We start from the raw sequence: 144,179 nt of genomic DNA, 5'->3' as shown, positions 1-144,179 counted from the left end.
ATTTTGCAGATGGAGAACCTGAAGTTCTATCGGAAAGGTTCAATAACTTCTCAAGAGCCAAGATCTGACCCCATGTTGAGCCAACGCCAAAACCCTTACACACCCCTATCCCTTCATGGTCCTGTCTTCTCATGGAACCAATATTACTTTTTTTTTTTTTTAAATAAAGTTCACTCAAGTTGGGAAGTAGCATAGACATCCAGGCCTCAATATCTCCAGCAGCTACAGAACTATCATTTCACAGCACCATACGAAAATGGGTTAGCATAGAATGTTTCCCACACTTCAGGAGTAGAAATATATTTAGCATATTTCTTAAGTCTATTGTAGATGCCTCATTAAAAGTCATCTTTGAATCTCGTTATTCAGTTATCCAATGATTCAACTATAATACATTCAACAAACAGAGGAGGTTCAACGCACCCAGCTAAAGAGTGTGAAGAAACCCCAAAGAGTAAGGGAGTCTTGGCCCCTCCGTGGATCTTCCAATCAAGTGAGCAGACTACTCCCCATATTGTTTAATATATTACTAAAGCAAGAGAACAACAATTTCCTGGCAAGCTAATAAGACCTTAAAAGAAGGAAATAAGGATGCATTTGTCGTCCTGGGGGCGGGCTAAGGAAAGAAAGGTATGTGATAGGTACAGAATTCACAAGGAGACAGCGTCCACGCTGAGAAGCAACAGGCTCTGGCATGTGAGGGATGAGTGGACTAATGTGAAGGCGGGTGTGTGAACAAAGGCTCAGGCAGAAAGCACAAGGCCCTTGGCAGGACTATCCACAGCCACCCTCTGCCGGAAGTGCCTGGCCTGGAGGTGGCCAGGAGGCTGGGAACTGCACTGGGAAGGTCTCACATACCTGCTACATTCAGAGATGGCAATGGAGCTCAATGAAGGTTCTGGATTGGGCGTGATCCAATCGGCTCTATTTTCCATAAAAGACTGATCTGGCCCAAGTGTACAGAGTGAAAAGAGATTAGAAGCAGGGAGACCAACTACAGCTGTCTGGTGATGAGATGATGAGGCCTAAACTAGGATGTGGAAGAGAGGAAGCAAGGACTTAAGTGGCAGCTCTGCTGAAGGAATGCAAGGAAATGCCCCACCAGAGAAACAGTCTGAGATGGGGTGCTTAGAAAGGAAGTCTTGCCTGAGAAAGGAAGAATTTCTGGTTTTTAACAGCCTGATTCTGATTGTTTCAAGTATTTGCACTTTAGGATTAAGCATTTAGAATAATTTCAAAGTTTAATTTGTGCAGAGGCCTGAAAACAGGGTTATTCTTGGGTCACTTTCATGCTCTGAGGTTGCTGAGCTCTTTCATAGAGCTGTTTTCTGGCACCTTTGGGCTCAGATTCTCTAAACCAACAGTAGGAACAGAGGTGCTGCCTGGGAGTGTGTGTTTAAGCAAACGAATTTAAAGTCCAGTGGGAGGTGGCACATACGGCTGTGGTAGGCCGGATTTGGGATCTGTCATTTGAAAGGAGGCTTCAGGAGAGGAAGACGGAGAATTTTAGCAGCTCGTTAATCCTCCAGACGCACTGAAACTGGCATGCGAGGTTCACCAAACACCCTGCTCGCCTAAGGACGGTCTGGCCTGGGAGGAGCCTAGTGGCCTCTGCCCGGGTTCAGAGCAGCTGCTGATGATGGAAGGAGCCCTGTGCTGGGTCTTAAGGGAAGTCTCCAACTGGCTGGGCCCAGCTTGCCTCTGGGGGTCCTCTGGTCCTCTTCAGTCGCATGTGTGTGTGTGCTTGTAAGTCGCTCAGTTCTGTCCAGCTCTTTGTGACCCCATGGACTGTGGCCAAACAGACTCCTCCATCCATGGGATCCTCCAAGCAAGAATACTGGAATAGGTTGCCATTCCCTTCTTCAGAAGATCTTCCCAACGCAGGGATTGAACCCAGGTCTCCTACACTGCAAGCAGATTCTTTTCCACCTGAGCCATCAGGGAAGCTGACATATAATGGTGAATCACTAACTTTCCAAATCCCTATCTTTCTATCTTAAATAGCACTATATTCAATTTGTGTTAGGAGATGCATATATTTTTTGAATTCCCAAAACAAAACTCATTCTTCAATGGTTGCCAAGTACAGAAGGATAGAAACAAGGAGGGGGCGGCAGGGGAAACTCATTGAGAACTCTACTATGAGCCATCAGTCAACATTTTGATACATTACCTTCCAGTCTGTTCCACCTGCATTTTTAACACAGCAAAGAGATTTTCACCTTACAAAATGTGTTTCCCCTGCAGAGCATCATCTAAGAGCTGAGAAATAAACTGATTCACGGACTTGTGAAATTCACATCTGACCAGCGCCCAGTCCAGCACCTGACAGCAGGGCGGGGGTCAAGTGCTAAACCAACTTCAAAGTCTCTCCTAAGAACCTCTGGAAACAGATATGACGACATCGACGGACAACTGCTTTAACAGAAATGCTTCTCCCCCATGCTTCTAGGTTATTTCTTTGTGGCTGTAATAATTAAACAGCTTGCTAATGGAAGGAAGGGAGAGAGAGCGGACAAGACTGGCCCCGCTCACTCTCATTCTCAGTCATAAGATACCCCGTGGTGTTCTTGTAACGAAACTTGCACATCTATATTATTTGTTATTATGTCTACAAACATCATGGGAGGTGAGCAAGGCTGGTCCTCACCAGTTTCCAAAAGAGTCTGGAAATTGAGGCAAATGGAGGGCAAGTGGCTCACCAGAGGTCATACAGGTGGTTAAGGGCAAAGCCTGAGTAGAACTCAGGCAATGTGCCCCCTCCACCCTTTCCAGAGGGGCCCCTGGGCAGATCTTCTGGAGAAGGGAGCAGAGGGAAGCTCCTCATGCAGCCAGGAGCCTCCCTGAGCCAGTGTGTTACTAGTCACTGCAGTCAGCTCACTACTCCGGTGTGCAGAACCCAGTCACTCTCCCTTTCTTCACCACCACAGACTTCTCAAATGTACTGCAAGAGCAGATACTCACAATCAGGAGTAATAATCTGTGAGCTCCTGACAGGTATCACATTTCCTCTCACAAGAACCCACAAGGAGTCTGAGCCCTATTTTATAAGTATTCAAAACCCAACACGAGGGCAACTTATCCAAAGTCCTGGAGTAAGTTCCAGAAACAGGATTCTTAGTGCAGCTCTGCACAGCTCTGCATTTTGCCACACTCTGGAAGTTTTGAGGCATTCGGCTCCCAGAGGCTGGGTGAGCTGGACCAGGTCACCAGGGGAAGAGGAAAACCCCATCCCAACAGGGGTTCCCTGGTCCACAGGCCTCTCAGATCTCACTGGGGCCAGCCCCAGGACAGCCCCCTCTCAGGCATCACCCCATGTCCCCACTGTGGCCAGACAGGGCTTCCTTCTGAGGACTGAAGACCCTCATTCCCAAGGGAGGCCTGCCAGATGGAGACACAGAGCCCTTGCCACCTCACTCAGCCAAAACTGGCCACAGGCCATAATACTAAGATGCCCAAGCAGTGAAGATACAGCTCTCCCTGAATTTGGAGAAAAGCTAAGAAGTGCAGTGGGAGATGCCAAGAAAACATTTCACTGCAAAATGCAGCTTGATGAACTGAGATGTTAAGCATCACTCCAAGTCATCAGTGGGCATCAGAAGCATCACCACTGAGGTGGTGGTCACCCTGATCGAGCCTTCCTCCAGGTGACTTTCTAAACAACACAACACAGGAGAGAAAGCAACAAGCACAGAGGTAAAAAGGCAGTTTGGCTGATTCTTCACCAAGAGATCTGAACTTTGTTACCAAAGCCATTCCACTCTTGCTGGATTTAGAGATGTTTGCCTTTGAAAAGAAGACCACTGGAGACTGACCTTGGTAATCTTTCCTTCCTTCATTCACAGAGCTTCTATCTACCCAGCCTGTGACAGTTTAGGGAGATACTAATTAAAAGCTGTGATCCTCAACCTCAAGCAGCTCCAAGTCCAGTCAAGTCCAATAAGTATTTATGCTTTGAGGCAGCTGCTTTGATGGCTGTATTTACATAAAGCTCAAATGGAGACAGAATGCTGAGCACCTGAATCAGGAGAGGAAATCAGGGAGGGCTTCCAAAATGAAGTGGCATGGGGCTAAGGAGAGTCAGCCAGACCAACCGTTCACAGGGAGGACATCCAAGGAAGAAAGAGCAAAGGTATGAGGAGAGCGAGGGAGCAAGGTATATTTCCAGGGACTTCCCTGATGGTCCAGTGGTTAAGAATCCAGCTTCCAAAGCAGGAGAGGCGGGATTGATCCCTGGTCAGGGAACTAGGATCCCACTGATCCTGGTGGGCAATACTGCCTCGGAGCAACTTAGTCCACAGGCCACAACTAGATGAGAAGTCCACACACCACAACTAAGACCTGATGTAGCCAAAAATAAATACATACTTTTAAAAGGCATTTTCCATGGCAACCCACTCCAGCACTCTTGCCTGGGAATCCCATGGACAGAGGAGCCTGGTGGGCTACAGTCTATGGGGTCGCAAAAGAGCTGGTCACAACTTAGTGACTAAACAACATGTATACAGCACAGTAATTTTACTTCTGCTGATTCTGCTTTTGTTGTTTTGTCAGTTCAGAAATAGTTGCATAAAGTATCATTTATCCATAAGACAGATAATAATGCAACCATTAAAATGTTTACAATAGCAAATGCTTATTATAAACAAAAACAAAATATAAAAATATTTATATATAATCCAATTACACATGTAAGAAAGTGGAGAATAATAAAAGCCCAAGAAGAAAGCCACCAAATATTAATTTTTTTTTGGCATTGAAAAAGCAAAAAAGGTCTTTCCAAAATTAAAATCAGTCCTATATTCCTAGAGCAAAAAATGACAGGTGAGAAAGGTTGGGAGATCAGGCTGGACAAGGCAGCAGAGGCCACACCTTGAAGGGCCTTCAACAACAGGCAGAGGAGTTTTCATTACATGCTGGAGTGGGAGATTGGGAGAACATATTTGCAAATGGTGTGACCGATTAGGGATTAGTCTCCAAACTTTACAAACAGCTCATGACACTTAGCATCATCAAAACAAAGAACCCACTCAAAAAAAAACGGCAGAAGACCTAGACATTTCTCCAAAGAAGACACACAGATGGCACATGAAAAGATGTTCAACATCAGTAATTACTAGAGAAATACAAATCAAAACTATAACGAGATTATCACCTCCCACCAGTCAGGATGTCTACCATCAAAAAATCCATAAACAATAAATGCTGGAGAAGGAGTGTTGAGAAGGGAACCCTCCTACACTGTTGGTGGGAATGTAAATTGGTACAGCCGCTATGGAGAACAGTACAGAGGTTCCTTAAAAAACTAAAAACAGCGCTACCATATGACCCTGCATTCCCACTCTGAGGCATAAATCCAGAGAAAAACATGATCCAAAGGGCCACATGCACCCCAATGTTCATAGCAGCACTGTTTACAATAGCCAAGACATGGATGCAACCTAAATGTCCATCAACAGAGGAATGGATAAAGAAGATGTGGTACATATATACAATGGACTATTACTCAGCCATTAAAATGAATGAAATAATGCCATTTGCAAAAACATGGATGCACCTAGAGAGCGTCATACAGAGTGAAGTAAGTCAGACAGAGAAGGATAAACATCGTATGACATCCCTTATGTGTGCAGGCTCAGTCACTTCAGTCATGTCTGATTCTTTGCAACCCCATGGACTGTAGCCTGCCAGGCTCCTCTGTCCATGGGATTCTCCAGAAAAGAATGCTGGGTAGTCATTCCCTTTTCCAGGGGATCTTCCCAACCCACATGATCTTCCTGAACCATGTCTCCGGCATTGCAGGCAGATTCTTTACCACTGAGCCACTGGGGGGAAGCCACATCCCTTATATGTGGAATCTAAAAATAAATGAAACAAAGGAACTTACAAAACAGAAACAGACTCACAGACTTAGAAAAAGTGAAAGTCGCTCAGTCGTATCCGACTCTGTGTGACCGCAAGGACTGGAACCCACCAGGCTCCTCTGTCCATGGAATTCTCCAGGCAAGAATACTAGAGTGGGTTGTCATTCCCTTCTCTAGGGGATCTTCCTGACCCAGGAGTTAAACCTGGGTCTCCTACATAGCAGGCAGATTCTTTACCATCTCAGCTACCGAAGAACCCCACAGACTTAGAGAATGAGCTTAATGGTTGGGAAGCATGAGGGGAAGGGATTGTTAGGGAGTTTGGGATGGACATGTACCCAGTGTTATATTTAAAATGGATAACCAACAAGGACCTACTGTACAGCACATGGAACTCTGCTCAATGTTATGTGGCAGCCTGGATGGGAGGGGAGTTTGGGGAAGAATGGATACTTGTCTGTATATGGCTAGTCCCTTCATTTTTCACTTGAAACTATTGTTAATCAGCTCTACCCCCAATATAAAGTTAAAAGTTAAAAAAAATAAAATATGCTAAAAAAAAAAAAAGGTATATTTCCAAAATCATCATCAGTCCTACATTCCTGGAGCATAAAATGATAGGTGAGAAAGGTTGGGAGATCAAGCTGGACAAGGCGACAGAGGCCACGCCTCAAAGGGCCTTCAACAACATGGAGAGGAGTTATCATTATATGCTGGAGGTGACGGAGACCCCAAATGAGCCCTGAGCAGGGAAGAGAAGCTCACAGGTCTTTAAAAGATCTCTCCGGTTAGGGCACACTGGCAAGCCCAGGGAGGCCTACCCAGAGGGTCCTGCACAGGTTTCAAGCAGGATTCATGGGATGCTGAGGCAGGCAGGGATCTCGCCAGCACAGAACAGAAACGTTAGCAAGTAAAATTGTCAGGACTTGGAATGTGGGGACACTCTTCAGTGCTCCAGCTGTTAATGAACCCAGGCAGGCCTCGGCCTAGCGGTAGAAACCCCAATGCTGGATGTTTAATTACACAGTGTGACGACAGTAGCTGGATTGCAGAGAGGTGAGATTCATTTTGTTATTTGATTTGTCAGCAACACAGAGCAGGGCTCCCTGACCACACCTTCTGGCACAGCTGCCCAGGGAAGAGCCGGGCTCCTGCAGCTCAGAATGGAGCCTTGAGGTCTCCTGCCAGGAGCGCTGAGAGTATCCGTGGCCACCACTCCCTCTCTGCCTCCCCTGCCCCTTCTGTTCCGGCAGCTGCCTTCCAAAGACTAATGAGAACAAGCTGCAGCTCGGTTTAACAGCTCTGATACATTCCTTAGCAAAACCTAATTTCTTTCAAAACATATCGACTGCCTTACAGTGACTCCATCAGGCAAGACACATGTCAGGGGGAAAAGCAAGAGAAAATTTGGCAGGTACGTGTAATGTGTCAATAAATTAAGCGAAGTTTATTTTCACAAAACCAAATGGTCAGACTTGCTCGTGGTTTCCTACCGAGCTCTAAAAATTACTCTCTAGAGAGAGTAATCAAAGCACAATTAGACCAGTCCTGGAATTTTTTTTAAACATACCATCCTTTCTTCACACATGGTTGCTCCTGCATTTGTAGCAAGGGTACTTAACTCAGAGAAATGGGCTTTTCTAGGTTTGGGTCCTTCTGTGATAATATGCAGTCATAAAACTAGTTTTCTGTTGTTATTTTTTACAAAAGCAATTGGTTTACAGTTAAGACTAAATGTCCTCCACAATGTATCCATTTATTTGTTCATTTAACAAATAATAGCATTGCCTGTTGGGTTGGTCTATTTCAAATCCTGGAAAACAGAAAATATATTTTCCGAATAATGGCTATAATTTTTAGCCCCTGGGCAGGAATTTTATCACTCTGAGGATATTTCATTAAAGTCCTAAATTATTTGAATAAAAGAGACTATTGTACCAGAGTGACTCCGTATTTTCAAAATGCGGCAAGTGGTCAAAGAACAAAGAAACCATCAATGGAAGAAAGGAAATATAGTTTTTAAACAAATCAGACTAAAAACAGTTGATATATGTCTCAGAAAATGGCACAGAGACTTGGCCTCACGAATAGAAGTGACACTTTTAGACTCATAGACTTAGGAAACGAAATTATGGTTGCCAGGAGAGAAGGGATAGTTAGGGAGTTTGGGATGAACATGTACACACTGCTATATTTAAAATGAATAACCAACGGGGACCTCCTGTGTAGCACATGGAACTCCGCTCAATGCTATGTGGCAGCCTGGATGCGGGAGGGGGCTTAAGACATGTGTATGTATGACTGCATCCCTTCGCTGTTCGCCTGAAACTAGCACAAATATTGCTCACTGGCTATACCCCCATACAAAAGTAAAAGTTCAAAAGAATATTTTAAAAAAGAACCTTAAGCAAAACAAAGAAGTGACAGTTTTGTTTTTTTTTTTTTCCTGTGGCCTAACAGAACTGACATCGTCTTCTTCCAAAAAAGAATATCCTACCAGGTTTACAAAGATTTTAAAGCTTCTTACCTAGAAATATCTGTGGGATTTCAATAAGAGTCATTAGTAAGAGGCAAGGGGAACAAAGACAGCTATACACAGTTACACAGTTTGTGTACCGCACAAGGGGGACATCTAAGGGCACTGTCACTTCGGAGACACTGTCCAAAGTTTTTCAGGAGATAGTAATGGATGGTATTGCTCTGAAACCAGCATGACAATATTCTGACAAGTGCAAGTAAAACACACTGAGGAAGCCATGCCTGTTTGTAATTTGCACAAAGGCTTCATATGGATAACAGTGGCTCTGGTGGTGAAGTTATGATTTGTAGATGACACAATTCAAGCGATTCTTTGGAATGAACCGCTGCTTTGAGTCAACTTTCCAACCCAGTGCCTTGCACACAGCACTCCATAAATGTTTACTAAATAAGCCATCAGCATGATTGGCAGGTATGCTCAGCTCGGGTGATTGACCAGGATGTTGACACAAAGACAGTGTCATGATTCAGCTGCTGTAGAAGCTGTCATCTCAGCACAGAGAACTGCTCTTCCTGTGGTGAGCTTGAGACTGCTCTCCACACCTTTTTTTTTTCCCCCCTCCACATCTTAACCCAGGAGCAGCCACGTTTCCTCCTCCTCTTCCTCAAACCTGGAAACGAGGAACTCCAAGATGGCAGAGCTACAGCATGGCAGCAGTCCTGAACCTCTAAGTCACTACACAAAAAAGAGCCTCCGACTTTGATAAACTCTTGTCATAACTAATGAGATCGCAGAGTTTGTTTCTGCAGCACTGGCTGTATTACTTGACTAATACACTAAGGGAAAGACATGGGACCCTGCTTCCCATTTCCATGTGCTTCCCTCAGGCGGTCCCCCTGCCCAGCCTGCTGTGAACACCTGTGTTCAGCAACGCTATGGGAGATGGGGAGGGAGCAAGGAGGGCAAAGACTGAAGAGTCTCTTCCCCTCCGAACCCTCACAGCTGAAATCTCCTCTGAAGCCTCCATGCTTTCAGACACTAACAGTTCCCTTTGAGAGTGAACCCAAATTCAAACATTGCTCTGGGATCCCTGAAATAATCTTGATACCATCTGCTTATCCCAAGGAAAAGTGTCAGGGCCTCGTGATGTATTTGAAAGAGTGCAGAAGGAGGAATTCGAAAGAACGGATGTTAGTGTAGGTTTTACAATTTCCTAGCAACACTGACTCTAAAAGTACCACTGATCCCTGATCATCACTTCTTCAAAATGGAGCTAATGGAATCCTCTCTTAAAAGGTGAAAATGAGGACACCAAACTCATGTAAAAAGAACACTTGAAACAAGCATACAAGCACAAGAAATATTAACAAAAGAGGGAAAAAGCATGCATTCAAACTTCCCTATAACCTAGCTCAAGAGTCACTTAAACCCCCAAATGTCCTTCCAAATTCTAAGGAGAACAAAAATATTCCTAACTAGACACTTAGGAATGTCTTATTGCACATGTATGATGTTAGGCTATATGCACAAGGCTAATAAAATTTCAGCTTACATCTGTATAGCACTCTATAGTTTATTAAGTTCTTTCATATACATGAAATCATGGCAGAGCTGTGCATTTTATATGCTGAATGCATGTTTTATAAAGCACTTGGGCCTTTGGATAATCAGTGTATATACTATACGCATGCCTGTTGTATGTAACTAGGAGTATAATATTATTTAAACTATTACACAATGTATATTGTTGTATCTTAACTTTTACAACATATTAGTGGTGATATGTATGATTTATACCATGCTGAGCACTTTGTGAGGAATAAAACCCCTAATTAAAACTAGACTCCTGTGGGAAAACATGAATTGCTTTATGATGATTCATTTCACATTGATTTCCAGATCATATAACTACTCAAACCAAGGTCCTACCTGAACATAGTTTGTGAAAATAATTAGCAAAAGAGGGTATTAAAACCTCTGGAAATTTCCTCCGTGTTTTGTATTTTCCCCTGTGGAATTTGTTAGTATTTTTATTTTTAAAAGGAGGTAAGATCATGTGATTTCAAATGTACAAAAAGTAGTTACAGAATGAAGTTATATTGATTATAGTAGAACATAAATAATCTCTCTCCCATCATCTATCATTACTTCGCTGGAAAATGGCAAAGAACCCACATCTTTATAATGAAATCATCTGCGAATGGCCTTGAGACTAGAAAATTAATAAAACAAATAAAGCAATTCCAAAACCTAACCTCTATGCCTCTCTCTTTCCCTACCCCATTGCTTTTTAAGTGAAACTAGAGAGGAGACTCTTCATCTGATACCAGAGGACTAATTCAATTAAGCTTAAACTGAAGTTCTGTTTTATATGGATATTAATACAGTCTGCATTGATGTTTATAAAAAGCTTTTTAGGTTATTGATGTTATCTGAACCCTAAGTGCTCAAATAGCCATAGTTAATAATGCAGATTTATCTTAGAGGACTTCAAAAATAAACATTTAATTTCTAGAGACAACCAATTCATAATTAAAGAATATTGGCTACAGGAAAATGTACTTTTTTAGCCATCATGCACACACACACACACCCCTGTCTCATGATACCTCATTCCTCAAATGTTTAGTACTTTCTGACTTTTTTAAAATATAAGCAACTCAAAAGTTATGTCACCAAAAGAACCATAAGAAGAATATCAAATTCACTTTGTACCATGCTGAAATAAAGTTTTATATCTGAAATATGTCACTCCAAGTTTCTCAGCATGCAGGTGGTAGGTAGCTTTCTGCACAATATAACTGAAGAAACACAATGAGTTCTATCCCAAAGCAACCTCCACATCATGCCTGGAGCCACCAACAGGTGAGCCATTGACAGTTGAGGAATGCTTAGGCAAAGAAAGGAACTTTGGGAGTAGTATGTACCACATAGAAGAGGCGTTTCTTTACCTACATTATCTTCCTTAAACCTTAAAACAGCCACCTGACAGGTAGCATCAGCGGATGCCCAGAAAGATTAACTGGCCCAAGGTCACAACACAGGTACAAGCATCAGACTGAAGCCCACATCTGATTTCAGATGCCAGCCAACCACACACTGAGGATTTTAATTCACAGATTTTAATGTTTTTCTTCTAAATATCACCACATAATCCAGGCCTTACTTCCTAGGACCTACAATGTTGTTTTGTGGCTAAGCCGTGCCTGACTCTTTTGTGACCCCATGGACAGTAGCCCGCCAGTCTTCTCTGTCCATGGGATTCCCAGGCAAGAATACTGGAGTAGGTTACCATTTCCTTCTCCAGGGGATCTTTCTGACCCAGGGATTGAACCTGCATCTCCTGCATTTTCTGTATTGGTAGGTGGATTCTCTACCTCTGTGCCACCAGGGAAGCCCTATAAAGACCAGGATTCAAAAGTAAGACAATCAATAGGTACGTAAAGGTTATAGGTTCTAAAGGAAATCATTCCTGAATATTCACTGGAAAGACTGATGCTGAAGCTCCAATACTTTGGCCACCTGATGTGAAGAACTGACTCATTGGAAAAGACCCTGATGCTGGGAAAGACTGAAGGCAGGAGGAGAAGGGGACGACAGAGGATGAGATGGTTGGATGGCATCACCGGCTCAATGGACATGAGTTTGAGCAAGTTCCAGGAGATGATGGACAAGGAAGCCTGGTGTGCTGCAGTCCACAGGCTCACAAAGAGTTGGACATGACTGAAGAGACTAAAAGGTTATCATATAATATAACAAAGACTCTCAGATAAAATGGTTACCGGGGAAGGGCCGCAGCCTGCTAACACATACTAACCTATTAGGATGGGATAGTTTTGCAGATTATGTTTGTAGCTGAGCATACTATCAGGAAATAAAACCCCTAATTAAACTAGATTCCCACAGGGAAAAAAAATGATTTGCTTAACATTAAGGTTTCTAGATATTCTGTCCACAAAAACTAGAACCCAGCTCAACAGTTTGTGAAAAAATGCAAATTTAAAAGTGGCCCAAGGCTGAGGAAGTCTGGAAATCGATGAAAAACAGCAAAGGGATACTGTCAATAAAGATCTTTTCAGAATGCCAGGGGCTCAGGAAGATCACCTGAAGGAGGGTATGGCAGCCCATGCCAGTATTCGTACCTGGAGAATCCCATGGACAGAGAAGACTGGTGGGCTGCAGTGCACGGAGAAGCAGAGAGACAGACACGACTGAAGCAACTTAGCTTGCAGCACGCACACAGACGCTATTTAACCCTCAGAAGAATCCTATAAGGTAGGTATGACTTGCCACAGCATCCTGTTCTACAGATAAGGAAGTAAGGCTGAAAAGTTTAGCAAACTTGACTGCTTCACATAATATATTTGTTTTCTTCACAACAAAGTACCACACACTGGGTAGCTTAAGCAACAGAAACTGTCTCACAGTTCAGAGGTCCAACATCAAGGTGGTGGCAGGGTAGGTTCCTTCTTACGGCTGTGAGACAGAGCCTCTTTGCTGCAGGCCCCTCTCCTGGTTGCGGGCAGCCTCAAGCATTCCTTGGCTCTAGATGTTCTCTCTCTGCCGTCACACCATCTTCCCTCTGCATGTTCCTGCCTCTCTCCACATCTCCCCTTTTAATAAAGACACCAGTCGTGCTGGATTAGGGCCCACCCTAATGACTTCATGTGACCTTGATTTCCTCCTTAAAGACCCTATTTCAAATAAGGGCACATTCTGAGTACCACAGGGGTTAGGACTCTGACATCTTTGGGGCGGGGGGACACAATCCCACTCATAACACACAGCTATTAGGCAGTGAGGCTGGCTCCCTTTAACCACTCATCTAGAACTCCTCCTTGAGGAGCCAAGTCTGCTCAGGTGACAGAGCAGAGCCTTCCAAGTAAGAGGGTTGCAGAGAGAGATGGGCGGCAGGAAGCAGCAAGGATGAGGAAGACAGGGACCACTCTGGAACTCCCTACACATCCATTAAAAGCTTATCCAAGATCCCACCTGCTGTGTGTGCAGTGTGCGGTAATGTCCTATAGGAAATGCAGGGCTCGGTGAGGTCTCAGCCTCTGTCCTCAGACAGTCTTCATCCAGTGACTCAGCTGGAGCAGTGGAAGTGGGGACATACACAGGCGGCTCCCCTGTAATCACCGCACTGAGACATCACGCCCAAGACCACATGGGAGGGGCAGAAGGTACAGTGCATTATGGAAACAGAGCAGTGAGACTTCATTCCAACTGGGGATGGCTCCATGAGAAGACAGGCTTTGCTATGGGCCAGTTTCAACGAGAAGATAAGAAGACATGTAGAAAGCAAACAGAGCCAACACCTGCTGAGAGTTTAGATGGAAGGCCTATGCTGGGGCTGGCACCCTCAATCTTTACAATAGCCTAGGCAACAGGTATTCTCCCCAGTTTACAGGTGAAGAAGCGGAAGCCTGCAGATTTCAGAGAGGGGAATAAGACCAGGATCCTAACCTCCAACGTATCTGGAAACCCAAAGATCTTAGCACAGGACTCAGCTGGCTCTTAAGAGCTATAAAACTAAAGAATGAGTAAAGCGAGGCTTCCCTGGCGGCTCAGTGGTCAACCAGGAAGGAGACATGGGTTCATTCTCTGGTCCAGGAAGATCCCACATGCTTCGGAGCAACAAAGCCCATGCACCACAACTGCTGAGCCTACATGCTACAACTGCATGCCCTAGAGCCCGTGCTCCACAGCAAACAGCAGTCACTGCAATTATAAGCCCACTCACCACAACTAGAGTAACCCCCACTTAGCCACAGCTGGAGAAAGCCCTGGGCAGCAACAAAGACCCAGCACAGCCAAAATAAATTATTTTTTAAAATGAGTAAAGCCAATTCATCATCTTCTTCCTGATACCAAAACAAAAGCAAACGTACGGTCCAGCATGCAAAAATCAGAAGGATTCTATTTCAAGAACACCAAGTCTGCTCAAATTCACTACAGTATAAAATAAGATTATTTCCTGTAGCAAAGGTAGAAAAAAAATTCAGAAAGTTATAAAACTGGTGATTTCTAATAACAGAAGTGATCATATAGCCAGCTAGGGCCGCTACATGCTTATGTGGGTGTGTTTGTGTATGTGTGTTTTTAAGTGTACATTTTTTTTCCTTTAAGCCATTAGAACTTTGGAAAATTTTATGACAACAATGTGCCGTGTACGTGAAAGATGGATGGGTTAAAGTTACTGTTTTCTTAGGATCTGTCTGGAGTTTGACAGCCATGCACTGGTGCACTATCTGGAAAGATTTAGGACCTCTGCTGTAAAATTATTTATTAGTTGTTATTTATACTACGTGCTCACTAGCAGACCACCCAGTGCTGTAACAACAAAGGCAGTCACGCTGTGTCTCTCCAAAACAAGCAAGAGACCACAGGGGCCACCTCTGGGTGTCACCGCTGAAAGATGTGGCTTCCGGCAGGGAAGTAGGTTCTATGTTTTGAAGGTGCTGCCATGCTAAGAGACTGAGTCAATGGAGAACGCCGGGCTCAGCATGAAAGGGCTCGGGCTATGCCAGCCCTTCAGAGGCCTCAGTTCTGTCATCTGTAAAACGAAGGGCTGCTTCACTGTTTGCCTGAAACTACCACAACATTGTTAATCCCAATACAAAGTTAAAAGCTTAAAGTTTGGGGGGAAAAATGTTTTTAAATAAAATGAAGAACAACACGTAAAAATAAATAAAAAAGAAACAAAAGGAAGGGCTGCACCAGAAGTCTCTCGGTTCACTTCCCCTCTGAACCCTGGATTTTAAGAAGATGAACCTGTGAGCAGTTGCTTGCTAACCCTGGGGTGTGATCTGGGGCTAATCTCAGTGCCTGGGCCTCAGGATCCAACAGGCTTCCCCCTCCATCCTTCTGACCTCCCACTTTGGCTTGAGTAAGCTAACAAGGCATATCTGAACATTCTTCAAGGTCTCAAAAGAAAAGCTCTTTGTTTAATGCTTAATTGGGACATATTAAATATGTCAAGATGTGGTTCCACTAGACCAAGAAGAGATCGAGTTTTTCTTTCTAATATAGGAAGTAACTGTTTCTCCCACTTATAGTGAATTAGTAAATAGAAAAATAAATGAATAAAGCAAGCATCTCTCCCCAAACCCCCACCCCACCCAAAAAAACAATCCTTTGGTAACTTGTAGTTTTTCTTTTGAGCTATTTGTCTAAAATTTAATCAACCAAATACACAAATATCTTCTTCAGTACAAGGAATTAATCCCCTCACTTTAAGTGGTCACTCTCTCTCTCTCAGGCTGAAGCTCACATCAGCCAAAGTTTCATCATGGAATAACGCATTCTGGGAGCTCATCACTGGTATAGTTCAGTCTTCCTATTTTTTTCCAAGAGTGAAGTTCAACCAAAGTCATCTACAGCTAAGAACTGAACTGGAACTTCTAATTCTAAGCCCTGTTCTCTTCCTATTAAAGCAAAATATCCTCTAGGCTGGAGGGCTCTCATGCCTGTTCTGAAGTCTTGCTCACATTTAATGATTCCCAAACCTGGCTCCACAGAAATCATTTCTGGGGACTAAGTCCCAAGAGTTCACAAGAATCATGGAATATTACTCAGCTATTAAAAAGAATGCATTTGAATCAGTTCTAATGAGGTGGATGAAACTGGAGCCTATTATACAGAGAGAAGGAAGTCAGAAAGAAAAACACCAATACAGTATATTAATGCATATATATGGAATTTTGAAAAATGGTAATGATGATACTATATGCGAGACAGCAAAAGAGACACATGTAAAGAACAGACTTTTGGACTCTGTGGAAGAAGGCGAGACGGGGATGATTTGAAAGAACAGCACTGAAACATGTATATTATCATATGTGAACTAGATCGCCAGTCCAGGTTTGATGCATGAGACAGAGTGCTCAGGGCTGGTGTATGGGGATGACCCTAAGATGGGATGGGGAAGGAGGTGGGAGGGAAGTTCAGGATGGGGAACACATGTACACCCATGGCTGATTCACGTGAATGTATGGCAAAAACCACCACAATATTGTAAAATAATAAGCCTCCAATTAAAATAAATTAAAAAAAAAAAGAATCACCTTTACTGACTTCTAGAGGAAAGAAGAGCACTTTAGGCAAGAGTGAGATTCTTACAAACAGAAAAAATGTTAACAGATTCTTCTTCTATCTTGGGAAAAGGCAAAAGCATAATATAGCTAGATGTTGCAAAAACACAGAGTATACCCTAAAAACAAGGGGAAATATCATATATGAAACAAGTCGCCAGTCCAGGTTCGATGCACGATACTGGATGCTTGGGGCTGGTGCACTGGGACGACGCAGAGGGATGGTATGGGGAGGGAGGAGGGAGGAGGGTTCAGGATGGGGAACACACGTATGCCTGTGGCAGATTCATTTCGATATATGGCAGAACCAATACAATATTGTAAAGTTTAAAAATAAAATTAAATTAAAAAAAAATTTTTAAAGGGGAACATGAAAGTTCAAAACAATAATGACTTTAAGTAGAAATTTTAGTAAATGAGGTCATTAAATACTTTAAAATTAAGTAATTTAAAACAGTCCTTTAAGATTTACTAGTTTGATCTCCTTGCTGTCAAAGGGACTCAAGAGTCTTCTCCAGAACCACAGTCCAAAAGCATCAATTCTTCAGCGCTCAGCTTTCTTCATGGTCCAACTCTCAGATCCATACATGACTACTGGAAAAACCATAGCACTGACTAGACGGACCTTTGTCAATAAAGTAACGTCTCTGCTTTTTAATATGCTGTCTAGGTTGGTCATAGCTTTTCTTCCAAGGAGCAAGTGTCTACTCAAAAGTAGAAATAATCGTTTAATAAATTCGCAAAGCATCATCCATTCTCCACAACTATCCAGATTTTGCCACACTTCAAATCTTGTTTCTTTGCTTAAATATTTTAAAGTAAATGTCAGACATTACTCTTGTATACTTCAATATGCATGCCTCCAGAAAAGGTTTTTCATAAAATTCAACATCCCTTCTTGATTTAAAAAAAAAACTAAAGACAGAAGGAAACTTCTACAACATGATAAAGGCCATATATGAAAAACTCATAGCTAACATGATACTCAGCAATGAAAGACTAAAGGCTTTTGCCCTAAGATTAGGGAAAAGACAAAGATGTCTACTTCCACTACTTTTATTCAATATAGTATTAGAAATCCTAGCCAGAGAATTAGTCAAGAAAAAGAAATGTACCCAAATCTAAAAGAAGTAAAATTACTTCTGTTCACAGGTGATATCTCATATGTGTACCACTAAAAAACAATTGTGTTCTCTGTTAGATCTAATAAACTCAGCAAAATTGCAGGGTAAAAAGATAAAAACAAAAATCAATTGAATTTCTGTACACTAACTATAAACAATCCAAAAAAGGAAATGCAAATTGGTAAAGAATCCGCCTGCAGTGCAGGAGACCCTGGTTTGATTTCTGGATTGGGAAGATCCCCTGTAGAAGGGAAAGGCTACCCACTCCAGTATTCTGGCCTAGAGAATTCCATGGACTGTATATCCACGGGGTCACAAAGAGTCAGACACGACTGAGTGACTCTCACTTTCACTTTTCATCTTAAATGGGAAAATGATCCCATTTAGAATATCATCAAAATGAGAAAAATATTTAGGAATTAACAAAGGTGGCAAAAGACTTGTACACTAAAAACTAAACTGCCTGGAAAGAAATTAAAGACAACACAAATAAATAGAAAGATACTTCCATTTCTACATTCATTAATTGAAAGATGCTAATACTACTAAGATTTAAATAGCATACAAAGCCATCCACAAATTCAAGGCAATCCCTATCAAAATTACCGGCATTTTTTACAGAAATAGAAAAACTCCTCCTGAAATTAATATGTAATCTCAAGGGACTCTAAACAGCCAAAATAATCTCAATAAACAAGAATAAAATTGAAATATTCACATTTCCTGATTTTTAAACTTTATACAACAGTAATCAAAAGAGTGTGGTACCTGCAACAAGAACACACATATAAACCAGTGGAACAGAATAGAGCACTCAGAAATAGACCATCATATACACAACCAAATTATTTTCAAAGGGTATCAGGGCTATTGATAGTCTTCAAAAAAAATGTCATTAGGCAAACTGGACATCCATATGCAAAAGAAATAAATTAGACAATTACATCATATATAAAACTTAGTTCAGTTCAGTCACTCAGTCATGTCCAACTCTTTGCAACCCCATGGACAGCAGCATGCCAGGCCTCCCTGTCCATCACCAACTCCCAGAGTTTACCCAAACTCATGTCCACTGAGTCAGTGATGCCATCAAACCACCTCATCCTCTGTTGTCCGCTTCTTCTCCTGCCTTCAATCTTTCCCAGCATCAGGGTCTTTGCAAATGAGTCAGCTCTTCACATCAGATGGCCAAAGTATTGGAGTTTCAGCTTCAGCATCAGTACTTCCAATGAATACTCAAGACTGATTTCATTTAGTATGGACTGGTTGGACCTTCTTGCAGTCCAAGGAACTCTCAAGAGTCTTCTCCAACACCACAGTTCAAAAGCATCAATTATTCGGTGCTCACATGACTACTGGGAAAACCATAGCCTTGACTAGATGTACCTTTGTGGACAAAGTAATGTCTCTGCTTTTGAATATGCTGTCTAGGTTGGTCATAACGTTCCTTCCAAGGAGTAAGCGTCTTTAATTTCATTGCTGCAATCACCATCTGCAGTGATTTTGGATCCCAAAAAAATAAAGTCAGCCACTGTTTCCACTGTTTCCCATCTATTTGCCATGAAGTAATGGGACCGGATGCCATGATCTTAGTTTTCTGGATGTTGAGCTTTAAGCCAACTTTTTTACTCTCCTCTTTCACTTTCATCAAGAGGTTCTTTAGTTCTTCTTCACTTTCTACCATAGGGTGGTATCATCTGCATATCTGAGGTTATTGATATTTCTCCTGGCAATCTTGATTCCAGCTTGTGCTTCATCCAGTCCAATATTTCTCATGATGTACTCTGCATATAAGTTAAATAAGCAGGGTGACAATATACAGCCTTGACGTACTCCATTTCCTATTTGGAACCAGTCTGTTGTTCCACGTCCAGTTCTAACTGTTGCTTCCTGACCTGCATACAGATTTCTCAAGAGGCAGGTCAGGTGGTCTGGTATTCCCATCTCTTTCAGAATTTTCCACAGTTTATTGTGATCCACACAGTCAAAGGCTTTGGCATAGTCAATAAAGCAGAAATAGATGTTTTTCTGGAACTCTCTTGCTTTTTCCATGATCCAGTAGATGTCAGCAATTTGATTTCTGGTTCCTCTGCCTTTTCTAAAACCAGCTTGAACATCTGGAAGTTTACGGTTCATGTATTGCTGAAGCCTGGCTTGCAGAATTTTGAGCATTACTTTACTAGCATGTGAGATGACTGCAATTGTGCGGTAGTTTGAGCATTCTTTGGCATTGCCTTTCTTTGGGATTGGAATGAAAACTGACCTTTTCCAGTCCTGTGGCCATTGCTGAGTTTTCCAAATTTGCTGACATACTGAGTGCAGCACTTTCACAGCAGCATCTTTTAAGATTTGAAATAGCTCAACTGGAATTCCATCACCTCCACTAGCTTTGTTCGTAGTAATGCTTCCTAAGGCCCACTTGACTTCACATTCCAGGATGTCTGGCTCTAGGTGAGTGTGAGTGATCACACCATCATGATTATCTGGGTCATGAAGATCTTTTTTGTACAGTTCTTCCGTGTATTCTTGCCACCTCTTCTTAATATCTTCTGCTTCTGTTAGGTCCATACAATTTGTGTCCTTTATTGAGCCCATCTTTGCATGAAATGTTCCCTTGGTGTCTCTAATTTTCTTGAAGAGATCTCTAGTCTTTCCCATTCTATTGTTTTCCTCTATTTCTTTGCACTGACCACTGAGGAAGGCTTTTTTATCTCTCCTTGCTATTCTTTGGAACTCTGCATTGAAATGGGTATATCTTTCCTTTTCTCCTTTGCTTTTTGTTTCTCTTCTTTTCACAGCTATTTGTAAGTCCTCCTCAGACAGCCATTTTGCTTTTTTGCATTTCTTTTTCTTGGGGATGGTCTTATTCCTGTCTCCTGTACAATGTCATGAACCTCTGTCCATAGTTTATCAGGCAGTCTCTAAGATCTAGTCCCTTAAATCTATTTCTCACTTCCACTGTATAGTCATAAGGGATTTTATTTAGGTCATACCTGAATGGTCTAGTGGTTTTCCCCACTTTCTTCAATTTAAGTCTCAATTTGGCAATAAAGAGTTCATAATCTGAGCCACAGTCCCTCCTGGGGTCTTGTTTTTGCTACTGTATAGAGCTTCTCCATCTTTGGCTGCAAAGAATATAATCAATCTGATTTTGGTGTTGACCATCTGGTGACGTCCGTGTTTAGAGCCTTCTCTTGTGTTGTTGGAAGAGGGTGTTTGCTATTACCAGTGCGTTCTCTTGGCAGAACTCTGTTATTCTTTGCCCTGTTTCATTCTGTACTCCAAGGCCAAATTTGCCTGTTACTCCAAGTGTTTCTTGACTTCCTACTTTTGCATTCCAGTCCCCTATAATGAAAAGGACATCTTTTGGGGGTGACAGTTCTAGAAGGTCTTGCAGGTCTTCATAGAACTGTTCAACTTCAGCTTCCTCAGTGTTACTGGTTGGGGCATAGACTTGGATCACTGTGATACTGAATGGTTTGCTTTGGAAATGAACAGAGATCATTCTGTCATCTTTGAGATTGCATCAAGTACTGCATTTTGGACTCTTTTTGTTGACTATGATGGCTACTCCATTTCTTCTAAGGGATTCCTGCTCACAGTAGTAGATATAATGGTCATCTGAGTTAAATTAGACTTTATCAAAATTAGAAACTTTTGTCATCAAAATACACTGTCAAGAAGGTGAAGAGAGAGCTCACAAGATGAGGCAAAACATTTGAAAATCAAAAATCTGATAAGGAATTAAAATCCAAAATATATAAAAGAACTTCTACAACTCAACTACAACAACAAAGAAAAACACAATTATAAAATTGGCATAGGACTTGAGTAGGTATCTTGCAAAGGATTTATATAAAATGATCAATAAGCAAATGAAAAGATGCTCAATATCATTAGTCATTAGAAAATGCAAATTTAAACCACAATAAGATACTACTTCATGCCCAATAAGATGGTTATTATATAAAAAAACATTTTAATGACAAATATTGGTGAAGATGTGGACAAATTGGAACCTTTGTGTATCATCAATGGGAATCACTGCAGATGGTGACAGCAGCCATGAAATCAAAAGACACTTGCTCCTTGGAAGAAAAGCTATGAAAAACCTAGGTAGCATATTTAAAAAGCAGAGACATTACTTTGTCAACTAAGGTCCATCTAGACAAAGCTATGGTTTTCCCAGTAGTCAGGTATGGATGTAAAAGTTGGACTATCAAGAAACCTGAGCACTGAAGAATTGATGCTTTTGAACTATGGTGTTGGAGGAGTCTCTTGGACAGCAAGGAGATACAACCAGTCAATCCTAAAGGAAATCAGTCCTGAATAGTCATTGGAAGGACTGATGCTGAAGCTGAGACTCCAATACTTTGGCCACCTGACGTGAAGAACTGACTCATTTGGAAAAGATCCTGATGCTGGGAAAGATTGAAGACGGGAGGAAAAGGGGACAACAGAGGATAAGATGGTTGGATGGCATGACCAACTCAATGAACATGAGTTTGAGCGAGCTCTGGGAGCTGGTGATGGACAGGGAAAGCTGGAGTACTCCAGTCCATGGGGTTTGCAAAGAGTCAGACATGATTGAGAGACTGAACTGAACTGAACTGAATGGGATTATAAAAAGAACTACAGCCTCTGTGGAAAATAGTATGGAGGTTCCTTAAAAAGCTAAACATAGAATTATCATTCAATCTAGCAATTGTACTTTCAGGCATGTGCACTAAAGAACTGAAGCAGGAAATCAAATAATACTTGCACACCCATGTTCAAAGCAGCATTATTCACAATAGCCAAAAAGTGGAAACAACCCAATATTCATCAACAGATGGACAACAGAGAACCTTAAAAAGGAATGAAATTCTGAGGCATGCTACAACATAGATAAATCCTGAGGATATTACGCTAACTGAAATAAGCCAGATGTAAAAGGACAAATATTGTATGATTCCACTTATGTGAGACCGAAAATAGGCAAATTCTCAGAGACAGAAAATAGAAGTTATGAGGCACTAAGGAATTGGGATAGTGGGGAGTTATAATTTAACAGGTTCAGAGTTTCTGTTTGGGATGATGAAAATTTTATAGACATGGACAGTGATAATGTTTGAATGCGCTTTATGTCACTGAAGCATTAAAAATTGGCTAAAATGATAAACTTTCTGTTATATTTTATCATACTAAAAAACAATGCATGTCTTTAAAATATGGTTATTTTCCTAATCTAGCAATCTATTTTTAAGCATTTTAAAATATATGGCCTCAAAACTTTGTCAATTTTTCTAAGTATTTTTATATTCCCCATCCCCCTACCCCATTCTTAAATCTCACCATAGTTGACCAACTTCTATCTCAAACAGCAAAATATTGCTTTCTTTTCTTAGAGCTTATTTATAACAATCATCATCTAAGTTAGGAATCAGCACACTATAGCCTTGAAGTCAAATTGGGCTCACCACCTGTTTCTGTACAGCATGTGAGCTAAAAATGATTTTTACATTTTAAAATAGTTGAGAAAATTAAGACAAATATTTCACAACACATGAAAAATATATTATTTAAATTTCAGTGTGATGATAAAGTTTCGATGGAATACAGCCAAGCTCATTCTTCTGTGTACTGTCCACAGCTGCTTTCATACTACAAAGGCAGAGTTGAATAGTTACAACACAGAAGATATGTTCGGCGAAGCCCCAAATATTTACCATCTGGTCCTTTACAGGAAAACCTTGCCAATACCTGATCTAAATGATCAATTCAAAAAAGGCCAAATGGCTACATCTAACCACACTGAATTTTCCACTGAGGTAATACAGAACTTGGTCATTTTTTTTAATAGATCTGACATGGCTGAACTGATCTTTACTTTCACAAATCGAAGATTTCTGAAAGAAGCACAGAAGTTATTTTGAAAACTATGGTGAAGAAGATACTGGTGCGGGGAGAGGGTCACTATATTTCAAGAGTTGAACGTGGCAGAAAATGCTAGCTACCTACCTTGTTACCTATATTTCCCTTCTTCTGTGGTAACAGAACCCCCATTTTTAGCCACACCACTCTTGAGTGACACTTCTGTGAGGTGTACATGATTTGGGGGTTAGGAGAGACTACTCTTTATTGCTTCCTAGAATATGGATGCAATGGCTGGAGGTTAAGCAGCCATACTGGATTATCAGGCAAAGCACGAAAGGGTTAGTCATCAAGCCAGAAAGTACCTGGGTCCCTGACATTGTGAGCTGCCCTATCAGCTCTGGACTTCTCTTAGGAGAAACACATTTTCTAACACATGTAGTCAAACTTTATCCTAAATACCACAGTGGTATAAAAGAAATAATGGTAAAGTTAACCCTAGAGCACAATTCTGAATGAGATAAATTTTAAGGACACATATATTAGGGGATGGCTAAGAGGGAGTAGTCAGGTGGCCCATGGGCTTCCCTGGTGGTTCAGATGATAAAGAATCTGCCTGCAATGCAGGAGACCTGGGTTTCATCCCTGGTCAGGAAGATCCCCTGGAGAAGGAAAGAGTGACCCAGCTCCTTTGTGGCTCAGCTGGTAAAGAATCTGCCTACAATGTGGGAGACATGGGTTCAATCCCTGGGCTGGGAAGATCCCCTGGAGAAGGAGAAGGCTACACACTCCAGTATTCTGGCCTGGAGAATTCCATGGACTGTATAGTCCATGGGGTCGCAGAGTTGGACACAACTGAGCAACTTCCATTTCACTTCACTTCACTTCAGTATTCTTGCCTGGAAAATTCCATGGACAGAGCCTAGCGGGCTACAGTCCATGGGATCACAAGAATCAGACATGACTGAGTGACTAACTCTTTCACTTTACATTAACAGAGGGTAAAAAAATAGCCACATTATCTGTCATAGCATTTTAAAAAGTAGGCTGCACAAAAGAGATACAAATGTAAAGAGCAGACTTTTGGACTCTGGGAGAAGGCAAGGGTGGGATGATTTGAGAGAATACCCTTGAAACATGTATATTACCATATGTGAAATGGATGACCAATGCAAGTTTGATGCATGAATCAGGGCACTCAAAGCCAGTGCTCTGGGACAACCCAGAGGGATGGGGTGGGGAGGGAGGTGGGAGGAGGTTCAGGATGCAGGGACACATGTGCATACACAGCTGATTCATATCGATGTATGGTTTGCCACCACAACATTGTAAAGTAATTATCCTCCAATTAAAATAATTTATTTTAAAGTAGGCTTCAAAAGACTGTTCTATACATCAGTGTCTCTTTTGCTGTCTCGTATATAGGGTTATTGTTACCATCTTTCTAAATTCCATATTTATACTGTATTGGTGTTTCTCTTTCTGGCTTACTTCACTCTGTATAATAGGTTCCAGTTTCATCCACCTCATTAGAACTGATTCAAATGTGTTCTTTTTAATGGCTGAGTAATACTCCATTGTGTATATGTACCACTGCTTTCTTAACCATTCATCTGCTGATGGACATCTAGGTTGCTTCCATGTCCTGGCTATTATAAACAGTGCTGCGATGAACATTGGGGTACACATGTCTCTTTCAATTCTGGTTTCCTCAGTGTGTATGCCCAGCACTGGGATTGCTGGACCATAAGGCAGTTCTATTTCCAGTTTTTTAAGGAATCTCCACACTGTTCTCCATAGTGGCTGTACTAGTTTGCATTCCCACCAACAGTGTAAGAGGGTTCCCTTTTCTCTACACCCTCTCCAGAATTTATTGCTTGTAGACTTTTGGATCGCAGCCATTCTGACTGGCGTGAAATGGTACCTCACAGTGGTTTTGATTTGCATTTCTCTGATAATGAGTGATGTTGAGCATCTTTTCATGTGTTTGTTAGCCGTCTGTATGACTTCTTTGGAGAAATGTCTATTTAGTTCTTTGGCCCATTTTTTGATTGGGTCGTTTATTTTTCTGGAATTGAGCTGCAGGAGTTGCTTGTATATTTTTGAGATTAGTTGTTTGTCAGTAGCTTCATTTGCTATTATTTCTCCCATTCTGCAGGCTGTCTTTTCACCTTGCTTATAGTTTCCTTTGTTGTGCAGAAGGTTTTAAGTTTAATTAGGTCCCATTTGTTTATTTTTGCTTTTATTTCCAATATTCTGGGAGGTGGGTCATAGAGGATCCTGCTGTGATGTATGTCGGAGAGTGTTTTGCCTATGTTCTCCTCTAGGAGTTTTATAGTTTCTGGTCTTACGTTGAGATCTTTAATCCATTTTGAGTTTATTTTTGTGTATGTTGTTAGAAAGTGTTCTAGTTTCATTCTTTTACAAGTGGTTGACCAGTTTTCCCAGCACCACTTGTTAAAGAGATTGTCTTTAATCCATTGTATATTCTTTCCTCCTTTGTCAAAGATAAGGTGTCCATAGGTGCATGGATTTATCTCTGGGCTTTCTATTTTGTTCCATTGATCTATATTTCTGTCTTTGTGCCAGTACCATACTGTCTTGATGACTGTGGCTTTGTAATAGAGCCTGAAGTCAAAAGAGACACTGATGTATAGAACAGTCTTTTGGACTCTGTGGGAGAGGGAGAGGGTGGGATGATTTGGGAGAATGGCATTGAAATATGTATAATATCATATATGAAATGAGTGGCCAGTCCAGGTTCGATGCACGATACTGGATGCTTGGGGCTGGTGCACTGGGACGACCCAGAGGGATGGTACAGGGAGGGAGGAGGGTTCAGGATGGGGAACACATGTATACTTGTGGCAGATTCATGTGGATATATGGCAAAACCAATACAATATTGTAAAGTTAAAAAATAAAATTAAATAAAAAAATAAAGTAGGCTTCAATCTATACATAACCTTGTATATTTATAGAAACTCTCAGAAAAGATATATAAGAAACCAAAAACAGTGGGGCCTTAAATAAAGGGAACTGGGGGGACTATTTAAAGTTTTTAACCATGAACTTGTATTTCCTTTAAATTTTTTTTCTTAAATCTTAAATTTTTGAAAAATAAAACATTAATAGCACAAATGCTGCAAACTCAAGCCTCAGTTCCCTAAAATGGTTGAAATGATAATGACAAAAGATTTGGGGCAGTCATTTAGTTTAGTCAGATTAGTTTAGTCAGATTGCTTTCCATCAACAGACTAAAATAATTATTCATTTATTCATGCAAATACTTATTAAAAGGCTATTATGTGCCACTGTCCTAGGATATATAACAATAAATCAATCATCAAACAATTAAAATACAAGTTGCAAATAAGAGAAGGAAGTTTCGAAGTCAGGAAAGAAAGGAGACGTAATGGCAGCACCAAGAACAGAGGGGAAGGCAGGCTGGGTCTCAGGCGGGCCTCCGCGCAGCCACAGCACACTGAACCTCAACTCCTGAGGGGGAGGGAAGCAGACAGTTAGGAGGCAGAAGTGATGGAAGGACCTCAGGGGCTTCAAGAAGTGTTCTCAGGTCTCATGTCCAACCTCTCACCTCCTGTCAATCTGTCAATCCAGTGACAGTCAGCCCATCTGTGGTGTCACGGGGTGAAGAATGGGACAAATGCGGCGTGAGAGGGGGATTTAAATGGAATCCTGCATGGAGGTTCCTCAAAAAGGTAAAAAAGACCTACCATATGAGCCAGCGATTTCACTACATCCGAAGAAAATGAAAACAGGATATCGAAGATATCCACACAGCAAGATTCACTACAGCATTATTCACAATATCCAAGGCATCGAAACAACCTGTGTCCATCAGAAAATAAGTGGACAAAGAAAATGTAGTACCAACACACAGTAGACTATTGCGCAGCCATGAGAAAAAGGGAAACCCTGCCATTCAAGACAATGCGGATGGACCCTGGTGTTATGTTCAGGGAAGGAAGCCAGGTAGAGAATAAGAAATAACACTGATAACACGTGGAACAACAAAGTCAAACGTCAAACTCATAGAAACAGAATAAAGAAGTGGTTGCCAGGGATGGGAGGTGGGAAAAATAGGGAAAGGTTAAAAAAAAAAAAAAAGGTCCAAACCTCCAGCTATGGGACGAATAAGGTCTGAGGAGCTCAAGTATAACATTATGACTATAGTTGATAACACTGCATTGTAAAATTGAAATTTGCTAAAAGCGGAATGCAATCTTTTACCAAAAAAAATAAATATGTGAGATGATGGCTACATTAATTAATTAGATGGGAGGAATCCTTTTACAATGTGTTATCAAACCATCATGATGTATATATACTTCAAATATCTCAGTTTTGTCAATTATACTTCAATAAAGTTGGGGGGAAAAAACTATAAAAAGAAAAACATCTTTCCAATAAGGTTAGAAAAAGATGGGGGAGTGTTGGGGACAGGACATGGCACCCCAGCCACTGCAGAGACTTTTTCAAGAACAGACCAGCTCTCTGGAAGAACTTTTGAGCACATGTGCAACTTAGCCCCTCAGCCAGATGAACACTGATGGCAAGACCAAAAATTCATTAATCCCAAAATCAAAAGCAATTCATCAACCAGCTGATTGATAGATCAGTGTAGTCAAAATGGCCAAATTTCATACATGCAAACTTAGCTTCACACAAAAATCCATATTTTACCTTCAGATAAACAAAAATGCTTCATTTTCATCAGTACCACACAGCTCTGGCATAGGGAACTGAATCTACTTTCTCTGCCTGTCCTTTTCCTGTCTTTAGAGAATAAAAGACTGAAGCTGACACGGCTACACTAAGGCTGTTTTCTGTATCTTCAGAGGAAAAAATAATCTTTATATTTTTAACATCTTCCAAATTTACTAAAAAGGAAAAAAAAAAAAAAAAAACAGCAGAGATCAGAAAGGTCAAAAGGCATAAGTCACCCCAAACCAGTCACAGTTGAAAACTTTCCAAGATGTTGGTTTTTAAGCATGGGGAGACCCACCACTTCTGAGATTCCAGCTTCAGTTGAAACTAAAAACTCAATGATGACATAAACAGCTCACAAAGAAGTCCCCAGTTCTAAGATGTGGCAGAAGAGGGGAAACGGCAGATGCTATTTTGGCTCTGTGCAAACTCCTGAGACCCCAGGTGGAAACTGTGAAGTCAGAGAAGCAGTTTGGTATTTAAATCGGTGAGGAGAGGAGTACACAGAATAAAATGGAACAAATATCAGGGAAAAATCAAGATTTCTTGCAGTGTTATTCCCCAAATGCAAGCACTCTGCCTACTAAAACAGCTGTGAGAAACCCGGACTTTCTTACACTCTTTCATTACCAAAGCGGGTCAGATTTTCCTTTACTCGTGCAATTTCTGTCACCTTCAAAAGAGAAAATTCACTCTTTCAAGAAGCAAAGTCCATTAAAGCTTGTTGGGGTTGAGGCTGGGGGGTTGGAGGGGCAGTGTTTCCTTATAAATAAACATTATTAACCTAAACAAAAAAATCTTATATGAGGTTGAGACCTGGTAAGTTGCTTTTCACTCACTCTGCACCTTACTCTTCGCAGCAGGGTCTGGAGTGCTTTGGTAGTTCTAAGACCACCTTGGGCAGCAGAAACTGAATTCCTGCAAAGGTGCCCCCGACAGCATGAGGCCTGGAACCCCTATACTCCCTGATATGAATCAGGTTTTCCTTCACACTCATGTCACATGGAAAATAAGGATGATCCAGGAGCAACTCACTGTTTCTTTGCATTCCTGGTCCTACTAAACAAACACTCCACGCGGCCAGATTCCACACTTCTGGAAACCCTAAAGAGCATGGCCAAGAAGGTGGAGACAAAGGGAGTACCCCCAATCCTGGAGAAGCCCCAGAGTTGGCTTATGAGGCCCCCTGCAGGCCCTCTCCTTGACTCCTTTGTATACATCGTTTGCTTAGCTCATTCTTCAGAATACAAGCAGTTTATTAAAAAAAAAAAAAAAAAAATTTTTTTTTTTAAAGGGACTTTACCTGGTGGTCCAGTGGTTAAGATTCTGCCTTCCAATGCAGGGGACTCGGGTTCAATCCCTGGTCTAGGAAGATCCAACATGCCACAGGACATCTAAGTGGGTGTGCCACGACTAAGACCCAATGCAGCCAAATAAATAATTTTTAAAAAAAGCCATTATAGGCAGGCACACTGACTGCAAGCAACAAACTTTTTAAGAAAAGACCAATGGATTCATATTTCTACCAGAAAAAAGTTTTTATTAAAGAAACAGTATATAATAGTATTTTAAGGAATTTTCTGAGTAATTTACCTGAGCAGTAATATGGAAATATGGAAAACCCTTCTTTTATCAATAAAACTGTATAAAAGAACATTTTACTAGACCCAATTACTATGATTATCTACCAAATACTGAACCTTTAACCATATGCAGGCTCTAGGCTAAATACGCTACATAATCTCATATAATCTTTTTTTCCATATAATCTTTACCATATCAAGGAACTAAGGCTTAGAAAGGATAAAAATAAATGCAGGTGTGTCTACCCCAATCGTCCTGCATTGCTGTCTCATTGTTTTATGTACATGCCCAATTGCATCCATTTTAAACTCTGTCAAAACAGGAATTAGGTCTTCCACTTATCTACACAGTACCATGAAACTCAAGCAAAGGTCAGAGCATTAAAAAGCATTTAAATACATGCTGACTGAACTTCAGTACCAAATAATTCATTGTTTAACAGCCCTATCTCATCAAATTCTATAGAACTTCTTAAGGAGGCATTTGAGCCCATCAGATCAGATCAGATCAGTCACTCAGTCGTGTCCAACTCTTTGTGACCCCATGAATCGCAGCACGCCAGGCCTCCCTGTCCATCACCAACTCCCGGAGTTCACTCAGACTCACATCCATCGAGTCAGCGATGCCATCCAGCCATCTCATCCTCTGTCGTCCCCTTCTCCTCCTGCCCCCAATCCCTCCCAGCATCAGAGTCTTTTCCAATGAGTCAACTCTTCGCATGAGGTGGCCAAAGTACTGGAGTTTCAGCTTTAGCATCATTCCTTCCAAAGAAATCCCAGGGTTGATCTCCTTCAGAATGGACTGGTTGGATCTCCTTGCAGTCCAAGGGACTCTCAAGAGTCTTCTCCAACACCACAGTTCAAAACCATCAATTCTTTGGTGCTCAGCCTTCTTCACAGTCCAACTCTCACATCCATCCATGACCACAGGAAAAACCAGAGCCTTGACTAGACGAACCTTTGTTGGCAAAGTAATGTCTCTGCTTTTGAATATGCTATCTAGGTTGGTCATAACTTTCCTTCCAAGGAGTAAGCATCTTTTACTTTCATGGCTGCAGTCACCATCTGTAGTGATTTTGGAGCCCAGAAAAATAAAGTCTGACACTGTTTCCACTGATTCCCCATCTATTTCCCATGAAGTGATGGAACCGGATGCCATGATCTTCGTTTTCTGAATGTTGAGCTTTAAGCCAACTTTTTCACTCTCCACTTTCACTTTCATCAAGAGGCTTTTGAGTTCCTCTTCACTTTCTGCCATAAGGGTGGTGTCATCTGCATATCTGAGGTTATTGATATTTCTCCTGGCAATCTTGATTCCAGCTTGTGTTTCTTCCTGTCCAGCGTTTCTCATGATGTACTCTGCATATAAGTTAAATAAGCAGGGTGACAATATACAGCCTTGACGTACTCCTTTTCCTATTTGGAACCAGTCTGTTGTTCCATGTCCAGTTCTAACTGTTGCTTCCTGACCTGCATACAAATTTCTCAAGAGGCAGATCAGGTGGTCTGGTATTCCCATCTCTTTCAGAATTTTCCACAGTTTATTATGATCCACACAGTCAAAGGCTTTGGCATAGTAAATAAAGCAGAAATAGATGTTTTTCTGGAACTCTTGCTTTTTCTATGATCCAGCGGATGTTGGCAATTTGAGCCCATGGCCACTGTTTTCTGAAGAGGGAGGTAGGGATGGGTACGACCACACATGTGTCTCTTCCTCCCTTTGCACCAGAACCCAAGGACCATGAAAAATTCTAACAACAAATGAACTGAAGAAGACAAACCCTGGAGCCTGTGGAGATGCCCCCTCAACTGAACACAGGAATGAAAACAAAAATGTTTCCGGGAAAGCATTCGCATCTGTCATGTGTACAGAATTAAGTCTTAGATTGTAAGACCTGAGGCTTGGTCAACATCCTTTCTGACTGAAGACAAAGTAGTGGAAACTAAAGTCAAAAACAGGATTCATAGGCTAGTGTGTATGTATCTTTAATTCAGTATTAACTTTATCTAATGTCATGTGACTATTTATTCAACCCAAACTGACACAGAAAAAAAATTTACAAATTTAACAACCAATCCAAGTGAAGTGAAGTCGCTCAGTCGTGTCCAACTCTTTGTGACCCCGTGGACTGTAGCCTACCAGGCTCCTCTGTCCATGGGATTTTCCAGGCAATAGTACTGGAGTGGATTGCCATTTCCTTTTCCAGGGGATCTTCCCAATCCAGGGATTGAACCCGGGTCTCCCGCATAAACCCAAGACCTAATTATTCCATGTATGCTCTCTTCCCCCAACTTTCCATAGTTTCACATTCTTATTAAACAATTTCAAATCTTACCAGTATTAAGGATGGATAAAAAAGAAATGAGAAGGGAAAATGAGGCAAAGACGAGCCACCTTGTTGTTCTAACCAAAGGCAAGCAAAGAGAAGAAAGCCAATAGAGAGAGAGAGATTCAGAACCTTTGTTTCCACTTATCTGTACTTAGTCACCATGTGCAGTTAAGAGCCAGCTTTATTTTCTTAAACCTTTTTGATGTCTTCAGGCACATTCAAAAGTGCTAAGGGGCCTCATCTCTAACATCCCCCCTACATACTTAGGCCTAAAGTTATTAAAATCATCTGTAATAGATAAAATGTAAACAGGACCTAAAGTGAAAAATGGAACATGTGAATGTAATCTAGTGATTTATGGCATTATCCGTTGACTTGTGAGTCTGGCATGGACAATAGGGAGCAGGGCACAGACCGAGTCAAAGGCAAGCCAGCAAGGCGCCCGCCACATTGCTCCCATTAGGAAGCTGGGCAGAGCTTCTCCACCCAGCCAGCCCCGCACTGCAGGCAGGGGCGTCTGAACATCACAACGGGATCTCCAAACCCGCGATTCATTGCACTCTCCTTGCTCAGAACTCATACAATCAACCTGGCAACTATATTTTGGCTCCTACTCTTAATTTTTCTATAAGGAAAGTACACTCTGGCCAGCAAAAGCGATTTTCTAGGCCTCCTCAGCAGATGTGTCTCATTCTAAACTGAGAAATAGGCATTTTGGTTAGCACACCAGTCTCCCTTGGCCTGGTTAGTGCTAAGGCACGCCCAGGGGTGACGGCTCTACTCTTGGGGTGCTGACAAGCAAGATCCTCTGCCAGCGAGAAGCACTGCCACAGAAAGCAATGCTGTCTCTACAAATCAGACATTTTCCCAGAAACAATCCTGTTCCATCAGCCCGCATCAGACTTCCAACGCCCTCCACCTAGACTGAAGGGTGGCTGCAGAAGCTAACTGTAGGTCCTGCTTGCACACAGTTTAGCTCAAACTGGCTTTCAGATGAGCTACGATCTGAAGACAACAGTGTTTGTGAAAGTGTGAGGTGCACACAGCCCATTCAGCATGCCAAATGCAGGTGGGCACCCAAATAACCGTACAACAGTAACGGCCAGGCTAGCAGATTTTGCAGCTTTAGTCCCTTTCACTTTTTGAGAGATTATATTGCCCTCTTGTGGGAAATGGGAAGGTAAAGTTTCACCAAGTTTCCTTTATCCAGGGATACCACGGAAAGAACAAGCCCCTGCTTGGGGCAAGAGCAGAAGGTCACCACTCCAATGTGGGCAACTAACTGTCACACCTTTTCATTTTTCTACAGAAACAAGGTGCAGACTTCTTAAAAATCAGGAAATATCACATGCTAGCAATCAATTCCTTTTTAGATTTCTTTTATAATGTGGATCATTTTTAAGTCTTTCTTGAATTTGCTACAATATTGCTCCTGATTTATGTTTTGGTTTTTTGGTCCCAAGGCACGTGAGATCTTAGCTCCCCAACCAGGGATCAAATCCGCAACCCCTGCATTGCGAGGCGAAGTCTTAACCACTGGGCTGCCAGCGAAGTCCCAACCAGTTCCTTTTTCGAGGGAAATATTTGGCAAGCTCCCCATTTGTGAACCAGGTATTGCACAGTTGTTTGTAGAATAGTCTGGTGAGCCTGGAATACAGGCTGGTAGAATCATTAGCACACCAAGGATAGTTAGTATACCGGTGTCAGCACAGCGTGGGGAGCTTGGAACTCAGGGTCCAAGTAGGGAACAGCTAGAAAGGCAGGTGGGCTCTTGAGTGATAGCTGTCCATCAGTAGAGGACAGACTATCAAAGTCTGAACGAAAGCCACGGCCTGATCCAAGTTTTAGAAAAACTGCTGTTGGAAATAGCACTGTGACTAGTCCTAGCTACAGCAGAAATAAAGACAGAACCAAGGAGCTCAAGTAAGCACCATCTCCCCACCTCCACCCCACACACAGCAGGATGCTGTATCCGTGGGTGGAATCGGCTTGCTCAGATTGAAGGGTTCCTGAGAGAAGAGCACAGAGTATCAGGACGGCCACAGCTCTGTCTCAGGTATTACCAGATGTCTCCTCTGCCCACAATCAGAATATGAGACCTCCCACCATGGAGGCTCCACAGGGGAAGTGAAGCCAGTGGTGCTGACTGTGCTCCTGTGGAGGTGAGGGCCTCCGTGAACAAGACCACGAGACAGGCCAGGGAGACCTGGAAAGCATTAAAACCTCCCTGCAAGATTTGACTCACACTTAAGGGGGGCCAGGAGGCAGGCAGGGAAGGGGGGCTGAAGTGAGAGGTCCTGTCCCAAGGGGGACTGAGAGGCAAGGCAGAGCTCCAAACAGAAGACACTTCTTGCTGATGGTGATGAAGGCTGATGAGTGCCGGCATCACGTGTCAAGGCTGGGTCCAAACAACCCTTGCCAAAAAACTCCTGGAAGAACAGACCACATCTTTACCTTGCTTCTTTTTAATCAATGACTGGAAAGATCTGAAAGGCTCAAAACCATGTTTCTTCTCCTTAAAGAAACACATGCCTTTTGTTTTTGAGATCAATTCTCCACGAAGGAGCTGTGTGTTACTTAACGTGTGCTCTGCAGCCCACCTGCATCAGAATCATGAGGGTTTAGTGTTAAAACTTGCAGATTCCTGGACCTCAAACTATATGGAGGCAGGGCCCAGGAATTCATGTCTTTCAAAGAGCCTTCCAGCAGATTCTTAAGCACACTTAAGCTGGAGAACACTGAAATTTCAAACCTTTGCATGCAGTGGGGAAAGCTGTGTATCTCTCCAAGGACAATAGTGTAAGATTCATTCCTGCAATGCAGCCATCACTGAAGACTATCAAATCGTAATCCGTGGTTTGAGAATGCCTCTAGCCAAGTGATTCTCAACCGGGGCGATTTTACCACTCACCCCGCCCAGGGAACATGTAGAAATATCTGGAAACAATTTTTACTGTCCCCAGTGGGTTGGTACCACTGGTATCTAGTGGTTAGAGGCCAGGATTCCAGCTAAACATCCAACCATGCACAGGACAGGTCTTCTCCACATCAAAAATGACAAAATGGGCCACAGCTGAGAAAAGGGAAAGTGTTAGTAGCTCGGTCATGTCCGACTGTTTGCAATCCCACAGACTGTAGCCCGCCAGGCTCCTCTGTCCATGGGATTCTTCAGGCAAGAATACTGGAGTGGGTAGTCATTCCCTTCTCCAGGGGATTTTCCCAATTCAGGGATCGAACCCACGTCTCGTGCATTGCAGGCAAATTCTTAACTGTCTGAGCCACCAGGGAATCCCTGCTCTAATTTTATTTTCCTATGTTGGTACAGAAATGTAAACAAACTAATTTGCAGCAATTTCTTTTTTTCTTTTTAACTGCCTAACATCTGACACCCTTCCTTTGAGGGATTCCCAATGATGTTTACCTCATGAGAGGTGTTTCCCACCTCCAGAAACCAAAGAGTAAAACATCCTTCCCAGCCCCCAACTCCACAGAGAGGCCCGAGCACGTGACCACAGCACAGCACATCAGAAACTCCCGTCTGGGGACTTGCCGGGGGTCCAGTAGTTGAGAATCCACCTTACAAGGCAGGGGATGCAGGTTCAGTCCCTGGTCAGGGAACTAAGATCCCACGTGACACGAGGCAACGGTGCTGCAGCTGCTGAGCCCACTGGCTCCAGAGCCCACGCGCCACAACCAGGGAGTCTGCGCCTGACCACGAAAGATCCCACGACTAAGGCCAGACACAGCAAAACGAATAAATAGATGTTTTTAAAAGGAAAGAAACTTCAATCTGGAAATGTTAATGTAGAACAAGTGATGCAAAAATAAATACAAAGCGGGGTTAGAGTGCAGAACCTGTCGCCAAGGAGGGGCGGTGGCAGGACAGGACTGTGTCCGGGGCAGCAGCTGCACCAGCAGCGTCCTCACCGGGTGGCTGCTGGAGAGCGACTTGGGCTGTGGCTCTGACCCTCTGGCCTCTTTCCCTACCCTCCCGTCTGCCATCCGAGGCTCTTCACTCTTCCCAGTTATTCCATTTCACTGCACTACAGCTTTTCATTTGTTTAAACCTGCTTAAACCAGCCAATGCCCATTTCCATTGCTTCAGCCAGGAATTCTGTATACTAAAACCATTCTAAAAGCTCTTGTTGGTACCAGCAGCATCATTAAATGAGGATGGAACCACACCAAGTTCCTACACCTCAGGCAGGGACTAGAAGCTTCAGAAGCAAAGGGCAGCAGAACAGAAAGCCTCAATCCACACACGGTGATGACTCCGAGCGGACACCCAACTGCACCACAAGGATGGAAGACCTGGACCTAGTCACTGAGGCTTGCTTTATGGTACTGTATTATGTGAGCTTATTTAAGATTCCTCACGTTCCTTTTGGAGAAGAAAGCACCTTAATAAAATCTATTTCTAGACTGAGCAGTGGAAGCGAAACAGGAAGGCTTGAGTCATGCAAGTGTCAGAATTTCAGGAACTGCCATCATTGGCAGCAAAGAGCAAGGAGAGCTTCCAAGCCCACAGCCCGGCTTAGAAAAGGCTTCGAGGTGGTGTGCAGTGGCACGTCACAAGGCAAGAGACGCATGGATCACCCTAGCGCAAGAACGAAACACATCTCAAAAGTCCATCTGCTGGGACTTCCCTGGTGGTCCAGCGGTGAAGAATCCACTTGCCAATGCAGGGGACTCAGGTTCGATCCCTGGCTCAGGAAGATATGCCATGGGGCAACTAAGCACCTGGGCCACAACTACTGAGCCTGTGCTCTTCAACAAGGGGAGCCACTGTAACGAAAAGACCTCGCACCATAGAGCAGCCCCACCCGCTGCGACCAGAGAAAGCCTGCACACAGCAACAAAGACCCAGCCAGTCCAAAATATTTTTTTTTAATTCCATATACTGGCTGTTAGACTTGAATACATTTTCCACAGAAATATTGCTTCACATGGTGGCTAGAGTCCCAGACTAGCCCACATAAGCCTCCTATACATGAACTCCTATATGTGGACATAACCAGGGAAAGTTATGGAAGTGAAGACAAAGCTTCTTTATAAATTACCTGAAGGTTATCAGAGGGCTCTCAGAAAACCAGGGGTACCAAGCACAGAGGCAGGTTCAGCAGGAGCAGTGGATGAGGCCACGAGGCGCAAGCATGCTGCACCGATGCTTTAAGCGTTAAATAGAAACGCCTTAACTGTCTTAACTTCCTTGGTTTGCCAGGCACATACGGATCTCAGCTTATTCTTCATATCGCACGCACCCATTGTTCTTTCCTCCGCAGTAGTCTTTCAAGTTTAATCATCATATTAGAATAAATGCTATTCTCCCCTTCCAGAAATCTGGGTTTTCCGTGCTGAAGGGGACCCTATAGATCCTTTCGTCAAAGCTCCTGAACCCTTTCCACAGGACCCCAACGGGTACACACCCAGCTCAGAGGCCAAAGACTGGCCCCTTCCAGTCCCTATAGTTCTCACTGCTGCAAAATTCTTCTTTCTTTGTATTGGCCCCAGTTCAGCTTTCCTGGAGTGACCACTCAGTGATCTTAGGTCTGCCCTCCTAACAACCCAGAACAAACCTAAATGACTATCTATCCATCCACTGATCTTGTCAAGTTCAAGTTCTCTCACTTCCAGAATACACTCCCCATAACCTGACCTTCATGATTACTTATTGGTATTATTTAAAAAATACAGTGCCCAAATGGACAAGCAGCCTTCCGCTGAGATCTGATCAAGCCCAAGTCCAAGGACATAATTATATCTGCTGACCTGCACACCCTACTGCCATTTGATTTGAAACAAAATTAATGTTTCTTATCAGTCACATCACACCATTAAGATCATACTAAATGTGGAACTTCCCTGGTGGTCCAGTGGCTAAGACTCTGTGCTCCCAGTGCAGGGGGCCCTGGTTTCATCCCTCGTCAGGGAACTAGATCCCCCATGTCACAACTAAGAGTCCCCCGTGCCACAACTAGAGATCCCCAATGCCGCAATGAAGATCGAAGATCTCACGTGCTGTGATTAAGACCCAGCATAGCCAAACAAATAAATATTTTTTAAAGGATCATATTAAATTGTGGTTAAGCAAAACCCCCAAGACCTTTTCACAGACTATGGCCAAGATAAATGTCTCCCATGATGAATACTTAGAACTGATTTTTCATCCCAACTGTAGACCTTCATGTTTACTCTTGTTAAGTCTCAGCTTGGTTTTGGGCCCTGCATTCCAGCCTGTCAAGATAAGTTTGAATCTCGATTCTGTCGTCTATCACTTGCTCTCTTCTTCTCATTTTGTGTTTTCAGTACATGTGATAAGGATGACTTCTATGTCTTCATCCAAGTTTTGATAAAAATGTTGGACAGAGCTGATGACAGAGTCCTGTGGCATGGTGCTAGTGATACTGTTCCAAGCAGGCAAAAAGCCATCAGTCAACACTCTAATGGGCCTGCTTGTTCAGTGAGCTAGGAATCCACCTCATTATACTATCATCTAATCCATCTTTCACCAACTTCACCTACAAGGATAATTTGACAAGAGGCCAATCCTTTCTCTAATCATTTTTTTCCTTCCCCTCCCCTCTTACACAAAATAGCCCCTTCCTCTAACTGCTCAGTTTAGATCATGTAACTCCCACAACTCAACTGATTGGACCAAGGACCAAACTCAACTGACCCTGGATGCCAGAGGAACCCGGTCATAGGCTGATCCAACCAGGCCCTCTTCCCCTTGAAACGTGGAGACTGAACTCCACTGAACTCTTGGTAGCTTCTTTGGTTAACAAAAATGGTAAGCAATGCAAAGTTAGGGCTAGGCACCTACACACACATCAAACATACCACCAAGATCAAACATCATGAGGCCTGAGAAGGACACTCACTCATTCTAAGCAGCTCCTCAGGAAGTGCTGGCAAAGTCTAGAGGACAGCTGTCCACCCTCAGCTTTGTGACACATCTCCACTTTCCCCTCACTTCTCCAAGATCACCAACAGAGGCACCAGGAGACCTCTGCACACACCTTCAGAACCCCGAGACGTAAAGTCTCTGGGCCTAGGAAAAAAAGCTATTATGGACAATAGGGGCTACCTTCATTGTCTGATGATCGCTAACTTTTTTTATTTTAGTTTTATTGTGGTAAGAACACTTAACATGAGCACTATCCCTCTAATTTTCAGTGCACAATACAGTATTGGTGACTCCAGGTACCATGCTGTACAGCAAATCTCTCCACGTTCTTCATCTTACACAACTGAACTGTGTGTGCTGATAGTGAACTCCCCACCCCCCCTTCCCTCACCCCCTGGCAATCATCATTCTACCCTGATTCTATGAATTCAACTATTTTAGACAAAAGGATGAGTACAATCACATTTGTCTTTTATGACTACCTTATTTTACTTAGCATAACATCCTTGAAGTTCATCCGTGTTGTCACATATTACAGCATTTCCTCATTTTTTTAAACTAAATAATATTTTACTGTGTGTATATGCAACATATTCTTTATCCACTCATCCATCAGTGACATTTAGGTTGCTTCCACACCTTGGCTATTGTGAATAATGCTGCAACAAACAAGAGGGTGCTGAGAGCTCTTCGAGAGCCTGATATCTACTCTTTCGGATTAAAACCTAGAACTGGGATTGATGGATCATACAAGTAGCTCTACTTTTGCTTTTTTGGGAACCCACCATACTGTTTCCATGATGGCTGCACCATCTTGCATTCCCACCAACAAGATGAAGAGGCAGCCTACAGAATAGGATAACATATGTCCAATGTTAAATTCCAAAACATCTAAAGGAACTCATATAACTCAATAGCAAAAAGAAAAATTTGATTTTAAAATGGGCCTAGGACTTGAACTGACATAGGCTTATGGAAAAAATGTCCACTACAAAATCATCAGGGAAATGCTCAAAGCTACAACGAGATACCCCCTTCACACTGTTATCAACAAACAAAACTGATGATCACTGACTTGGAGAAGTCCAAAGATGTTAACGGACCTGAACGACTTCACAAACCTCATCATTAATCAAAACCAGGACCAGAATCCAAACATACTGACTCACTGTCTCTAATTCTTGCCCTGTCGCCATCCACTGCCCTCCCATTTGAAGCAGGATACAAAACAAACAAGGGATTTGATCAGTTCTCTGCTTTTCATCTTGAGTTCTTGTTCTCAGATATTATAGGCTTTATTTGGAAAACACAGTTAAAGTATACTTGAAGGAGAAAATGGACAATTGAAGCAGAAAAATTTTGGTTTTTTTAAAAATGATACTATTTTTTAAATTAACTGACCAGTACAAGCAGAAATTTAAGGTATCTTACAACTTAATTTGATTGAGCATGAGGGACTTGGAACTTTGCTGGTGATCCAGTGGTTGGGAATCCACCAATCCTAGGGACATGGGTTTGATCCCTGGTCTGGGAAGATCCCATGGGCCGTGGAGCAACTAAGCCTGTGTGCTGCAACTCCTGAGCCCAGGTGCCTAGGGCCCATGCTCTGCAATAAGAGAACCACTGCAACGGCTTCTGCCAGAGGCTGAAGTCCCTGCCTGTGCACCACGAGGAGGAGCGGCCCCCTCACTGCAACTGGAGAAAGCTGGCGCACGGCATCAGGCCCAGCACAGCCAGTAAATAAAGAAAAGAATGACGGACTTTTGGATACCTGGATGTCTAAACTACGTGGATAGATTTGGCTACGTGGTTAACTTGACAGCCATTTAGAAACACTGCCATTTCCTTTTAGAGACACAATTACAGATGCTTCAAAGTTATTCTGAACCAGCCCATAAAGAAAACTCCAGAATAGAATGGAAGAGAATGTTATATGATAAGGATGCCTTTAATGCCCTGGTCATTGAACTTAAGGCTTGGAAAGCCCTAAACCGACAGAAACTTAAAGTCTGTTACTGTCAGTCAGAACTTGAGAAATACAGTCATTGCTGGACTCAGTGTAGATAGACAGTCTTGCAAGGACTGAGAGCCTCCCAGCTGTGGTCAAGGGTAGTTTCGATCTTTGCAGACGATCCCTATCCTCCACATTTAATTGAGTTCCCCAAGCACTTTAGCACATCACTCTGCTTTCATTCTCTGCAGAGCATTTAACTACCTACCAGTTACTAAGGGCTTCCCAGGTGGCTCAGTGGTAAAGAACCTGCTTGCCAATGCAGGAGACATAGGTTCAATCCCCAGGTCGAGAAGATCCCCTGGAGAAGGAAATAGCAACCCGCTCCAGTATTCTTGCCTGACAAATCCCATGGACCCAGGAGCCTAGTGGGCTACAGTCCATGGAGTCGCAAAGAGTCAGACACGACTGAGCAACTTAACAACAACCAGTTAATAAACAAAATTAACTCTCTCTCCTAGAGTGCAAGCTCTCCATGAGAGAGGAGATCTTGTTCACACTTCTCAGAGCTTCACAACCTAGCACACAGACCTACATCTTCTTTATATTTATAGAATAACACTTATCTGCACTCTTTGCAATATATGCCAGGCCTTGTTTATTTGCTTAATAAAGGCACAATCCTCACAAAAACCCTCTGAGGTAGGCTCTGTTGTCATCTGCATTTTTTTTTTCTGGCCAAACCATGCAGCAACCCATGTCCCCTGCGTTGGGAGAGCAGAGTCTTACCCTATCGTCACCTGCATTTTACAGATGCGGACACTAGCACACAGGAGGAGACTATGCTGTCAGATGGTTCGACAAGACACCGCGGGTGAGCAGAAAGGCTCGGAATTGAACCCACGGGGTCTGGCTTCACAATCTCTGCCAAGTCCTGCACCCAGCTGGCTCTCATAGTAAATCATCAGTAAGTTATCTGTTGAATTTCAAAAAATGCCAAGAATGAAACGGAGACTATATACTTTAAAAATATATATTAAGAACTATAAATCCATTCAGATCTAACTGAATAACAGGTTTAAGTTAGGCCTGATTCAGATACTGGATATTTATTTTAACAGAAAAAAGAGGAAAATGCTGCTCCTTTAAGTACTTCTTTGGGGGAGAAGAGTGTTTTATCTGTTATTTGCCTGTTCCAATCCATCAACGGCTCTCTCTGCCCTGAGAGCTCCCGTTCTGAGGCCCTGACAGGCCCCTGAGCACTCCGTGTGGGTGTGATGTCTCCACATCTCTGTCTAGGCTCCTGGTGTGGACATGCCCCCACCACCATAACGTTTTCCTTCAGAGCTCGTCATACCACACCAGGCCTGTTAAGCACAGTTTTCACCCCCGTCTTCCACTTGCACAGGCTTCCCTGACAGCTCAGTGGTAAAGAATCTGCCTGCAACGCAGGAGACACAGGAGGCTCCGGTTTGATCTCGGGGTCAGGAAGATCCCCTGGAGGAGGAAATGGCAACCCACTCCAGTATTCTTGCCTGGAGAATCCCATGGACAGAGGAGCCTGGTGGGCTACAGTCCACGGGGTCGCCAAGAGTTGGACACAACGGAGCACATTCCACTTGCACAAGCTTCCACAGCCACAAAGCAGCCGAGTCAGGGTTCAAAACCAGGCGCTCTGACTCTGGCACTGCCTCTCCTGACCACCCCAGGAAAGCAATTCCCCTCCTAGAGCACGCCCTCCCAGTGGTCCGTGCCACCTCTGCAGTCCCGCGTCACTCATCTCATTCATCCTGTGCATTTGTAGCTTAGCTACTCCCACCCCCCCCCCCATGAGACACTTCATTTCCTCAAATGAACCTTCTCATGTAAAGGCCAGTCTGAGATACTTGTTATCGATGGAGGGAACAGTGTCTAAAACTATCCAGGGCAGGACGGAATTGGAGCACACTTTCTCTAAACTCATCCACTTAGAAACTCTAAGACTAAGTAGATCATTTTAACTACTGTAATTTGAATTACCACAAAGTTGTACTCTGCAATTTCCTAATATCTAAAATTTGACTAATAATACATATTGACTTATACTCTTTTTATAAGATTAAAGGTATTTACAAACAAACACTAATTCCGATATCACAAAAATACCATTATTTTTAAACAGGATATAACATTTGAGCGCGTAAGTTTACAACAAAAATAATTCAATGTTAAAGTGAAAGGTTCCCCGCCCCCCTACTTGGCTTCTCTATCTGGATTCTGTTAAAGATAAAAAGCCACCAGCAAGCATCTATTAAAAGCTGCTCTTTGTCTTTTTTTCTTAATAAGAATTTATGAAGTCAATTTTATTTAAATTAAAAACAAGAATTCTTCTTGAAACATGTAATATCAAACCAACTCCTCGATTTTTTTTTCCCCTTCCTCTTAATTTGTAACAGAGACTCTAAGAAAATAAAATCTAAGGTTAAGGAAATTTCCACCAATGTGAAGAAAATATTTTCCAAAATTAAAATAACAAGTTCCTCCCTGGTTAACATAACTGATTTAAGTTGCAGATACATGGCTGCCCCTGAGATCACCTTCCTCCCCAGCCCCGTGCAAGGGCCAAATCCACATCCTTTTCAGCAATTTGCAAGTCCTCTATGGGACTACCTTTTTTATGAAATGCTGCACATACTACCAATGCTACATAAATATTTCATGATACATTACCCAGGCCTGGAATTTCCTGCAAGATTGCATGAAGTCTTTAAAACAGTGTACTGCAAGTCATAAAATAATCAGATATAAAAGTAAGCTGGATCAATCCCTTGATTAACCACAATTTTTTTTAACAAGAATTTCAGAAAAAATAGTGTTACTACAACTTAATCTCAGGAGAGAGATTTGCTATTTATATTACTTTACTAAAAGGCTTTTAGAATTATACTTTATTTTTTAACATTAGGTAATATTTCTCAACTGGACAGGAGCCCTCCCATTATCATCTACAGTCAAAAATGACCCAGTATGACTTGAAGGCAGATGGCAGACTGAATTGTAACATCTAGCAGTCTGATACACAGTAAAAGATGAATAAAATTTAACTGTTGACCTAATTGTCCCTTAATCTTAATAAAATATGTTCTCGGATATTAAAATTAATGCTTCAAATTCCTTGTCTGTAAAATAAAAGCTGGGAACCATTAAGATCCCTTCTAGCTTTAAAAGGCTGATTAACAATTTATTTTATCCTCAGCCCTTCCCCCCCACCCCACCTGTCCCAGTTGCAAATTTAGTCATCTGGGATAAGAACAGCTCTGTAAACAGAAAACACCCCCAGGGAAAATGAAGGCTAAGATCAAGGAATCGAATTTCCAAACTAAGCAACGTTCCCCGTGTTGCAAGACAAAGGTAATAATATATGAGAAAATGGTTTTAAAATTTTTAAATTTTCAAAACACTAGAGAAATGGTGGTCTAATATTGAAGACTATGAAAGTCTGGCATTTTTTTCAGGATCAGGAAGGGCTGGGGACATTCAGACAATCTCAGTATGTACAAAAGCAGGGTCTCTACACTCGAACGCTCAGACACTTCAAAGAAGCTGTTGTGTCAAGAAAAGTGATGAGATGGTTAGAAACAATTTTTAAATGCTTACCTTGCTGTATTTCTACATCTCATGAATATGTTTGGTTATCTGGCATTGACTGTATTGAAAAAGAAATTATAACACTTTATGGTAATAAACCAATTGCCAGATTTTTGGTTGCCAGATTTTGGGGTACTGTTGTGGACAGAAAGCCTTGGGCTCAATTCAGGTAAATGCGTCTGGTTTTTTAAAACCAGCAAAGCTCTTTAAAAAGTTTCATGAGGGGTTGAAGTCTCCAGATTTAAATACCTGCAACACCTCCTGGATCATTGAAAAAGCATGAGAGTTCCAGAAAAACATCTACTTCTGCTTTATTGACTACGCCACAGCCTTTGACTGTGTGGATCACAACCAACTACAGAAAATTCTTCAAGAGATGAGAATACCAGACCATCTGACCTACCTCCTGAGAAATCTGTATGCAGGTCAAGGAGCAACAGTTAGAACTGGACATGGAACAACAGACTGGTTCCAAATCGGGAAAGGAATAAGACAAGGGTGTATATTGTCACCCTATTTAACTTATATGCAGAGTATATCATGAGAAATGCTGGACTGGATGAAGCACAAGCTGGAATCAAGATTGCCAGGAGAAATATCAATAATCTCAGATATGAAGACGACACCACCCTTATGGCAGAAAGAGAAGAAAACTAAAGGGCCTCTTGATGAAAGAGAAAGAAGCGAATAAAAAAGTTGGCTTAAAACTCAACATTCAGAAAACTAAGATCATGGCATCTGGTCCCATCACTTCATGGAAAATAGACGGGGAAACAATGGAAACACTGAGAGACTATTTTTATGGGCTCCAAAATCACTGCCGCTGGTGACTGAAACCATGAAATTAAAAGATGCTTGCTCCTTGGAAGGAAAGTTATGACTGGCCTAGGCAGCATATTAGAAAGCAGAGACATTACTTTGCCAACAAAGGTCCATTTAGTCAAAGCGATGGTTTTTTCAGTAGTCATGTAGGGATGTGAGAGTTGGACTATAAGAAAAGCTGAATGCCAAAGAACTGATGCTTTTGAACTGTGGTGTTGGAGAAGACTCTTGAGAGTCCCTTGGACTGCAAGGAGATCCAATCAGTCCATTCTAAAGGAAATCAGTCCTGAATATTCATTGGAAGGATTGATGCTGAAGCTGAAACTCCAATACTTTGGCCACCTGATGCGAAGGACTGACTCACTGGAAAAGATCCTGATGCTGGAAAAGATAGAACATGGGAGGAGAAGGGGATGACAGAGGATGAGATGGTTGGATGGCATCACTGACTCGATGGACATGAGTTTGAGCAGGCTCTGGGAGTTGGTGATGGACAGGAAAGCCTGGTGTGCTGCAGTCCATGGGGCCACAAAGAGTCAGACATGAATGAACAACTGAACTGAACACCTTCTCTTTGTCATCTGTGATCTACCCCTCAATGTATACCACTTCCTGAGCTCTGCTGGGTCCTAACTGTAACTGCTCATTTTAGAAAACTTAAGGTAAATCTATTTTTAAAAAAAGAAAAGAAAAACCCAGAACAAGGTATTGTTTTCCTTTTAGGCTGATCTGGCAGTGAGTTGGTCAGGAGAAGGCTGCCATCTTGTGGCCAAAAGGAAGAACTGTCTCCAAGAGTTCTATTCCTCTAGCCTGCGGCAGCGGCTCCCACAGAAGAAGCCTACCTATCCAGGGAGGAAGTCTACCCATTCAGGGCTTCATGTACATCCTGAGCCTCCCCAACAAGAACAACAAAGTGTTCAAAAATCAAAGTTGAAAGGACATTAAAGAACTATTTGCTCAAAGTCTTTGAAAGAAGAGGAAAGAAGAGATAGGGGCTTCCCTCCCTGGCTGGCAGGCCCACAGGCCTCCTAATTTTAAAAACATGGGGGAACTGAAGCCATAGGAGACCAGGTGGACTCACTCAGAATCAAGGCCCCCCTCTCCCACTGAAAGGTTGTCTCATCTGACCATAGGGTTCATCTTCACGCATGCTTTTCCGCTAGATTTCTCATCACTTTTTCCCATAACCTCAGGCTGGCAAAGTAAAAAATGTTTGACTTCCATAGCTAAGAGAACACCTATGAAATTCCTTGCATTCCTTCCCTACCCATTTCTGAACAGGCTTAATTGGAGGTGAGGAGAAAGACTTCCAAATAATAAGACTCTGGGTCAGTGATGCCCAATATAACCCTGCAATGCTGGAAATGTTCCCTGGTTGTACTGTGCAATAGAACTGCACACATGTAGCTACTGAGTATTTCGAATGACACTACACACACAACTGAGTACATGACTGAAGAACTGACACTTTCATTTAACTTTAAATACTTTAGATGAAGTTGCCACACGTGACTAGTAGCTAATCTAGGAGACAGCAGAGCTCGCCTCCCTAATCCATTCCAGCCTATCACCTTGACAAACAAAATCCATCTATTTATTCAAAAAGATACGTTTTGACTGCTCAACAGAGAATAGTGTGTTAATATTATACAGCACACACACAAATAGAAAACATGGGCTCTGCTTTCCAAGAATATACAAAGAGGGGAGAAAGCATGCAGGCAGGTAACGAGAACCATTAACATAAAATGGGGTCCCTCTCTGATGGGGAGCTACAGGGTTGGGTTAGCAAGACGTGCAACTGACACAGGGCCTTAAAAGGTCGTGGAGCAGAGAAGGGACTCAGATACTTACAAAGGAGGGCAGCAAAGGCAAGGGGACAGAGACAGGAAGCCACAGGGTCTGCTTAGGGGAGGACAGGAAGCCCAATCCAGTGTAAGGAGCGGTTTCATGGAAGGGGATCATAGACAGAACTGGAAAGGTACGTAAGGACCCATTTCCAAACTTAAACATTAGAGACCCAAGGGGAAAACAATGAGATTTAAAAGGAAGGGACCAATATAGCCTGTAAAGGAGGAAGGCTCAAAACTTTAAAGATGGTTAGATGCTGGGGACGGTGGAAGAGATGGGTCAAGTTTTTAAACCCGAGATAACAAGACAAGAATGTCCTCTCTTATCACTTTTATTCAACATAGTTTTGAAAATCCTAGTCATGGCAATCAGAGACAAACAAATAAAAATAAAAGGAATCCAAATTGGAGACGTAAAACTGTCACTATTTGCAGATGACATGACACTAGACATAGAAAATATTAAAGATGTTACCAGAAAATTGCTAGAGCTCATCAATGAATTTGGTAATGTTGCAGAATACAAAATTAATACACAGAAATCTCTTGCATCCCTATACACTGACAACGAAAGATCAGAAAGAGGAATTAAGGAAACAATCCCATTTACCATGACATCAGAAAGAATAAAATATCTAGGGATAAACCTACCTAAGGAGGCAAAAGACTTGTACTCAGAAAACTATAAAATGAAAGAAATCAAAGATGACACAAACAGGGATACCATGCTCTTCGACTAAAAGAATCAATATTGTCAAAATGACAATACCACCCAAAGTAATGCACAGATGCAATGCAATCCCTATCAAATTAACGATAGCATTTTCCACAGAATTAGAACAAAAATGTTTACAATATGTATGAAAATACAAAAGACCCCAAATAGCCAAAGCAAACTTAAGAAAAATGGAGCTGGAGGAATCAGGCTCCCTGACTTCAGACTATACTATAAAGGTGCCTCAAAACAGTATGGTACTGGCACAAAAAACAGAACTATAGATCAATGGAATCGGATAGAAAGTCCAGTGATAAACCCACGCACCTATGGTCCCCAATCTATGATGGAGGAGACAAGAACATACAATGGAGAAAAGAGAGTTTCTTCAATAAGTGATGCTAGGAAAACTGGACAGTTACATGTAGAAGAATGAAATCAGAACACTCTAACACTATACACACACACAACTCAAAATGGATTAAAGACCTAAATGCAAGAAACCATAAGATTCCTAGAAGAAAACATAGGCCGAACACTGACAAAAATCACAGCAAGATCTTTTTTGATCCACCTTTTAGAGTAATATGCTTGGGGCTGGTGCACTGGGACGGCCCAGAGGGATGGTATGGGGAGGGAGGAGGGAGGAGGGTTCGGGATGGGGAACACATGTATACCTGTGGTGGATTCATTTTGATATTTGGCAAAACTAATACAATTATGTAAAGTTTAAAAATAAAATAAAATTGGAAGAATAAAAAAATAAAATAAAAAAAATTAAAAAAAAAAAAAAAAGAAAATTAAATAAACAAGAACTTAATTAAACTCAAAAACTTTTTGCACAGCAGAGGAAACCATATATAAAAAAAGACAACCCACAAAAGGCGAGAAAATAATTGCAAATGAAGTGACCAACAAGGGATTAATCGCCAAAATTACAAATAGCGTACGCAGTTCAATATCAAAAAAACAAACATCCAATCAAAAAATAGGAAGATCTAAATAGACATTTCTCTAAAGAAGACACACAGGTGGCCAAAAAGCACATGAAAAGATGCTCAATATCATTAATTATTAGGGAAGTACGAATCAAAACTACAATGAGGAATCATCTCACACCAGTCAGAATGGCCATTATCAAAAAAAATCTAGAAACAATAAATGTTGGAGAGGGTGCAGAGAAAAGGGAAACCTCCTACACTATTGATGAGAACGTACATTGGTGTGGTTGCTATGGAGAACAGTATGGAGGTGCCTTAAAAAACTAAAAATAGAGCTACCTTGTCATCCAGCAACTCCACTCCTGGGCAAATGTCTGAAGAAAACCATGATTCAGAAAGATATGTGTACCTCAGTGTTCACTGCAGCACTACTTACAACAGCCAGGACATGGAGGCAACCTGAATGCCCGTCAACAGAGGAGTGGATAAAGAAGATGTGGTGCACAGGTACAACAGAACGTGACTCAGCCATAAAAGAAGGACATGTGCGGCAACATGAATGGACCTAGAGACTGTCATACTGAGTGAAGTCAGCCAAGCAGAGACAAGTATCATGATATTGCTTATATGCGGAATCTTTAAAAAGTGGTACAAATGAATGTAGTCACAAAATGGGAACAGCGTCACAAACACAGAAAGCATACTTATGGTTCCCAAGGAGGAAAGAGGAGATTGGGGTTGACATATACACACTACTACACGTAAAGTAGATAATAAGAATCTACTGTATACCACAGGGAACTCTACCTAATACTCTGTAATGCACTATATGGGAAAAGGATCTAAAAAGAGTGGATATATGTATAACTGATTAACTCTGCTGTACAACAGAAACAATACTGTAAATCAACTATACAGCAGTAAAAATTAAATTAAACAAATAAATAAAACCAGTGTAAATGGACCATCTAAGGCAACATTAATGGGGCAGATACTAGGAGAGAGGGATCATGCCGACTGGTTAAAGCTGAGGTTGATGAAATAAAGAGATGGCCCAACAAGCAATTTGAGGGCTGAAATGAGACTAAAAGAAGAGAAAGGCTGATGGATGTGAGAGTCAAACCAGAGACCCCTGACTGAAATCCGAGTGGAAGGGTAGGTACAGGAAGAGGAAGGAAAGAAGAGACCCACAGATAGACTCTGCATCCTGATGGGAAATAAGCTATATTCAGGGACAGAAGAGAAACAGAGAAGGAATATCCCCTACTACAGAATTAGGACAGAGACTTCTCTCTGCATATCCTCTGCACCTCTTAAATGAACAGTCCTGCCTTCCTAATGGGAATGGATACTGTACAAAGATGGAGATTGCATCAGATATTTCAATCCCAACAGCCACAAGAGAACAAATTAAGCCCCAGTCCTACCTGAATAACTCAGTATCTTAAGAGAAGATGAGAGGGTATGTGAAGGGCCCCAGGAGAGGGTGTCGTAGAGGTTTTCCCTCACTAGTGTGGAAACTTAGCCCCAGATTACAACACTGCTCTGGATCTGCCTAACAAAGCTTAAAAACAAGACCCATGCTTCTACTTGATCTAGCTCAGTGGTTCCCAATCCTGGCAAATGGGAAAATCGCCCAAAGACTGCTGGTGATTTAACAGCCTGGGCAACCACTATTGTTTTAAGCTCCCCAGGTGACTCTTGCGAGCAGCCCAGGTTGAGAACCACCCACCGACGCCCGAGATGTGTAAGGCTGCTCACCCAGTTTCTAGGGTCCCCTTTAAATCTCCCCACTCCGGATGCCATTTTCAATATTCATGTAACATAGCTGGCAAACACCTATTGCAGCTTCCAACATGATAACACATTTCCAGCACAATCCATTAACAGAAGTCTCACACACACTTTTTCATTGAAACCTTAGAGAATCCTGGAGAAGACGGGTTAGATGGAAGCAACCTAGATGTCCATCAGCAGATGAATGGATAAGAAAGCTGTGGTACATATACACAATGGAGTATTACTCAGCCATTAAAAAGAATACATTTGAATCAGTTCTAATGAGGTGGATGAAACTGGAGCCGATTATACAGAGTGAAGTAGCCAGAAAGAAAAACACCAATACAGTATACTAATGCATATATATGGAATTTATAAAGATGGTAACGATAACCCTGTATGCAAGACAGCAAAAGAGACACAGATGTATAGAACAGTCTTTTGGACTCTGGGAGAGGGAGAGGGGGGATGATTTGGGAGAATGGTATTAAAACATGTATAATATCATATAAGAAATCGCCAGTCCAGGTTCGATGCAGGATACAGGAATGCTTGGGGCTGATGCACTGGGATGACCCAGAGGGATGGTAAGGGGAGGGATGGGGGAGGGGGATTCAGGATTGGGAACACGTGTACATCCGTGGTGGATTCATGTTGATGTATGGCATAAACCAATACAATATTGTAAAGTAATTAGCCTCCCATTAAAATATTTTTTTTAATTTAAAAAATAAATAAATAAAGGCAATGGCCAGGAGAGAACAGTGAAAAAATAGCTTCTTTTCCTTATTCTTGTTCAACTCTACACCACTGTGGACACGAATTTTAGAAATACCTTACACTTCTAAGTAGCGACGATGTCTCTGAGTGAGAAACTCCAGTTACATGAAAGGATTCCTCTTCCCCATCACAGACTCTTCCAAAAGCAAACCAACAAAAGATGCAAGACTTGGCCCGACCTGGCCAGAGGTTTTCTGACCTCGCCCAACACGCCCTGGGCTGCAGTGGGGTGCGCGCAAACTACGTATCTGTGCCCACTTTCAGCCTCCCTGCAGTTCTGCGTGGAAGGACCACAGAGACGCCCTAAGGCCCAGCCACCGTCGCTGGGACTAACTCAACGCGGCCGCGGTAACTGCTAGTTGGCAACACGCCAGTCTAAATGACACCAAGAGGACGCATCCACCGTGGTGCCACCGGAGCCCAGGGTCAGGTCTCACTGACTTTCGGAGTCTGAAAACCCAGGCTCGCGGGCCCTGGGCGCGCGGCAGCCTTACCCGCAGGAGCACAGTTCACAGACGCATTTCCCCTTCGTCGGGGCCATCCTGAGGCCTGGGAGTCCTCGCCGAGCATCCGCCGCCGCCGCCGCCGCCGCCAAGACCCCGACTGCCTCGGGGAGCGCGCCAAGTTTCGAGGGCCTTGGCAGATTTTCTGAATGCTAACCCCAAAGAAAACGTAAGCGGCCCTTTTGCCAAGTCCGGTCTTGCGTTTCCTTCCCTGAGCGGGCCTCGCACGGGAGCAGCACCGAGCGTGGACCGCGCGGGCCGGGCGACCTCCCCCTGCGCGCGCAGCCCAGGCCTCTGCCCGCCCCACCCACGCACAAGCCCGCAGCCCGGCCCGCGGGGCCTCTGTGACATCACCCGGGTCATGAGATACACCTGTGGGTGGCAGTGAGGGCACAAGCACCTGCGTTTGTGAGGTCAGGAAGCTTCCCGCGGCTTATCTGGCGGGTCCAGGACCAAGGTCCCCCACTGGGCCTTGTTGAAATCCCAGGGAAAGCGAAGGACATGAGGACTTTGGAAAGTTCCTGGGTGTACAAGTCCTCAAGCAGCCTGCTCACGTGGACAAAAAAAGCTGAAAACCCCACTGTCATCACACTAGGTGGCATTTTTTATCTCTAGAACCTATGGTGCCCCTGGGTATAGAAAGGCACCCACCCACTGATTTCCAGAAGACTGGACTAAAACACCATTTCCAGATCTTTCTTGTGGAAATCATGCCTGCAGCTCCCCCCATAGACCTTGCTCTATGAGAACAAAGCAGTTACAGGGCGCCAGGGGCTTAACTGCTCACTGGGTGCTCAGTCATTCCCCCAGGTGCTAGTAATGATGCTGGGCCGTGGTCCTCAAGTTTGAGCCTGCATCAGAATCACCTGGCTTGAAAGCCAGATTGCCCAAGCCACCCCCAAGTTTCTGATTCAGTAGGTCTCAGTTCAGTTGAGTGGCTCAGTCGTGTCTGACTCTTTGCAACCTCATGGACTACAGCACGCCAGGCCTCCCTGTCCATCACCAACTCCCGGCGTTTACTCAAACTCATGTCCATTGAGTCAGTGATGCCATCTAACCATCTCATCCTCTGTCATCCCCTTCTCCTCCCACCTTTAATCTTTCCCAGCATCAGGGTTTTTTCAAATGAGTCAGTTATTCGCTTTAGGTGCCCAAAGTATGGGAGTTTCAGCTTCAGCATCAGTCCTTCCAATGAATATTCAGGACTGATTTCCTTTCGGATAGACTGATTGGATCTCCTTGCAGTCCAAGAGACTCTCAAGAGTCTTCTTCAACCCCACAGTGCGAAAGCATCAATTCTTCGGCACTCAGCTTTCTTTATAGTCCAACTCCCACATCCATACATGACTACATAGCGTTGACTAGATGGACCTTTGTTGGCAAAGTAATGTCTCTGCTTTTTAATATACTGTCTAGGTTGGTCATAACTTTTCTTCAGGAGCCAATGTCTTTTAATTTCATGGCTGCAGGCACCATTTGCAGTGATTTTGGAGCCCCCAAAATTGTTTCCCCATCTATTTTCCATGAAGTGATGGGACCAGATGCCATGATCTTAGTTTTCTGAATGTTGAGTTTTAAGCCAACTTTTTCACTCTCCTCTTTCACTTTCACCAAGAGGCCCTTTAGTTCTTCTTCACTTTCTGCCATAAGGGTGGTGTCATCTGAATATCTGAGGTTATTGATATTTCTCCTAGCAATAGGTCTGGGGTGGGCCTAACAAGATCTGAGCCACACAGATGCTGCTAGGCCAGGGACCACACTTTGAGAAGCACAGTTTGAGAGATTATTTTGCCCTCTCTATAACCAGTCAGCCCCTGGTATAGTGTTTCTTCAGCTATCCTCACCCTGAGAACCACTACAGATCCTGCCCAGAAGCCACTGGCATCAAACTTTTTAATCTGGGACCCTAGTTTCAACAAGAAGCCTAGTGATTTGGATCAGAAGCAAGCTACAGAGGCACTGCTCTAGCAGCTGCTGTGGAAAGAAACATGCTTTTCCAGTTAGGAGACATGAGAGCTTCAAGTATTGACAATCCCATGCTTTATCTTCCCCACACTTCCTAACTCTTGCATTAGATGTTTGGGTTTGGTTTGGTTGTTTGTTTGGCTGCACTGGGTCTCGGTTGGGGGCACTTGGCATCTTTGACGCTGTTGTGGGTGAGAACTCTTAGCTGTGGCATGTTGGATCTAGTCCCTGACCAGGGGTGGAACTCAGGCCCCCTACACCAGGAGCACAGTCTTAGCCATGGGACCACCAGGGAGGCCCCACCACCACCACCATTAGTTTTTGTGAAAGACTGCTTCAGTAAGTCAGAGGCATTTTAGACTGCAGAAGACTTGAGTGTTTTTGGATTTTTTTTCTTTCATGTAAGTGTCTAGAATGTGTGTGCTAAGTTGCTTCAGTCATGTCCAACACTTTGCGACCCTGTGGACTGTAGCCCACCGGGCTCCTCTGTCCATGGGATTCTCCGGGCAAAAATACTGGAGTGGGTTGCTATGCCTTCCTCCAGGGGATTTTCCCAACCAAGGGATCGAACCCATGTCTCTTATGTCTCTTGCATTGGCAGGCAGGTTCTTTACCACTAACGCTACCTGGGAAGCCCCAAACCTCCAGAATAGAGGTCAGCAAACTATTTCCAACAGGCCGAATTCAGCCCGTCACCTGTCTTTGTATGACCAGCAAACCAAGAAACGTTTTTATGTTTTTTATAATAGTTATGTATTTATTTACTTGTTTGGCTTCACTGGGTGTTAGTTGCAGCACATGGGATCTTCCATCTTCATTTCAGCATGTGGGATCTTCAACTCCAGCATGTGCAATTTTTTAATTGTGGCCTACGAACACTTAGTTGCAGCATATGGGATCTAATACCTTGACCAGGGGTCGAATCCAGGCCCCCTGCATTGGGAGTGCAGAGTCTTAGCCACTGGACTACCATGAAAGTAACCTTCATTAGTTTTTGTGAAAGACTGCATTAGTAAGTCAGAGGCATTTTAGACTGCAGAAGACTTCAGAGTTTGTTTGGATTTTTTTCTTCCATGTAAAGCTCCAGAATAGAGGTCAGCAAACTATTGCCAACGGGCCAAATTCAGCCAGCTACATGTCTTTGTATGGCCAGCAAACAAAGAATGTTTATACATATATATATATATTTAAATAGTTACATATTTTCATACTCATTTCACTGTGCTGGGTCTTAGTTGCAGCATATGAACTCTTACTTGCGGCATGTGGGATCTAATTCCCTGACCAGGGGTCGAAGCCAGGTTCCCTGCATTGGAGTGCAGAATCTTAGCCACTGGATCACCAGGGAAGTCCCTCCATTTTTTAATGTTTGAGAAAAATCGAAAAAATATTACATGACCCATGAAACTAACATGACCCACTAAACTATAAAACTGAGTTTCTGCATCTACAAATTAAGTTTTGGATTTTGTCCAAAAATTTGTGGAAATATTCCTGATTTTGCCTCTTGGCCCATGAAAGCTAAAATATTTACTGTTAAGACTTTTTACAGAGAAAGTTTGCCAACCCCAGCTCTAAAAAGTCAAAGCGGGAGATCCAGAGGGGAGCAAAGCTTACCCATCATGCTTAAAAACAGGGAAGTTGAAGCTGCTCCTTGCCTTCTCAGTAGGAGGTCAGGGCCTGAAAGGGGAGGGTGAAACCTGAGGGGACAAGATGAAAGTGTGGGAGATATTGGAAGCCAAGGAAAAGCCTGCATGCCATCCCTTGTCATTAACAGAGAACATCACATGGGCCTTACAGAGGAACTGCAGTGATGAACACCAGCCTTCCCTTGGTCCTTAAAGATTATCTAAGACTCTTCCAGAAGAATGGCACGCTCATGCCTCCAGCCCCCATTCAGACCACCCTTACAGGTAGCAACTTTGTCAATTAACCCACGGCCCTCCCAACTTCCCCCATCCCTGCTCTCAAGAGAGGGTGGAGATCTTGAAAGATGAAGATGGTAAGGATAAAAATGGCCTCATTTTTGGCCTCAAAAATGGCCTCAGCACCAGTACTTCTGTAGAGCTGGTGCTGGACAGACTACCTTTCCTCCGCCTCCTTGTGACACTTACTGCTCATGTTTCATCAGTTCCAGCCAATGCAGCTCTAACCTGTATAAACACCTCTCTAATTGGGTTCCCAAATGTCCCTTCCTATGAAGAATTTACAGTCATTTGCTATGCATTATCAGCTTTGTGTTCTTTCCCTTAAGTTCTCTTGTCTATGTTTAAAACTGACATAAATCTATCATACCCATATTACAAATAAGAAAACTGAAGCTAAGTGGTAAACTCACCCAAGATAACACAGGTACTGAGTACTAGAGTTGAGCAAGCCCTTGAATTCTTTTCAAACTTTTCCACCCAGGAAAAAGAATGAATGGGTAACCTGGAGACCTTAAGGACCACTGAAAATGGTATTTCATCTTAAAATTTTGTATTCATTTCTTAATATTGAAGCAGAGAGGAATCTATGGTCCTTGCTCGCTGCCCCCCCCACCACACCCTCTGCCTGCCTTTTGTCTGTGGAAACCTTTAGTCAAAGAATAAGTTTAATCAGAGAAGTGAGAAATGCAGAAACAAAGGAAAACAGTCAAAAGAGACTAAATAATAATAAATGTAGTCACTAAGCATAGCTGAGGACCTTTGGTTCTTTCTCAGCACTATAGATAATATTCTGAGCCCTATCCTGTGAGCTGTCTTACAAATACTAAAACACCAGGTGGAGATGTTAACTACATAATGACCAGACTGTACCCAGGACACGAGCTGCCACAGTTCCAAGAACTGGCCTCAAGGAAATGGGAACAAACAGACCTTGGAAGTGAAGATTAACTATACCTAAAACTACCCAGATGACCAATTTGAAGATGACTGTCAGAGCCATGTACTGTTTCCGTATGTAGTCCCCTCCTTCTACCTGTAAAATCTCTTGCCCCACTGGTTGCTGGCAAGATGGGGCAGGTGTGGGGAGGGGTGGGGGGGGGGCGAGTCAGCCTTCGGACAGATGTCCACCACCCTTCCCCCACAGTTGCCAGCAACCAAATTAAAGCAAATTTTCCTTTCCACCAAACTGGCCTGTTTACTGGCTTTGAGGCAGCAAGCAGTCAGACCCACACACACTCTTTCAGTAACAATATGGCCATCTTTAATATTTCCCCAAAATCTTTTTGTAAAATTGACATTCAATGAAGCTACACAATTTTTTTCCAGCCTTATAACCCATTCAAATGTACTGCTATATATACCACCTGAAAGTCTGCCCTTTGTGGAATATTGTTAAAAATCTACAGTTACTCCTCTGAGTACAAAGTACTTCAGCAAGATTGTCTTTTTTTTTAGCATCTCTAACCATTTGGAATTGCTTAACTTCACTGGCACCAGGAGAAGACTAGCCCATTATGACATGTAAATCGGGCATCTACCATTCATTCATTCCACAAACACTTATTGATCTCTTATGACGAACCAGACACTCCACTGAATGACAGAGACAAGGAACAGAGGCCTCACGGAATTTAACATAGGAGAAGCAGGTGACCAAAATATTACCCAAGAGTATCATTATGGACTGTGTTAAGTATCAAGAAGAATAAATAGGGTGACCTAGTGAATCCTATCAAATATTTGAGAAAGAAATGATACAAATCCTACACATAATCTTTTAGAAAATAAAGAAACAGTATGGAGATTCCTTAAAAAAAAAAACTGGAAAAAGGACTGCCAGAAAGGACCACCCAGAAATCCCACTGCTGGGCATATACATCAAGGAAACCAGAATTGAAAGAGACACATGTACCCCAATGTTCACTGCAGCACTGTTTACAATAGCCAGAACATGGAAGCAACCTAGATGCCCATCGGCAGACGTATAGCTAAGGAAGTTGTGGTACATACACACAATGGAAAAAAGAATGCATTTGAGTCAATTCTAATGAGGTGAATGAAACCGGAACCTATTATACAGAGTGAAGTTAAGTCAGAAAGAGAAACACCAATACAGTATATTAACACATATATGTGGAATTTGGAAAGATGGTAATGATGACCCTATATGCAGGGCAGCAAAAGAGACACAGATATAAAGAACAGACTTTTGGACTATGTGGGAGAAAGTGAGGGGGGACGATATGAAAGAATAGCATTGAAACATGTATATTACAATATGTAAAATAGATGAACAGTACAAGTTTGATGCATGAAGCAGGGTACTTAAAGACAGTGCTCTGGGACAACCCAGAGGGATGGGGTGGGGAGGGATGTGGGTGGGGGTTCAGGATGTGGGACACATGTACACCAGTGGCTGATTCATGTCGATGTATAGCAAAAACCACCACAATATTATAAAGTAATTAGCCTCCAATTAAAATAAATTACTTTAAAATTTAAAAAAGAAAATAAAGAAACACTTCCCAATTAATTCTATAAGGCCAGTATTACTCTGATTCCAAAGCCAGGCAAAAGTATCACACAAGAACTACAGACCACTATCTCTTTTTAAAATATCAGCAAACTGAACCAGCAATATATATAAAGGATTATATTCCATGACCAAGAGGAGTTTATCCCAGAAATACAAGGCTGTTTTAATACTGGAAAAATCAATTAATGTAATATACCACATCAACAGAATGAAAGACAAAAATACTTGATCTCTCAGTGATTCAGGAAAGGCATTAACAAAATCCAATGCCCATTCTTGGTTTTGTTTTTTTACAAATTCCTCAGGAAATTAGGAAAAGAAGGGAGCTTCTTTGGAGGACTTCCCTGGTGGTCCAGTGGTTAAGAATCTACTTGCCAACGCAGGGGACACGGGTTCAATCCCTGGTCCAGGAAGATTCTACATGCCAACGTGCAATTAAGCCCATGTACCACTACTGAGCCCATGGTCTCAAGCCCACGAGCCACAACTACTGAAGGTGGTATGCCTAGAGCCCGTGCTCCACAACAAGAGAAGCCAGCAAAATGAGACATCCACACCTCGCAACTAGAAAGTAGCCCCCGCTCACCACGACTAGAGAAAAGCCCATGCACAGCATTGAAGACCCAGAGCAGCCAAAAATAAGTGAATTAAATTCTTTTTAAAAGAAGGGCAATTCCTCAACCTAATAAAGAACATCTGCAAAAAAAGCTACAACTAACATCATGCTTAGCAATAAGACAGATAGCTTAGTTGCCCCACTGAGATGCAAGGCTCTTTTAACATATGTAAATTAATCAGTGTGATACACCACATTAAAATGAAACATCAAAATCACATGTTCATCTCAACAGGTGCAGAAGAAGCATTTGACAACATTCAACTTCCATTCATAATAAAAATTCTCAACAAAGTAGATGCAAAAGGAAATTTCCTCAACATAATAAACGCCATTTACGAAAAGTCACAGACAACATTATAAACAAGGGGGAGAAAACAGGAAACTTTTTTTCTAAGATTCAATACAAGGCAAGAATGCTCACTCTTGCCACTTCTATTTAACACAGTACTAGAAATACTGTAAATATCAATCAGACAAAAAAAAGGATAAAAGGAATCCAAATCAGAAAGGAGGAAGTAAAATTCTCACTGTACAGTGACATGATCTTATACATAGAAAACCCTAAACACACACACACACACACACATACATATCTTAGGACTATTAAACAAATTCAGTAAAGTTGCAGGATTCAAAATTCATGCATAAAAAGCAGTTGTGCTTCCAAACACAGACACATAGATCAACGGAACAGAAAAGACAGCCCAGAAATAAATCCATGCACTTAAGACAAGGGCAAGAATAAAAAAAGGAGAAAAATCAGCCTCCTCAATAAGTGGGTGCTGGAGAATCTGAACAGCTATTTGTAAAAGAATGAAATTAACATTATATATGAAACTAACACCATATACAAAAATAAACTCAGACTGAATTAAGACCTAAATGTAAGACTGACTAGAAACCATAAAACTCCTAGAAGAAAATAAAAGTAGAACAAACACCCTTTGACATAAATAGTAGCAATATTTTTTTGGATCTAATTCCTAAAAGCAAAGGAAATAAAAGCAAAACTAAACAAAAAAACTCAAAAGCTTTTGTACAAGAAAGTGAAAGTGAAAATTGCTTAGTCACTTGTCTGACTCTTTGGGACCCATGGCCTGTACAGTCCATGGAATTCTCCAGGTCAGAATACTGGAGTGGGTAGCCTTTCTCTTCTCCAGGAGATCTTCCCAACCCAGGGATAAAACCCAGGTCTCCGGCATTGCAGGCAGATTCTTTACCAGCTGAGCAAAGGAAACTATCAATAAAACAAAAAGACAATCATTTGCAAATTATATGATTGATAAGGGGTTAATACCCAAAATACTAACCCCTTATGTTGAGCTCATACAACTTAACATCAAAAAAACAAACAACCTACTTTTTTAAATGGGGCAGAAGACCTAAATAGACATGTTCCCAAAGAAGACATACAGATGGCCAACAGGCATACGAAAAGATGCTCAACATCGTTAATCATCAGCGAAATACATAGTAAAACTACAATGAGATATCACCTTACAATGGATATCACTAGAAAAACCACAAATGTCAAATGTTGGTGAGGATACAGAGAAAAGGAACCCTTGTACTGTTGATGGAAATGCAAATCAGTGCAGCCACCGTGGCAAACAGTCTCGAGGTTCTTCAAAAAATTGAAAATAGAATTGTCATATGATTCAGAAATTCTGCTTCTAGGTACATAGTAAAAGAAAAGAAAATCACTATCTCAAAAAGGTATCCGCACCCTCATGTCCACTGCAAGATTATTTACAATAGCCAAGAAGTGAGAATCAGGGACTTTCTGGCAGTCCAGTGGTTAAGACTCTGCACTCCCAATGCAGGGACATAGGTTCAATCCCTGGTCAGAGAACTAAGATCCCTCATGCCACACAACTTGTCAAAAAAGGAAAAAAGAGGTGGAATCAACCCAAGTGTCCATTGAAGGATGAATGAATAAAGAAAATATGATTGATATTAATATATCAATAAATATCAAGGAGAGTGGAAATTCAGCCATAAAGATGAAGAAAATCCTGCCTTTTGCAATAACAAGGATTGACCTTAAAGGCCTTATACTAAGTTAAATAAGTCAGACACATGATCTCATCTATATGTGGAATCTAAAAATCTAAACTCATATATACATATTGGTTGTTGCCAGAGGTGGGGTTTTAGGAGGTGGGAAAAGTGGGTGAAAGTGGTCTAAAAGTACAAACTCCCAGTTATACATAAATAAGTCTGGGCATGTAATGCATTGTTAACTAAATAGTTATAGTCAATCATGGTGACTATAGTTAACAATATTGTATATTTGAAATTTGCTAAAAGGAATAGATCTTAAAAGTTATTATTACAAGAAAAAATTGCAACTATGTGAGGGGATGGGTGTTAACTAAACTTACTGTGGTAATCAGTTGGTAAGATATACATATATCAAATTATTAGGCTGTACAGCTAAAATGAATATCAATACAATGTCATAGTTCAATAACACTGTGGAAAGGGGCTGAGGGGAATCACCATAATCCAATGTAAGTACTAGAAGAACTTAAATAAACTGAATACTAAAACCTCAGATATGCAGATGGCACCACCCTTATGGCAGAAAGTGAAGAAGAACTAAAGAGCCTCTTGATAAAAGTGAAAGAGGAGAGTGAAAAAGTTGGCTTTAAGCTCAACATTCAGAAAACTAAAATCATGACATCCAGTCCCATCACTTTATGGCAAATAGATGGGAAAAGTGGCTGACTTTATTTTTCTGGGCTCCAAAATGACTGCAGATGGTGATTGCAGCCATGAAATTAAAAGACGCTTACTCCTTGGAAGGAAAGTTATGACCAACCTAGACAGCATATTGAAAAGCAGAGACATTACTTTGCCAATAAAGGTCCATCTAGTCAAGGCTATGGTTTTTCCAGTGGTCATGTATGGATGTGAGAGTTGGACTGTGAAGAAAGCTGAGCGCCAAAGAATTGATGCTTTTGAACTGTGGTGTTGGAGAAGACTCTTGAGAGTCCCCTGGACTGCAAGGAGATCCAACCAGTCCATCCTAAGGGAGATCAGTCTTGGGTGTTCATTGGTGGGACTGAAACTCCAATACTTTGGCCACCTGATGTGAAGAGCTGACTCATTTGAGAAGACCCTGATGCTGGGAAAGATTGAGGGCAGGAGGAGAAGGGGACAACAGAGGATGAGATGGTTGGATGGCATCACCAACTCAATGGACATGGGTTTAGGTGAACTCCAAAAGTTGGTGATGGACAGGGAGGCCTGGCATGCCACGGTTTATGGGGTCACAAAGAGTCCGACACGACTGAGCGACTGAACTGAAAACCCCAAAATGTTCAACTTCCAGCAGGAATTCTTTTGTTGATATATTTTAACTAAAATGTATGTCAATATCCACTTGTAGAATATGGTGTTAGAAAATACTCTTGGTGGTTCAGAAAATGAAGATATGTTGTTTTAAACATAAAAACAAAAGAAAAATGTTTACGTTGAAAAAAAAGAAGAAATGGTGATTTACATATATACATCGGGAATACTACTCAATCTTTAAAACGGAGATCCTGTCATTTGCAACACCAGGGATGAAACTGGAGGGCATCAGCCTTGAGTGAAATAACCCAGACATAAAAAGAAAAAAACTTTGCATGATCTCACTTATCTTTAGAATCTAAAAAAGTCAAACACATAGCAGCAGAAAGAATAATTATTACCAGGTAGGGGAAACGAGGGTGATGGGGAGATAATAGTCAAAGGATACAAAGTTGCAGTTACGCACGAAGAATAAGTCTAGAGATCTAACCTACAACACGATGACTAACAGCACTGTATTGAATGCTGGAAATTTACTAAGAGAGTAGGTTTAAGGTGCTATCACCACATTGTTTTTGTTTAGTCGATTAGTCGCGTCCGACTCTTCTGCGACCCCAAGGACTGTGTAGCCCTCCAGGCTCCTCTGTCCATGGGACTTTCCAGGCAAGAATACTGGAGTGGGTTGCCATTTCCTACTCCAGGGGAGGTTAGTCAAGTTGCTCAGTCGTGTCCGACTCTTTGCGACCCCATGGACTACAGCCTACCAGGCTCCTCTGTCCATGGGATTTTCCAGGCAACAGTACTGGACTGGGTTGCCAGGAGGTTAAAACCACCCAAAAGTACACCGCCCATAGTGGGGTGCTGTGCTTTTTCCGGCCACGAGGTGGCAGCAATTCTCCCAACTGCCCACGCACGTACAATTTTGCGACCGTAAGCTCAGTTTAAATAGGAGAACAGAACACCCGAGTCCTGTGTTCCCCTTCCAATCTCTCCTTCGGGTGGTTTGTACTGGGTCTCATTAATAGAGCGGTTTTTCAAAGCTCTTCCGGCAGCGACGCTCGAGAGCGCGGGTTCTCGCGAGATCGCCGCCGGAAGTGGGTGGCTGCCGAGGCTCAGAGTCTTCTCTCCCCGGAAGGCGCTCGTTTCTGCGGAGCTGCTGCAGCCGTCCGCCCCGTGGCGCTCTCCCCAGGGAAAGAGCTCACCGGACGCGGCCCTTCCCAGAGCCGAGCTCGGCCCTTCGGCTTCCCCAGCTGTACAGAGGCGCGGGCCAGCCGGCTGAGCCCCGGAAATCCCCGGCTTCTCCCTCCCTCCGTCTGCGCTGCAGTTAGGCCGCGCCCAGAGGCCCAGTCCGCGGCAGCTCCGGCGGGTGATGCCAAATACAGCCATGAAGAAAAAGGTGCTGTTAATGGGGAAGAGCGGGTCGGGGAAGACCAGCATGAGGTCGATTATCTTTGCCAATTACATCGCTCGCGACACCCGGCGCCTGGGTGCCACCATTGATGTGGAGCACTCCCACGTCCGATTCCTGGGCAACCTAGTGCTGAATCTGTGGGACTGTGGCGGTCAGGACACCTTCATGGAAAATTACTTCACCAGCCAGCGAGACAACATCTTCCGTAATGTCGAGGTTCTGATTTATGTGTTCGACGTGGAGAGCCGTGAACTGGAAAAGGACATGCATTATTACCAGTCGTGTCTGGAGGCCATCCTCCAGAACTCTCCTGATGCCAAAATCTTCTGCTTGGTGCACAAGATGGATCTGGTTCAGGAAGATCAGCGTGACCTGATTTTTAAAGAGCGAGAGGAAGACCTGAGGCGTTTGTCTCGCCCGCTGGAGTGTGCTTGTTTTCGAACATCCATTTGGGATGAAACGCTCTACAAAGCCTGGTCCAGTATTGTCTATCAGCTGATTCCAAATGTCCAGCAGCTGGAGATGAATCTCAGGAATTTTGCCCAGATTATTGAGGCCGATGAAGTTCTGCTGTTCGAGAGAGCCACGTTCTTGGTCATCTCCCATTACCAGTGCAAAGAGCAGCGTGATGTCCACCGATTCGAGAAGATCAGCAACATAATTAAGCAGTTCAAGCTGAGCTGCAGTAAATTGGCCGCTTCTTTCCAGAGCATGGAAGTTAGGAATTCTAACTTCGCTGCTTTCATCGACATCTTCACATCAAACACGTACGTGATGGTGGTTATGTCGGATCCGTCGATCCCTTCTGCGGCTACTCTGATCAACATTCGCAATGCCAGGAAACACTTTGAGAAGCTGGAGAGAGTGGATGGTCCCAAGCACAGCCTCCTTATGCGTTGAATATTGCCAAAATACGCTCTCTGAAAATGCTTAATTGCCTTCCCCCCACCCCTTTTTTTTCAATATTCATAATGTCGTGTGCTTATAAGTGGGCTTTGAAATGTGTGCTGCTTATCATTTTCATCTCTTTCTTCCCTTCTCCCCAGTCTTTTGGACTCTATTTACTCAGTTATCCAGTAGAGCTTTAAAGATGGCCTTTCTGAAAAGTTGGTATGGGGTAACACTAAAGTGGGTGGTGGTGTATGTGTGTATGTGTGTTCTGATTACCTGGTTATAGTAGATACACAAAGCCTTTACAATATCTTCTGTATTCCTTACAAGGTTGCAAAGATGTAATGTTATTTTATCAGCAAGGTATTAAAATGCGTTTATAAATTCTTCTGGCTTCAATCATGAATAAACATTTGCTGTTAGTTTAAAATATGGTCTTATTTGAAATAATTTGAAGGTGGTTAATATTAAAGCTGTAGATTCTGACTGCCCACAGGTATTGCTTAACTGGTAAATTTGATTGTGTTATCTTGGCTCCCCCATCGCCTTAAGGATGTTACTTAGCAACTGCAGCAGTGTGGTTAAGAGAATGGTCTCTGGAGCTTTATCACCTGAGCTGAGTTAGTATTCTAGCACTTGTATTCTAGTGCCTTCACTTACTATCTCCATGAACTGAGCAAAGTACTTTATTTTACTGTTTGTTCCCTCATTGGTAAAATGTGGATAAGAATAGCACTGCTTCATTGGATTAAAACAATATGGAAAGCATTTAGAATAGGGCCTGGCACATACTAATGTGTCAGTTGCCAATACTACCTACTGAACCATTTTCCCCCCCCTGCCAAATTACTGGATGTGTGAAGCCTGGCAAAATAGGAGCTACCTACTAAATCCCAGGTATTCTTAAAGACTTAATGTGCATTTTCTTATCTAACCATAATTTGTAAGGCAGATTACTTTTATCTCTGTTAAAAGATGAGAAAACTGCCATGACCTTATTAAGGTCATACAGCTGCAACTTAGGCAGTGAAATTGCAGATCCTCGCCCCTTACATGCCACTACTTCCTCCATTGACAAAAAAGTTAATCATAAAAATCCTAGCATTTTAGCCATACATTATTCCTTCATATAATTTCCCAAATTTCATAGATTGTGTAAACTGAAGCCTAGTAAGTTAAGTGACTTCTCTTGAAGAATAGTGTTTCGCCTTGGGCAAGATCACTTTCCCATCTGTATTTATCTGGAAATTGAATAATTTTCAATCCGATTCTTTGATTACATACTTTCAGGGAAGAATTCTAAGGTTCCTGTTTTGAGTTAGCAATGTGATATAGAGAAATAAAAAAGACCTAAAATGCCCTGTTTCAGCTGCCTCATATATTGTTTTAAATGAAATCTAAATATCTTAGAGACAAAACCTCTTCTCACCTCTCATTTTACAAATGAGGCATTATCTCTATATACAGACATGTAATGTAAGTGATAGGGAATTTCCAAACCTTTATAAAGTTATTTAACATTTATTAAATCCTTTATAGCAGCAACTGTGGATAACAGGGTCCCTACCTATGAAGGGCAAGAAGCTATTCAGACATTATTAAACTAATAGTATAGATGTACTTTTAAAAGTCATTTTAAATTCCACATTTAATACTCTAGAGCTAGGTGCTATGTTTATTCAAAACTGTAGTATGTAAAACATTTACAAATAGTCCCATGGAGGACTCACAGATATTTTAAATTTAGGATGTGGCTTTGACATTGACAGTGCATAAGAAAAAAGGTGTATCAACTATATATTGGCAACTTAATGTGAAAGAGAATTTTACTTTAGCAAATACTTTTACATTAAGGAAAATGTCCTTAAATTTTATTTTAGTATACTTAGGGGAAAAAATAGTGATTCCTTTTATATAGTTCTCAAGGATTAAAATTTACTCCAAAGATCATGGTTACAAAATACATGGTAAAGAATGGTTTCAAAATACTTGTATTTTTGTTTTCAATTAAATTCCCCCAAATTGATTTTCTTTAACATGATATAGTTTTTATTCCACTTGATAACAGTTTTCACGTTGAGCAATATTTTTTGCTTGTCCTCTTTAAGCATTTAAAACAATTAGGACATATAGGCAGTATTCTTGCCTGGAGAATCCTGTGGGTGGAGGAGCCTGGTGGGGTGCTGTCTATGGGGTTGCACAGAGTCAGACACAACTGAAATGACTTAGCATGCATGTGTGCACTGGAGAAGGAAATGGCAACCCACTCCAGTATTCTTACCTGGAGAATCCCAGGGACGGAGGAGCCTGGTGGGGTGCTGTCTATGGGGTCGCACAGAGTTGGACACGACTGAAGTGACTTAGCATGCATGTGTGCATTGAAGAAGGAAATGGCAACCCACTCCAGTGTTCTTGCCTGGAGAATCCCAGGGACGGAGGAGCCTGGTGGGCTGCCATCTATGGGGTTGCACAGAGTTGGACACGACTGAAGTGACTTAGCAGCAACAGGCATTATCTGAAGTTTCATACTAATACAAAAGTCAGTTTATACACCTTCATCTTATGAATAGTGAATAAAAGTACATTCTGTTGTAATGAGAAAAAGTACTCTTATAGCAATAAAGTAGCCCTCCCTCTTTACCATTACTTTAATTCCATCATACAGAAGGCAAAGGAAACAATTCCAATACTTACGTATCAGCTAAGAAAGATGTATGGTCACACCCCACACACACATCTACATAGGTATATGTGTATTTAATCAATACAACTGGAGAAATCACAACCATGAAAAAACATGATAAAAGCAATAAATGAAAAATACTAAGTGAACAAAGATTAGCATAAGCTATAGGGGATTTTGGAGAAGGCAATGGCACCCCACTCCAGGACTCTTGCCTGGAAAATCCCATGGACAGAGGAGCCTGGTGGGCTGCAGTCCATGGGGTCGCTGAGAGCCGGACAGGACTGAGCGACTTCACTTTTCACTTTCATGCATTGGAGACGGAAATGGCAACCCACTCCAGTGTTCTTGCCTGGAGAATCCCAGGGATGGGGGAGCCTGGTGGGCTGCCGTCTATGGGGTCGCACAGAGTCGGACACGACTGAAGCGACTTGGCGGCAGCAGCAGCAGCATAGGGAATTTTAGAGAAGGGACAGGAAAATGGATAAGGAAAGAGACTTTAAGGTGAATGTGAGATTTGTTCTGAACCTTAAAGGACAAAGGGCTTCCCTGGTGGCTCAGCTGGTAAAGAATCCGCCTGCAGTGAGGGAGACCTGGGTCCAATCCCTGGGTTGGGAAGATCCCCTGGAGAAGGACAGCTACCTACTTCGGTATACTGGCCTGGAGAATTCCATGGACTGTATAGTCCATGGGGTCACAAAGAGTCAGACAAGACTAAGAGACTTTCACTTTCTAAAGGACAAATATAATTGTGATAAGCTGGGAGATGAAACTAGGATGTTCCAGGTTCAAAATTGTGAATTAAGATTTTTAAAGACACATGCTGACCAAAGCACTTTAGTAAAAAAAAAAAAAAAAGAGGGGAGACCATGGTGGAAGGGGGAATAGATGAATCTATGGAGGGAACCTTGTATGCCTTTAAATTTTAACCCAATTCTAGAATTACCATTTTAATGGTTTTTCCAGTGGTTTTTCCATTTTAAACAAAATGGTATGATCAAAGCAGTCCCTTAAGGACAAAAGGCATGTATGCAGGCAATAACAAACAAGGAAGAGACTAAAAGCAATAAGTCATAATCAAAATGGTTTACAAGAAAGTGACAGATTTAATATACTTTTGTTTATACAACTAGCATACAAAGGACAGGGAAGAATGCCAAAAACTCTCAGCCTATCCCAGGTATGACTCATTTAACAATGTGGTTTTTGTAAATCCATTAATATCTAGAGATATTTTGATCTTCAGATTCTCAGCAATTGAGGGCCTACACTTATTGTAAGCTTCAGCTTCCATTCAGTTCAGTTCAGTTCAGTCACGCAGTCGTGTCCGAGCCTTTGCAATCTCAAAGACTGCATGCAGCACGCCAGGCTTCCCTGTCCATCACCAGCTCTAGGAGCCTACTCAAACTCATGTTCATTGAGTCGGTGATGCCATCCAACCACCTCATCCTCTGTCATCCCCATCTCCTCCCACCTTCAATCTTTCCCAGAATCAGGATCTGTTCCAATGAGTCAGCTCTTCACATCAGGCGGCCAAAGTACTGGAGTTTCAGCTTAGCATCAAGTCCTTCCAATGAATATTCAGGACTGATCTTTTAGGATGGACTGGCTGGATCTCCTTGCAGTCCAAGGCACTCTCAAGAGTCTTCTCCAACACCACAGTTCAAAAGCATCAATTCTTCGGCACTCAGCTTTCTTCACAGTCCAACTCTCACATCCATCCATGACCACTGGAAAAACCATAGCTTTGACTAGACAGACCTTTGTTGGCAAAGTAGTATGCTTTTTAATATGCTATCTAGGTTGGTCATAACTTTTCTTCCAAGGAGCAAGCATCTTTTAATTTCATGGCTGCAGTCACCATCTGCAGTGATTCTGGAGCCCAAAAAAATAAAGTCGGTCACTGTTTCCATTGTTTCCCCATTTATTTGCCATGAAGTGATGGGACCAGATGCCATGATCTTAGTTTTCTGAATGCTGAGTTTTAAGCCAACTTTTTCACTCTCCTCTTTCACTTTCATCAAGAGGCTCTTTAGTTTTTCACTTTCTGCCAAACAGTTTCCTTATCAAACAGCTAAGATCTATAAAGCAGTATGGTGTGAATAGTGTACCTAGCTTCTTTAAGAAACCCCAGGACTAAAGGCAAATTATATCCCCTGGCACTGACTCTCAAGTTTCTTATTAAGCCTAACAATTACCAGGGAAGCATATTTAAAAGTAGAAATTTCTAATCCTCATTTTAGACCTACAGAATCCACATTTTTTAAGATGTATCCCAGGTAATTTCTTGAGTCCATCTTAGACAAGTCATTTAAAGAAGGTCCCTAGCTTTGGTATCATTATCTATAAAATAGGTACAATATCACTATCTTACAGAGGTTTAAGAATTAATTGATAAAATTTGTATTATTAAGTATCTAATACATATTATTAAGTATATGGGTTTCCCAAGTGGTGCTAGTGGTAAAGAACCCACTTGCCAATCCAGGAGACGTGAGAGACTCGGGTTCAATCCCTGGGTGGGGAAGATCCCCTGGAGGAGGGAATGGCAATCCACTCCAGTATTCCTGCCTGGAGAATCCCATGGACAGAGAAGCCTGGTGGGCTACAGTCCATGGGGTCACCAGGAGTTGGATATGACTGAAGCAACTTAACATGCACACATATTAAGTATCTAGGAATGGCCCTGGCAATTTGTAGATGCTAGTATGAGAGCTGCACCTTCTCCTTAACATATTAATTTTGAGCTTACCAGTACTGGGTTTCTTAAGACTAAAGAACAGTTTCCTTGTAGACCTGCAGAATCCCTATTTGTTCTATTAACTAATAAAAGAATATGCCACCTGAGGAGAAGCTTTTCTCTTCCACTTTCTTTTCCACTGCTAATAGAGTAATTATATGTGTTTTTCTTATGTCTTTTCTCACACACACCCACACACACATGCCTGGCCTTCAAACTTGGATCAAACAAGCAACACAAAAGAAAATAAGCCAAAATGAGTCATGAAAGATGAACTATTAAGCCCATCTACTTCCAGAACTCTCTCCTTCAACTTTTCTCCTCTTCTGGCCAGTTTCTTGGCAAATGGACAAAGCTGCGATGGTTAAGAGCTGGCATTAGACACAGGGGTGCTGTAGGTGCTATAACCCTTCCAGCATGTACTTAACCTCCTGGTTCACAGAGGGTAATGGCATGTATTCACCTGAATGCTAAAGACAAGCCTTTCTCTTGGCTGGGAGGCCTGACTAAATCAGGCAGGACACTATACAAGAGACCTCACATCTGACTCCCATTTAGAGTCCAGAAAGCCCACTCCTGCAGCCATATCCTACACCTTGGCCTTTTAGTTCTGAGGTCTTGTTGGTTTATTAAGGAAGGAAAATAGCGTTAAACCCTAGCTTCATCACCGACTTAGCTGTGTAACACTGAACAAGTTATTTAACCCCAAATTCAGTTTTTTCAAGTTAATTTGAAGCTGTTCTATAGGCAGTTGGGGAACTGATGGTTTCTGAGGAGGAAAGTAGCAATACAAATTAGCTCCCCCAAAAGTAGTGCCCCTCCAACAAAAAATACAGACTAATTTATTTTTTTCTGTTCAAATAAAACACTAGAGTTAAATTCTCAAAGTCTAAATTAGTCTAAACATAAAACTGCTATACAATCCACTGAATGGATTTATAGTTATTGTCCCTCAAAAATATCTAGTCATCTTCCACTTTTTTCTTTCTACCCCAGTCTTCACTATCATCACAGGCACTTTATTCTATCAAACATCATTTTTCAGGACCAACCTACTTGAATAATCATTAAGCCTCTTTAGAGCTTTCCCAAACTTAAACTTTGTCATTTTTACAATACATTACTCTCCTCACTTAATAGAAGTTATTTCCCTAAAAAGAAAAATCATATATCTAATAGCTATTAAGTAAACCACTTGATAAAATTACATCAAAAACTACTCATCTTTATGTTAATTAACTGAATTAGGACATAATAAATTAGCCTACTACCTTGTCATTTACTTCATGCTTACAATATTACTCTGGCTTCCTGGGTAGCTCAAATGATAAAGAATCTCAAGAAAGAAACCAAAATGGCTTCACAGTTGCTTTCCAATACTTCACAGTTCAACCCCCTATCCATACAAAGCAAGAAAATCCAAACATATTCTCCTTACCTAAAAACAGTAGAAAAGGCTAACAGGCATTATTTAAGACTTTTTTAGACTTTGAAAAACAGTTACACTTCCCATGTGTATTTAAACTGCAAATTAGTTTTTATTTTATGTCACTGCTTCAAATTAAGTGCATCACAGTTAAACTGACTGGGCTACTGCTTCATCTTGTTGAGTCAGATGGAGATACTTCTGCATCAAGGCTCTTATTCAAGATTTCTTCTTCTGTAAAATTGATTTTAAAAAGAGAAAAAAAAGGATAAACATTATAAAGAAAAAGTATGTCAAATTCCATGTAATAGCAAACTTCAGTCTTCAGAAAAAGTTCACAGGCAAATACGTAAATGTGATAAAATTACCGTTATTCTCACTGAGGTACCTCTTTGCCAGAGGTACATCTGTCCTAGAATACTTTTTAACACACCAGTGTTTAATTATCATGGGCAAATCAGAATGATTTATAATCTGTATTACCAGATCTATATCTGTTCTAGCATGCTTTAAGAGCAGTGTTTGTTTTGTTGAAGTACAGGTGATTTACAATATTGTATTAGATTTAGATGGACAAAGTGATTTATATATTTCTTACTACCTATATTATATTGATTTTATATTTTTTAACATATACATTATACATATTTTATACTATATTACATATTTTTCCATTATTTTCCATTATAGGTTATTATAAGATATTGAATACAGTTCCAAGAGCAATTGTTTTTAACTTTTTATGATGAGCCAAACTTATCTGCCATTCAGCTTCAATAATTATTAATACTAATTGTTACAAGTTGAACTGTGTCCCTTCCAAAAGAAGTTCTAACTTCTGTACCTCATGTTAAAGTACATGTTCTGTACCTGATGTTAAAGTTCTAACCCCTGTACTTCAGAATATGGCTTTATTTGGAAATAGGGTCACTGCAGACATATTCAGTTAAGAGTAGGATGGGAGCACAATGGGCTGTCAGTCTATACGACGAGTATCCTTATAGGAAGGTACATAGAACACAAGGGGAGAATGCCATGTGCAGGTGGAGGCAGAGATGAACTACGCTGCCACAAGCTAAAGAACACCTGGGAGTATCAGAAGCTAGAAAAGTCAAGGATCATCCTCTGTGATTTCAGAGGGAACATGGTCATGCCAACACTGTGAGCCTGAGTACTACCCTCCAAAACTTGTTTCCTCCAGAAACAAAAAAATTTCTGTTGTCTTAAGCCACCAAGTTTGTGGTACTTTGTTATGGCAGCCCTAGGAAAGTAGTACACTGACCCATCTTGTCACCACACCCCCATCAAATTACTTCAAAGCAAATCATAGATACTATAAGTTTTGAGATATTTCTTAACGTTTTTAGAACCATCTTCCATTAGTGAAGATTTTGACAAGATCTGTTTTCAGTAGTTTGTATTACAAAAGCAACAGGTTCCAGGATTTTGATTTTGTTTTCCACCCCTGTCCCATACCAGTTGTAAGTTATATACATCATCTCATCACAAGAGATTCTGAAAGTACCCATAAAAATGATGGATTCACTTTTCTCATCCTGACTGAAGGAATAAGGAATATATTCTGTCTCATTAACAAGATCATGTAACAGTCACTGAATACTATTTTTACGAGAAGTTGAGAGAAAACTTTCCACAGGTCAATATGCCCACGTCTAGTTAAATCTTACCTGTTAAATTAGATAGAAGTTCTCCAAGGCTACATGGTATTGTGGTCTTCAATCTTTGTTCCACTGGAGAAAACTTAATTAGTGGTGAAAGAGACCGTTTTCTTTCACCAAGGGACATGCGTGAAGATGGTTTTGTATAGTCAATATGCAAATCATGAATGCCCAAAAAATTAAGCATATCATCAGTCTGCATCTTTTGTGGAGTAAGGCTCAATTCTGGTTTGTGTCTTTCAAGTATTTCAGGATTAGAGAGGTAAATTTCTTCCCTTTGCTTGGATGGAGATTTCTTCAGAGCCTCATATCCACTGCAAGTAGCCTGTAAATTGAAGTCTGATTCTGGAGTAGTCTGTTTTTCTCCCACAACATCTTCTGTGAAAATGCCACTGTGCATAGGACTATTTGGTTCCAGGTTAAAAGTGGCCTCTGTACTACTGGGGCTAATAAGACTTATGTGACCAACTTCTGGAAGAGTTTCATGTAATATGCCAAAATCACCATCTTTAAAACTGGAACTAATTTCACTTGATACCTGAAAACAGTTCCATAACATACTGTTATACATGGAAAAGTCTTTGTAAGAAGCTTTTGATTGGTCTGATATTTTAATATTATCTTCTTCACTGCTACCTAACACATTTCTTCTATTGCCTACAGCAGGGGAAAATGTCTCTATTTGGCTAGTTTCTAAAAGTTTGTTCTGTAAAGTTGTACAGTCCAAATCTTGCATACAAATTATGTCCTTATTTAACAAATCTGATGGATTTTGTGTTGTTGGTTCACCTATGCAAGTGGTCACCACGGGTTTCTGAGGCACACACTCGAGGCAATCTGAAACAACTTTCTCTTCAGGCAGATGAGAATGACTAGAATTGGACACAGTGGCTGCTGACAAGAAACTGGCCATGCTAAACTCTTTTTGATTATGCACCACAGGTAAGGATTCTGGCAATTCTTCTCTACGTTCAGTATCCACTTGAATTGGTTCTGTACTTCTGTTATCTTCTGTATCAACAGCTTTTCTCCATGAGCTCCGAATTTCACTTACTAATTAAATGAAGAGGGAAATAACATAAGTTGCTAATAAATTCCCAAACAGAACATGCAATTAAACATTTCATTTCTCGTGCTCAAGATAAAGCTGCTGACTCAGTATATGTTCATAGGTATGCCAGCTGAATGACAAGGCTCCACAATATACCAAAGTCCAACAACATCAAAGAACCACATCTCCAAATGATCACACAACAAACAAAAGCTGTTCCTGAAATATGCATATACTTTCACACAGCACATACAAATTACATGTGTTTAAAAGATATTTTCTTGTCCATCTAGGCCAGGGTTCAGCAAACTTTTTCTATAAAGGGCCAAATAGTAATACATCAGGTTTTGCACACCATCTTGTCTGTGGCAACTGTTCAGTTCTGTCACTGTTGTGCGAAAGCAGCCATAAAAGATATGCTGACAAATGAACAAAGAAAGAAAGTGAAGCCGTTCAGTCATGTCTGACTTTTTGCAACCCCATGGATTGTAGCCCACCAGGCTACAGAATCCCATGTAGTCCATGGGATTCTCCAGGCAAGAATACTGGAGTGGGTTGCCATTTCCTTCTCCAAGGGATCTTCCCAACCCAGGTCTCCCGCATTGCAGGCAGACGCGTTAACCTCTGAGCCACCAGGGAAGCCCTACAAATGAACAAGGTTGTGTTCAAAACAACTTTATTTATAAAAACATACAGTGGGCGGATGTGGTTCACAAGATGTAGTTTGCCAAACACCAACCTATACAGTGGCTAGGTTCAACCTGAACTGAATCCATTTAACTTTCAATATGTCATTTCTAGTAGTATAATGGAAATTACACTTACTCACTCACCCAGGATGATGTGCCTACATGAGGACAAGAATATCAGAACTTTGCCTATGTGATACAGGTTGTAAGGAGAAACTACTGGAGAGTCTGACAAGCTTGGGAGCAATAGATGAGATCTCTGTACACACAGTTTTTGGCTGATGCTGCTGGTTGTTGACTAGAAGAATATGGCCTCCATACTCTATAAGTGGGCTTCCCAGGTGGCTCAGTGGTAAAGAATCTTCCTGCCAATGCAGGAGACATGGGTTTGATCCCAGGTCAAGGAGATCTCCTGGAGAAGGAAATGGCAACCTACTACAGTATCCTTGCCTCTATGGGAGATCCCATAGACAGAGGAGCCTAGCAGGCAACAGTCCATGGGGTCACACAAAAGAGTCAGACACCACTTAGGAACTAAACAACAACTCTATAAATGTTGATCACAAATCAGATGTGGAGGCAGAGGATTTTATTAAGTAATCAACTAAAATATTTTCCAGGAAAAAGCCAAGTAAAACAACAAACACAAAACTGTATAGTCATCAGGGCAAAATAATACTGCTGAAGGACTGCCATATGAGTGACAGTGCTCACAGTATTTCAGTAAAAGTCCCCCACATCAAAACAAATAGAGCCAATGCCACTAAACTGAAAGATACAGAAAACAATTTTAAAATGAATTTCAGAAGATCTGTCAGACCATGGTTCTAACTGTAGTATGTCTAAGAAAGAAAAGTGACCAAAAGCATTATTAACTTACTCAAGTTTTCTGGAGTTCGGGGAATTTGACTCCTTGTTAAGAATGGGTTAGAAATTAGAGAGTCAATTAGTTCCTCTAATTTTACTTCTTTTTCTTCAGAGAGCTGTGGTGAATTAGATAAAACTGCCCTTGCGACCTAAAACAGAAAATAAAATCAAAAATATAAAGCCCATTGGTAGACTACAACAAAAGCCATAATAACAGCAACATGCACAAAAATAAGCTCAATAATGTAGCTCCCAGACACTTCATACAGACTATAGAGGCACAATCCTATAAGGTGAAATCAAACCCCAAACCCATTTCCTCCCTTCTTATCTTAAATGAATATCCTGTTACATAGAGAAAAAGATAAATCTTTATACCTGGAAAGATTTAGACATAGATAGTTCTGACTACAGTGATCTGAGCTATATGCCACACTTATGAGCTTCACAATTCCATATCTGCTAAAATGACCAGTTCTAAAGCATACAGGTTCTTCTTAAAGTCCACTGAACAGTAGCACCTCTATTAATAGAGTACATTATGGTGACAACATACTTCTTTCTCATAAATTAGTGAACAAAACATAGGAATATATTTTTAAAATAGAGAAAAGCATACGATATGAAAATAGCATTCTATACTAAATTTTAATAAAACCAGGAAACAAAAATAAGTAAATTAAAATCTCTGTGCCCTGAGATTCCTAAAAAAGAAACTGCCTACAACCATAATCAAACTGACTCCAGTTCACCCTCCTCCATGAAAAGAGATGGCTTCTCAGAATTCTAACACTAAATATTCCTTGTCATAAACACCACTATTGTTGTTGTTTAGTCACTAAGTTGTGTCTGATTCATTTGCAACCCCACAGACTGTAGCCCACCAGGCTCTTCTATCCGTGGGATTTCCCGAGCAAGAATACTGGAGTGGGTTGTCATTTTCTTCTTCAGAGGATCTTCCCAATCCAGAGATTGAACCCAAGTCTCCTGCATCAGGAGGCAGATTCTTTACCACTGAGACACCAGGGAAGCCCTGTCATAAACACTATTAGAATTAATTTCACTTTTCAGACCTTTATGAGATGTTAGGACTCTCCTCTTCCATCCCTTCTCATACCACTGCTACTATCAATTCTTTTAGCCAAAAAATGTGCCTTTCCTCCCATATCAGGAAAGAAAAAAAGAATGACTAACCATCTTTTCTTTAGTACAGAGTCAATCAGCTAATACAGAGAAACAAAAAATTTTAGAGATTTAAAAATACTTAAGAGACCACGAAACAATGAATGAATCAATATGCACTAAACCAAAATTTTCTTTCAGTTGCTCAGGAATGTAAAACAGCTGATATACTTTCTGGCTGTTTATCCAAATTCAAACAATGGGAAATATGTAATAAAAATAACATTAAAGAATAGCCTAGCCATTTAATTTATGTAAACTGAGTTCTAATACTCAGCATTAGTAGTAGTATACGGTCACTTACCAGTGAAAAGTAGAAAAGTATTAGGAACAGAGCTGGTTAAGAAAACCAAGATCATAAACAATCATGCATTTATTCACTTCTGAAATATTTAAAAAGCAGAACAAAACTTTTGCTTAGTGATAATATATATTATATAGCCTTTGTTCTAAAATTCAAAAACAGAGGAAGCTCAGCTAAGAAATAGATAACAGAGTATTTTAATAAAGTATAATGATTGGGTGTTATCTATCCAACAATTTATATAATGATTAATTCAAAAAATATTATACATGTATTATTTTTACACTCTTGGATAGTTATAGAATGGGACATGGGTTCTAAACCATGGATGTAATCTTAAGTAAGTTTACTTCATTATATCTTTCCTACTTTAGGGGAGGATAAACTTTGCTTTTTTTATTATCTGTGACCTCCTTTCCAAAAATACCCTAGTTAATCAATAATTAACTATACTTCACTTATAACCCCAAACCATCAAGAAAATAACATATTTCAGTATACTTATTACAATATTTTTCTAACCTCTTCTACCAGATGATCTTGCTCCTTCTGGAATGGATTGCTTTTTTTAGCTGGCAGAGACCCTCCACACGCACTACTATCTGTATTCTTTACAATATTTGATGATGAAGAGTTTTCTACATTAAATTCTGGTGTTTTCTTAGGAACTGTTTCATTTTTCTCTCTAAGAGTTACCAACTTCGTGTCCTGAAAAAGATAGATGTATAATGTTAAAAACTTAATAATGGTACCCGATCTTTATTAGAGGTTCTAGAGTTATCATGAACCTATAAAAAGTTGTTAACATTACTATAAAAACTATGTTCACTGACACAATTTAAAAATTCCAATATTCCCATTTAGAAGTAGTAAAAAATGTATAAATAGGAGTGGTACATAATGTTCACAAACAGGGAAGTGTGAAAACAAATTTAATTTGAGATATCAACAAAAGTAAAGAATATTTTATCATAAATAATTATGGTCAGAATTAATTTTAAATTGTTTTAAAACGTACCTTTTCAAGTAATGTAACAATGTCTCCACCTAATGGTGGAACTGGCTGTAACGGGAAAGAAGCAGGGCTAAAAGGAAAAATATTATTAAATCCAAGTTATGAATAAGAAAGAATTCCATTCACTTGATATATCTAAATATTGTAAAGAAACTGTCTGCCCCGTATCTGTCCGTTACGATTTCTCTCAATTCGTCCCGGTCATCAAAAGGCAGTGTATTATTCTAGGGAGGTATAGTGACAATTAGAGCAGTACTTCAGCCCAATTTGTGTATCAGCCTCCCATATTTGAATATTTTCCTTACCCACTATGTATTTTAAGTCAACAGCATTTTTTACACAGGTTAGATGACTTGATGAACACTCAGAAACTTGAGTACAGGGTAAAAACAAATTCAGTTAACTAATAATAATCACATTATTGCCAGAAGATTCCGTGGAGAAGGAAACGGCAACCCACTCCAATACTCTTGCCTGGAAAATTCCATGGACTGAGCAGCCTAATAGGCTACAGTTCATGGGGTAGCAAAGAATCAGACACGACTGAGCAACTTCACTTTCACTTTCTTTCAGGCTTCAGATAACAGAAGCATTGTAGCAGCAACTGTAAGCTTCTTTGGATATTTCAGGTCCAAAAGCAATTTCTCTTACGCTGAATTTTTTATGGCCAATATATTATAGTAAAGTCATAAAACTTTAATTTGTGACATTCTACACTGTGCGCATGCTAAGTTACTTCAACTGGATCCAACTCTGTGACCCCGTGGACTGTAGCCCGCCAGGCTCCTCTATCCACGGGATTCTCCAGGCAAGAATACTGGAGTGGGTTGCCATGCCCTCCTCCAGGGGATCTTACCAACCCAGGGATCGAACCAGCATCTCTTGTCTCCTGCATTGGCAGGTGAGTTCTTTACCACCGAGCCACTTGGGAAGTCCTATTCTACACGTTTTGGCTTGTCTCAGGTCAGATTTGGAGAAGGAAGTGGCAAACCACTCCTGTATTCTTGCCTGGAGAATCCCATGGACGGAGGAACCTGACAGGTCATGGCTCATAGGGTTGCAGAGTCGGACACGACTGAAGCGACTAAGCATTCAAGCACGCATTCTACACATAGTGTTCCTTAATCTCTTAGATTCTCTTGCCCCTTTTGGTAAACATGAAAACCTTACACATCTTTTCACTATAATTACAAAAGAGGGTATTAAATATTTTTTAAGCCTTCAAAGTAATGATAACTTTAATCATTTATCTTCATCTTGAAAGTGCTTTCAAATTCAATCATGGATTGGGTCTGCTCACTGACCAAAAGCCTCACAGGTAAAGTGAAAGGTAGGATTACCACTTTCAACATCAAGCATACCGATTTTTTCCTTTCTGTTCATAGAAAAGTACAAACAGCTTTGCAAATATTTTACATAATAGCAAATATTCTTTTCAAACTTTTTCAAATGTGCTCTTCTTGAAATCTACCTTCCAAACATAATTCAAAAATCACTGAAATTGCTCAAGCCTCAACTTTGTCTTGACAGGATATGATCTAGATATCTAGAGCAAAAGATGAATAATTACTATTTAGCGTGACTTCATCCAAATTCTTCACCAAACTTGACATGAAAATGATCAGAAAGCCCTTTAAAGCAGGGCCAGCAAGTTATGGACAAACACCACTAAGATGCCACCAAAAGACTAGTGAGCTCCTTAAGGACGAAGACTATGTCTTACCAAAGGCTATTCCCAAGTCCTAACAGTGCCTGGCACTTGGTAGTACAACACATATATGTAACTGATTAATGGATGGATTGATCAATGAATAAATGCCACTTGAAGATGAGGTTCTAATAGATGCCACCAAATTTTTCTATTTGAATCATTCTTGCAGAGTCTCATAAGAGAGAAAAATGAAACCACATTCTATACCTCTTCTCTCTCATTTCGGAAGTGGCAACATGCTGTTAGTCTTGCTAATATCTTGATTCAACTTTAAACTGAATTGAGCGAGCCCTGGCTCAGTCCTTACTCTCTACCCACTTGCCATGCCAAAACTGAGGCCCAAGAAATCCAGATAAAAAGGGTACTGATCCTATTGTGGAAATTTACCCTAAAAACATTTCCAAAAGAAAAAAGACATGCTTTCTATAGTAAAATTTTAAGGAAAACCTAAAGTCTAAAAATAAAATATTACACAGCTATTTTAAGTGGTTCTATAATGTTAAACACATACACAAACTTAAAAAAATGTATTTATGCTATGATAATGCTGAGAAAATTTTGTATTTTAGAATACAAGACTATATTCATGCTTTGATTAGAACTAAAATTATAAGTAAAGTCTAAAAAGTACTTGGGAAAGAATCTGAAAAGTGATTTGTTAGAAATTTTAGCTAGTTTTTTAAATTTTTCATTTGTTGTTGTTATTACAATATGTCTACAACTAACAAAGAAATAATTAAAGAAGAAGGAAATAATAAAATGAGATTAGAATTCAATTTCTAAGTCTAAGGATGTTTATTTGGAATGCATGCAATATCACACTGCCCTATCTTTGAAATGCAATAAAGGAGAAACTCTAGAGTGTAAAGGTCTAGAAGAACTGCATCACCACCACTAGAAATATCATGGAACCCTCCTTTCCAGAAACCACTGCAAAGAAAGGTACTATGCACAGTGTGCAGCAAAGGCATCACCAATTGAATTGATTGTAGGTATAGTGAAGCCTCCATCACTCTGATCAAAACCAAGCCAGGAGATTTATGGAGAAGACTCCTTATATTTTAGTACTTGTGAAAAGTCAAACAACACACTTACTCTAAAAACTACATTCATTTCATGTTTTTTAACTGAATAGCTTAACCATTTTCACATATGAATTTCCCAATTAACTACAGTGACACTGATGTAAGATGATGCCTCTATAAATATTTAGTGTAACAGCTGTACTATATGCCAAAAAGGGGTATTTCTTTAAGTGCAATCTACCCACATTACACATGAAACATTGTATTACAAAATACTTTTTTAATAAACAATTCTGAGAAGAAATTTTACTTCTACATCTCAGTAATTCAACTCTTCACCTCTCTTCTACTCTTCTATTAAACAGTAATAAATTTTCATTTCCCATTAAGCATTTATCCTTCATCACCAAAAGCCTTCCTCTACCTTCTTTTAATATCCCAACCTATAAGTAAAATTAAGCATCAAAAGACAGTTAAAAGCTCCAGGAGCTTGAAAGAGGATAAATGAGGAACTGAAATTATTTAAAACAAATTTTTCCAATTTTAAGAGAATTCTATTTGAATTAAATTTTTAAGAGCTAAGTGTCTGGCTCCTGTAGAATTCTGATAGTATATCTTAGTACAAAATTCTACCTCAAGAAAGAATCTTAAGGTTCATGTTGTTCAAAAATAAAATCAGATTTGTGAATTAATCTACTAACTCCATTAATTTTTAGTCCAGCAAGAGATGTTAATCAAAATTAATTTGTTCTCTCAAGAAAAGACATGAAAAAATAACTGAGACTGGGAGCACCAACTATTTCCCTCTAAGAGGCATGCTTTAAGAACAACTGTGATAAGAGGGTAAAATTAGCAAGCCCAATAACTTTAGTTTCTTCAATACCAGGTCCTCACTGAATATTTCATTATATTTCTTTAGGTACTTAGAAAATCAACATCACATCCATATCTAAAAACAAAAATAAAATTCTTTCACAAGTAGTCCAGACCATCTATGAACAGAAAATTACTGCAGAGCAAACTGCCAATAGCATAATTTCGCATTTAAGTTTTGACTCTGGTTATGGTGTTTTTTGATCTGTGGTGGTGGAGAAGACTCTTGAGAGTCCCTTGCATGGCAAGGAGATCAAACCAGTCAATCCTAAAGGAAATCAGTCCTGAATATTCACTGGAAGGACTGATGCGGAAGCTGAAACTCCAGTACTTCGGCCACCTGATGCAAAGAACTGAAAAGACCCTGATGCTTGGAAAGATTGAAGGCAGGAGGAGAAGGGGACGACAGAGGATGAGATGGCTGGATGGCATCACCAATTCGATGGACACGAGTTTGAGCAAGTTCCGGGGGTTGGTGATGGACAGGGAAACCTGGCATGCTGCAGTCCATGGGGTCACAAAGAGTCAGACACGACGGCACGACTGAACTGAACTCAATGGTGTTTTAGTTTATTATAACTTACTAAGAGCAGTGGCCACAGGACTGGAAAACGTCAGTTTTCATTCCAACCCCAAAGAAAGGCAATGCCAAAGAATGCTCAAACTACCGCACAATTGCACTCATTTCCCACACTAGTAAAGTAATGCTCAAAATTCTCCAAGCCAGGCTTCAGCAATAGGTGAACCAAGAACTTCCAGATATTCAAGCTGGTTTTAGAAAAGGCAGAGAAACCAGAGATCAAATTGCCAACATCCGCTGGATCATGGAAAAAGCAAAAGAGTTCCAGAAAAACATCTATTTCTGCTTTATTGACTATGCCAAAGCCTTTGACTATGTGGATCACAATAAACTGTGGAAAATTCTGAAAGAGATGGGCATACCAGACCACCTGACCTACCTCTTGAGAAACCTATATGCAGGTCAGGAAGCAACATGGAACTGGACATGGAACAACAGACTGGTTCCAAATAGGAAAAGGAGTACGTCAAGGCTGTATATTGTCACCCTGCTTATTTAACTTATATGCAGAATACATCATGAGAAACACTGGGCTGGAAGAAGCACAAGCTGGAATCAAGATTGCCGGGAGAAATATCAATAACCTCAGATATGCAGATGACACCACCCTTATGGCAGAAAGTGAAGAGGAACTAAAAGGCCTCTTGATGAAAGTAAAAGAGGAGAGTGAAAAAGTTGGCTTAAAGCTCAACATTCAGAAAATGAAGATCATGGCATCTGGTCCCATCACTTCATGGGAAATAGATGGGGAAACAGTGGAAACAGTGTCAGACTTTATTTTTTGGGCTCAAAAATCACTGCAGATGGTGACTGCAGCCATGAAATTAAAAGATGCTTACTCCTTGGTGAAAAGTTATGACCAACCTAGATAGCATATTGAAAAGCAGAGCCATTACTTTGCCAACAAAGGTCTGTCTAGTCAAGGCTATGGTTTTTCCAGTGGTCATGTATGGATGTGAGAGTTGGACTGTGAAGAAAGCTGAGTGCCGAAGAATTGATGCTTTTGAACTATGGTGTTGGAGAAGACTCTTGAGAATCCCTTGAACTGCAAGGAGATCCAACCAGTCCATTTTAAAGGAGATAAGCCCTGGGTGTTCTTTGGAAGAAATGATGCTAAAGCTGACTCTTGGCCACCTCATGAAAAGAGTTGACTCACTGGAAAAGACTCTGATGCTGGGAGGGATTGGGCGCAGGAGGAAAAGGGGATGACAGAGGATGAGATGGCTGGATGGCATCACCAACTCAATGGACGTGAGTTTGAGTGAACTCCAGGAGATGGTGATGGACAGGGAGGCCTGGCATGCTGCAATTCATGGGGTCGCAAAGAGTCAGACACGACTGAGCGACTGAACTGAACTGAAGAGCATACAAAATGCAGGAGGCTTGAAGTCACTTAAAATTTAGAATCTTAGTTTTAGAATTATTCTAAGTATTTTGTTTCCGTACCTGTGCCTCATTAACGTGGGGAAAGTGAACTAAAAGACACCTATTTAAATCAAATGGTAATCAAAAAAATAATAAAAAGGAATCTGTCTAGCATGTCTGTGTTTGACTGCTAGTTAATAATGTTTATTGAAGGAGAAACATATACACATTTAGAGATTTTTGCTTTTATAATCTGACGTCAGTTTATTTAAGGGCCAAAATAGAATAATACAGAAAAAAAGGCAATAAATAAAATAAGACTACTACTAGTTAGTTACAATAAACTAACTAGGTTCAGCTTAATCATGCTAAACTTGGGGATTAGGTTGAATCAGAAGTCTTCACTCCAAAAAAATTTTTAAGCATAGAACTCTTTTTATCAAATGGCATATAAAACCCCAATATACAATATAGATAAAAGTAAGCTGCTCAGGTTGAAATGGCAAAGGATGGAACAGCCACAGACTAAGTCTGACTCATCCACAGCATCAGAGGGAGCTGCAGAACACAGACTGAAAACCACCATCTAGGTAATTTCAGAAGTCCCTAAACACTTGGATTTAGTCAACAGTCAACAAGTGATTTCCAAGTTCACAGACACAAAAATGCAAAAATTCCCAAACTTGTATTAGATAATTCTCATATATATCTTTCTCTTCAAAAATTAGGTAATCCCCCTGAGTCTTAACATTTAGATAAGAATGAAGAGGAAAAAATGCCCATGCATCAGAAATGTTGAATCTTTCCAGAAAAGGGGGATCCACAGTGGAAAAACACCATCTGATTAAGAGAAAAAAGTTATAAGCTATCCCATACTAGAGAAGCTTGAAAACTGACTGAAGATGGAACTAAAATTAATGAAGAGGAAAAATAATCAATACGAAAATCAAATCCGTTTTACCTGTTGGGTGGATCAGATTTAGTTTCCAGTGTATCACTTGCTCTTCTGCAATTATTTTCCTGGATATGTTGCTTAGGTGTAACTAAAGGAATAGAAAAATTAATTACTCTTTAATTATGCTTGTACATTCTAATATTTAGAGCTTTCTTGAAGTTCTCAACAGAAGAAAATAAAAAATAATATAAATGCTAATAGGAAAAGATAATTATTCAATTATTAACTATAAAGTAATACACATGACAGTGATGGAGAATCTGTACAATAGGCTCTTCTAAAAAGACAACTCACACAAAGTTTCCCCAAAAGGGACAATCCACAATTCCCTAGTATTATATATAGCCATGTTTCATGTTTAAGTACATAGACAATGCACTTACCAAATAAACCAGCCAAAAAGTTATAGTACTTAGCGTATTTTAACCCAGCATCTACAACATCAACTGCTATGTATTTATTCTTCAACATACCATTTAATAATTATGTCACTGCAGTACTAACAATGGGGAAAAAATTTAAAATGGAGACCTGCCTTCAAGAAATCAGTATAGGAGAGACTATTGATAAGAAAAGCATTATGACATATTGTTACAGTATTATAATACAAGTACACACAGAATGCAAGAAGGCAGAAAGGCACCTGGTCCAGAGTAGGGAACATGAAGAAGCCAAGTACTAGGAGAATAAGGTGCACATTTGGTGTGCCAGGGCATAGCATATATCTAGTGAAGCAGCATAACAGGAAATAAAACTGAAGGAACTCATGGCTGCATTTCAGAGGATATTCCAGGAGCTCCTCTTCTTTCAACATGTTTGATTCTGAAAGATTATTTATACATGTCCAAAGTGTTACTATATAAGAAACCAATGGGTATTGTAAAGTTTTCTTTTAATTCATCATAATGCCACCTTTTAACATTTTCAATAACCTACTAATGATGATGTAGTTTCTGTTATTTATAAAACATTCCAGGGCTTCCCTAGTGGTTCAGCGGTTAACAATCTGCCTTCCAATGCAGGGGACATTGGTTTGATCCCTGGTCCAGGAAGATCCCACATGTCGTGAGGTAACTAAGCCTGTGTGCCACATCTACTAAGCCCACCCTCTAGAGCCCGTGAGCCACAACTGCTGAGACAATGTGCTACAGCCACTGAAACCCACGTGCCCTACGGCCTGTGCTACGCAACAAAGAGTAGCCCCTGTTCACTCCAACTGGAGAAAGCCAACAAAGCAACAAAGACCAAACACAGCCATAAATAAATAAATAGATAGATAGAAAACTCTTTTAAAAAATAAATAAATGGAAGTCTTAAAAGCAACCAGAGATCAAAAATTACCTACAAAGGAATGACAATTAGACTGACAGCAAATGTTTCAAAAAGAAGGCAGAAAGTAATGACGGCGTATTATCAAAGTCTCAAGGAAAAATTTAGTCTTGACCTTGAATCCTATAACCAATCTATCATTCATTAAGTAAAGAAGACATTTCTCCAAAGAAGACATACAGATAGTCAACAGACACACGAAAAGATGCTCAACATTGCTAATTATTAGAGAAATGCAAATCAACACCACAATATCAACCTCACAATGGTTAGAATGGCTACCATAAAAAAATCTATAAATAATAAATGCTGGAGAGGATGTGGACACAAGGGAACTCTCCTACACAGGGGACTGTAAACTGGTGCAGCGACTATAGAAAACATATGGAGATTCCTTACAAATCTAAAAGCAAAACTACCATTTGACCCAGCAACTCCATTCCTGGATATATATGCAGAAAAAACAAAAACTCTAATTTGAAAAAACACATGCACCTCAATGTTCATAGCAGCACTATTTATAATAGTTAAGATATGGAAGCAAACCAAGTCTCCATCAACAGATTACTGGCTGAAGAAGTGGTATAAATGTGCATATATATGTATGTGTATGTGTGTGTGTGTGTGTGTGCATATATATATATACATATATATATATATAAAGGGTATTTTGGGCTTCCCCAGTGGCTCAGCAGTAAAGGATCCGCCTGCAATGCAAGAGCTGCAGGAGACTCAGGTTCACACCCTGGGTGGGGAAGATCCCCTGGAGGAGGGTGTGGCAACCCACTCCAATATTCTTGCCTGGAGAATCCCATGGACAGAGGAGCCTGGCAGGCTACAATCCATAGCATCGCAAAGAGTCGGGCACAACTGAAGCAACATAGCACCCATGCAGACATAATGGATATTTATATGAATATTTCTGAGCCATAAAAGAGTAAAACATTGCCATTTCCACAACATGCATGGACTAAAGAATATTAGGTTTAGTGAAATTAGTCAGAGACAGACAAATACTATATGGTTCACTTATATGTGATTTCTAAAAAGTAATGGAAATTTTGTCTAACTCAATGAAACTATGAGCCATGCCGTGTAGGGCCACCCAAGACAGATGGCTCATGGTGGAGAGTTCTGACAAAACGTGGTCCACTGGAGAAGAGAATGCAAATCACTTCAGTACTCTTGCCTTGAGAACCTCACGAATAGTATGAAAAGGCAAAAAGATACGACACTGAAGGATGAACTCTGCAGATCAGTAGGCGCCCACAGGAGAGTGGAGAATAACACCAGAAAGAATGAAGAGACGGAGCCAAAGCAAAAACAACGCCCAGTTGTGGATGTGACTGGTGATGGAAGAAAAGTCCAATGCTGTAAAAAACAATATTGCATAGGAACCTGGAACGTTAGGTCCATGAATCAAGGTAAATTGGAAGTGGTCAAACAGTAGATGGCAAGAGTAAACATCAACATTTTAGAAATCAGAGAACTAAAATGGACTGGAATGGACGAATTTAACTTAGATGACCATTATATCTATTACTGTGGGCAAGAATCCCTTAGAAGAAATGGAGTAGCCATCATAGTCAATAAAAGTGTCCAAAATGCAGTCCTTGGGTGCACTCTCAAAAAACACAGAATGATCTCTGTTCATTTCCAAGGCAAACCATTCAATGTCACATTAATCCAAGTCTATGCCCCAACCAGTAATGCTGAAGAAGCTGAAGTTGAACAGTTTTATGAAGACCTACAAGACCTTCTAGAACTAACACCCAAAACAGATGTTCTTTTCATTATAGGGACTGGAATGCAAAATTAGTAAGTCAAGAGATACCTGGAATAACAGGCAAATTTGGCCTTAGAGTACAAAATGAAGCAGGGCAAAGGCTAACAGAGATTTGCCAAGAGAATGCACTAGTCACAGCAAACACCCTCTTCCACCAACACAAGAGACGACTCTACACATGAACATCACCAGATGCAGATGGTCAATACCAAAATCAGATTCATTATATGCTTTGCAGCCAAAGATGAAGAAACTCTATACAGTCAGCAAAAACAAGACTGGGAGCTGACTGTAGCTCATATCATGAGCTCCTTATTGCCAAATTCAGACTGAAATTGAACAAAGTAGGGAAAACCACTAGACCATTCAGGTATGACCTAAATCAAATCCCTTACGATTATACAGTGGAAATGACAAATAGATTCAAGAGATTAGATCTGATAGAGTATCTGAAGAACTAAGGATAGATGTTTGTGACATTGTACAGGAGGCAGTGATAAAGACCATTCCCAAGAAAAAGAAATGCAATAAGGAAAAATGGTTGTCTGAGGAGGCCTTACAAATAGCTAAGAAAAGAAGAAAAGCTAAAGGCAAAGGAGAAAAGTGAAGTATACCCATCTGAATGCAGAGTTCCAAAGAATAGTAAGGAGAGATAAGAAAGTCCTCCTCAGGGATCAATGCAAAGAAATAGAGGAAAACAATAGAATGGCAAAGACTAGACATTTCGTCAAGAAAATTAGAGATACCAAGGGAACATTTCATGCAAAGATGGGCTCAATAAAGGACAAAAATGGAATGGACCTAACAGAAGCAGAAGATATTAAGAAGTGACAAGAATACACAGAAGAACTGTACAAAAAAGATCTTCATGACCCAGATAACCACGATGGTGTGATCACTCACCTAGAGCCAGACATCCTGGAATGCGAAGTCAAGTGGGCCTTAGGAAACAACACTACGAACAAAGCTTGTGGAGGTGATGGAATTCCAGTTGAGCTATTTCAAATCCTGAAACATGATGCTGTTAAAGTGATGCATTCAATATGCCAGCAAAGTTGGTAAACTCAGCAGTGGCCACAGGACTGGAAAAGGTCAGTTTTCATTATAATCCCAAAGAAAGGCAATGCCAAAGAATGCTCTAACTACTGCACAATTGCACTCATCTCACACACTAGTAAAGTAATGCTCAAAATTCTCCAAGCCAGGCTTCAGCAATACGTGAACCGTGAATTTCCAGATGTTCAAGCTGGACTTAGAAAAGGCAGGGGAACAAAAAAAAAGAAAAAAGAAAAGGCAGGGGAACCAGAGATAAAATTGCCAACATTCAATGAATCACAGAAAAAGCAAGAGAGTTCCAGAAAAACATCTATTTCTGCTTTATTGACTACACCAAAGGCTTTGACTGTGTGGATCACAACAAACTGTAGAAAATTCTTGAAGAGATGGGAATATCAGACCACCTGACCTGCCTCCTGAGAAATCTGTATGCAGGTCAAGAAGCAAAAGTTAGAACAGGACATGAAACAACAGACTGGTTCAAAATTGCAAAAGAAGTATGTCAAGGCTGTATATTTTCACCCTGCTTATGTAATTTATATGTAGAGTACACCATGTGAAAAGTCGGTGTGGATGAAACACAAGCTGGAATCAAGATTGCTGGGAGAAATACCAATAACCTCAGATATGCAGATGATACCACCCTTACGGCAGAAAGCAAAGAACTAAAGAGCCTCTTGATGAAAGTGAAAGAGGAGAGTGAAAAAGCTGGCTTAAAATTCAACATTCAAAAAACAAAGATCATGGCATCCAGTCCCATCACTGCATGGCAAATAGATAGGGTAACAATGAAACAGTGACAGACTTTATTTTCTTGGGTTCCAAAATCTCTGCAGATGGTAACTACAGCCATGAAATTAAAAGACGCTTGCTCCTTGTAAGAAAAGCTATGACCCTCCTAGACAACGTATTAAAAAGCAGAGACATTACTTTGCTAACAAAGGTCTGTCTTGTCAAAGCTATGGTTTTTCCAGTAGTCAAGTATGGATGTGAGAGCTGGACCATAAAGAAAGCCAAGTGCCTAAGAATTAATTATTTTGAACTGTGGTGCTGGAGAAGACTCTTGAGTGTCCCTCGGACTGCAAGGAGATTAAACCACCAATCCTAAAGGAAATGTGTCCTGAATATTCATTGGAAGGACTGAAGCTGAAGCTGAAGCTCCAATACTGTGCCCACCTGATGCAAAGACCTGACTCACTGGAAAAGACCCTGACGCTGGGAAAGATTGAAGGCAGGAAAGGGGACGACAGAGGATGAGATGGTTGGATGGCATCACAGACTCAATGGACATGAGTTTGAGCAAGCTCTGGGAGTTGGTGATGGACAGGGAAGCCTGGCATGTTGTAGTTCATGGGGTCGCAAAAAGTTGGACACGACTGTGCAACTTTCACTCAAACTAAATATGCCAAGAGTAAAAAGGCCCCTTCCAAGCTGAAGTGAGAACATAATGCCAACCAAATATGTCAAGAACTATCAAAGTAATTCTGTCATCGTAAATAATGCTCTGAATCTGAAAGTCTTCATTCAACAAACGATGCAGTCTTTTCTGTCTACACTTCTGCTGGCTCCTATCCTTGACCTGTGCTCTCTGGTCTATGATGTTTCCCAGTTAGTGTCCTCCTCACATACACCTGACTCTCAAAACAAATCACCTATGCTAGTTGTGGTTATCCTTTTCTTCCTAAGTCCTGTGCTGACTGCTGCCATGATCGAATACCTGCCTGAACTCCACTGTGACCAACTCCTCACTGGTTACATATTCCAACATTTTTTATTCACTTATTCCTCTACCTATCTACCTTACATTTACTGAACCCAGTAACAATTTCTTGTACACAAGCAGCAGACAATTGGGGAGACTAAGTATGAAATGGCTATTAGATACTGCAGAGAAATTAACTTTGAGGTGTGACAATGGTATGATGTTTGAGGAAACTGGATGAGATATTATAGAACTATTATTAATTTTAAGTATAAAATTAATGGCAATTAAACAGTAAAAAGTCCTTATTTTCATGGGAGTGCATGCTGAAACACTTAAGAGTAAAGTGTTAACATTTCAAATGGTTTAGCAAATAAAACTACACATTTAAAGCAAAAATCTCAACTGCAGAAACAGGCAATGATTAGGTATCCTTCTTTCATGTTAAAAAATTGTGGGCTTCTACACAAAAACTTATAAATGAATATTAATAGCAGCATTACTCATAGTAGCCAAATGGTGGAAACAATACAAAGATTGTGCAAAGTAAAAAACTGTGCAAGTAAGGAAAGGAGACACAATAAGCCTATTATATGATGTTCTTTACATGAAATATCCAGAATAGGCAAATTCACAGAGACTGGGAGAATGTTAGTCATTGTCAGGGTCTGGGAGAAGGGGAAATGAGAAGTAATTGCCAATAGGTACCAAGTTTTCTTTTGAGGTAATAAAAATACGCAGAATTAGCTAGTGGTAATGGTTGCACACCTTTGCAAATTTACTAAATGCCACTGAGTTGGACACTTTGCAATGACCAAAATGCTATATACATTTCACCACAAAATATAACTGGGAAAAAAACATGAAAGAATATGTAAGAACTATTATTATAGTGAGAAATATTAATGAGAGGCAAGTTTAAAAGAGAAAAAAAGTAAAAAACCAACCTGGAAGTGAAGCAGGATACTGTAAAAGAATGCTCCTCGCATATGCTTCTTCTGAGGCAGGATCAAACGAAAGTGGAGACATAGGCGGTAAAAGATCCACAGCCTCAAACAAAGAATTTATTATTTTGAAATATACACACTTTACTCAGTACCATAATAACAATACTAAATTAACCTATGAAAGGATGATTTCTTTTTTCCATAATAAAGATAGAATTGCCAAACATACAAATTATATAACTGTTTTAAACTAAAGAATACAATATTTGGAGTAAGAAGACTACTTTGTCCTCCAATTATGCCTCAAATGTAACAGAACCTAACATAAAGAGAAATGTCTCATTTTCCTTTTAACACAATCCATTGAATCTAAAAATATTAACCATATCATAAGACCCTGATGAACATTCTAATGTGTATTTAGGAAAATCACAGAAACCAAAATATTTGAAATGTAGGCTCAGATGCAAAGATGACAAGCATATACACATATAGCACTTCTAAGTCACTTGTTACATGATAAATCAAGAGATTACAAGAGATTAAACTATTCTCCAAAAGGCAAGTCAATATTACTTACTGGAGTAGAACCCTTAATTATACTGAAAGGAGACAAGCCAAGAAACTCTTTCCACTTTTTATGCCATTCTTCTTGCTTTTCAACAATAGAATGTCTTATAGTTTTGAGAGCTTCTGTTATTTTATACCTGTGATGGAATAAAAAATAACTTCATTCAAAACATGAATATATAAAAAGGACTAAGAAAAAGTACTGAAATAAGAATTTGTGGTATATGTGGGAAACCTCTGTAACTTCTCAGTTTTGCTGTGAACCTTAAATTCTTCTTTAAAAACCTCAATTTAAAAAATTTAACAGCCAATTAAAAAAATCGAAAAAAATGAACAAAAATAAAAAAGAATACAATGGGGCATTCCAGATGACACAGTGATAAAGAATCCACCTGATAATGCAAGAGGCACAAGAGACGCAGGTTTGATCCCTGGGTCGGGATGATCCCGGGGAGTAAGAAATGGCAACCTGCTCCACTAATCTTGTCTGGGAAATCCCAAGGACAGAGGAGCCTGGCGGGCTACAGTCCATGGGATGGCAAAAGAGTTGGACACAACTTAGTGACTAAATACCACACCACCACCACAAAAGAAAGCTAGAGAAAAGCTTAAATTATTTCATTAAGAATTATCACTCAGGGCAAGTAATATACACCAGACAAAAGAAAACTATGTTAATTTTCCTTTCTATTTCATGTGTCTCTCTAGAAGTTGATGACATATGGTTTTTGAGTACCAGTAAAATTTTCACATTTGTTTGCCAAAGCTACAGAGGTGTTAACTAGAGTTGTGCTGAGAAATTATCAAAACCACCCTGCTGCTGCTGCTAAGTCGCTTCAGTCATGTCCAACTCTGTGCGACCCCATAGACGGCAGCCCACCCTACTCTTCCCCAAATGAAATAACAGAGGATCTTTATAGTGTACCTCATATGCTTCAGATCTGACAGTCTTTCTTTCTGAAATCTGGTCTCTTTTTCAAGGAAGTGAAGGTCTATTGTCAGTCTTGCTTGGTCAGTTTGACAACATTCACATTTCATTACTTTCAAGACTTCATTTAATAACCAAAAAACTGTTAAGATGTTCAATTTTCCAGCCTCATAAATATTTCCTGTGTGCAACTAAGGATTCAGAAAGGAAAAAAAGTGAACTATAGATTCTTAAGATAATAAAATGCTATAAGAACATATTTACGTCTGTCACCAATATATAAAAAGGCTACAAGAGTGAAAAAAAAAAGCTACACAAAAATAAAATAATGTAAAGAATTCTGATCCAAAGAAGACTACTGTGGAAGAATTAACACACCATGCTACATTTTTGTATCATGCAAAAAAAGTTGAAAACTAGAATAAAAGAAATGCAAAGAAATGGAAAGCAAAATAAAGACTGAGGAGAAAGATTAGGCTTAGATAAAGATCATGAGTTCATGTTTTAACAAAAGTTGCCAATTGAAGGGCCCCTAAAGACTGATTCCAAACTTAGACATTTTTATTTGGCCTGTACAGTTCCAAAGTTTTAAAATCATTTGAATTAGTTACCAATATTTTTTAAAAAGATTTCATCATTTCCTGGTGCTTCCCTGGTGGCTCAGTGGTTAAAAATCCGCTTGCCAATGCAAGAGACACAGGTTTGATCCCTGGGTCAGAAAGATCCCCTGGAGAAGGAAATGGCAACCCACTCTGGTATAATTGCCTGGAGAACCCTGATGGACAGAGTTGCCTGGTGGGCTACAGTCCATGGAGTTGCAAAAGAGCCAGACATGATTTAGCAACTATACAACATTTTTTACTTTATCCCTATTGTTACACACAATTAGTATACTTAATTTATATGATATTACCTGCCTAGCTCCTATAGGAATCTGTGTTTACAGATCCTAATTTTTTATGTACTCTGAATTTGAAGTGCCTGACATGTTACCCATTAAAGTTCTTCAGGGTCACAATATTTTTTCTTTATATCCCCTTGTTGTTGTTGTTTAATCGCTAAGTTATGCCCGACTCTTTGCAACCCCATGGACTGTAGCCTGCCAGGCTCCTCTGTCGAGGGGATTTCCCAGGCAAGAATATTGGAGTGGGTTGCCATTTCCTTTTCCAGGGGATCTTCCCAATCCAGGGATCGAACCCAAGTCTTCTGCATTGGCAGGAGAGTTCTTTACCACTGAGTCACCTGGGAAGCCTTTATATCCCCTACATGACAATAAAGTCAATGCTTAATAAATTTTAATTTACTAAGAAAAAAAAAAAGTAGTGATTCAGATGTAAATGTCCTATAAGCAAGTGGAAAAATTTGATACAGTTTGCATTGAAGGGGAGAGACTGGAAATAAAAATTTGGTAATATTATTGTACAGGAGGCTGATGAGACCATGGAACTGGATAAGAATTTACATATGAATTTATAACATGAGGAAGAAACGAGAGCATTAAAGGAATAATAGGGAACACATTCACTTAAAAGTCAGAGAAAAAGGAACCAATGGAAAAATGGAAACAGTAGTCTGAAACGCCACAGGAGGGCAAAGACACTGAGGTCACAAAAGCTAAAAGAAAAGACTTTAATCGAATCAAGATCAAAGGAAAATAAGAAAATGGAGAGTTTTTAAAAAGAAATTTAGCTATCAGAGATCATTATTGTTCTCTTTGAGAATTTATAAAGAATTAGGTACCATATCATCTTCCTATTAAGTACCTCCTACTCTCTACACTATATGATGTAGCACCATAAAAGGTATGAACAATTAATAAAAGTTGATAGATATAAATATACACACCCTTAACAGTACCCCTCGTTATGAAAGATTCACCAGATACATGCACAAAAGTAAATTCTGAAAACAGTAGAAAAAGATTGTAAGAAAAACAATATATAATACATAAAATAATTAAGTGAAAGGAGTTTTCTCAAAAGCTTCCTTAATTATCAAATACTTACCTGACACATTTGTTTCTCAATTTTATCAAGTAAGAGGCTTGGAATATTGATAGCAATGTCAGTTCCATCTAAAGTATAATTGTTATCAAGACTAAGGACTGAACTAACAACTTCTCTCTCTTTTTCCAAAAACATAAGTGTTTCATTCACGTTAGTCCACAAAGACCGAACCTTTGAAAACACAAACAAATATTAAAGTCTACATATAATCAGTCTATATATACATTAAAAAAATGTAAAACACAAATATATGCTCTTTCCCAGGAACAAATGAAATATTCCTGGAATGGCTTCGATAACAAAATTAACTATTTTAACAGTCTAAAAGCACTGATACTACTTTCAACAGCACTTTAAAGAATTTCTCAGGAGAATCTAGACCATTATGATTTGCAAAACATACCTAAGAAACCTTACATTATCAAGATGCAATTAGCATTTCCTATATTCTGATATGCCATCAATCTAAAGGAGGTTTTTCAAGAAGAATAAAAGCTTTTCAGGAGAAAAAAGAAAAAACCATATATCAACTTTTAAGAGTCATTCAAGTTTCAAAGAGTTAAAATGTCAAAAACTATGTATTAATCTATGTTTATTAAATTAATTATAAGAATGTTCATAGCACTCATTTGTAATAGTCAAAAACTGTAATGAATCCAAAGAATTACCTTGAGTAAAAAGAGTATATTTTGCTATACTCATAAAATAGAATATTAGACAGCAATGAGAATGAACACATACAACAGCAAGGATAAAACAGCATTAAGTGAAAGAAGCTGAATACAAAAGAATATATTTTATACATGCCCATTTATGGGTCAAACAGGCAAAACTAATCTTTAGTGTAAGAAGTGAGGATAGTGTTTATTCTTGGAAGGAAACAGCCGTGAATGAAAGGGGGTTCAATGCTCTTGGGGTGATGGTAACATTCTGTTCCTTAAGTTAAATGCTGGTTACATGGATGTGTTCACTTTGTGAAATTTTGTCAAGCTACATACGATTTTTGCACGTTTTTGCACGTATGTTATTATGCCTCAAAAGAATTTACAAAAGTAGAGAGGAGGAGGGAAAATATAATAATTATATTTGTGTTAATGTCTGTGTCTTCTCACAGCACAAAGAAAAGTTGTTCCACAAAGGAAGTCTCACTGGCTGGCCATCTAGAGATCTCACAGGATGACATCTCCTTGGTGAATATACAAAGATCCAGGATCTGGGTCTCAGATTTTTCAAGTCTAGAAATTTTATCTTGTCAATGGCGCAAAGTTGACTCAGGGAAACTAAATATTACCTAAACTCAAGAGAGATACGGAGAAGGCAATGGCACCCCACTCCAATACTCTTGCCTGGAAAATCCCATGGACGGAGGAGCCTGGTAGGCTGCAGTCCATGGGGTCATGAAGACTCGGACACGACTGAGCGACTTCACTTTCACTTTTCACTTTCGTGCACTGGAGAAGGAAATGGCAACCCACTCCAGTGTTCTTGCCTGGAGAATCCCAGGGACGGGGAGCCTGGTGGGCTGCTGTCTATGGGGTCACACAGAGTCGGACATGACTGAAGCGACTTAGCAGACTTAGCAGTAGCAGCGATAGAGATAGCTATGAACTTCTCTTGTGGTCCCGTGGCTAAGACTCTGCACTCTCAACACAGGAGGCCCAGGTTCGATCCCTGGTCAGGGAGCTAGATATCATAAGCCACAACTAAAGATTTTACATTCCACAACTAAGACAAATAAATATATAAATTTTTTTGCTATGAAAACTCTTATTGGATTTCATACCAACCTAACGTATTAAGCTTACAATCAAAGATACTATATTCAACAACAGGAATATTCATATTCGCTGAACTAGAAGCTCCATAAAGGAAGTGACTCTGCTTGTTTTCTTCAGTGCTCTAGCCCACACTATCTAGAAGAATGTCTAGCAAATGATCAATAAATAGTCACTGAATTAATGAATAATTATTTCCTGCTCTTGTTTAGTCACTAAGTTGTGTCTGACTCTGCAGTTCCATGGACTGCAGCACGCCGGGCTTCCCTGTCTTTCACTATCACCTGGAGTTTCCTCGGATTCATGTCCATTGAGTCAGAGATGCCACCCCATTCTCCTTTTGCCATCAATCTTTCCCAGCATCAGGGTCTTTTCCAATGAGTCGGCTCTTTGCATTAGGGGGTCAAATTACTGGAGCTTCAGCTTCAGTCCTTCGAATGAATATTCAGAGTTGATTTCCCTTAGGATTGACTAACTTGATCTCCTTGCAGTCCAAGGGACTCTCAACTGTCTTCTCCAACACCACAGTTCAAAAGCATCAATTCTTCTGTGCTCAGCTTTCTTCACAGTCCAACTCTCACATCCATACATGACTACTGGAAAAACCATAGCTTTGACTATCCACACCTGTGTTGGCAAAGTCTCTGCTTTTTAATACACTGTCTAGGTTTATCATAGCTTTTCTTCCAAGGAGCAAGTGTCTTTTAATTTCATGGCTGCAGTCACCATCTGCAGTGACTTTGGAGCCCAAGAAAATAAAATCTGACACTGCTTCCACTTTTCCCCCTTCTATTTGCCATGAAGTGATGGGGCCAGATTCATGATCCTGAGGAGGGCACTCACCTTTCCCAAAGACAAACTGCCTAAAAAGTCAAATCAATACTCCAAAGCAGCCTGGTGACCATAGAATAAGAATACAGAGTCTGAGAGAGATTTCATCCAAATACAAAGACCTAAGAAAACTCTCCTACCCCACATTTGTTAAAGCCAACCTCTGAAAGCCTCAGATCATCTATAACTGCCAGATTCCTCATGCCAGTCTCAATGTGACTTCTCATTTTTCTTCCAAACTTACCACTATCCTCCTTCAAATCATGTATTTTTTTGCTTAGATAAATATTACTAATTAAGCTACAATCAAACTGAACTTTCCTTGCTAGAGTGAAAGATTTTAAATTAACCAAATTTAAAACTGTGTTGTATACATTTAGTCTGATTATAAGCTAATTTTTTCCATTATATTCAACTGTCTGAAAGGCACCTGTTGATACTTTTATGTCCATACAACTTATGAGTTAAAAAAATGTATAACACTGTTACAAAAAGAGACATACATGAGTTCAGTTAAGTAAGTAAACACTGCATATCACAAAACAAAGATTAAATTTTTCCCTTCAAAAGTTGTCTTACCTTTTGAATTTTCTCTTGTATATTACTTTGGTCATCACAGGGTTCCATTCTAGTTAAAAATTAAATAATCTCATTAGTCAATTAAAAAAAACTGGTAACTTACCATCCAAAGAGCTAATTAATCTGTAAACCCACCCACTAACAACCATTCCTATTAAAAGCAAAAATAAAACTCAACCTCAAACCTATCACAATTTATTAGAAGAACTGGACTAGGAATCTATGTTTTTGTCATATTATCAACTAGGTATTGAAATGTTATTTTAACTAATCTCATTGTTTGTTTGTTTTTTAACCTATAACATGCAGGAGGTTAAACTAATACTTCAGGCAACTTTCAGCTCTAGAAGTCACTTACTTTTTTATTTGGTTTTCCAGTCCCATACATTCTGATCTCAAATTTCGTACCTGTTTAACTGACAATCTGCAACAAAAACATACAAAATGACAGCTATAATTCTACTACAACAGTATAGGCCACTTTGATATTTCCCCCCATTTCATATCTTTACTCAAGGCCTCTAAGGGCTACTCTTCCAAATATACCAGTAGCTAGTCTTAAAGGGGCTCTAGACTCCCTTTAAGAATTACAAGAGTGATGTAACATATAGGCAGGACTATTGAGATAAACCAGAACTTCTTGGTTCATAAACTCTGACTTCAGGTAAAAATGCTGGAGGTCAGACTACCCTGCTCTCTTATCCTTACCTCACATTCTTAGGGGATAAATTCAAATGTTACCTGAGGCAGGCAACATTGCAGTTTTAAGGAGATTTCAAAGGATTTTGTAGCTTTCATAATAGATAAGACAGCATGTAAAAAGCTATCTTACTATAGTTGTTTATAATTATTAAAAATTGGACATATTCTATGTCTTGGGAGTAAGAACCTTGCCTCTTTGTTTAATGCTGTAGGACCAGTGTGTAACCAATATCTGGCACACAGAGGTACAAATAAAAAAAATGTGCTGAATAGATGAACGTAAATAAATATAAGGCAATATAAAATGGCTGAAGAAACCAGTATACCTTCTCAACAGATGCTAAGTAGACATTAAAAGTAATACATTAAAGCAATATGGAAAAACTTATAGAATAAAATATCAAGAGAAAAAAGGATACAAAATAGAATGAGCACTATAATTACAGCTTAAAATTTTATTTTCATCTTTAAAAGAAAAAATACCTGAAGAAACTGAATTTTTGAACAAAATGATATCCTCCTTTTCTCTAAACTTTCATTTACAGCATGCCTAAAGTTTTAAAGTACTTTATTCAGAAGTGATCAGGCTTTAAAATGGAAAGATAAAAGACAATTGCCAAGGGGTTTTGAGGTATTCATGAATTACTGCCACCGAAGGGATACTGATGACATTTGTTCATAAAGAAAGGAATTTTCATTTTCTAACCATCAAAGTATTACTTACTGTGCATTTTCTTGATATTTTCGGGTAACACAATCTTCTCTTTGCAAAACTTGTAAAAATCTATTACGTGCTACAAGGCATCTGGCAAGGCATATGTGCAAATCTTGTGGTTTAACATTAAATGTCTCTGTAAAACGTATAGAAGAATCTACATGGAAGATAAAATATAGAAAACTTAGACTTGTGCTGTGCTGTGCTTAGTTGCTCAGTCATGTCCGACTCTGTAACCCATGGACTGTAGCTCCTCTGTCCATGGGGATTCTCCATGCAAGAATACTCAAGTGGGTTGCCATGCCTTCCTCCAGGGGATCTTCCCAACCCAAGGATCGAACCCAGGTCTCCAACATTACAGGCAGATTCTTCACCTTCTGAGCCACAAGGAAAGCCCAAACTTAGATTTACAAGCTAATAAATATAAAAAATGTGAGACTGTTGAGAAATTAACAACCTCACTTAACTAACAACTCCTTAAAAGCTGGTATGACAATACACACAAATATACAACTCATTTCAATAAAAGCAAGGATGACCTGTTTTTTAAAGAAGGCAACTAAAAAAGGATTGGGGACTTCCCAGATGGTACAGTGGTAAAGAATCCGCCTGCCAATGCACAAGATAAAAGAGAGAAGGATTCGATCTCTGGGTCAGGAAGATCACCTGGTATAGGAAATGGCAACCCACTCCAGTATTCTTGCCTGGAAAATTCCATGGAGAGAAAGAGCCTAGCAGACTATGGTCCATGGGGTCGCAAAGAGTGTGACATAACTAAACAACTGAACATACACAAAAAAGGATTATCTGAAGTTGAGTTATTTTACGTAACTAAAAATTTTTAGAATCCATCTGCCCAAAATAATTCTTATTATCACAGCACAAAACATCCATAAACAAATACGCTGTTACACATACGCAACTTCTTAACACACCTTTTAACAACAAAGGAAGAAAATTAAAAGGGATGAGGTGAGATCACATCACCTTCATTGCTGCCATCAGCCTACTTTTCTTCCCCGTAAGACCAACAGGGTAAGACAACCAAATAAAACCAATCTCCATTTCTCAAGTAATTCTTGGCTATGTTACTAATGATCAAAGCAGACCCTGAGAAAAATCCATCCAATGATTTTAGAGTTCAGGTTTTCACATGCAATAACATGTAATAAATCCTACTTTAAGATGGCTAATACAATAAAGATAGATATGCTGGAAAACAATGGCCTCACACTATACTTAACATGACAAAAACAGGTGCTAGATCACCCACAAAAACATAAATCAAAAATTCTAAATATTTAACAGGAGATGAGTTTATTGGATATAGAAATCATCCATAAACTGAATATGGTAAATGAAACGGCTTTAAATAAGAAATCGGATAAGCCATGCCTAAAAGCTTTATGTACAATAAACTCTTGCCAAATCCAAATACACATGATTTATATAAAACAGTTTGGGTTACATGTAACTAAAATGGATCATCTAATAGAAAAACTGGTAAAGTGCTCATGCCACATTAAATTTAAAATATGCAAATACTTATAAAATAAGATCACATGTACATGTTTTAAAAAACCACACAGAGAAGATAAACTAGAAAAAAGGTACTGTACATATACATATATACACAAATACATATACGCACAAACACAATATATACTTTGAACACACAATAAAGTTTGTCATTGTACCATTCTTTTTATAGCAAAATATTAGGGGGAAAAAAAAGCCAATGTCTGTCAGAACAAATGTGTGATTCAATACACTATGACACACCCATTCAAATACCCAATTCCAAAGACAGAAAAAGAATAAGATCTATGAACTGATATGTAATGATCTCCAATATACACTGTTACATAAAAAACACGAGACTGAAAATCGTCACCATTTAGGGTTTAAAAAGAATATATACATATTTGCCAGAATTACTGATTCTAATGGCTGCTTCTGAAAAGGGAATCCAGGTAACCTAGATTATAGATAGCACCTCTATAGATATCACTCGACAGTCAGAAGTGGAAGACACTTTTCACTTTCTAAATTTTGAATCATAAGAATGTATTACTCAAAATAATTAAAATGTACAATATGACACTAAAAAAACAAAAAACAACAACAACAAAACACCTACAAGAAATCAAAATGTCAGCAGTGGTTATCTCTAGAAACTGGAAGATGGGATTGTACTGAACCAACGTTTTCATCTTTTTCTTCCTGTGTTTTATGAGCATAACTCAGCATAACTCAATTAAACAGAGCAGCATATTTAATAAGCTACAAATGGCATTAAGTCAGCGTAAAAACCCATTATTTTGTTGCTAAGATTTAGCAATTAGATCAAATCCCTTTAAAACACAATTTCAACCAAAATATTCCAACACATTGCCAGTAGCCAAACTAAATCTCTAACAAACTCAATACAACATTTAATACAATGTATTATAGGCAAACTATAACCTGTAGGTCTGCTGCTGCTGCCGCCGCCGCTAAGTCACTTCAGTCATGTCCGACTCTTTGAGACCCCATGGACTGCAGCCTTCCAGGCTCCTCTGTCCATGGGATTTTCCAGGCAAGAATACTGGAGTGGGGTGCCATTGCCTTCGAACCCGTAGGTCTAACCTGGCCCATTTTTGTGAGGTCAGCAAACTAGGCCTGCTTTCTACATTTTTAAGGAGTTGTATTACAAAAAGATTTTTTTTTAATTCACAGAAAGGTGTATGTGACAAAGACTCATGTGGTCCACAAAGCGTAAAATATTCACTGTCAGATCTCACATAGAAAATGTTCCCCAACCCTGTATTAGAACATAATAACCCACATTGCTACCTATGTTCATTATGACAGGATTTCAAACTGCAGTTCCAATAAAATATTAACTATTTGCCTTTTGAGATAAAGTAATATCTTTATCTTACCTTATTTTATTAAACTCTCTTGATGATTTACAAATTATAAGAAATAATAAAAACCAAGAATCAAAGCTGAAAAAAAAAATCTTACCATAAGCTTAACTTACTTTTAGAATGGGTTTTTATATATTTTACTGCAACAAATCTTGCAAAGTGATACATTATATGAATAAACTTAGGACCAACTGGAAATAGAAATAGTGAACCAACAACTTGAGGAAAGCTACTTCCACATTCGGCCTATGATAAAAAGAAATAAGACAATTTGAAGACATTATCAATGATAACCTTTATATTTACATCATACTGTTTTTAAAGCACAACAGGATTTATCAGAATTATTCCATTTGAACCACAAGTTAAATTTTTGAAACTTTCTAAGCTCTTGGTAGACTCAGTCACAAAAAGTAATTAAAATTTAAAGTCACAATTATTGATATAATTTGGGGACAAAAGCTAAAATAATCTATAGTCAAAATTATTTCCTTAAACAAAAACTGTTATATAAATTCCTAGGAACTCAAAAACCTATTTCCAAGGCACTTAGTAAAAAAACTGGTTTCCCAGAAACAGAGTCCCAATCAAAACCACCAGAAAGTATTATTCTGATATTTCTTATTTATACTGTTAGCATAAAAGCATTAAGAAGATTTCACCTTTAAAAAAATTAATGTACCTCAATAAAGCCAGACAAAAAAACTGCAGTTTTCAACTGCTCAAAATTTGCATCTTTTAGAAAGAGAATACTTACAGAAATCTTTTTTAACCATTCACAGAAAAGTTTTCGGAATTCAACATCACGTTTTTGATCAAATGGAGGCCAACAATGTCTTTAAGACAAAAATAAAAATCAGAATTATGAACAAAAAAACAAACTCAGCAAAACTTTAAAATATCAAATTTATCTCCTAGCTCAGCTGATAAGGAATCTGCCTGCAATGCAGGAGACCCTGATTTGATTCCTGGCTCAGGAAGATCTGCTGAAAAAGGGATAGGCTATCCACTCCAGTATTCTTGGGCTTCCTTGGTGGCTCAGCAGGTAAAGAATCCACCTGCAAAGTGGGAGACCTGGGTTTGATCCCTGGATTGGGAAGATCCCCTGGAGAAGGGAATGGCTACCCATTTCAGTATTCTTGCCTGGAGAATTCCATGGACTACAGTCCATGGGTTACAAAGAGTCAGACAGGACTGAGTGACTTTCACTCACTAGAAACATTATTGCTAAATCGAGGCTAACATTGTTGGCAAAAACTCAACATTCAGAAAACAAAGATCATGGCATCCGGTCCCCTCACTTCATGGCAAATAGATGGGTAAATAATGGAAACAGTGACAGACTTTATTTTCTTGGGCTCCAAAATCACTGCAGATAGTTACTACAGCCGTGAAATTAAAAGATACTGCTCCTTGAAAGAAAAGCTACGACCAACCTAGACAGCATATTAAAAAGCAGAGACTACTTTGCCAACAAACAGCCATCCAGTCAAAGCTATGGTTTTTCCAGTAGTCATGTATGGATGTGAGAGCTGGACTATAAAGAAAGTTGAGTACCAAAGAACTGATGCTTTTGAACTGTGGTGTTGGAGAAGCCTCTTCAGAGTCCGTCCCTTGGACTGCAAGGAGATCAAACCAGTCAATCCTAAAGGAAATCAGTCCTGAATATTCACTGGGAGGACTGATGCTGAAGCTGAAACTCCTATACTTTGGCCACCTGATGCAAAGAACTGACTCATTGGAAAAGACCCTGATGCTGGGAAAGACTAAAGCCAAGAGGAGAAGGGGACGACAGAGGACAAGATGGTTGGATGGCATCACTGACTCGATGGACATGAGTTTGAGCAGGCTCCGGGAGTTGGTGATGGACAGGGTAGCCTGGCATGCTGTAGTCCATGGGGTCATAAAGAGTCAGACACAACTGCGTGACTGAATTGAACTGAAGGCTAACATTCATAAATTTCAACTAAAGAGAGACCAACCTGTAAGAAATTAGGTATTTTTCTTTATAAACATCTATAGGGTTAAACTCTGTTTAGTGTGAGTAATCAATGAATACATAGTGATAAATATAGGAATGAATCACTATTAAAATTACTGAAAATCGGTTAAAGAAGACAACATGCTCAATGAATTTCTAAGCTAACACATAAAGATGGTGTAAATAAATTAGTATGTTAAGTCTGGGGCAAAAGAGAGAAACATAAATGTTTACACATGAAAAGCACAAGAAGAATGGCCTAAGAGATCATGACCCCTAGGGATAATCCATATCACAGTCAGTAGGTGCTACTGTTCTGTGGACAAACAAGATATAAAATTACTAAAAATTCAGTTTTAGTAAATAATGGATTTTAAAATTTGCCTATTGCTTCCCACTGATAATCAGTTTTATCTAAATTTTTATTCTGAGGCATAATTATTTATTGAGGGCCCGTTATTTTTCATATTTCTATAGCATAACATACCTTGTGTATTCACAGAAAAAAAATTAAGTATGCATAAAAAAAGTTTAAAAAGCTGGAATAACAACAGTGATATTTTCTAGTTGGGTTTAAGAATGATTTTTACTTCTTTAGCTTTTTCTGCATTTGCTGAATTGCTTTAAATAAACTCTATTTTGTTTATAATGAGGAAAAAAATCCAAAAATCTATTTTTATCCGAGCAAGGGAAGCCCTATAACTTAGTGATGTCTGAATGCCTGCTAAGTTGCTTCAGCTGTGTCTGACTCTTTACAACCCTGTGGACTATAGCCAGCCAGGCTCCTCTATCCATGGATTCTCCAGGCAAGAATACGGGAATGGGCTGCCATGCCCTCTTCCAGGGGATCTTCTCAACCCAGGGATTGAATCCCCGTCTCCTGTATTGCAGTCAGATTCTTTACTGTTGAACCACTAGGGAACCCCATAATACAGTGATAGGGATTTCCAAAATATGCTTCAAATATACTTGTTCTCTTGGTCACTCAAAACTTTAACTGAAGGCAAGACTATTAAATTATCATAAATAAAAACAATGGACTTACTATTTAAGAGAATGATGACACAACATAAATATTAAAACAAATTTGAACATTTTTTTATGACAGATGAAACCCAAATCACCTACAAAATAACTTGGAATCAAGGTTAGTGATTATTCACATTTTTATCTCTTCTTATACTATTTAATATACAACAGTATAAGACAATAGGCTAAACTTAATAGGAATGATCTTTGTCTATAGCACTTGACACTTCTATATATTATGACAAAAATAATGATTTACAGAAATTTTAGGAAATAAAAACAGACAAAACAAACAATATTGCCTATAAGAAAAAGGAGTAAAGGGGAAATTAACAACAAAAATCAAAACAAAATTAAGTGCATGGCTAGATTAGTATCAATTAATTATTCTAATAAATAAGACTATGAAGAAGTTAGGAATTACATATGTATAAAATAAAATCCATATTACTTATGAAATCTACCATGAATTCAAGTACTGAAAAAAAGGACTCAGATTAATAAAGGTTAGGTACTAAATCTGTAAGACCCAAACCTAATTTTTATAAAATACATTCAAAATAATAGTTGAAAGCCAAAGTTGAAATTCTCACTATATCAAGTCACAATCCCTTTTTTAAGTCCCTTACAAAAATAAAATAACTTTTACTCACTTGAAAACTTCTTTGGTGAGAGACTTGTCAAGTGTTTGAAACAAAAAATAAGAAACTATATGAAAGGCATCACGGTTCAGCTTGTCAAACATGTTCCTATGGTTTAAAAGGAAATAAACACAGGAAAAAAGAAAAGGTTAATAAAACAGTATCACAAAAAGCGGTGTAAGAGTTTGACACAAATTAGTAGTTTTCATTCTGTTCAAGAGGTCCAAACAAATTTTCTATTTCATGTATACATTTATAACCAATTAAGAAACACATCCAAGTTTTTATATTTTGGTTCTGAAAATATAGACCAAATAGAAGAAAACTGGTAGAACTTTATTTCAATGAATACATTCTACAAAAAGAAAAGGAAAGTCTAATTAGGCGAAGAGAAAACCATGGCTAAGATAAGTGAAAATGTGATACCAACCAACATTTTCTGACAATAAAAGACTTAAAATTTATTGACTTTATTAGTCAGGTATTATTTTAACTTAGCTTTACAAGCAGTAACTCAGCTGATCTCCACCAGTCAAATGAAGTTAGTAAAGTTGCAACTTTAACATGAAGTATTTTATTTAATCTCAACATTAGAAACTAGTTTGATTTTCCTCATAATACACATGACAAATAGATCTAAGTACCTCTGTGAACACATAAAGCTATTTTCCTGAAATAAACTTTTTGAGTTGCAAAAACACTAACATTAAAATTCACACGCTTAACTTTTTGTCAAACAACTCTTATCCTTGGAATGTTTCTATTCCTCAAAAAAAATACAAATAAAGTTCCTACCTCCTTATCATCTCTCAAATCTGTTATTTTTTTTTCCACATAATACCCTGTTCTCTTCAACACTTCTCATTTTTAAAAAGATAACTTTTAAAGAAAGGTTTGTTCACCCACTAGACTAAAATTTTATAAGGGAAAAGTTTATGTTTGCTCTGTTCACTACTGTATACCCAGGTCCAACACTGTGTTCAATTAATATCTGTTGAGTAAACAAGTGAATGAATCACCTTTTCTTTCCATTCCCACTGCCTTCTGTAGTTTAGGTCCACCTAACTGCAAAGCCTTGATTCTCCCTCTAATCCATTCTCTGTAATGCAACCAGCATGATTTTTCCAAAATGCAAATCTCTGGGGCAAATATCTAGGAATGAAATTACTTGATCATATGTTAAGTGTACATTTAACTTTACAAGCAAAGTGACTATGCAATTACATGCTCACAGAAACTAGAAACATAAAATTTTGCACCAACATATATAAGTGAATCTGGGACTTCCCTGATGGTCCAGTGGTTATGACTCTACACCCCACTGCACAGGGTTTGAGTTCAATCCCTGGCCAGGAAACTAAGATCCCTGCATGCTGCATGATACACACAGCACAGCCTCTATATATGTGTGTGTGTGTATGTGCACACATGCATATTAAAAAGCAAATACATTATTTTGCCAACAAAGTTCTGTCTAGTCAAAGCTATGGGTTTTTCCAGTAGTCATGTATGAATGTGAGAGTTGGACTATAAAGAAAGCTGAGTGCCAAAGAATTGATGCTTTTGAACTGTGGTGTTGGAGAAGACTCTTGAGAGTCCCTTGGATGGCATGGAGATCAAACCAGTCAATCCTAAAGGAAATCAGGCCTGAATATTCATTGAAAGGACTGATGCTAAAGCTGAAACTCCAATACTCTGGCCACCTGATGCAAAGATCTGACCCTGACCCTGACGCTGGGAAAGATTGAAGGCAGGACGAGAAGGGAACGACAGAGGATGAGATGGCTGGATGGCATCACCGACTCAATGGACATGAGTTTGAGCAAGCTCCAGGAGTTGGTGACGGATAGGGAAGCCTCGCATGCTACAGTCCATGGGGTCACAAAGAGTTGAACACGACTGAGTGACTAGACTGAACTGATGTGTGCGTGTGTGTGTGAGAATCAAATAAGTGAATCAATTTTTTTTTAATTTTAAAGCAAATTTGATGCCATATTCATGCTTAAAGAATTTTATTTCCTTCCCCATTTTAGGGAAGTTTTCAACTATTATCTCCTCAAGTATTTTCTCATGGTCTTTCTTTTTGTCTTCTTCTTCTGGAACCCCTATGATTCGAATGTTGTAGCATTTAATATTGTCCTGGAGGTCTCTGAGATTGTCCTCATTTCTTTTAATTCGTTTTTCTTTTATCCTCTCTGATTCATTTATTTCTACCATTCTATCTTCTAATTCACTAATCCTATCTTCTGCCTCTGTTATTCTACTATTTGTTGGCTCCAGAGTGTTTTTAATTTCATTTATTGCATTATTCATTATATATTGACTCTTTTTTATTTCTTCTAGGTCCTTGTTAAACCTTTCTTGCATCTTCTCAATCCTTGTCTCCAAGCTATTTATCTGTGATTCCATTTTAATTTCAAGATTTTGGATCAATTTCACTATCATTATTTGGAATTCTTTATCAGGTAGATTCCCTATCTCTTCCTCTTTGGTTTGGTTTGGTGGGCATTTATCCTGTTCCTTTATCTGCTGGGTATTCCTCTGTCTCTTCATCTTGTTTAAATTGCTGAGTTTGGGGTGTCCTTTCTGTATTCTGGCAGTTTGTGGAGTTCTCTTTATTGTGGCGTTTCCTCGCTGTGTGTGGGAAATAATCACCCAAGTCCAAGAAACCCAGAGAGTCCCAAACAGGATAAACCCAAGGAGAAACACCCCAAGACACATATTAATCAAATTAACAAAGATCAAACACAAAGAACAAATATTAAAAGCAGCAAGGGAAAAACAACAAATAACACACAAGGGAATTCCCATAAGGATAACAGCTGATCTTTCAATAGAAACTCTTCAAGCCAGGAGGGAATGGCAAGACATACTTAAAATGATGAAAGAAAATAACCTACAGCCCAGATTATTGTACCCAGCAAGGATCTCATTCAAGTATGAAGGAGAAATCAAAAGCTTTTCAGACAAGCAAAAGCTGAGAGAATTCTGCACCACCAAACCAGCTCTCCAACAAATACTAAAGGATATTCTCTACACAGGAAACACAAAAATGGTGTATAAACTCGAACCCAAAACAATAAAGTAAATGGCAACGGGATCATACTTATTAGTAATTACCTTAAACGTAAATGGGTTGAATGCCCCAACCAAAAGACAAAGACTGGCTGAATGGATACAAAAACAAGACCCCTACATATGTTGTCTACAAGAGACCCACCTCAAAACAGGGGACACATACAGACTGAAAGTGAAGGCTGGAAAAAGATTTTCCATGCAAATTGGGACCAAAAGAAAGCAGGAGTCACAATACTCGTATCAGATAAATTAGACTTTAAAACAAAGGCTGTGAAAAGAGACAAAGAAGGTCACTACATAATGATCAAAGGATCAATCCAAGAAGAAGATATAACAATTATAAATATATATCCACCCAACATGGGAGCACCGCAGTATGTAAGACAAATCCTAACAAGTAATATCATAAAAAACAAAGAAAGGCTGTAAAAGTGTTCCAGATTAAAAGAGACTTTATCAATATGACAATGAAATGCAATATCTGATCCTGGACTAGATCTTGTACTAGAAGGAAAAAGTGCTAAAAAGGACACTGAGGGTCAGTTAACAGTATTAGAATACAGACAGTAGATTTAATAAAAGTATTTTATCCATGTTAAATTACTGAAGTTGACAACTGTACTATTACAGTTATTAACCGAATATCCCTATTCTTAGGAAATTCAGAAATATGTACTGAAGTATGTGGGATACTTCATGGGAATAAAAACCATGATATCTGCAGCAGGCCTTCCAAGAGTTTAGAAAAAAACTTTTTGGGTGGGGAGCAGACAAATAATAAAGAAATGGGGTGAAATGATAAGAACAAGTGAAAAATCTGGGCAGAGGTTATATGGATATTATTTGTATTATTTTTGGAACTTTTCTTTAAGCTTGACATTAAAAATTAAAAATGCGCAAAAATAAATAAATAAAAAATTAAAAAATTAAAAAAAAAAAAGAATTTTAAAGGAGATGTTTGTTTCAAAAGAGTAGATCCCTTCCACTAACCAACTGAGATGACTCTAAAGACCTGGTGGGGGAGGTGGGGGGTGGAAATCTACGACAATGTTGTAAAAAAAAAAAAAAAAAAGATCACTGAACCAAAACTTGGCTGATTTTAGTTAATTTTCAAAGGCAGAAAGCAGACTGCAATTGCATAAACCAGAGCAGAGAAAAAACTAAGATTGCCAAAACAATAGAGAGAATATACTGACAATGGGAATCATTCTCAGTGGAGGCCTCAAGAAGATGTAAACTTCTCTGCCATACTTTGGGGCATCAAATCATGTGAGATAAATGGAACATTTATTAATACAGAATCATAACTTGATAAATGCTACCCATTGGTTGTCAATTTTTAGGCTAGACAAAGCATTTCTATATATAAATAGTAGTAACTGCTAAACAAATAGTTCCTAAGCAAAACTTATAATTACAGCTCTAACCCTTGACAGCAGGTGCTCACTTGTGTCCCACCAACTGGAGCCCTGCGAGGCTCCTCTATCCATGGGATTCTCCAGGCAAGAAGGCTGTAGGTTGCCATTTCCTTCTCCAGGGGATCTTTCCCACCCAGGGTTCCAACCAGTGTCTCTTACATTGGCAGGCAGATTCTTTACCACTGAGCCACCAGGGAAGCCCTACACCCATTTTACTGATGAGGAAACTAAGGCACAGAGAGGTTGCTACTGCTGCCACTAAGTCACTTCAGTCGTGTCCAACTCTGTGCAACCCCATAGACGGCAGCCCACCAGGCTCCCCTGTCCCTGGGATTCTCTAAGCAAGAACACTAGAGTGGGTTGCCATTTCCCTCTCCAATGCATGAAAGTGAAAAGTGAAAGTGAAGTCACTCAATTGTGTCTAACTCAGCCACCCCATGGACTGCAGCCTTCCTGGCTCCTCCGTCCATGGGATTTTCCAGGCAAGAGTACTGGAGTGGGGTGCCATTGCGTTAGTCTCTAAACCTTGGCAGTAAAACAATTTTAATACAACTGAAAAAGTCAAGAAAAGGGAGAAGGCAAAAGAGGGTAGGTAAGTGTAGGTGAACTAATTTTCATATAAAGAAAAAGCTACCTTCATCGTGAAATTACTTAGCGGGAAATCAAAAGATACTTTTAAAATTAATACATCAAGAAATACAAGACTAAGCACATTATTTAAATACTGTCACAAGAAGGATGGAAATAACTTAATTACAAAAGTCAAGAAGATTGAGAACAGGAAATAGCCTAGTATCCCAAATTTTCCTTGGCCTTCAGTGGGAAAGATAATACTGTGTAAAGCTGCTAAGACACAGAAATATAAACAAAGTTTCTTTTTATAATGAGACTGTAACATTTGTAGGAGAGTAGGAAGGGGCTTTTACTTTTCATCTTAGTACCACTCTCCACTGGTTTTTTGCTAACTGTGGCATCAGTTCAGTTCAGTTCAGTCGCTCAGTCGTGTCCGACTCTGCGACCCCATGAATCGCAGCACACCAGGGCTCCCTGTCCATCACCAACTCCCAGAGTTCACTCAAACTCACGTCCATCGAGTCGGTGATGCCATCCAGCCATCTCATCCTCCGTCGTCCCCTTCTCCTCCCGCCCCCAATCCCTCCCAGCATCAGTCTTTTCCAGTGAGTCAACTCTTCGCATGAGGTGGTCAAAGTACTGGAATTTCAGCTTTAGCATCATTCTGTGGCATGCTTCAGTCTAATCCAAGAAGTAAAAAGTATAAACTAAAGAGCAACTATTTTAAAAGGCCTCCTTGAGTCATAACGGCGATTCTATACAATGGAAGGCGGTGGCTCTCCGTTACCAAATCGCCACCTCCCTCGACTTCACAGACCAACCAGCTTCACGACCAAACCAGGACTAAACCCCCCCTCCAGTTTCGCCCCAACTGCAGACGCTACTCCCTACAAAGCGCTCCCGGCTAGGTTCCATAACGGACAGTGTCTGCCACCAGGTCAGCTGCCGCTAGGAGCCAAGGCTTTGTAGCCAGCGCCGGACCACAGTAACCGACTACTTATCAACCCGCCGGTCCGCAACAGGGCGGGCTGCACCAACGTAACTGGTCTCAGACACCCCCGCCGCCAGCCCAATTCTCCTTACACTCCGAACTGCGTGTGTGACACGGTATTTCCACAGGCTATGGTCGCCAGACAAGGCTCGAAGCCGAGCGCCTGCAGGTACATCCACAGACGCGCCTTTTCGAAAGAAGTGACCCAGGCCGAGCTCATCTTCGCGGTAGGCAGGGCCCGGCAAATGAAGAAAGCACAGGCTCCAAGGTCTAGAGGGCCCCTCAGACTTCTTCCCTACGGGCAGCCTAAAGTGGCGGCGGCCCCTCAACTGCCACCACTTAATCCTCTCTCGTTCGGAGCCATTTCGCCTCAAATGGCCTCAAGTAGCCTGAAATTCTAAAGTTTCAGGCAAATAGAACCTCTAACTGTAGTACCGCACAGCGGCCAGAGCGAAGACACCACAAACCGAGCGTCCCGCGCTTCCGGAAGACGCCGCCCGGGTGCCGAGGGAAGACAGCCTTCCTGGGAGGATTATATCTCCCGCCATGCAATGCGCCCTCCCCTCGGTCTTTTCCGCGCAAGACCGGTGGGGAACAACAAGACCCACAAGGCTTTGCGGGACTGAGGAAGTTTTTCGCGCTTGCAGGCTTTAGCACGGCATTCTTTGGCTTCGCGCTTTCTGACTCTTTTTGTCTGATCTGTTTCCTTTCGCTCGTATATGCCTACTACGTCAGACAAAAACCACAGGCCGTTATTCAGTGTAGTACGAAAGGCATTCTCAGCTATTCTCAGTGTATGTGTAACCCTGAACATGTCGCCTCATTTCTGAGCGTCGGGTCTATTATTAATAAAATCGTCTATGCCCTGAAGTGCTGAATGTCCCTTTCAGCTCCTTGCTCTGAGAAATCTACGCATATACCTTTCCCCTGCACCCCTGTCAATTGATGATTGCTTTCTCCTCTACATGCCGTATATCATTACAACCAGACCTGGAAATGGGATGGGTATCCTAACTTATTTCTCATCACCAGTTTAGGCATTATTGCCTCACTAAAACCACCAGCATATTTGAAATGTATGCTGTCACCCACAGCTCTTCCTTGTGGAGGTCAAGTATAAGATCTCCAGGTTGCTGAACCTCGTTTTGAAATTTCGCTTTTAATTCTCTGTCTCTCCAACGTTACTCCTGTAATAATTTTTGATGATTTCAGTGTCCATGTAGGTGACCTTTCCAATGCCCTGGCCTCTCAGTTTCTTGACCTCTTCTCAGCACCCTAGCCCCCCTTCTCTTTGCCAGATTTATCTGGCAGAAAACAAATCGCTATTGAATCAGTTCTCTGCCTACTCCATACCTGAAGTTTAGCAGTTAAATGCAATCATGATGCCTGGTGTCATCCAAAATTCATGACAACTAAAGTAGACTCTTAGGCCTGCCCTCTCCACCCTACTATTTTCCCCAAATCTCACTCTCCATACAATTATACATATATTCTTCCCTCTCTTAATCTTCCACTACCTTCTTCCTCCTCACTCTCAATGATGAACTTTGTTCTTAGTTGATAGGTGTTTCCCAAAAAGAACCTCCATCAACAGTTTACCAGTCAGCCTATATCTATGCCCATATAGTCTTCCTTGTCTCGTTAATCTGGGTGATTCAGGGCGTAGCTACCTAAGACCAAGCCTCTCACTCATTTGATATGCTGTATTCCTTTTCTCACACTCAAGGAATTTGCTCCAGTATTTGTCCTCTTCTCTCTCCTGCATCATCAGTTCTCCCCTCAGTATATAAACATGCTGTTAATATCTTCCATCATTAAAAAAACAAAAATTCCTTTGACCTCAGTGGCTTTCAAGCTGCCAGTCCATTTCCTATCAGTGAAATTTCTCCAAAAAGTTACCTATATGCACCTCACTACTAGTGGTAACTTGACAAAGCCACTTGAATCAATTAGTGTTCTTTTGTTGCAGGCAGCAAAAATGACTCTGAAGGGATTTTATTGGGGGGGTATTGAATAGCATATATAAAGAATGGAAAAGCCAAATATTAATAAGGCTCAGGAAATGGCAGGCCCATGTGCCACTTCACTCAAGATTTATATCCCAGGCAGTCCAATTTACTTTTTAAAAATAGTTTAATGTGTTTTTATAGGTGAACTTCCTCATAAATCAAATGAGAAATAAAAGTTTTCCATCTATTCCAGAAACTTCTCCTTTCCTAAAAAGTAACCACTATCCTCATTTTTTAAATAATAACTTCCTAGCAATTTCTTATGGAGAAGGCACTGGCAACCCACTCCAATGTTCTTGCCTGGAGAATCCCAGGGACGGTGGAGGCTGGTGGGCTGCCGTCTACGGGGTCGCAGAGAGTTGGACATGACTGACGCAACTTAGCAGCAGCAGCAGCATTTTCTTATAGTTTGACCGTGCATCCTTCCCTAGACACTATAATTTAGTCTTGCTTTTTTAAATTTGTCTTGCCTTTTCTCCGGGATTTGTTTTAAATTTTTATTGGATTATAGTTGATTTACATTGTTGTGTTAGTTTCAGATATTCAGCTAAGTGATTCAGTTATACATATACATATATCCATTATTTTTCTTAGATTCTTTTCTCATAGGCCATTACAGAGTATTGAATAGAGTTCCCTCTACTATACAACAGGTTTTTATTAGCTACCTATTTTATATATAAGGGCTTCCCTGTGGCTCAAGTAGGAGATGCAGGTTTGATCCATGGGTCCAGAAGATCCCCTGGAGAAGGAAATGGCAACCCACTCCAGTTTTCTTGCCTAGGATATCCCATGGACAGAGGAGCCTAGTGGGCTACAGACTATGAGGTCACAAAGAGTTGGACACGACTTAGTGACAAACTTTCACTGTCAGTCTTCACTTAATTTTATATATAATAGTGTCTATATTTCAATCCCAATCTCCCAGTTTATTCCTCCCCTCCCTTATCCCCTGGTAACTATGTTTGTTTTCTACATCTGTGAGTCTACTTCTGTTCTGTAAATAAGGTCATTTGTACTCTTGTACTCTCTTTTTTTTAGACTCCATATATAAGTGATATCATATGGTATTTGTCTGCATCTGACTTATTTAATATGACGATCTCTAGATCCATCCATGTTGCTGCAAATGGCATTATATTGTTCTTTTTTATGGCTGAGTAATATTCCATTGTATATATGTACTACATCTTCTTTATCCATTCCCCTGTAAATGGACTTTTAGGTTGCCTCCATGTTCTGGCTACTGAAAGTTGGGATGCATGTATCTTTTGGTTTGTTTTTAATAATACAATTTTTTTAATTTTGCAAGTCCTTTTAATTCTTTGGCTGCACCTGGTCTCAGTTGCAGCATGTGAGATCTAGTTCCCTGACCAGGAATAGAACCCAGGCTCCCTGCATTGGGAAGCATGGAGTCCTAGCCACTGAACACCCAGGAAAATCCCTGTTTTTAATAATATAATTGCAGGTTTTTTTATTTCCGCTCCCCTTTTTCTTACAAGTAATCTGTTGAAGAACCAGGGCTACTTGACCTGAATAACTTTTCCTGGTCTGGATTTCACTGATTGCATCCTCATGATACAGTTCAGCATGTCCCACTGTCCCTGTCCTCTGTATTTCCTTCAAATTGACACCTGGCTCCAGAGGATTGACCAGACTCATGTATGATGCCTTTGGTAAGACTAGATGATGGTTGGAGTAGGCTTCTTCATCAGGAAGTATGCAACATCTGTTTATACCATTGACAGGCATTAATGCTAAGTGCCTAGATCCATAATTCACAGATGATTGCAAAATGTTAAATTTCTAATTTACAGTTAAGGGCTGAATGTTTGTGTCCCCCTGCCAAAAATTTGTATGTTGAAACCCTGTTGCTCAATGTGATAGTATTAGAAGGTTGGGTCTTTGGGATGTAATTAGGATTAGATGCAGTCTTAAGGGTAAAGCCCTCATGAATGGAACTACAAGAGGGTTTGCTTCCTGTCTCTGCTCTTCCCACTACATGATGATACACCGAGAAGCCAACTTTCTGCAACCCAGAAGGGCCTTCACCAAAACCTGACTCTGCTGCACCCTGATCTCAGACTTCCAGCCTCCAGAACTGTGGGAAATAAAATGTTTGTTGTTTCAACCACTCAGTCTAAGGTAATTGGTAATAACACTCCCAACTAAGATACTAATTTCTTTTTCATTTGTCAGAGGGAATCAGATCAGATCAGATCAATTGCTCAGTCGTGTCCGACTCTTTGCAACCCCATGAACCGTAGCACGCCAGGCCTCCCTGTCCATCACCAACTCCCAGAGTTCACTCAGACTCACGTCCATCGAGTCAGTGATGCCATCCAACCATCTCATCCTCTGTCGTCCCCTTCTCCTCTTGCCCCCAATCCCTCCCAGCATCAGAGTCTTTTCCAATGAGTCAACTCTTCACATGAGGTGGCCAAAGTACTGGAGTTTCAGCTTTAGCATCATTCCTTCCAAAGAAATCCCAGGGCTGATCTCCTTCAGAATGGACTGGTTGGATCTCCTTGCAGTCCAAGGGACTCTCAAGAGTCTTCTCCAACACCATAGTTCAAAAGCATCAATTCTTCGGCGCTCAGCCTTCTTCACAGTCCAACTCTCACATCCATACATGACCACAGGAAAAACCAGAGCCTTGACTAGACGAACCTTTGTTGGCAAAGTAATGTCTCTGCTTTTCAATATGCTATCTAGGTTGGTCATAACTTTCCTTCCAAGGAGTAAGTGTCTTTTAATTTCATGGCTGCAGTCACCATCTGTAGTGATTTTGGAGCCCAGAAAAATGAAGTCTGACACTGTTTCCACTGTTTCCCCATCTATCTGCCATGAAATGATGGGACCAGATGCCATGATCTTAGTTTTCTGAATGTTGAGCTTTAAGCCAACTTTTTCACTCTCCACTTTCACTTTCATCAAGAGGCTTTTGAGTTCCTCTTCACTTTCTGCCATAAGGGTGGTGTCATCTGCATATCTGAGGTTATTGATATTTCTCCCGGCAATCTTGATTCCAGCTTGTGTTTCTTCCAGTCCAGCGTTTCTCATGATGTACTCTGCATATAAGTTAAATAAACAGGGTGACAATATACAGCCTTGACGTACTCCTTTTCCTATTTGGAACCAGTCTGTTGTTCCATGTCCAGTTCTAACTGTTGCTTCCTGACCTGCATACAAATTTCTCAAGAGGCAGGTCAGGTGGTCTGGTATTCCCATCTCTTTCAGAATTTTCCACAGTTTATTGTGATCCACACAGTCAAAGGCTTTGGCATAGTCAATAAAGCAGAAACAGATGCTTTTCTGGAACTCTCTTGCTTTTTCGATGATCCAGGGGATGTTGGCAATTTGATCTCTGGTTCCTCTGCCTTTTCTAAAACCAGCTTGAACATCTGCAAGTTCACAGTTCACATATTGCTGAGGCCTGGCTTGGAGAATTTTGAGCATTACTTTACTAGCGTGTGAGATGAGTGCAATTGTGCGGTAGTTTGAGCATTCTTTGGCATTGCCTTTCTTTGAGATTGGAATGAAAACTGACCTTTTCCAGTCCTGTGGCCACTGCTGAGTTTTCCAAATTTGCTGGCATATTGAGTGCAGCACTTTCACAGCATCATCTTTCAGGATTTGAAATAGCTCAACTGGAATTCCATCACCTCCACTAGCTTTGTTCGTAGTGATGCTTTCTAAGGCCCACTTGACTTCACATTTCAGGATGTCTGGCTCTAGGTCAGTGATCACACCATCGTGATTATCTGGGTATTGAAGATCTTTTTTGTACAGTTCTTCTATGTATTCTTGCCATCTCTTCTTAATATCTTCTGCTTCTGTTAGGTCCATACCGTTTCTGTCCTTTATCGAGCCCATCTTTGCATGAAATGTTCCCTTGGTATCTCTGATTTTCTTGAAGAGATCCCTAGTCTTTCCCATTCTGTTGTTTTCCTCTATTTCTTTGCACTGATCACTGAGAAAGGCTTTCTTATCTCTCCTTGCTATTCTTTGGAACTCTGCATTCAGATGCTTATCTTTCCTTTTCTCCTTTGCTTTTCGCTTCTCTTCTTTTCACAGCTATTTGTAAGGCCTCCCCAGACAGCCATTTTGCTTTTTTGCATTTCTTTTCCATGGGGATGGTCTTGATCCCTGTCTCCTGTACAATGTCACGAACCTCATTCCATAGTTCATCAGGCACTCTATCTATCAGATCTAGTCCCTTAAATCTATTTCTCACTTCCACTGTATAATCATAAAGGATTTTACTTAGGTCATACCTGACTGGTCTAGTGGTTTTCCCTACTTTCTTCAATTTAAGTCTGAATTTGGCAATAAGGAGTTCATGGTCTGAGCCACAGTCAGCTCCTGGTCTTGTTTTTGCTGACTGTATAGAGCTTCTCCATCTTTGGTTGCTGGGAATAGGAATACTTTTATGAGAGACTTTTCCCCTCATTTACTATTTGTTTACCTAGGAGCGAAGACATAAAGAAGGATAAATTCTTGATTCTTTCATTTTATTTACCAGTTTCCAAGATAATGAGTTGGTTTGCTATCATCCCCCAAAAGTGACCAATTAGGTTATTAGGTTTTGTGTGTGTGTGTATATAATGATATCTTTGAATCCCATCAAATGTGAACACCATCAAATATTTAATCTACTGCAATTATTCTTATTGAAGTTCAGATTGTTCCATCTTTAGTCAATGGGAACTTCTTCAAATCAGCTTCTTTTCTACCTGAAATAGCAAGAAGTTCAAGGCTCATTTTGTGCATTTCCTGCCCCAGACCTGGAATCAGCCATTTCTCCAAGACACACTGCTTTCTCTTAATGGGAAAAGGTATTTCAGAATTACAATCTAGACAGTAGGGATGTTCCTCAATGGGCTAACCATTGTTTGTATAATTTTCTTAACTAATACTTATGTAATGCTGTTCTGTGCCAGGCATTGCTCTAAGATTTTCCAAATGTTTATGCTTCATAATAAACCTACAATTATCCTTACTATTATCCTTATAGATGAGGAACTTGAGGTACAGAAAAACTAAGTTTAAGGTCATATAGCTAATAAGTGACAGGGCCAAGATTAGAACCCAGAGTCTGAGCCTTTACCCATCATGATATGCTTCCTCTCATTTGACCTGTTTTTAGTCATATGCCTACCCCCAGGCCAGGGGGAAACAAAAAAATCCTTGACTAACAGACACACTGAGACAACCCCTTCTCCCCCTACCAAAAGACATAAAGATGCTGTTACCAGATGCAACAGGAATGAATCCAAGAAGGAAAAGAAAACAGTTCAATATATCAGTTTGGAAAAAAAAAACAACACTGATTCAAGAGCCCATTTTTTATTATAGGCATTTTTATGATTAAACTTTGAAGAATTATATAAAATAATATATAATGCAGAACTAGAATCTGTTACAAAAGATTGGGTCAATCAGGGTTTCATTACAATTAAGACCAAGTAGTCAAAAAAAGAGATTAACCCCTAACAATTAATCCCTAAAGCCACAGGAATGAACACAAGCAAACATGAAGTTTAATGTGACACAAACTGCGTATTCAGCAAATGGAGATTTTTCTTGTTAGTTATTCAACATTTTGCCCTGAGAAGGCTCAGGGCCATTAGCATGAGAATGATTTGGTCCATCCTCCTCTTCCAAAGCTATAATATCTGGAATTTCATCAGTCTCAGATGTGAAGTCTGTGATACTGAAATCAAGTGCCTGTAAAAAAAAAAAATCTTGGATATTAAACCAAACACTAAAGAAATGAGCGGTCAATTCCAGCTGAGCTCTTAGAAACACAAATTAATACATGAACTTTACTTTCTCGGTGGCTATGCTTTCTTGAAGATGTTTATAGTCTTATCCCCACAATTCATTCATATTATAACTAAGAAACGTCTCTTTAAGAGGCAACCAACTAGTGGTAGAACATATGAAATAAAAGCTTTTGAAATTACAAGCTATGAAGCATTTCTGGTTATTCATCTATTATTCTCTTAAGAACAATAATACTCCACTTTTCCATGTTCTGATTTCCAATACTATAAACAGTTTGGAAAATGTCTAGGAACTGAAGAAGCAAAAGGTTTTGAATAGTTGAAACAGCCATCACAAAGCCCTAGCTCTTGTCTAGAGAAGCCTTTTAGGGATAAGAAGTTTGATTAACTCTTACTTTACATACAATTATGATAAGCAAAGTAGTATTTCTTAACTAACAGATGACTAGAAGCAGAAAAGGTATAATAAGTTGCTGCTGCTGCTGCTGCTAAGTCACTTCAGTCGTGTCCGACCCCATAGACGGCAGCCCACCAGGCTCCCCTGTCCCTGGGATTCTCCAGGCAAGAACACTGGAGTGGGTGTATAATAAGTTACTAAAGGCTAAATCTTGATAGCAGAAGAAAAAAAATGAGCTGATTACCTAATGGAGACAAAATAACTAACAACAAAAACCATCAAAAAACAGATGGAAGGGAGAATGAGGAGTTAGCACCTAATAGGTACAACCTTTATGCTTGGGATAATGATATAGCTCTAGAAATGGGTAGTGGTGATGGCTGCAGAACACTGCAAATGTACTCAATACCAATGAACTGTATACTTTAGAATAGCTAAGATGACCATCTAACTTGATGGTATGTATGCATGTGTGCTAAGTCACTTCGGTTGTGTCTGACTCTGTGCAACCCAATAGACCCTTTAGCCCACCAGGGTCCTCTGTCCATGGAATTCTGCAGGCAAGAATACTGGAGTGGGTTGTCGTGCCCTCTTCCAGGGGATCTTCCGGACCCAGCAATTGAACTCAAGTCTCTTATGTCTTGTGTATTGGCGGGCAGGTTCTTTACCACTAGCACCACCTGGGAAGGCCTATGTTATGTATATTTTGCCACAATATTTTTTAAAATAGTTTTTAAAAATACATGAAGAGAGAATCTTTTTTTTTATTGGGTCTCTTACCTGCCTGTCTGTGGCCCTTACTGCACTTTTCCCTAAAAATCCAGGTGCTCAGAGGACAGTCCAGACTGAGGTATAAAGACTTCCCCTATTTATTCCTGAGGCTGTCTGGGGAGATCAAACTACACTCCAGATCTTCATGAATTTTCACTTTGCAAAGATTATACCCAACCTGACACCCACAAAAGCCAACAACACTGATACACCGATGACAACACTGATAAATTGATGCAGGGCAGCAGCCAGGCAAGTCAACAATTGCAATTTTATTCTTTTTAGGTTAAAAGATGTACCTTGCTCACCTCTCTCTTCCAATCTATTCCTATTAAATGTATATTTTAATTTCCATTATCAGTAGTTTTAATAAATGTAGAATAGAACAGGAAGCTACAACACAAGAAAATAGAGAGGGATTTTTTGAGTCCTAAGCAAGCAGTTTTCTCCTATCAGAGGCTAGATTGCTAGAACAGAAAAAACAAGCACTTTGACATCAGTAACACATTGGACTAAATCCCTACTCTGCCACTTGTCTCTTTTCAACCTCAGTTTTCTCACCAGTCAAGTGAGGAAAATTCCTAATTGATTGTGTTGCCAAGTGAGGAGTAAGTAAAGATTGTATGGGCCTAGCTTGTAAAAGGTACTCAATAAAGAATAGCTTTAATTCTCTTTAGTTTCTTAAATACCACCCTGTCACACACATAAACCTCCAAAGTCACCTACAGATCAGGAACTACTGGCCTAAGGTAGAGTTCTTTGCAGAAGATTGGAGATTTCACACTTGTGGGTTAGGAAAAAAGCCTCCACCACCACCAAGAACAGGGGCTCTAGTCCATGAGATGTTTTGGGAGAACCATATGAATAATTCACCGTCCATATATCTAGAATGAGTCAGAGTATCTAATTTTCATTATTTTTGACCATCACCAAAACCTATTTGGTGGGCTTGGGAAAGAAAAGGGTGGGGCAGTAAAGAGGTAGCCATAGTCTATCAAGTTTATTTGGTGAGTTTAATTGAAAATGTGGTGGTTGGGACTGCCCTGGTGGTCCAGTGGCCAAGACACTGTGCTTCCAATGCAGGGGGCTCAGGTTTGATTCCTAGTCAGGGAACTAAGATCCCACATGACACATGGAGCGCCCCCCATTTTTTTTTTAATTAAAAAAAAAAGAATGTAGTGATTGTGCTTGACCACCTTCATAGGGTTTTCAGAAATGTGGCACAAGAGAAATCACTTTGCAGACTTAAAAAATAAATTTCTTTTCACTGACATAAAAAACTATAGTTTAGAAGGAGTATGAGGAGACTCTTGCCCATCTGGCATTCAGAGGCCAAACTCAGAATAATATGCTTACTATAAAACAAATGAGATAATAACAGTCCCTCCCTGCAAAGACATTCAAGAAAACCAAGTGCCTGTGCCAGGGTTCCAGGGAGTTACATCATTTTTGCAGGTTGTTCACCATACAACCATAAGAGGGCGCCACTCACTTATAAACCTCCTTGATTTCTATATTTACTAAGATAATTTTCCAGAAGGTGGCACTGTAGGTGGGGCTACTACAGAAATAAAAACAGCATCTGGAGGAGTTTTACTTGCCGGTAAACGTGTATGTACATGCAGTGCTCATAAACATGACACAGAGTCAGGAAAACAGACTGATTTTAAAATAGAAAATAATTGTGGCTCAGATGTAAAGAGTCTGCCTGCAATGCAGGAGACCCAGGTTTGACCCCTGGGTAGGGAAGGTCCCCTGAAGAAGGAAATGGCAACCCACTCCAGTATTCTTGTCTGGAGAATTCCATGGATGGAGGAGCCTCCGTGGGTCACAAGGAGTCAGACATGACTGCGTGACTAACACACACGCCTGTGTTTCCTTGACATCAGTCTTAGTATTACTTTCTTTGATCTGTCTCCTTAGGCAATGACAACAAAAGCAAAAGTAAACAAATGGGACCAAATCAAACTAAAAAGCTCTTGCATAGTGAAGGAAACTTTCAACAAAATTAAAAAGCAACCTGTTGAATGGGAGAAGATACTGGGTTGGCCAAAACGTTCATTCGGGTTTTTCTTTACCATCTAGGCTTAGACAGTTTTTTTCCCCTCAAAATAATTGTCCTCCTTGGGGGAAAGTCTGTTAAACTAAAACTGCTAGTTTATCCAACAATAAAGCAAGGACACCATGCATTTTGAGACATGTAGACAACAAAATGACACGCATGTAGGCACAAACTTGAGACACAAAGTCAGACAGACAAATCCATGACAGTGTGCTCGTGGTAAAAGCAAAGTCAGTGGTGTTCTTCCAGGAGCTAAGAGAAGTCTGCTTTATATTCTGTCTTGCTCACTTAGAACAGCTTTGAGATCTGTCTCCTTTTCATAGGCAATTCAGTAGGTGCTATTACTCTTAACGAAGGGGAACCAGAAAGTATAGTTCAGTATAAGGAAGCCTGTGTACAGCTGTAGTATATGAACTTTCCAATATATGAACTTTCCGACCAATCACAATCAGCCATAAAATACCACCCTTGAAGTCCCCAGGCAAATGATAGCAGGGTCCTGTACAATTTGGACTAAAAAAGAAAAAAAAATTTTAAGAGGAAGAGTCTCTAGAAAAGCCTCTCACTAGGGACAGGAAGGTGAGAGCATGGATAGGCTCCACCCTGGAAGCCCATCAATCATGACAGTCCACTTTTCCAGAAACCAGAAGCTCCTTCACTTCAAGTATCTCAGGGAGTCCTTCCAACTGAGCTCACGTTTACTGACTCCTGGAGTTACCTCAGGGGAAAAAAATTAGTTCTCTAACTTAGTAAGATTTGGTAGCTCATTCACGTAAGTGCATGTAAAGCTGTATGCTGCTTCCTTGTCTTCATGGGGAGACAAGGGTGAAGCAGGGTTAAAAAAGGAGACAAATTTTGACTTAGACTTCGGTTCTACTGAAGGGCAGGGCAGGCCTTCAGTATTTAGCTCTATTTCACAAGTTCTAAGATTGGCTTTTTTTGAAAAGGTTTGGCATACTGCAGCTTTGTTATGAGGAGGTCTATATTTCCTACATAATCAACCCACACTAAGGGGATTAGAAGCCTGAACACCCTAGGCAGGAGGTAATAGGAACTCCTTTCTACAGGGGGTTCAAAGTCTTCCTTTTTCTAATTATCTTCATGTGGTCTTCTAAAGGTACCTCACCCACCGAGGTTAGTGCCTTTCTACCAAAATGACAACATGGTACATTAAGTCCAGCTAGGACTGGACACTGAACAATCTCATTCCATACATGTGAGATGGCCCCTTAGCAAGAAATGACGCTACTTTTACATGAGACTGATGCAAACAGTCACTCATGTGCTTCCTCTCGGCTGATTTCTTTTCAGCAAAGCAGTCAAGTACTTATGTACTTATGTACCTCCTTCTACTGGTTTAAAAACATGCTTTCAGGGGTCCAGTAAACAGTCATTAAATGAAAGGAACCACCACCACCCCCTAATACCATTCTTAAAGGAACATTAGCTTTTGTTATCAAACATTCCATTTTTAACATCAGTCTTCCAATGTTTATACCAACTGGCCCCTGCCCCCAGGCCATTTGAATTCATATGTATTAAAAACCCTGTCAAGGAGGCGAAGCAGTTCCAAGAAAGCCACACAAAAAGCACATGTAACACACAGCATAAAACCGATCTATTCTGCAGTGAATTTTATTGAATTCAAAGGAGGCACTTCTTTATGAAAAGATAAAAAACACAGGGTACACAAGCATGCATTGTGAGACAAACCAGAGTTGAGACCTGCTCAGAGCAGACCCCAATTCATACAACAGCCTACATGAAGGTGTTTTTATTCAGTACAGACAGACAGCAACAGTAAGTAGCAAAAGCATGAGGCCATAAACACCCTGAAACATGTGCGAGTTCTGGACAGGCTCTGACCACTCTATTATTCTTTTTTTTCCAGCCAGGTAAGTAACAGAACTTATGCACTAATGCAGAAACTTCATAGCTCTTATGCCAGTTGGAAATGACTGAAGTGGAGACTTTTTTGCCTCATTAGCTGCCTGCCTACTTCAGACCTGTCTAGCAGGTGTCAGCTCAAGAGGAGCTGTCATCTGGCTGGCTGCCCTCTGCATTGCTGACAGGGACGGGTTTAGGGTGTTTTCTACTCCACCTGCCAGGCCTCCTGGTTGTACCTGGGGCCTGAGCACTCTCAGACTCGGTCACCTGGGGATAAAAGGGACCTACCAGCCAGTTGAGGGGTGTGTTGTTAACAAGATAATCCATCACATCATCTAAAGACTCCTTCATTTTCTGCAGCTGCCCCTTGCTGGAAGCGAGGAGGCCATCAGACACTTCTTTAAAGGAGGCAGCATTGCGAAACACAGAGTAGATGTCACCAGCCATCACCCCCAAGTGGTTGGCCCGATCTTGAATGTTCTGTGGTAACCCCTGGATGTTGGACAGGAGGGTGTGGCACATGGTCTGGAGCTGCTGAGTCAGGTTCCGGGCAATAGCAAGAGTACGTGACTCAATGTGCTGAAAGTAAGACAAGTTTAAGAATGAGCAGTGGATTCAGCAGTGGTATGTGTGACTTAGTTCACGTACATTCAGCTGGGATATGTCCACCACACATGTGGATTCTTTAGCTTTTTAAAATTCTCACAACATCCCTGAGCGTGGCAGTATTCTTTCACATTTCATAGGCAGAACATAGAGCTTCCCAGGTAGCTCTGGTAAAGAATCTGCCTGCAATGCAGGAGACTCTGGTTCAGTTCCTGGGTGGGGAAGATCCCCTGGAGAAGGGATAGGCTACCCACTCTAGTATTCTTGGGCTTCCCTTGTGGTTCAGACGGTAAAGAATCCGCCGGCAATGCAGGAGACCTGGGTTCAATCCCTGGGTTGGAAAGATCCTCTGGAGGAGGGCATGGCAACTCCAGTATTCTTGCCTGGAGAATGCCCATGGACAGAGGAGCCTGGTGGGCTACAGTCCATGGGGTCGCAGAGTTGGACACGACTGAGTGACTAGGTACACCACAGGTAGAACATAAGCTATGCCCCAGATAACAGCTGGGAAATGGCTGAGTTGGGACTTGAACTACTGCCTGAGGCTTCGAAGTTCATGGTCTTAAGCAGAAGAAACGTAACAGGGGAGACCAGACAGAAGGAAAATACCCTCCACATTAGTAGGACAACTGGAATGTTCTTTCTTCAAGTGAGATATGATGTAAACAAATGATTAATGTTACTTTCAAGGGCAAGTGTGTATTAGCTTTTGGAAGATAAAGAACCACTTTCTAGGACTACAATATGATATTTCTTCTGTCTGGAACATTCACCCCTTTAATGCCCTTTCACCTAGTTTATTCACCCCTTAGGTCTCAACTGACCACTCATCTCTTCCAGCAAACCATCTGATTCACCCATCCTCACTCCAAGGTTGAGTCAGTACCCTTCCTACAAAGCATTCTCATAGCAACTCTATTTATACTATCAAAAAAACCTACTATGCAGTAAAGATACCTGTATTCACTTAGCTTGTACCTTTTATGAGGGAAATGCCTGTTTCTCAGGTAGTTGTGTCCTGATTGGGGCAATATACCTATCTGTGAGTTGTTAAAGTTACTGCACAGTTTTGCTTCTATCACATAACAAGCAACGTGTGTATCCTGTATTGTTCAACTTTTGCTAGAGAAGAATATTCTAAGAAGAATAATAAGAACGCTGAGGTGCCTGGTAAGAATTTCGACACACTCTGTAGTGGATGACCCTGTCCCACATGTCTCACCTCAGCACAGTGGGATTCATCTGTATCATCGTAGCCGATGCTTCTCTTCCACTCCAGCCAGGACAGATAGAGCTTATCCTGAGCATCCTGAATTTTCTGGTTGGCATTATGCACATTCTTCCTGGCAAGTTCACTCTAGAACATGTTGGAAGAAGACAAAGAACCAACTATTAATAGATATTCATATTAGCCTGATCTCAGGTCTATGATGTAAACCAGCCATCATCAATACTTACAGAAGTTCTTGGTATTTAAGGAGATATCTCTGATAGCATTGTGGCTATCTCTGTAGCATATCAGAGATAGCACTGTTCTGTTCTGCCCTGTGTAAGTTGCTCAATCACATCGACTTATTTGGACCCGGTGGACTGTAGCCTGCTAGGTTCCTCTGTCCATGGGATTCTTCAGGCAAGAATACTAGAGTGGGTTGCCATTCCCTACTCTGGGGGATACTCCCAAACCAGGGATTGAACCTGGGTCTCCTGCATTACAAACAGATTCTTTTCCATCTGAGCCACCAGAGAAGCCCAAGAGCATTGTTACTTGTTATCAATATGTATAAGTCAGCCAAGCAGCCATAGGACTTGACTGCCTCTTATTTATTAAACCACTATCTCCAATTTCCCTCCGGTTTAACACAGGTACGGCAACTGAAATTTAACATGTGTGTAATATACAATTATGAAAGAGAAAGGAACTTAAACTTCCTCTTCCCTGTTGCCAGCCACCTACTTCCCCTTCCAAGAGTAAACTGGTTTCTAATGGCTGAACAATGCATACTGTTCTGTAACTTGGCAATCCTTCAAGGCTACTCAGTAGTCTTTTGTGATGTGTCAATGTAATCAGTCTATTAGTTAATGTGCATTGTTTATACTCTTTTGCAACTCTGAATGAATATACATTGCTAGGAGAAAAGCTGCTCCGGGCACAGGTGTGTCTCTAACTTTCCTCTTTCCCTTAAATCCTCCAGAAGTAAAAAAACACAAGTATACCTCTCCTCTACACCATCACCCACAGAATCTAGCTTTGCAAACGCCACCAGACAGGAAAGGAAATCAGTAATCTGACCACTCAGCGTAAGATTAACACCGCTTCATGTATTCAGCTAATTATATACTTCCTTTTCTGTGAGTTTTCTACGTGCTCTTGGCCCATTTTTCTACTGGATTGTTCATAATGTAAGATTAAAATTCTTGGATTTTATGATTACATTTATCCTAACCCTGGAGATAAATGAACTCACTTCCGCTACCTTTGAATGAAGTTGTACTCACCAGGTTGAAGGCGGAATGGAGCTGAGAAATGGTCTCCTGGCCTTTTCGCTTAGCTTCTTCAACCCTACAAAGGGCCTGCTGGTAGGCCCGTGAGCGCAGCTTGGTGGACAGAGATCCCAGTCTAACATAGTAACTCGGCTTCTGAACCATATCGAATCCTTCCACTTTTTTGGCTTCTTTTTCTGAAGTTATAAAAAAGGGGGGGAAAAAAAGGAAGCCTTAGGGATCACAGCTCTAAGTGCTCTAAGTAACAAGGCTTAAACTCTTAACTTGGATCTTGTCTTTGTTGATTCCACCCACCCATCTGGTAATTATGCACCCCTTTGCCCAAGATGGCTCCTATCTGCTATTGGGCTTAGCAACCCAGAACACATCACTGTGACACGTCATTGACACAGGTCTCTTCCCACCAGAGTGTCTTCCCTGGCACACAGTAAGCACTGAATATTTAATAATCCCATATAGTAGCCCACAAAGGGCAATTCATTTGTAGAAAGTATTTCCTTAGGTTAATTTCTCTGGAAGTTTCAAAAGTTACTATGTACAAAAGAATCCGCCTGCAATGCAAGAGACCCGGGTTTGATCCCTGGGTTGGGAAGATCCCCTGGAGAAGGGAAGGGCAACCCACTCCAGTATTCTTGCCTGGAGAATCCCATCGACAAAGGAGCCTAATGGGCTACAGCCCATGGGGTCACAAAGCATTGGACACCAACTGAGTAACTGAGAACCCACACATGCGGACAGCGGGTGTGGGATGGGGGAATGGAGACTGACTGTCAACAGGCATGAAAGATCATGAGCTTTACTCTTTGGGGGTGACAGAACTTTTACCTTTGGGGGTGATAAAAATATTCTACAACTGGATTGTGGTGAGGCTCATGCAACCAAACATGTAGGAGGAAAACAGGTTGAATTTTTTTGGTATATAAAGTATATCTCAATGAAGCTATTTAGAAAAATTGCTTTAAGATATAAAACACTGGAAGAAGTTCCTTGGTGGCCTAGTAGTCAGGGTTCTGGACTTACACTGCCATGGCCCGGGTTCAATTCTTGGTCAGGGAACTGAAATCCCATAAGCAGCATGGCGTGGCAAAAAAGGAAAGAAACACATTACTTCAAGGCAAAAATCCAATTACCTAGTTCATCCTTGGTAAGAGGGAGGTACTGGTCTACCAGCAGCTCTGATTTGGTGAGTGCATTTTCTACTCCACTGCTCATCAGCTGCATCACCCGACTTCGTAGGACTGTGTTAATGCTGCCACTGACCACGGACTTGGTCTTCTCCACACTACCAGTCACAGCTCCCTTGGTCCTGTCCACCACCCCCGTGATTGTGCTGGCCACAGAATCCTTGGCCCCGGTCACAGTAGTCGTCACAGCATCTTTTGCCCCAGTCATAGCCCCTTTGGCATTGGCCACAACCTATGGGGAAAAAAAGCAGGCCATCTGGCTGGTGAGAAACATGGGCACAGATACCTATAGAAAGGTCTTCACTAAGGCAGCACAGCTGAAGAGTTAAAGGATGAATCTGGCCCTTTTACTTTCTAGTTGTGGGTCTTGGACAAGTAACTGAGAGTGGATGAGCCTCAATTCCCTTAACAGGTATAAATGCCCTACCTGCCACCACTCAAAGGTTGTCGGGAGACCAAAAGTGGGAACTGGATAAAAAACTTGTCGAGGTTTTTTCTTTGTTTTAAACTAGATGAACCTGTAGTGAGGCACAAGTGGAACTCTAGAGAAAAATGGCATTTTCCACTGAGATGCTTCTACTGAGCCCCTCATACATGCCTGTAAGCAGAGACAGAGGTACCAGGCACACTACCCCAGGCCGACACACAGGCAGAAGTACCAGTTCTCCATTCTACTGGCTGTGCTCTCAGATACCAAGTAAGAAAAGGTTCTATTCACCACCTCTGCATTTATCCAATACCACACAGGACTCAGTGATTTAAGGAAGCAATTTCACCTGCAGAGATGAAGCCACAAATTTAACAGAGATCAGACTATAGTCTGGCCCAAAGGTGGATAGCTCATCTCTGCTTCTTAAGACAACCTAACAACAGTTCAGGAAGTAAGAGAGTGGTCATTACTCTTTCAAAAATATATTCAAGGTTGGAACAAATAAGTACTGCCTGTTTGTGGCCTGCAACAATCTGTATTAAACAGATAAAACTTAAAAAATGTGAGGTGGCAAGCCTCAGCACTCTTGTCCCAAGCTCACCTGGTTTGTTGGCTGATTCAGAATAGGCAGCTTCTCCTCAATCCTGTCTAGCCCCTTACACGCATAGGTATTGGCAACAGCAACTAGAAGAATCACAAGTGGTGAAAATGTTAACAGTCTGGTAAGAGTGAACACATAACTTGAACCTTTATTCTTACTGTGGAAAAACAGCAAAAAATATTTATTTTAGTTTACCACACAATGCTTTGTCTGGTTTCTCAAGTTCAGAAAAGAGATCCTTGCCAGGTTTCCAGCAGCTTCCTTCTACTGACAGGGAAATAAGGATGTGTGTGTGTGGTGGGGGGGGGGGAGCAGCAAGCTGAGGCAGTGACAAGCCAAGAAGGTAGGTGGCCAGGAAGCCTCTTCCTCATCAGTTGTCCCCTAAGGTTAAGAGAAGCCAGGCTTCGCCCGAATCCTCATTCAGGGAATGAGGTATCTAAAAACCCTCAAAATTAGCATTTCCATGCTAGTCTAATCTCTACCTACACTTAATTCAGTAAGTGGCAGTATATTTGGGGTTATCACCAGGAAACTGTGCTAACAGCACCCTGGATCTCCCTAACAAGACCCAGATTTTAGTCCAAGCTCCCCCACCAACTCCCAACATTTGGGGAGTAGCAGAGTTGGAAAGCTACTAAAAGGCTCCCCATAATCCTAAAAGTCCATGATGTAAAAATTTGACAGAATGATTTAATCCCTTATTCCAAAGCAGATAATAAATGTTGAGAAACTGAAAATTCCACTCCTAAGTATATATATGAAAGAACATATGTCCACACAAAAACCTGTGTACAAGTGTTCGCATTAGCATTCATTGCTCATGATAGGCAAAAGTAAGAAGCAACCCGAACATCAACTGATACATGAAAATGATATATCCACACAACAGAATATTAAATTATTCCATATTAAAAAGAAATGAAATACTGAGATGATGCTACAATTTGAATGAAATTTGGAAACATTATGCTAAGTGAAAACTAGCCAGTCACAAAAGACCACGTGTTTTATGATTCCATTTATATTACATGTCCAGGATATGCAAATCTATAGAGAAAATAGATTAGTAGTTGCCTAAGGTTGGGGAAGGGGGCGGGGGTGGTGCGTGATTGAGAATGAGTATAAGGTTTCTTTTTTTTAAAAATATGGTAAAATATACAAAACAAACTTCACCATTTTAACTATTTTTAGGTGTACAATTCACTGGGACTCACAATATTGTTCATTCATAATATTGTGCAACCATTACCGCTCTCATTTCCAGGACTTCTTCCTCATCCCAAACAGAAAGTGGTATGAAGTTTCTTTCTGGAGAGATGACAGTGTTCTAAGATTGATCACGGTGATGCCTGAACAACACGGTGAATATACTAAAAGCCACTGAATGGTACACTTTAAGTGGGCAATTTGTACAGTGATTTCTTTTTAAAGCAGTTCATGTATACTGTGTAGTCCCAAGGAAGTCAGTTATTTCAGTTTACTCACTGATTCCCCGTTTGATCTCACTTGCCAACAGAGAAACATCTCTGGGGAATTTCTTTTAATATCATATTTGCCATTGCTCTGAAGCAGGCCTTCTATAACAATGAGCATCACCTGGCAGTTCTCAGAAAAGGCAGTTATGTGTCTCAGGAAAGGCTGAGGATTCCCTGACTGATGAAAGCTCAGGGCGTAAGGCTAGCCTTCTTATTCAAACCAGCTTTGGGATCACTCTCAATGACTATATGGGAGTAAATTTTGAGGCCAAAATGAAAACTCACTTTGTGGCTCTAACTTTTGGATGATTGGCAGCGCGCTGGTCACAGCCACAGAAGTGATGGTCTTCATGCCCTTCTCTGCCATCTCACACAGAGACTTCAAGTAAGGATACTGATCCTTTCTACTGATGTAAGCCGAGGAGACCAGATCATACGTGGAGCTCACCAAGGGGAGGTTGGCCACCCTGGTCACCACACTCTGCAACCAAGAGGGAGGGAGGAGTTAATGTCTACAAAACAGGGCTGGTGGGGAAAGGAATCAAGAATCATCCGTCTATTTATAAATCATACCAGTTGTGGTTCAGCTGCAACAGATGCCATCTTTCTTGCTGGAGAAAGAAGAAATCTGCAGAAGAGAAGCTTATTTCAGAACACTGTGACAAGATTCCCAGATTAATTCTCCAACCCCAGGTTTCAAGTGAGCAAAATTCAAGATACAGTCAGTGGAGTCTGCACTGCTCCCACCCTCTGACTCTCAGAGGTCTCCCCTGGGCAGACAAGTCCTAAAAGAAGGTTTCAGAGCTCATGGGTACAATATACCAACTTGAAGTGTTCAATTCAATGCTTTCCCCACCGGGACATTAGAGACACCTTTTGAAGAAAAAGATCTATCCACAAAAATGCTAACCAGGTAACATCCATGTAAAAACTAGAGAGATATTTCAAGAAGAAGATATCTTGGGCAGTCAGGCCGATCAAGATGGAGCACTTTGGGATGGGGGTGGGGGAAGTCAAACTTTTCTTGTCAAAGAACTGAAACTAGTTCAAGGGACATTAAGCACAGAGGGTAAGGAGGTGCTCCGAGGATCGAGAAACTTTTCAGGGAGTTTTAAAATGTCACTTTAGTGTCCCCAACGGCCCACACCTACACAAAACAGCCTCACTGGTAAGCAGCAGGGCTGGGAAGGCAAGAACCAACCCCTTCGGAGCCACTCTGCGGCCGAGGGTCCCAATTTTACAAGAAATGAGAACCACGCCGAAGGCGCAACAGTTATCATTAGCCCGTCCGCGTACCCCACAAAATTCAGCTTTAAGACGATTTTCTCACGCGTTTCCTTTTAACTAATGTCGTCTGGGGTCGATTGGAAACTGCTAGCCCCAACCCAACCAAGCAGCTACAAACGCACCAAGACAGCGAGCAGAAAAGCAAGCCTCGACCAAGAACAAAAGCGAGGGTGGAAACGCAGGCCCCAGACACCGCCCCTTCCCAGCAGCCGGGGCCCCGAAACCGCCGCGAGGCCGCGAGCGTCCGGCCCGAAGCCCGCGTTGGCCGAGCCACAGGGACCGCAGAGGGGCGCGCACCCACCAGCCAGCAGACGCCCAAGCGCGAAGATCCGCTGAGTCTGTGAGGCGTTCACAGCTCACCGACCGGCGCGCCGGAATATATACCCGCCCCGCCCCTGCCCGCCCCCGTGCCACGTGACCCCCGGCCTTCTGCCCGGGCGTAGGGGGCGGCCCTGCCTGGATCAAGAGTGCTGGGGATCCCCGTGCAAATATGCGGCGGGTGCCCACGCTGGCTTTGTAGTTTCGCAAAAGGAAGTGGGGCCCCGGTGGCTCAGCATTAAAGAATCTGCGTGTAATTCAGAAGATGAGGGTTCAATCCCTGGGTCGGGAAGATGCCCTGGAGAAGGAAATGGCAACCCACTCCAGAATTCTTGCCTGGAGAATCCCATGGACAGAGGAGCCTGGCGGGCTACAGACTATGGTGTCACAAAGAGTCACAAAGAGACACAACTGAACGACTCAGCCACCAACAGGCAGCGGAGGAGTTGCCGCGAGGGACTCACCGTAACTAACCTGTTAATTTCCACCAGTTCTGGGAATAGAATTGTCTTTAAAAATGGAAACAATGGCGTTTGGACTGCTATTTATAGCAAACAAATAACTTCCAAAGTTTTGTGAAATTCTAAAGGATAAAGGACCAGTTTGAAGGGCTATTGTGTTGCTCTTTTTACTTTAAAGTCAGTTTCTTCAACATCTGTCTAATTTAAAGTTGAATTGGAATTTCCAAAAAGGCCTTGAGAATATACTCTTCCAGCAAGACTAAAACCCAAATCACTGTGGTCTGATAGCTGCCTAAGTTTACTGTGCAAAATAGCTTTTTGTTTGTTTTTAACTAAAGGATAATTGCTTTACAATATTGGGCTGGTTTCTGCCCTACATCAACATGAATCGGCCAGCAGTTCAGTTCAGTTCAGTCGCTCAGTCCTGTCCCAGTCCTGTCCGACTCCTTGCGACCCCATGAATCGCAGCACACCAGGCCTCCCTGTCCATCACCAACTCTTGGAGTTTATTCAAACTCATGTGCATCAAGTCGGTGAGGCTATCCAGCCATCTCACCCTCTGTCGTCCCCTTCTCCTCCTGCCCCCAAACCCTCCCAGCATCAGAGTCTTTTCCAATGAGTCAACTCTTCACATGAGGTGGCCAAAGTACTGGAGTTTCAGCTTTAGCATCATTCCTTCCAAAGAACACCCAGGAGTGATCTCCTAAAATTTAGAATGGACTGCTTGGATCTCCTTGCAGTCCAAGGGACTCTCAAGAGTCTTCTCCAACACCACAGTTCAAAAGCATCAATTCTTCGGCGCTCAGCCTTCTTCACAGTCCAACTCTCACAGAATCAGCTATAGGTACACACAAGCCCCCTCCCTCTTGAACCTCACTCCCCGAAATGGCTTTTTTTTTAAAGTTGAGAGATAAGGGCTCTTTTTTGTTTTTGTTGTTGTTTTTTGTTTTGGGGAGTACTTTGCCTTTTTTTTTTTTTAAAGAAACAAATCTTCAGCGTCTGAGTCCTGGTGCTTTCTTATGTAAAAGAGAAGGACTTGAATCATGATGTGAGTGCGCAACTGCCCCAAGCCCGGTAGGGGGTCCTCTGGACCTTTCCCGGAGTGAATGGGCTGGTTATCTGACATCGCCGGAGGCTTCAGCCTCCCAGCTGTTTCCCAAGGAAGATAAAGGAGAAAGAAGAGGTGGGAGGTTCGAGGGAGGGCTGGGGCCAGGTCCTCGGCCTCGGCTTCTGGAATCTAGAGCAAGAGGAGGCAGCTGGTGAGTACGCAGGAGCCTGGAGGCAGGCTGTGTTTGTCAAGCTCCAGAGTTTCAACTGTGGGAAACACTCAAAGGCATTTACCTTAATTACTTAACTGAGGTTGCAGGTACAGAGATACTGTGCATATTTAAAGTTCCAAACCGACCCGTGGCAAAAATGTATCCCTCATACAGGACTGAAGACATCTAGAGGCCCCCAGCTAGAAAAATTAAATATTGTGTCTTCTTTCCCCTCCTACACACACCAGGTCATTCAAAACAAAATATAGTACCACCATAAAATAACTGTTAGGAAGTCCAAAATTTTTATGTCCCCCTCCTCCTGGGAAGTTCACGGTTCACATATTGCTGGCTTCAGCAGTATGTGAACCGTGAACTTCCTGATGTTCAAGCTGGTTTTAGAAAAGGCAGAGGAACCAGAGATCAAATTGCCAACATCCGCTGGATCATGGAAAAAGCAAGAGTTCCAGAAAAACATCTATTTCTGCTTTATTGACTATGCCAAAGCCTTGGACTGTGTGGATCACAATAAACTGTGGAAAATTCTGAAAGAGATGGGAATACCAGACCACCTGACCTGCCTCTTGAGAAATTTGTATGCAGGTCAGGAAGCAACAGTTAGAGCTGGACATGGAACAACAGACTGGTTCCAAATAGGAAAAGGAGTACGGCAAGGCTGTATATTGTCACCCTGTTTATTTAACTTATATGCGGAATACATCATGAGAAACACTGGACTGGAAGAAACACAAGCTGGAATCAAGATTGCCGGGAGAAATATCAATAACCTCAGATATGCAGATGATACCACCCTTATGGCAGAAAGTGAAGAGGAACTCAAAAGCCTCTTGATGAAAGTGAAAGTGGAGAGTGAAAAAGTTGGCTTAAAACTCAACATTCAGAAAACAAAGATCATGGCATCCGGTCCCATCACTTCATGGGAAATAGATGGGGAAACAGTGGAAACAGTGTCAGACTTCATTTTTCTGGGCTCCAAAATCACTGCAGATGGTGACTGCAGCCATGAAATTAAAAGACGCTTACTCCTTGGAAGAAAAGTTATGACCAACCTAGATAGCATATTGAAAAGCAGAGCCATTACTTTGCCAACAAAGGTTTGTCTAGTCAAGGCTCTGGTTTTTCCTGTGGTCATGTATGGATGTGAGAGTTGGACTGTGAAGAAGGCTGAGCGCCAAAGAATTGGTGCTTTTGAACTGTGGTGTTGGAGAAGACTCTTGAGAGTCCCTTGGACTGCAAGGAGATCCAACCAGTCCAGAAGGAGATCTTCTGAAGGAGATCAGCCCTGGGATTTCTCTGAAAGGAATGATGCTAAAGCTGAAACTCCAGTACTTTGGCCACCTCATGTGAAGAGTTGACTCATTGGAAAAGACTCTGATGCTGGGAGGGATTGGGGGCAAGAGGAGAAGGGGACGACAGAGGATGAGATGGTTGGATGGCATCACTGACTTGATGGACGTGAGTCTGAGTGAACTCTGGGAGTTGGTGATGGACAGGGAGGCCTGGCGTGCTGCGATTCATGGGGTCGCAAAGAGTCGGACACAACTGAGCGACTGATCTGATCCTCCCCACCTCCCTCCATTGACATTTTCAATGCTTCAGTCAGTTCAGTTCAGTTCAGTCCCTCAGTCTTGCCGACTCTTTGCGACCCCATGGACTGCAGCACACCAGGCCTCCCTGTCCATCACCAACTCCTGGAGTTTACTTAATCTCATGTCCATTGAGTCGGTGATGCCATCCAACCATCTCATCCTCTGTGGTCCCCTTCTCCTCCTGCCTTCAATCTTTCCCAGCCTCAGGGTCTTTTCCAGTGAGTCAGTTCTTCGAATCAGGTAGCCAAAGGATTGGAGTTTCAGCTTTAGCATCAGTCCTTCCAATGAATATTCAGGACTGATTTTCCTTAGGATGGACTGGTTGGATCTCCTTGCAGTCCAAGGGACTCTCAAGAGTCTTCTCCAACACCACAGCAACAATTCTTTGGTGCTCTACTTTCTTTATAGTCCAACTGTCACATCCGTACATGACTACTGGAAAAACCATAGCCTTGACTTGACAGGCCTTTGTTGGCAAAGTAATGTCTCTGCTTTTTAATACGCTGTCTAGGTTGGTCATAACTTTTCTTCCAAGGAGCAAGCGTCTTTCAATTTCTTGGCTGCAATCACCATCTGCAGTGATTTTGGAGCCCCCAAAAATCAAGTCTCTCACTGTTCCCACTGTTTCCCCATCTATTTGCTATGAAGTGATGGGACCAGATGCCATGATCTTAGTTTTCTGAATGTTGAGTTTTAAGCCAACTTTTTCACTTTCCTCTTTTACTGCTCTAAGCACTCAACTTATCTTTTTTTCTTTTCTTTTTGCTGTTTCATTTTTGTTGGTGCGCTAAGCAGATGTTTAGTGTTCCTCTTGTTAATGTATCCCCATCCTTATGTAAAGACAGCAGAAATCTGTGTGATGATGGTGAGATGTTTTTTTCTGTTTGTTTTTTAACTTCTCACTAGTCTGAGCTCTTATTTTGCAACAGAAGACTTTTGCCCTTTCACCTACATATGCCTCCATCTTTTTTTTATTTTTAATTGAAGGATAATTGCTTTACAATATTGTGTTGGTTTCTGCCATACATCAACATGAATGAGCTATAGGTATGCATATGTCCCCTCCCTCCCACTTCCCATCCTGTCTGTTTGTTTTAAACCTGGGAGTCACTTGCCCTCTTTAAGGATAAGCAGGCTTCCTTCTGCTTTTCTGTACCTGAGAAGGAGAGGGCTCAAGAGACTAATGTTGGGGGCAAGACTTCAAGTTCCCAGAGGATAAATCACACCAAATTCTGCACCTGCTACTCTTTCATCTTCATGAGTCTGGGAGAACATGGAGCTATGGGCAATAATAACACCCAGGTCCTCCAGGTAATTCTGATGGTCTCTGGAAGTTTGAGAACCTTTGTTTCACAGAAGTGGTTTTCATAGTTGGTCTCAGACTAGTGCATCAGAATCACCTGGGGTGCTTGTTAAACGTTCTGTCACCTATACAAGGCCTTTTGAATTAGGAGCTACAGTGGGGAGGCCCAGGAGTCTATATTTTTAAAAATACTTTTTTTTTAGTAACACCACTTTATACTTCACAAAGTGCTTTCATATGTTCCTTATTGCTTGAGCCTCACAACAATTCGGCAACTCAGTGCAATGGGGATAATTATTTCCATTTTAATAATGAGGAAGAGTCTCGGAAAAGTTACCTGATTTTGCCCACAGTCATGACTAAGTAGCAAGGTAAGTAAGACTAGATCCCAGGGACATAATCTGAGCTAGTTACCTAATTGCTCTTTGCCTTAGTTCCTTCATTTATAAAATAAATATTATCCATCAATTTGAGAAAATAAACAGGCCTGTAACTACATGCCATGTGAGTGACAGAAGCTGCATACAAATAATACTATACAAAGCAAATTAAGTTGTCAGAAGTAAGGCTGGTAGTTGCTTTGGGGAGTGGGGAGGGCTAGTGACTGGATGGAGCCTCAGGGGGCCTTTGATGTGCAGATAATTTTCTTGTTCTGGGTACTAGTTACGTGTGTCTGCTCTTCTTGTGAAAATTCATTAACTGTATATTTTATTTTTAAAATGCTATACTTCTATTTTTTAAAGTTTTGAAAAGTTGAGAAAAGAAAAAAGTAGTGGTGCTTACTTCATAAGGTTTTTGTGAGGATTACATGAATTGATACATTCAACAGAATAATGCCAGGTACATGGAAATGGCAGTTGTTATTACTGTTTTCTAACCCACCCAAAGCCTCTCTGCCCAAGAAAGCTTTGCTCACAGAGGAGGCTGAAGGGGCTCCAGGAAACCAGCAATATCCCAGGTCCCACCTAATCTTTTTTTTTTTTTTCCTAGACTAGGAGAGACTTTGCTGAAGGAGACACATTTCTTAGAGTTTGTAGCAACTCAACCTGGGTGTATCAATGATACAAAATAATAGTAAAAAAAAGAAGAAGAAGAAAAAATAAATCTGCCTTGAAGTTTTCTTTTCCAGAAGTGGGGCAACTGCCTCCTTTCCCACGCTTATGGTTTTTCTTCCCTCCCTCAAAGGCACTGTATGCTCTTGCAGCCACCTGTATCCTCCACTCCATGCTGCACTCTCTCCCTCACCTCTCTTTCTCTGGACAACCCCTCGTTCCCTCTGGCTGGAGTGGTTGCCCATCTGGCAAGCTCTACTTCTCTGTACCACTCAGCTCTTTACAACTGTGAGGCCCTCCTCAGCCCCAAGATTATTAACTAGTGAGCAGTAGAACGGGTCTCAAACCAGGTATGTCTGACTGTAGAACTGACACTTTATCATTACTTGATGTGTGTGCTTAGGCAGTAAATACACTTGACCCTCAATGCCTGTAAGATGTAGGAGTTAGATGACATCTAGGGTTCCTTTCAGCTGTCCAAAAACTAACAATACCTTACCTCGTATATAGCTTTATAATGTCCTTCAATAAACATTTCAACCCAGACAGGTGCTTTTTCCTATTTCCTTGTCACAAGGCAGCCTCATCCAAACACAGGGGAAATATTAGTCTGTTCATTTCTTCTTTATACTTGAGCTTGAAATTAGATAAAACTATCGTTCTCATCGTGGCTTCCCTGGTGGCTCAGAGAGCCACTTACAGTGCAGGAGACCTGGGTTAGATCCCTGGGTTGGGACGATCCCCTGGAGAAAGGAACGGAAACCCACTCCAGTATTATTGCCTGGAGAATCCCCATGAACAGAGGAGCCTGGCAGGCTACAGTCCATGGGGTCCCAAAGAGTCGGACATGACCAAACGACTAAGCAAACCTTTCTCGTAGCCCAGAAACAAAGATAGTGGATCACAAGTAATGAGTCATGAAGCCAGATGATTTCTATTTTGAACAGTTCAAACTCCATGCAATTGGGTCACCAGCAGGAAGAGTTACTTAAATGACCCAATTAATCTACCTTCTTACTCACCCCTGAACTTGATACTCCACCATCTTTTATTCTCCTCCAAGTACCTTTGGGTGGGAAACGCAATTCCTTTTTCACATGGACTTCATCTTGAGTTGGTTTCCAAACAGACTACCCTCCTCCTCCTGCCCAACTGAACTTCACACCTTTTAGCCTGCCAGGGTCCCTTCCCTTTTCTCTCTTAGATAGGTAACTCAAGAAGAAGCAAGAAGGTTGATCAAATTTCAAGTCTATTTCTCATCTAACTTATTTATTTCCCCCTCCATCTTGTATCTCCTTATAGGTTTGAGATTTTATAAATGAAAAGTATCCTGGGATGTCACAATTTCATGCATTCTTATTCTCTTTAAGTGAATATAATTAATTAAGTTAATTTAGAATATAGCTTACTTTCTGTTTTGTATTTATATCCAGTTTACTCCCCACCACACACAAAGGACATAAATTGCCTTACAAATTGCATAAAATACAGGAAGAATACATTTTAAATAAGTAAAAAGAAATAATATTAAGGCAAATAAATTAAGATGAAGCTTCTTGCTTTTATTTTATCATTGTATCAGGTAATTAATGCTTATATTAGGAGAAACTCAGTGATTCTCCACAAATGAAGAAATGGTTGCTAAGATAGTAATCTATTGTATGGGGATAAAGTGCCAGTGTTGGAGCTTATCAGTTACAATAAGCTCTTTTGTATACAGCATGATACCCTGGGGAAAAAACATTGAATTCAGAATCCCAACTTTTTTGTTTTCAGCTTTACTGAGATACTATAAACATATAACATTGTTTAAGCTTAAAGTATACAATGTAGCAATTTTATATATGTATATACTGGAAAAGAATTACCACAGTAAGGTTAGTTAATATATCCGTCACCTCATGCAGTTAGAATTTCTGCATTGAGATTTTTTTTTTTTTGCTTCACCTCACAGCATGTGGGATCTGAGTTGCCTGATCAGACCAGTGATGGAACCCCTGCCCTCTGCAGTAGAAGTGCAGAATCTTAACCACTGGACCACCAGGGAAGTCCTAAGAACTTAAAAAATCTATAGTAGGGGAGCAAAATTTGGCACACCAAAACGTGTTTATTTGGCATGAGGACTGATTTAGGCTGATTTTTTTTTTGGCCTGATTATTTTTAAGAATCAGAATACTCAGAAGACTCACTCTTGTTTTACCTCTCCCTTAGCTGCCTATAAGGAAAGCTGAGCACTAAAGAATTGATGCTTTTGAACTGTGGTGTTGGAGAAGACTCTTGAGAGTCTCTTGGACTGCAAGGAGATCAAACCCATCAATCCTAAAGGAAATTAGTCCTGAATATTCATTGGAAGGACTGATGCTAAAGCTGAAACTCCAATACTTTGGCCACCTGATGCAAAAAACTGACTCATCTGAAAAGACCCTGATGCTGGGAAAGATTGAAGGCAGGAGGAGAAGGGGATAACAGAGGATAAGATGGTTGGATGGCACCACTGATTCAATGGACATGAGTTTGAGTAACCTCTGGGAATTGGTGATAGACAGAGAAGCCTGGCAGGCTACAGTCCAGGGGTCACAAAGAGTCAGACATGACCGAGCAGTTAAACAACAAAAAATAAATATATATACATGTATATGTATACATGCTAAGTCACTGAGAAAGTCACTCAACTTTCTCAAAGAAAGTCAGTTCCCAACCTCAAGGCCTAATAACCCCAAGAACATACAATTTGGGAGTTTCGAGAGCATGGCAGTTTGCTTTGCAGGATGAGTGCCCTCTGTCCATGTTAACCTAAGTAGCTCTGCTTAGAGGCCATGATCCACAGTGTATTCAGGTCAGGAACAGTCAGAGCTTGACCACAGGAAAATAAAAGCAGACAAATTATTTTCTGTGGGCCCCCCGCCTACTCTTTGAACCCCTTTCTCTTCCTTAAAGAATCCTCCTTTCCTTGGAGGATTGGCGTCTCCCTTCTGTTGTATCCTCCCCAACACACACTCCAATCCTAACAAGCCTATGCTCTCAACTAAAAATTCAAATGCATTTTATTTTTTTTTAGTTTTTATTTTATTTATTTATTATTTATTTATTTGGCTGCTTGGGGTCTTCATTGCAACCCAAGGAATCTTTGATCTTCATTGCAGCATGCAGGATCTTTAGTTACAGCACGTGAAATCTTAATTGCGGCACATGAGATCTAGTTCTGACCAGGAATCGAACCCAGGCCCGCTGCATTGGGAGCATGGAGTCTTAGCCACTGGACCACCAGGGAAGTTCCCTCAAATGCATTTTGTAAATGTATTCAAACCTAAATGCTAAAGACTAACTTATTTAGTGCCCTCTCCTAGGGGCATTTACAAGTTAGTAAAAATCTGTTTTTCTAAACAATTTACAAAATATGTTCTCATGTAAAGTAGGAAGGCCATGCTGTTCCTATTCTATGCTCTGACTCAGAGTCACTTGTCCAAGGTTACTCAGTTTGTACACAATAGAATTAAGTCATAGATCCTGTCTACAACCTTGTGGCTATATCATGCTATCTCTGAAGGTTAAATGTGTAAAGGTCTCCAGTGTTTGTTGAATGAATATTAAAATAAAGAACAGGAGGGAATGAGATAGTAAGAAAGAAAGAAGGAAAAGAAAAATGAAAGAGAGATCAGGGGCGTTTCTTTAAGGGACTAGAAAGGAATTGCTCTTGGTAAATGGGGAAGCAGGCTATGTGAAATTATGAAAGTCTGCCCCCAATACACATACACACACTTCCATATACTATCTATGTGTCAGTCCTCAGGCTTGAGCAGTTCCCAAAGAACATCAAGCCTGTGGATAAAATGTTTATTTCTCTTTTGCTTATTCTCAGGAATAAAGAATCATAGGCCATTTTAACTTTGGATCATCAAGTCCAGATGATAAACCTAGAATTTTATTTTTTTAATTTTTAAAATAACTTTAGAATGTTTTTTATTGATTCATTTATATTGTTTGGCCTCACTGCACTAGAGGTAGGAGGTAGTCCCCATCCAGGGACTGAACCTGTGCTCCCTGCAGTGGAAGCCCAGAGTCTTAACCACTGGACCACCAGGGAAGCCCCAACCCTAGAACTTTGGTGTAGGAAGAGATTCTACTGATTATCTAATCCAGTGGGTCTATGTGCAATAGCTTGGGGTACAGGTCTTCAACCAAGCACCTTCCCCTGGGGTGGCTCCTTCATCAGTTTTGTTGGAGGCAAAAGGTGTGGGGCCAGCTGCCCTTGAAAAGTGGTCCTTTGGGCCTGGCTTCATCTTTGTAAAGATGCCTGATCCTTCCATTTCTTTGAGTTCTCTATTGGTCCAGAGCAAGGAGGGAAGTAAGGGTAGGAAAGGAGTGGTTTTGTGTTTTGTTTACATATGCTAATTTTGGAAAGATGACTGAGCCAAAAGTTTGGGAGTGACAGCTATTATATTTAGGGTCAACCTCCACATTCCAGTTCTAGAATTAGATTTGGCAAAGATGTTTTTCCTAGGTTGGCTTTTGACAGAGCCAACATGAGCAGTCCTTAATGACTCAACAAACAACTGAGAAATTGTGGGAAACATGGCTTTACCAGTCAGGGCCACTGCTATTTCCAGAATCCTGACGCTCTCTGAGCTGCAGAATGAAACCCATAAGATCAGGATCCATTTTGTCAGCCAAGTACGAGTCATTTCTTTTAGCTGAGCCAATTAATCAAAGTTCTGCATTTCATTTAATATTTCTTTACAGAAAAACTCAAAAAACTTCACTGAGTAAAGACAGGATATATCATGATCCACAGTTCAGACGACATGCACAGCTACATTACTATAAATGTTACAAAGTCCATCAAGGACTCAGAAATGATCTTCGAAAATTTAAGACCACACTGATAGGAATAGTCCTGATATTA

General features: G+C 40.7%; 4 protein-coding genes and 1 non-coding gene across 16 annotated transcripts in view; 1 reads left to right on the top strand and 4 right to left on the bottom strand.

The window, feature by feature from the left end:
* SAXO1 (stabilizer of axonemal microtubules 1) overlaps positions 1-52,260 on the bottom strand; it is a 162,958-nt gene extending 110,698 nt beyond the window's left edge. For 7 of the 8 annotated variants that reach the window (XR_009495478.1, XR_009495479.1, XR_003035905.2 and 4 more), the window contains exon 1: positions 51,921-52,260. Coding sequence is in view for 1 of the 8 variants with exons in the window: in NM_001076170.2 (NP_001069638.1) it covers positions 51,921-51,967 (47 nt within the window). In the remaining 7 variants the exon portion in view is untranslated. 8 annotated transcript variants of the gene reach the window in all.
* An 11,162-nt stretch (positions 52,261-63,422) lies between these two features.
* On the top strand, positions 63,423-65,009 carry RRAGA (Ras related GTP binding A). The gene has a single exon (NM_001035499.1). The coding sequence runs from the start codon at positions 63,647-63,649 to the stop codon at positions 64,586-64,588; it is 942 nt and encodes a 313-aa protein (NP_001030576.1). The 5' UTR covers positions 63,423-63,646; the 3' UTR covers positions 64,589-65,009.
* Positions 65,010-68,348: 3,339 nt separating this feature from the next.
* On the bottom strand, positions 68,349-112,776 carry HAUS6 (HAUS augmin like complex subunit 6). 3 transcript variants are annotated; one of them, XR_009495528.1, is made up of 18 exons: positions 112,366-112,776; positions 106,226-106,321; positions 103,320-103,398; positions 102,676-102,808; positions 99,660-99,807; positions 98,592-98,657; positions 98,234-98,282; positions 95,049-95,219; positions 93,040-93,233; positions 92,125-92,251; positions 91,545-91,647; positions 84,731-84,812; positions 78,219-78,285; positions 77,723-77,908; positions 75,728-75,863; positions 73,117-74,160; positions 71,441-71,662; positions 68,349-68,992 (listed from the first exon to the last, which is right to left on the bottom strand). XR_009495528.1 is itself a non-coding variant. In XM_005209913.5 (18 exons), the coding sequence occupies exons 3-18, from the start codon at positions 106,315-106,317 to the stop codon at positions 71,601-71,603; spliced, it is 2,739 nt and encodes a 912-aa protein (XP_005209970.1). In that variant the 5' UTR covers positions 106,318-106,321; positions 107,233-107,365; positions 112,366-112,456; the 3' UTR covers positions 68,349-71,600. The 3 variants fall into 3 exon arrangements, 2 of the variants coding, with proteins under 2 accessions (XP_005209970.1, XP_002689612.3); XM_005209913.5 differs by adding an exon at positions 107,233-107,365 and having other exon boundaries at positions 68,349-71,662; positions 112,366-112,456; XM_002689566.7 differs by having other exon boundaries at positions 68,349-71,662.
* LOC112447916 (small Cajal body-specific RNA 8) lies at positions 78,367-78,500 on the bottom strand. Its single transcript, XR_003036181.1, has one exon. It is a non-coding gene; the product is annotated as a small Cajal body-specific RNA 8 (non-coding RNA).
* Positions 112,777-119,615: 6,839 nt separating the features above from the next.
* PLIN2 (perilipin 2) lies at positions 119,616-133,626 on the bottom strand. 3 transcript variants are annotated; one of them, XM_005209905.4, is made up of 9 exons: positions 133,575-133,626; positions 132,560-132,614; positions 132,272-132,467; positions 130,512-130,594; positions 129,427-129,712; positions 128,291-128,472; positions 127,017-127,151; positions 125,477-125,767; positions 119,616-120,012 (listed from the first exon to the last, which is right to left on the bottom strand). In XM_005209905.4, the coding sequence occupies exons 2-9, from the start codon at positions 132,587-132,589 to the stop codon at positions 119,872-119,874; spliced, it is 1,344 nt and encodes a 447-aa protein (XP_005209962.1). In that variant the 5' UTR covers positions 132,590-132,614; positions 133,575-133,626; the 3' UTR covers positions 119,616-119,871.
* Positions 133,627-144,179: the final 10,553 nt, after the last annotated feature.

This window comes from Bos taurus, chromosome 8 (assembly GCF_002263795.3).
Source record: "Bos taurus isolate L1 Dominette 01449 registration number 42190680 breed Hereford chromosome 8, ARS-UCD2.0, whole genome shotgun sequence".
Taxonomy (NCBI): domain Eukaryota; kingdom Metazoa; phylum Chordata; class Mammalia; order Artiodactyla; family Bovidae; genus Bos; species Bos taurus.
Note: the sequence above shows the minus strand (reverse complement) of the source record. Positions and strands in the feature narration are given on the sequence as shown.

What these genes read in the sequence shown, in the direction of transcription:
- HAUS6 (XM_002689566.7), bottom strand. Translation starts at nt 112,493, where the DNA reads ATGAGCTCGGCCTGGGTCACTTCTTTCGAAAAGGCGCGTCTGTGGATG. An exon ending in TCACACACGCAGTTCGGAGT is followed by an intron (nt 106,322 to 112,365) that starts GTAAGGAGAATT and finishes TTTAAACCATAG; the next exon opens with GAACATGTTTGACAAGCTGA. An exon ending in CTGGAAAACCAAATAAAAAA is followed by an intron (nt 98,283 to 98,591) that starts GTAAGTGACTTC and finishes ATTTTTAACTAG; the next exon opens with AATGGAACCCTGTGATGACC.
- RRAGA (NM_001035499.1), top strand. Translation starts at nt 63,647, where the DNA reads ATGCCAAATACAGCCATGAAGAAAAAGGTGCTGTTAATGGGGAAGAGC.
- PLIN2 (XM_024995432.2), bottom strand. Translation starts at nt 132,589, where the DNA reads ATGGCATCTGTTGCAGCTGAACCACAACTG. An exon ending in TGAATCAGCCAACAAACCAG is followed by an intron (nt 129,713 to 130,511) that starts GTGAGCTTGGGA and finishes TTTTCCCCATAG; the next exon opens with GTTGTGGCCAATGCCAAAGG. An exon ending in TCCATTCCGCCTTCAACCTG is followed by an intron (nt 127,152 to 128,290) that starts GTGAGTACAACT and finishes AACATGTTCTAG; the next exon opens with AGTGAACTTGCCAGGAAGAA.